Source organism: Thamnophis elegans, chromosome 3, assembly GCF_009769535.1.
Source record: "Thamnophis elegans isolate rThaEle1 chromosome 3, rThaEle1.pri, whole genome shotgun sequence".
NCBI classification, from domain to species: domain Eukaryota; kingdom Metazoa; phylum Chordata; class Lepidosauria; order Squamata; family Colubridae; genus Thamnophis; species Thamnophis elegans.
The window spans coordinates 36,591,462-36,693,801 of record NC_045543.1 but is presented as its reverse complement, the minus strand read 5'-3'; the positions used below and the strand labels follow the sequence as shown (position 1 = coordinate 36,693,801).

The 102,340-nt window shown below is 41.9% G+C and overlaps 1 protein-coding gene across 3 annotated transcripts; it reads left to right on the top strand.

The window, feature by feature from the left end:
* Positions 1–43,799: 43,799 nt before the first annotated feature.
* Positions 43,800–99,909, top strand: MFAP5 (microfibril associated protein 5). Of its 3 annotated transcripts, XM_032214144.1 has the most exons (9): positions 43,800–43,892; positions 53,814–53,871; positions 55,628–55,690; positions 57,828–57,866; positions 59,131–59,169; positions 63,516–63,542; positions 70,326–70,413; positions 96,663–96,736; positions 98,050–99,909. In XM_032214144.1, exons 2-9 carry the CDS (start codon positions 53,838–53,840, stop codon positions 98,169–98,171), a joined length of 486 nt encoding a protein of 161 aa, XP_032070035.1. In that variant the 5' UTR covers positions 43,800–43,892; positions 53,814–53,837; the 3' UTR covers positions 98,172–99,909. The 3 variants fall into 3 exon arrangements, with proteins under 3 accessions (XP_032070035.1, XP_032070036.1, XP_032070037.1); XM_032214145.1 differs by lacking the exon at positions 43,800–43,892 and having other exon boundaries at positions 53,287–53,871; XM_032214146.1 differs by lacking the exons at positions 43,800–43,892; positions 53,814–53,871 and adding an exon at positions 55,025–55,354.
* The last annotated feature ends 2,431 nt before the right edge of the window (positions 99,910–102,340 follow it).

Here is a 102,340-nt window from a genome sequence, read left to right as displayed (position 1 = left end):
TGGCAGAAATTTGACTGCAATCTCGGAGCACCAAGATCACATATCATGCCATTGCAATATCAACTCTCTTCTGACTCATGCTTCAGTGTTGGGTGAAGAAGAAGAAAAGAGACAGAATGGCTGGCAATTCCTGGCTTTATACTTTCTGTTCGGTCCCACATCTCTGTTTCCTGTTCCTGTGTAAGAAATGTATTCTAATTGGTTATCAGACTCCCATGGGGCCAAGTTTGAGTTTTCAGATGCCATGTTGGTGAGTTTCTGTGGAAGGCTAATACTATCATGCCTTAATCCCATCACCCTGGAGATGAAGGGGAGAACTCTTTATTATGTAGAATAGATTGGCTTGGCCATTTTAATGGGCCATTAAGGAAAGTGGGGACTATTAAGAGTAAATCTGTTTCCTGCCTAAAAACATGTTTCTCCATTTCTGATCCAAGGAAATATAATATTTCAATATTTCCTAGGATATTTCATTTTTCTAGGAGAGGGGTGGGTTTTAACTTCCTACACTATTTAACCAGTATGGTATATTTTTCTTACAGGTGGAGGTTTTGGACTAGGAGTACTTTAAAATATGAAGTTCCTCATATTAATTCTGAAGTGACACAGTCATGAGAGGGATGTGACATAAGAATTGTTATGTGGGAAGAAAAATCCATCTGGTTCAATTCAAGCTGGGAGAAAGACACTGGGCACATGGAGGCTGATTGAAAACAGACTAATTGGTTTGAAGAGTACATGAATTTTTATAATTTTTAGAGAGGCTCCTGAGAGGTTGTGCAATATCTGAAATGCCTTTAGAAGATTGTGCAATGTAGTGAGTTCTATGTCTTCTACTAAATGGTAGTGGTTAATCTTATTATGTCCTGAAGGATCATATCCTGTTCTTCTTAATCCCATCACCCTGGAGCTGAAGGTCTTTTGTTTTGTAGATAGGCTGGCCCAGACTTTCTTAATGGGCACAAAATATCTGCTGGGGAGGGGGCTATTAAGAGTGAGTCTGCTTCCTGACTCTAAAAACATGTTTCTCCATTTCTCATTTAAGGAGATATAATATTCTGCTTTAATATCCCTCAAAATATTTTATTCTTCTAGGAGTGGAGCTTTCCACAATAGGCCTTGGAAGGATAGAAGACTGAGTCAACCTTGAACTTGTCAGGATCAAACTCCTGGCTGTGGGCAGTTAGTCTAAAGAATGTATCAGATTACATTTTCAATTTACAAAAATAGATCTGTTTTTTAAAGGAAAAAATATTATACCTCTTAGGGATGTACATCTGGTGGGACCACAAAAAAGGACTTTGGTGGTTTCCTTTACTTATAGAACATCATTTCCCGAGTTATGATTGGCCCTCACCCTGTTTGCTTTTCCAAAAACCCTAAAGACATGGTTTTGTCAGAGGGCCTGGGGACCCCATATGGAGATGGAGCTGATCAAATTGTTAGTCTGATTGTGTTGGTGCTGCCACTGGGAATAATTTGTATGAAAGTTGAGTGGCCATGTACATTTATGAAATAGTTAATTGAAAAATAATATACTATGATAAACAGAATGTTGATTTGGATGATCAGAAGTTGAGCTTGATATTCCCAAGTCTGTTTCTAAAACAACTTTCCCTCTAATGTAGCATTTTACGTACAATTTGGACTACAGCTCCCAGAATTCCAAGTCTCACACTAGTTTATTTTTGTCTGCTTTCATTGGTATGAAAAGCACTTCAGGAAGAGATAAAAGGATATGGAGACTCATTGGGCAACAAATTGTTAGTCTGATTGTGTTGGTGCTGCCACTGGGAATCATTTGTATGAAAGTTGACTGGCCATGTACATTTATGAAATAGTTAATTGAAAAATAATAGTACTGTGATAAACAGAATGTTGATTTGGATGATCAGAAGCTGAGCTTGATATTCCCAAGTCTGTTTCTAAAACAACTTTCCCTCTAATGTAGCATTTTACGTACAATTTGGACTACAGCTCCCAGAATTCCAAGTGTCACACTAGTTTATTTTTGTCTGCTTTCATTGATATGAACAGCACTTCAGGAAGAGATAAAAGGATATGGAGACTCATTGGGCAATAACAGACGTATTTCTGCCAATTTTGCCTGACAGTAGTGAACAGATTGGATTGGATGTGTACAGGCACAAAATGAAATGTGTAAAAGTTTCATCACGGTGCAGCCTCTATTTTCCAGATATTCTGGAAAGGCAGAAAATAGTCGTGGCAAACGTAGGCAAACCTTGAAGAGCTGCCAGATTAGGGAGTGCCTAGTTATCTTCATTTACTTCATACTTGTAGTGAACGCAGATTCGCCTCTTCGCTCTCTCCTTTGGGGAAAGCTGCAATTGGTTCGAAAAGAAAGGCTGTTGCTTTCCAAGGTGACGAAGCGCGTGAAAATCGCACCCGCACTCTATTCTCTCTGTTCTGGAGACTGACCCAAGCACGCAACGCAGCTCTCCGGCAAAGAAATCCCATATCGAGAGCCTCGGCGCTCAGCGGAGCAGCTTTAATAAACGTTTTCCGTGGGACTCTTGATGGGCGGCAGGAACCAGAGGAGCGGCTCAATCCGAGGGGACGCGACGCGCGGGCACGTTGTAGTGGGGCTCATTTTTTCCCCATTCGGCGCCAACTGGAAGAGCGCAAGCAACGGCATTCCAGTTTTGCGCAGTCTTCCCTTTTTCCTGGTATTAACCGGTTACAACCGGCTGCAGTAGTAATAGCAGCAGCAGCAGCAGCACGACGTATTAGCGCTTGCCGCTCCTAAATGACTCAACGTCTGCAGGTCTCTCCTGCCTTCATCAGCCCCGCCTTGCTAGCAGAAGGTGCTGCTGTGGCTAATTAAAAGGCGGAGAACCGATGTGGAGTTGGAAAAAGCGCATCTACCTAAATCTATTTTTTACTTTTTAAAAAAAGACCCTTTTCGTTCATTAATTACTGGAGTTACTGAGATAACGATGTGATCCCACCTAGAATTCCGTATAGTTTTGGATGTTATTTCAGAAAAGATGTACAGAAAAAGACACTTGCAGAGGAATGGTGGGAGATTGTCGCCATATAAGAAGAAAGTACTTTTTGTCACATGCATTTAACCTGTGAAATTTGCAACTACAACGATGAAAGGATGGACACACCCATCTACCTCAATTGCTGGGGTTAAAAAAAAAACAATCTCACAAAGTTAGTGTGGTAAGATCAATGGCTGTGTGTACCTTTCATTAATAGGTGTTGAGAAGCAGGATGGGATTCACCCCACCCTTCTTCAAATCTGGGTTAGATGACCTTTGTTTTTGTAAGAGTAAGCAGAGAATCGCATTAAGATGAATATTTTGGTTCTAACCATGGAAGAGGAACACTGCATCTTATGAGATGAGTTGCAGCTCAGAGCAGTGTAATGCCATGGTACTACCTGATTCCTCCTGATTTTTGGTTACTAAACTAACACCACTTTCCTCCTAAAATATTCTTGTATTGTGTGTTGCTGAAGAGAAACAACTGTTTCTCGGCTGAATACAATTAAAGGGGGGATTTATTTCATAGAGTTGTTGAATTTGCAAAGTATTAGAATTTGGCCAAATGAAGTTGCAACTACTTTTCGGATCTGATGTACAGTGAGGCTAGAATACAAGTTCTTCAATGTGTTTGAACACAGTCCATTGGCTCCATTTGGCACTGTGACACGGGGGCTGGTGAAAAAATACTTCTTCACCACCACCACCATTGTGTCTTCTCAGTGTTATTGAATAGAACTCAGCAGTGATAAATGGCCTATTGCAATCCAGACCAACAAAAGAAGCTGTTGGTTTCTGTGTCTGCAAGACACTGAAGATACAGTTATAACAGAATAAACACAGCTGGAAGGGACATTGGCGTTCTAGTCCAACCCCATGCTCAAGTAGGAGACCGTATATACCATTCCAGATAAGAGGCTGTCCAGTCTTATCTTAAAAGCCTCCTGTGATGGAACACCCACAACATCTGTAACATCTGCGAGCTGTATCACTGATTTATTGTTCTCACTGTCAAGAAATGTCTCCTTAGTTCTAAGCTTCTCTCCTTGATTAGTTTCCACCTATTATTCCTTGTCTTATCCTCTGGTACTTTGGAAAATGATTGACCTCCTCTTGTTTATGGTAACTCCTCAAACATTGCAACACTGTTATCATGTCATCCCTAGTCCTTCTTTTCACTAAACTAGATATACCCATTCTTACCCGTTTTAGCTCCCTAATTATCTTTGTTGCTCTTTTCTGTACTCTTTCCAGAGTCTGTACATCTTTTAAAAAATATAGTGACCAAAACAGGATGCAGTCATTTTAAGTGTGGTCTTGCCAAGGCTTTATAAAGTGGTACTAATACTTCACGTGATCTTGATTCTATTTTTCTGTTAATGCAACCTAGGATTACATTGGCTTTTCTGGCTACTGCCACAGACTGCTGGCTCATATTGTTTACTAGGACTGCAAGATCCCCCTCACAATTATTGCTATTGAGCCAGGTCCACCTAATGCAGTGATGGCGAACCTATGACACGCGTGTCAGTGCTGACACGCGTAGCCATTTGGGGTGACACGCACAGGATTTCATGCGATTCATCCTCGGCTCCTGCACGGCCGCCGAGAATGAAAGAATCTGTGCTGGAGGAACGGGGGGGGCGGGACGTGTGATCTCCCCCACCCACACTCACTTACTGTATCACCGCCGCCCCTTTCTGAGCTCAGGGGCTGCTGGTAAGGCGTGCGTGCTGTGTGCACACACGTCATCAGCGCGGCGAGGGAGGACCCGCAGGAGAGGAGCGCGGGAACAGTGCGTGCCTCTCTCCAGTCAGGCCGGCACAGAGAGTCTACTCCTAGGACTGTCGGTTACGACCGCACCACACTTATCTCAGTTCACGGCAGGGCTGTGGAGTCTGCTGCTTCCAGCTCCACGTCCTCATCAACATGCCGCTCCGGCCTGCCCCCGCTATGAATATTCATATTCTTCGCCCTCGCGCCACTAGGAATATTCATAGCAGAGGCGGGCTGGAGCGGCATGTTGATGAGAACGTGGAGCTGGAAGCAGCCGACTCCACAGCCCTGGTTCACGGCACCCCAAACAAGTTCAATAATATCAAGGGCAACATACGAAATCGACTGATGAACAAAGAAGTTACTAAGCAGGTATGTTAAATAATTTGTTTTTGGTTTATTAAATACAATTATATATTGCAATTATACATTTTTGTAGTTTAAACTATAAATTGCGCAAAATTATGTTTTTGTCGAAGTGACACACAACGCGAGTTATGCTCGATTTTTTGCCGATTTTTGACACACCACGCCAAAAAGGTTGCCCATCACTGACCTAATATGTACTTGTACATTTAATTTTTCCTTTCTAAGTATTTTTCCCATCAAGATTTTTTTATTTTATACTATTTATATATATCAATGAGTGAATAGTGTGATACCTGATTATCATACATTTCAATACAAATAGGCATAATATTATTACTCATAGTTATTACATTTAATTTTCATTATTTCATATTGTTTATACATACCTTTTACTACTGCCCTTCAGTTTCTAAACCTCCCTCTTGTTCTTTCATCTATCCATCCATCCATCCATCCATCCATCCATCCATCCATCTATCTATCTATTTATCTATCTATGCATACACACACATACACTATTATTTCTGTCATTTCTATATTTTAACTTTTTTCACAATCACTGTAATATTCAAAGACGTTTATTTTCTATTTCCCATCTTTCCCCTGTTTTATTATTCATATTTCCCTTATTCACATCTATGTTAAAATTTCATCCTTCATTCTTTCATTATTCAATGTCTCAATCTACACTTTTAGTACCAATCATAATCATTTAAACATTTAAAATACATCTATTCATGCTTCCATGCCTCTTAAAGTCACTTTTATACATTCAATAATATTTAGGGGTCTTTTAACTAAAGTTCTTATTTAGTATTCAAATCCCCAGTGGTCTTAGAGTAGATACATATAGTCCAGTAAGCCTTTTCAGTCTTTCAGATGGTTAATCCCTTGCATATTTCTCCTCTCATCAGCAGATGGCGGTCTCTGCTTCTACCTGCTTCAATCTCTCTGCAATGTTGTTGGCAAGTCTGATTTTAATTATTTTAAATTATAAATCCAATAAATGAACAGTATCAATAAAAAATTAGGTCCATAATTCCAGCATTTTAAAATGCCTTCTCAATACCATGTCTTTTAACTTTGAGAGTTCAAATGTCAATTTCTTTATTTACTTACTTACTTATTTATTTTTCTTAAATTCTCTGATATTTTTTCAAAGTGGTTGTTTGCTGCTTTGATAAATAGTTCTAAATATATTTTCCCCTTAGATTTCCTTGGGATCAAATTTCAATAAAAAGTATTCTCTCACCCAGTTCACACACCATTCACCTTCTCTGCTCCTGCACTGTCTTAGGTATTCAGACTGTCCCCAGCTTCATGGCAACAATTTTTTCTGCTGCTGCTCCTTGTCTTCGGATGAGAGGGATTTCCCGAATTAGGGAGGAGAGACTTACAGGTTGGCTATGGTTCTACCAGAGCCTTCCGACAGGAATAGCTTAGAGCGGGGCAGTGGAGCTTGTGGTCCTTGCATCCGATAATGCCGGAAATATAGCTGGAAGTCCTTAAATATAAAACCTTACTTTTCTCTACCTTGAATTTCATTTTGTTAGGTAGGGTCCAGTGTTGAAATCTGTCAAGATCCACCTGGATTTTGAGCCCATCTCCTGGGGTATTGGCTATTTTGCCAGTCTAGTGTAGTCTTCAAATTTGATGAGTTCCCCTTCTATTTCCTCATCTAAATCATTTATGAAGATATTGAAGAGTACAGAGTCTAAAATAGAATCTTAGGGTATCTCTGCTCACTGCTCACTTTCCTCCATATAGTTGTAGATGTCAACTGTCCAACTAGGGAACCCAAAACAAGGAAATACTCTCAAGGAACCTGATTTCCCAAAAGTAAAACTTTATTGGATACACCTTATTGGTACTGAATAAACAAAACCAGCTCTGGGTTTCCTGCACAAATGCTTGCCCAGTTAAACAATAGCTTCCCCTTCCCCCACCTCTTGGTGACCACATTGTCCAATTATGAGATGTCTTTTTGTAATGGGAACAGTCCATCTCTTTCTCAAGCACCTGAAGTGGTGACCTTGATGGTTTCCATGTTCTCACGATTTCTGCATACATTCTTGACATTCCATTTTTCTTTCCCCTCCCCCCAGTTCACTGGCAAGTTGAAAAGCATGAAGGTTTGAAAGAAGCAAAGTGGTTCAATCTTGACAGTAGGATTACACATTGAGTGTAATTTTTTAGTCAGTTACAAATCCATCTCATAGTTGCATTCATCTCAGCTTAGTCTCTGCAGTTAATGCAGTTCCAGAAGTTGACATATCCAGACAGTTTCTGTACTGTACATTTTCTATATTGAATGATTTTCAGCTGCTGACTTAGTAAATGGCATATTTGAATATATTTGATCTATTGCTTATACTTGCAATAGTGTCAAATATCTGTAGCTTGGATATTAAGTGAGGGTGAAAATTTGTTCTCTGAATGGTTTCTGAACATTTTGTTACCAGGCTATGTAGCATCTTCAGTGGAGTTTAAGGGATGTCAGTTTCAATGTTCTTCTGTTTATAAGGGCTTCATGTACACCTTCACCCATTGTACTTCATGTACAATGGGTGTTCTTCATGTACACCTCCACCCCACTGCTTATGTCCTCAATTTAAAAAATGAAAAAATAAAGAAAACTACAAATCAATCACACTGACATCAATACCTGGGAAGATCCTGAAAATGATAATCAAGCAATGCATTTATGAACACCTAGAAATAAACAAGACTGTCAACCCCGAAACTCACCTAACCAAAGCCATTTTGGAGCTTCAGTGTTGCTACACTGGAGCTGAGGGGTAGGGAGGGAGGATTAGAGATAGTTGGGGTTATGTAGCCAAAATAAAATACTTTCTCTTTGGAACCAAGGATGTTCTCACACCTGGACTGTGGAAGGAGAAATGAGATCACCAGACAACCAGATAGTGCCTTGATTGGATCATGTGACTGGGGTGGTGGGTAAACTTTCTCTTTTAATGAAAACTGTGTAGGTGAAAACCATGGGAACCTTCAGAGTCGGTTCTCACCAGATCTGTGCCGTTATGATATTTCCAATAAAGCTATTCTTTTGACGATTTCACCTGCCTTGGAGTTTTGCTTGATATGGGATTATTACTTGGAACCTTGACATTAAATCAACTCTTCTAAATCCTAAGCTCCAATTGTAGCTGATATCTGGGGTCCTGAGCCCCGGCTGCTTACCCAGTCTACCCGGGCAGTAAGAAGACTCAGGGAAGATGGATAAAAAAGTTAGCAAGGCCGTGGGAGCCTGCGGAGCTTGCAGAGGAGCCCTGGAGAGCCTGCTGACCCCTTGGAGGTTCAACAAGTGGAGGAAGTGGCAGAGATCATGCACCAAGTGGGTACACAGCCCAAAGTATGCACTGAATGGCTGGCCACCCAGGAAGTCTACCAGATGGAGCAACACACTGGGCCATGTTCCAGGAGCCAGGGGGAGACTGCCTGATCACCTTAACAAGGGAGTCAAGGATGACCATTCTGGAGTGGAGATCAATGGGTCCCCTGGACCTCAGCCAGTCGGCAGACTGGGGATATCAGACCGTGGCCAGCTGACCAACCATGGGATTTCTTCTGGAGAGACTCAGCCAGCTGAGTGGAGTTGAGTACTCACACCAACATGAGCATGGGAGAGCAGTCCTGAGCCCATCAACCTTGATGTTTCCCCCCTTGGGAGACCAATCTTCTTGGACTGTGACTCCTCCACAGTTCCTGTCGGCGCCACCCAGCCTGCAACTGACTCTCCCCAGTCAGCACCAGTCTACCACCATCACATTGGAGAGTTTTAGAGGCTTGACAGGAAACTGCAGTACTGGCCTAAATGCCTCCTAGTCCACTTTTTCAAAGAGGACATGGGCCAGGAGCTACACAAAGCCTGCATCTGCCAAGACATCCTGGACCACATCCATGACTGGTACCGGATGGTCATGGGCATCAAGCTTCACCCGCACCCAAAAGAGATGCCAGAGAAGAAGCCTGAGGCAGCAGTTCCCTGCCAAACAGAAGAGCAGCCCAGGGGGACCTCGACGACATCTATCAAATGTTTTCTTTGTGGTTAACAAGGCCATTGAGTATCAGAATGCCTGGCACTGGCTCCCATCTCCCAGCCAAGGATTCCTGCACTGGCAAAGCACAAAAAGTTGTCACAGAGACCCACAGAGAAGAAGAAATGTGTCCTTCAAGCTTTCAAGGTCTCCCCTTCTCCCAAAATGGAAGGGGGAACTCTTGCTCAAGAGGCACCGCCGCTGGCCACAGCTAACAGCGGTGTTGAGGACTGAAAGGCCATAAGTATGAAAGAAGCCCGGGCTGCTGAGGGCCTCTACTGAGTGGAGGGGGACGCCTGGTGCAGGAGAACTCTGAAAGCCACTGAAGCAGAGTTCCCCTTGATGTCCCCTTGGGTGCTGGCTGCCCCTTTCTGCCCCAATGGAAAGAAAAGAGTACAGCTGCGTGGGGAAAGCAGAGGGAATGTAGATACCTGGCAGCCACCCACAGCCTGTGGTTGAAGAGCTGAGAGAGAAATTTGACCATATGCAGATCCAGGGAGTGGAGCCAATGCACAGATATGAGCCACTGGTGGAGGCTGTAACCTGGATGTTCAACCACCTCCAGTTCATTAAAGCCCCAGCCACTCCATGGCAGCCCAAGTGGCTAACCCACCTCCACAATTAACAGTGGCAGCAAGCCCAGGTCCAAGACGAAGCCCCAACAACAGGGCCACCCTGGAGACAGTGAGGGGCTGGCCCCCATCACCTTGCCCCCAGGCCACCCAAACCTGGCTGGGTGCTCTCCCTGGGCATGCACTCATAAGGTGGTGAGTGCGCAGGGGCTGGCATCCCCAATGAAATTGAAATTGAATTGAAATTTAATAAATTTGTATGCCGCCCAATCCCGTAGGTCTCTGGACGGCTTACAGAGACAAGATAAAAAAAGTTAAAAATTAAGAATAAAAAAATTAAAGGAAGTGCTTATGTACTGAGGGGCCAGAGGGCAAAGTGAACATGCAGGGTGAAAGGGAAGTGCTCTTGGGCAGCCAGGCAAGCAACAAAGCTGTTGTAGATCAGCACATAGAGCCCCAGCAGCACTGCCACCCTCTCTCCCTCCACTCATTCCTTCCCAGGCACAGAGGAAAGAAAGGAAAGGAGGAGATTGGAATGAGAAGGAGGGAGGGTCTGTGGGGAGTCCTGCCTTAGCATTTGACCACCAGCAGTCCTGTTGTCCTCTCACTATCCCCATGCCCTCTTCTTCTGGGCTCTCCTGGTGATCTCCCATCCTATCGCTAAGTGCTCAGCCCACATGGTAGATTATGGTCTCTGGGTTGGCCGATAAAGCAGATCTTGCCTAATGTTAGGTCTCCCTCTTTCAAATCCTAAGAAAGAAAACCCCCAACTCCAAGGATTTAGAGAAGAGGTACATTTATTAAAAATGAACTGATTGCAGCAAAAGCAAGGCAAGATCATGAAAGTTACACATTGAAAATCACCTCAAATGCCTCCTCCCAGGGTCCAGCCCATAAAGACCAATTAGCATCTAACATGATGCTGTGGGAAAAACTCTTCGAAAGGCCCAGGATGGCTAGCCTTGGAAAAGTCCAAGCCACTCAGCTGATGGGTAGCAAACCTCTCTCCCAATTCTCATGGGAACTCTTCACACCAACACACTTCTCTACCCCAAATGCCAAAACATCCCTCCCCATTTCCATGGCAGCTGAGGCCAAGCAAGCTGCAAATTGTATTCTGGAGATCTAGCTGATAAAAGTAGCTATAGAATTGCAGAATATACATATTGATTTGATACATTTATTAAAAAGAAATACCACAATGGCTGCATTGTCTAGCCCACATTTTCTATCTTCTCTACTACAACCTTATGGGATCCTTATTAAAGTCAAGAGATATTGTGTCTTCCACATTCCCATGACCAACCAAACTGATGACTCTAATAAAAAAAACAGAGTGGCTTGATATGACCAGCAAAGCCTTCTTTTCTAGTTTCAAACAAAGTGCCTGCTTAAAATTATCAACTGTTTCAGAATTATGTGAGATATTGATGTAAAAGTGTTTATTTCCATCTATTGATGTTCTTTCTATTTTATTGGAGAAAGGATCAACAGCTACTATTTTTTGCAGAGGATTTGTCTCTGGTTTCTCAAAAAAGGAGTGTCGAGGTGATATCCCTGAGCAATTTCAGCATTCTCAGATGTAACTGGTCAGGTCTGAACAAGCTTGGACCTTTGATTCCATGCTTTATTTACGAGTGTAGATAGGCTGAAATGAACTCTTGGCAAATAAAGCAAAATGAGATCATATTTTATAGAATAACAAAATGAGAGTTGGAAGGGACCTTAGAGGTCTTCTAGTCCAATCACCTGCTCAAGCAGGAAACCCTATACCTGTGATGGCGAACCTATGGCACGCGTGCCGTAGGTGGCATGTGGAACTCTCTCTGTGGGCACAGAAGCTGTCACCCAGCTCAGCTCCACCATGCATGCGCACGCATTCCCACCAGCCAGCTTATTTTTTGAGTCTTTGCTGCACATGCATGGGGGTTGGGGTGCATGTGGGAGACATATGTACATGTGAAGGTGCGGCATGCCCCCCCACCCCATTTTTGGACCCAGGTGGATGCAGGGAGGCCTGCTAGGCCCAAAATGGGGTGCAGGGGAGGTCACGCACGCATGCGCTGGGCAAAGGGGAGAGGGGGGTTCACATGTGCATGCAGGGGTTGTCACACATGCATTACATTATGGATATGGGCACACACACACACAAGCTTTCGGCACATGACAACAAAAAGGCTAGCCATCACTGCCCTTTACCATTTCAGATAAATGATTGTCCAATCTCTTCTTAAAAACCTCCAGTGTTGGAGCCAGGGGTGGGTTTCAACCGGTTTGCGGCGGTCCCCGCGAACCGGTTGGTCAGCGAACCCGGAAGTAAGTAACTTCCGGGAACGGTGAAGGGCCCACCTGCCTGCCCGCGCTCCTTACCGGTCTTTGAAGGCTTCTGCGCTTCCACGCAGGCGCATGGCACATACAGCACCTGCGCGATTCTCCGTGAGCAGCTGGATGGCACATACAGCGCCTGCGCGAGTCTCCACGAGCAGCTGGAGCATCGCACAGGTGCTAAGACGCATGCGTGAACTGCGCGCGTGCACAAGGACGCTGCCGGCCCCGTTCCAACCGAACCGGTTGGAACGGGATTAGCAACCCACCCCTGGTTGGAGCATTCACAAGATCTGGATGCAAGTTGTTCCACTGATTAACTTTTCTATCAGGAAATTTCTCCTTATTTCTAGGTTTGTTCTCTCCTTGATTAGTTTCCATTCATTGCCTTTTGACCTACCTTCAGATGCTTTGGAGAATAGCTTGTCTCCCTCCTCTTTGTGGCTACCCCTCAAATATTTTCACACTGCTATCATTTCACCCGTTGTCCTTCCTTTCATTAAACTAGATATACCCGATTCTTGCATACAATTCTTCGTATATTTTAGCCTCAGTTCCTTAATCGTTTTAGTTGCTCTTCTCTGCAGTCTTTCTAGAGAGTCTCAACATTTTTTTAATAATGTGGTCCTGGAGACTGAAATTTTTTTTATGGTAGTGATGCCCTTCCTAGCCATCTCTCTATTTACCTTGGATTGCCACTCTTTTTGTCAAATGTTGTTCTCATGTTCATTGGAACACAGCTCCTCTCAACTTCAAAACTTCAAAGCAGCTATTACAGGTTCTATCAGCCTTTACTTTCTTCTTCCTTGCTACTCATATAATAAACGAGACCTTTTGGGTTGCTTTAGTTTCCCTAGAAAACTTGAGTTCCTTTTGAAGGATCTTTTAGCCTTTTTAACTTACCTTTGCAAAACCTATTCTGGAAATCTTCAAGCCATAAAGTCTATAATAAAAGTGAGAACCCCCAGACACCCTCCTTACATTCCCCTTACTCCTTACATTCCCCTTACTCCTTCCTTACTCCTCCCTCTGGGGAGTAAGGGGAGAAGGAAGGTTTGAGGGGAAAGGGAAGTAGGAGGGGAGTGTTAGAGGGAGAAAGGAAAGTTGGAGGGGGTAGATGGGGTGTATGGAGGATGCAAGGGTTAGGTGGGGTTGTGAATGATGAGTTGTGTTTCCTTTTTACTTGTTCGTTTTATTCCCTTTTTCTTTTTTTTCTTTTTTTTCTTTTCTTATAGTAAATACCCTGTATATAAATGATTGCAAATGGAATGTGAAAATTGAATAAAATATTTTGTAATAAATAAAAGTGAGAACAATTTAAGATTGCAATAGGATTTAGAGTAACATTTTCAAATAACAAAGCAGAAATTCTATTTTTTATTTTTTTTTGCTTTCAATGCATGTAATCTGATAGAGTCCAACTAAAAGTGTGCCTGTTTACATTGTGATGCTGCAGTGCCCTCCAGTGTTTACTGGGTGTAAAGGTGGCATAAGATTTTTTGAGAGCCCCTTTTAGAGACTAGAAAGGTTTAGAATTATAGATTATAGACTCTAAACCAATTGCCCCCCAACGTTTTTGGAAAGGTTGGCTTCATGAAAGACAATTTTTCCACAGACTGGGGAGGGGGATAGTTTCTATTTCGCTTGCTGACCTGCCGCTCACCTCCAGCTATGCGGCCTGTTTCCTAATGGACCGGTATTGCTCCATGGCCTGGGATTGGGGACCCTGGTTGTTCATGTTAGCAATAATAATAGAATCATGAAAACATGGGCCTGAAAGGGACCTTGGAGTTCTTCTAGTCCAACCCCCTGCCCAAGGCAGGAGATCTTATTGGACAAATGCCTATCCAATAAGAGTAGTGGGAAATCACATATATTCTGCAAGGGGTTTTCTGTAGTGGATACTTTTCCAATTCTACATATTAGGGATGCCTGTGGACGGGAAGAAATTTGACTCCTTATATTCATCCATTATCATTTTTTCACCCATTATCATATTTACACATACCCTTGAAGATGCCCAACAACATTTATTTTTGAAAAAATGCATCTCATTGGAGTCTACTTTTTAAGGTAATAGGAGAATACAAGACATCAGAGGAGGACAACAAAGATGATGCAGGGGCTGGAGATAATGGCCTGTGAGAACAGGCTGAAGGAACCAGAGATGTTCTTCCGGGAGAAAAGAAGCCTCGAGGTACATAGGATACCAGGATTTTGGTATATAAGAATATCATAATAGGAAAGATGACAGTTAGAAAATGCAACTACATTTCATCTCAATATAAGGAAAGCTGTCTTCACATAAAATCTTAACTAGTCATGAAGCAGTTTTGTTGTGGGTTCTTTATCTCTGGAAATATTTAAGAAGAGACTAGACCAGTGATGGCTAACCTTTTTGTTGTTGAATGCTGAAATGCAACGATAATGCAATGTGCGTGCACCCCTGCCCCCTGCTCATGCATACATGACCCCCCCATGCTCATGAGTGCACAACCCTCTGCATGTGCCCCCCACATGCCTGTGGGCCCCCCACATGTGCATGTGACCCCCTGTTCCCCCATGTATGCACAGTAGAGACCCCAAAACCAGCTGGCTGGCAGGAGGAGGATGTGTATGTGTGATGGAGCTGAGCTGGAGCAATGACTCGCATGCCCAGAGATGGGACTAGACAGTCACTTCTCAAGGATTATATACTCGATTTCCTGAACTTTGGCTCAGGCAGTCCAATTCCATGCTCATTTCCTCTCTCCACAAAGTGAAGGAATTTCAGAAAGGCACTCCCAAGCTGAGAATGGGGCTTCATGGGCATGGACTAGAATCCTTGCAGTCTCTACTAAGTCCACAATCCTGAAATCCTATAATATTAAATAAATAATTATGAACATTCAGCCAAACAATAAAATCTCCTGCAACTTTCCAGTTTAATATAGATTTTCCTTTATTTTCTCCTGAAATTACTCAGCTTGTGGAAGAAGTTCTTTCTTTCAGCCTTTGGGGGCTTAATAATGGTCCAAACCCATTGAGCATGTGGGAATTACCCACTTCTTAGAACAGGGGTGTCAAACTAAAGGCCCGAGGGCTGGATTCGGCCCACGGGGTACTTACATTTGGCCTACAGGGCTGCCCTGAAAACAGTGATGCTTCAACTAGCGAAAACAGGTTCCCAAGCTCTGTTTTCTGCTGCCATGGCCTCCTACAACCCTCTGCCAGTGAAAATGGAACTCCTGAGCTCCATTTCCTCTGGCAGAGGGTTTCAGGAGGCCGTGGCAACAGAAAAAAGAGCTTGGGAACCCATTTTTGCTGGTAGAGTGCTTGGGCTACCACAGGCACCCCTGACATGAGTGATGTCGAGCTGGCCATGCTCACCCTGTCCAAGCTCACCCCAACCTTCCTGAGTTCAAACACAACCCTCACCCCCAATAAAATCAAGTTTGACACCACTGTCCTAGAAGAATGAAATATTTTGGGGAATATTAAAAGAAGTAGAATATTATATTCCCCAAAGGGAGAAATGGAGAAACATGCTCTTAAAGATAGAAAGCAGACTCAGTCTTTCTTAATAGTCCCAGCAGATATTTTGTGCCCATTAAGAAAGATTGGGCCAACCTATTTACAAGACAAAACAATTTCAGCTCCAGCAGTGGTGGGATTCAGCCAGTTGACACCGGTTTGTGTAAACTAGTTGTTAATTTTATGTGCAGTTTGACAAACCAGCTGAATTGCCTCAGCCTGGCCCCACCTCCTGGCCTCCCTTGCCTGGCCCCACCTCGCCCCTCCCCTTCTGAAGTCCCCCCCCCCCAAGAAAACAACCTGTCTCAAGATCCTGTGGACAACTTTGGCTCAGGCAGTCCAATTTCATGCTCATTTCCTCTCTCCACAAAGCGAAGGAATTTCAGAAAGGCACTCCCAAGCTGAGAATGGGGCTTCAGAGGACGCAATTCCTCATAAATGTATTATGTGCAGAGAAATACATGCTACAACCAGCAAGTTGTGTTTTGCAAGGAACTGACAAAACTCCAGCTGGCTATTTAGCTGGTTGCCAAAAGAAAGGAGCAAGGTATACAGCTGCCCAAAAGTTCCTTTCCTTTTTGCAGCAAGGCGGCAGGGTCAGTGTTCATAGCAGGAACACAGGAGGGAAGCCCAGCAGTGGAGAAGCAGCCACAGTCCCACTTTTAAAGCAGGCTGCCAAGAAGCTCTCTGGCTAAGCATTTCCTGATAATACTTGCAGTCTGTGCAGACTGCCATCTCACTGCGAGGCAACTTTTCATTCCCAACTGAAGCCAGGAGGCCTCCGAGGCCACTCTCCTCAATCTGGGCAGGGTGAGTACCTGAGAGAGACACTCTCTCTGGCTGCTCATTTCCCAGGGACATCCAATGGCCCTCGTGGGAAAGTGTCTTTTCTTCAACTTCTCAAAGCCCTTTAAGCCAGATTCTCCCACTCGCCCAGTGTTTGCTTTGCTTGGAAAGAGAGGTCCACTGTTGTGGGTCGGCCTCCTCCTCACATAGCGTTTGCTCTCTGGAGACAAGTAAGTCCCCTGAGTGCCATAAGCCTTTATAACTAAGATAACCTGCGCCTGCAAATCAAAGCACACTTTCTAAGCAGTGTTATTCATAAATAGATTATCTGTATAGAATCAGATAAAACACCTTACCCAAGAAAACTTCTATTTTTTTTCTTCCCAGTCATGTGTATTTAGAATTGCAAGTTAAATATGTCTAGAATCCAACTGAGATTGATACATTTAGAGCATGCTAGTTCATATCACAGGCATTGTGTTTCTCCAAAAAGAAGGCCTGGCCTTATTTTCTTTTGAACATCCCAAAAATGGCTAGGCTGTATGTAATGGTTCAGCAACGGTGGCTTTCTGTTTGAGAAAGACGCTGTAGAAATTAAGGAGCCCGAGGAACGCCTGCAGTTCGGTCTGATTGCGAGGTGTGGGGGTGTCCTTAATAGCTTTAATTTTTTATGAGGTTGTGTGGATTCCAGACCCATCGATCAGGTACCCAAGGAATTTGACTTTTGGTACATTAATTTGACATTTTTCTTTTTTGAGCAGGAGATCCTTGTCTCTAATTCTGGACAAAACTGTTCAGACACATTTTAAAAGTTGTGTCTCATTTGTAGCCGTTACCAAGATGTCGTCAAAATAGGCGACGACTCCTGGAATCCCCTGCAAAAGTCGTTCCATGATGCTTTGGAACAGTTCAGGGGCAATTCCGGTCACTTCCATCCCCAAAGCTTGGAACCAATCAAGCCCCAGGAGGCTTTGAAGGTTTTCACTGATCACTGTCATGGGGAGATTACTGCGGAATCGTTTGTAGTTCACCCGGAAGGTGCCTTGGCCCATGATGGGGATCTGGTTCCCCTGGTAGTCACGCAGGTGGACGTCAGGGTTTCGGAGGTGACGCTTCTGTAGTTTTGGGATCGCTTGCTTGATGACTGACCATGGAATTATAGTCAGTGACAATCCGGTGTCGATCTCCATCTTGCATGGAGAGTCCTCGATGAGGACAGTGACTTTCAGCTTTTTGGGGCGCCTAGTGCAGATTTGTCTAACTGGGACAGTGACATTCACTTTCTTAGGCACCCGGAGCGGATTTGTGTAACAGATGTGTGGTTGGCGATCCTATCGTCGCCTTCTGACTGTCGTCGGTACTTCTGCAAAGCCCCTGGTTTGGACCGCTGTTGGCGGCTTTCTGAACCTTTGGGCTGTTTGGTGGCAGTAGGGAAATCGCTGCACACCTTGGCAATGTGCCCCTTCCACTCGCATCGCTGGCAAGTTGCTTCGCGAAAACGACAGGATGCTCGGTGTCCCCAGCTGGCGCAGGGCGGAGCTTGCAAGTTGAATTTTCGTGCTGGCTTGCCGCAGCTACTGCACATGTGGTAGCTTTCATCCTCCCTGCTTTTGGAGCTCTTGGGCTCAGTAGTCTTGCGATGTACATGGGTACTCTTCCGCGTGTCTTGAGATGCGCTCTGGCGCTGTAAGATTCTGTCAATTTGGCGGCTGATTTGGATGTCCTAGCCTCATCTAGTGAGATCTACAGAGAGAGGTTAGACTTAGCGAGTAGCCTCCTCTGCAAAGTAATGTCTTGCACACCGCAAATTATGCGGTCCAGAATCAGCTCGTCCAGGTCTCGGAACTCACAGTAGGCTGCGGCTTTTTGGAACGCTGCTACATACTCATTGATAGATTCACCCTCCATCTGGTTCCGGATGTGAAATTCATGCCGGCGAACATATTTGGACGGCTTGGGCACGTAGTGAGTCTTCAGTGTTTGTTGCAATGCAGATCAGGACACTGCTTGGAGCAGAATTGGTTGTGAGAGGTTTTTCACCGTATCGAAACTTCCCAGCCACAGTAACCCAGGAACAAGTTCTTCTTATGAGCTTCTGAAATGCCCATGAGATCGTCCGCTTCGAGAAAACACTGGAATCGTAACATGTACGATTCCCAGTGCTTGGTGGTTGGATCATATGGAGTTGGTGGGGCTTGCATAGCCATCCTGATTTAACTTCATCTTCAGCAATGGTTTGCTAGATGCCACACAGGATACTCCGGGCTGGATATACTTGCAAGATTCCAGTCGCTTTTTGTTCACCTACTTGTCTTCCAATCCCACCTTCGTCACCAGTGTTAGATCGGGTAAAGGATGGCACACAAAGGCTCCAGTAACAACAGCTCTTTATTGCAAGTCAAGTAAACATCCGGCTGAAGACGGGTCGGGCAGCATCCCCTTTTAAAGGGATCTGTCAGACCTCTTGACCAATGGGATTCGACCTCTGTTCCCACCAGAACAGAGGACCTTGGTGAAAACCTCTTATCAGTGTGGGGGGGATATCTAACACAAGCCATTAAAAGTAAAAAGAATTCCACCTCTGTTTCCCCCCTCTGAACTGTAAAACTAGAGCCAGAGACCCGTGTCTCAGCCTACAAGGGTTTAATCTTGCAATTGGAAGCCTGAATAACTTCAGCTCCTGCAGAAAGTGGAAACTTTGAATCCTGCCTCTCATTTCACAAAGAAAGCTTGCTAGCCACATCAGACTAACTAAAGGTAGGGGGATCATAGAAGTAATTACATTTGTTAAACGATTAAAAGGCAGCCAGCACTTTAGACATTGCCAGTTCCCTTGTATTTTTGTCAATGCACAATGGGAGGATCAGCATAATGTTGCCTATTCTACTCCTGTTTCGATAGCCCCAGCTGCTTCTTCTGGATGCCCCTGGACAAAAGAACTGAGAGTTTATTGGGCACTTTCCTAGCCATGTCCTTGCATCATACCATTGCTCCTCTGGCTTTACCTTATGGCTTTATTCACCCAAGTTCGGTTGGGCTATTTTTTCCAGAAAAGGCAGTTGCATTAGCAAGAGCATTGGGAGAAGCCCCTCCTGCTTTGTCCTGTTCTCCCACCTTTCTCTTAGTATTTGCCATCTGTTAAGCAATGTGACAGATCACTAAACCTTCCATTCAATCTGTACCATCCCATTTTCACCCCAACTTTAGAGAGAATGATTGGTGATTGTTTCCATACCAACCTCTGATGCATGGTGGCAGGGAAAAAACATTGACTGCTCTCTCATCTGCATTTCTTTTGCATATAATCTTTTGGCAACACTTTTTTGTTTCCAAATATGCTTGCTATCACCATGATCCAAACTGCTGTTGCAAAATGAAAACAGGTAAATTGAGGCTGAAGTCAGATACCCAGCTCAAAAAATGTGAAAACATTCTGCAGTGTGTGTGGGATTCAGAGGCGGGTTGCTTCCGGTTTGACCTGGATCAGGCAAACCAGTTGTAGAGGTGGCGGGAGGCTCTGCCCACCATCCAGAAGCATCACGTACATGTGCAGGAGCACACAGGAGCACGCCCAAACCAGTATTAAAAAAATTGGCAACCCACCACTGGTAGGGTTGATATATTCATTACTCATGTTTTGGCTAATAAGGCCAGAAGTTTGTAGGGAAGAAAGAAAGTAATCTTAAGTCCCCAGGAGAGTGCAAATAAGTATGACGCTATATTGATTCCAAGACATAGAGAAATTGAGACAATAGTAATGAAGAAGTAAGGGCCAGGCAAGGACTAATGCATTAACTCAGCACATTTTGTGGTAATCATTTTATGTTCTCACTACTTCACTGGTGACTGTTTTATAACCTTCAAAATATGAAGCTGATGCCCTATTTTTTAAAATTACGCTCTTATTCAGAATTATATTTTGTTCAGTCAAGGAATTCTAGCTGGCAGGGTCCAGGATATGAGCCTTTTCTGCCATAGCTCCCGTCTTCTGGAACATTGAGCACTGAGCATCTGCACACACCCTTCTGGCCTTCTGAAATGGCCTGGAGACATGGCGCTGCCAACTGACCTGTGGCTTTAAAAGGGGGTGTCATTCTGGAGGTTGTTAATGGATAAGACAAAACGGCACCTCGTCCCATGTGTATCTTGTGCCCTTCCTCACCATCTTTGTTAATTTTAACCAAATTTAATGTTACTATTTATTGTTTCAATGTTTCATATCAGTGTTTGTTTTGATTGTAAGGATATAGAGAATATAGAGGACATAGGTTTATAAATAAATAAAGTTATTTCCAAGGATATTAACCTCTGTAACAGGCAATGGGGTTTCTTGATGCTCCATTTTCTGAACTCATAAAGAGAATGACGTGAAAAATTCTAGAGCATTTCTAATAATCAAATTTGCTGTCAGAAGTCTCACAGAGTATGTGGCTTCTTATCTTTCTTGGGTTCTAAGTATTGAACCATCCAAGAAGTGCATATTGATTACTTGCTATCAAGTACACCTACTGCATCATTTTTTTACATGATTACCAGTGGAATGTTGAACCAATGGAAAGGAGGAGGAGAAGGAATTTTGCCACATTCTCTTTGTAGCCCATGATATATCTTGTCCTTGTAGAATGACACTTATATTGGTACACTTAGAAGTTGTATCTCAGTAGTATTACATGGGGAGACTTAACAATATCTGCTACTACTAAGAGTAAGAGTGCAAATGTTTGGATTCTGAAATTGAGACATGGACTCTTGAAATGCTTGGACTATTATTCTTGGAGGATTGAGCCAATCTCTCTTTCAATCATAAATCATTTGGACTGGTTTAAATAGTCATGATTTTACTGTTCAGGCTCAATAGCCAATTGAAGGGAATGGAATAGATAGGTCTAAATTTAATCATGTTTAAGGATTGAATTTAATACAATGGATTCTTTTATTTTGCCTTAATTTCTGTTACTATTGATATTTTCATTTTAATATATGCATACATTTTTAATGTTTTTAATGTATTTATATAATTATGATAATGTTGATTTATCACACAATGCTTTGGAAAATAAATTAATCTCCTCTCTTTGTGACAGCTCCTCAAGTACTGGAAGATATTTATAATGTCTGAACTAATTCTTCTCTTTGATAAGGATACCTATCTCCCTCAGTTTTTCCTTATACGATATAAAGTAGCCTCCAAACCCTTTATCCTCTTTGCTGTTCTTCGCATACTTTCTAGGATCTCAGTTTCTTATTGGTCTTTTTTTTTGTATCATGGTGACAAAAATTGTATGCAATATTCCAAGTGTGGCCCCACTTCTGCAGTATAAAGCAGAATTGTTACTTCTTGTGACCTTGATGCTATTCCTCAGATGATGCAGCCCAGGACTGCATTTTTGGCAACTGCAGGACACTGCTGGATCATATTTAATTGGTGGTCTGTTATGACACCTACACTGCTCTCACAGTCACTACTTGTGAACCAAGTACCACTTATTCTATACTTGTGCATCTGATTTTTCCTGCCTATATGTAGGGTCTTACTTATCTCAGTCTGAACTGCATCTTATTAGCTGGGCTAACAATCTCAAGTCTGTCAAGATTTTTCTAAATAGTACAGTATAAATATTTATTACAGTCAAAGACCAGCAATACACATTACTTTACTACTGTTATAAGGTACTGACTTTAAAATATAATTAAAAAGTATTGACATTAAAAGTGGATAATAACATACATGTTCTCAAATTGTTTGAGTCATTCTCTGGTTTACCTGGGTGCAAAGCCGATAAGTATGGGAGTAAATACAATAGTTCAGAAATTGTTAGAGATATGTCCAAATAATTGGTACAAAATGGCAAGTATACTTTTGTAACCAATTTTATTTTCTTGTGGACATTGCAGCAACACAGAACTTTGCCACTTCATACATGGTAGCCGGGTTTGGGTCCTGGAGGAGAAAGCCTAGATAAAAAATGTCTGCCTTCCCTGGCAATCTCTCTAATAAGGGGAGAATATGTGCAGACCTACAACTCTGTATAGCTCACAGTGTAATAGAACATGTGTGACATCTTCCACTTCTCCTTTACCACATGTACAAACCCATTCTGCTATTGGTGTTCTCTAATACCTGCCCTGGAGGAGTGCTGAAGAAAGAATGTTAAATCTGGCTCTGAAGAAAGCTATTCATTATTTTGGGAAGATCAGATTATTTAGATATATTGCCGACTCCCACACACCCTGTTTGATTTTGTCCCTACTGTGGAGAGGCAACATATTTAGTTCTTCTTGGAACTCCATGTCCTTCATTTTATTGATTACTACTTGCTTTGCTTGATCAAAGCCTAGAGACATTAAGAATACCGGTGAGAGCCCATAAGAGCCCAGCTTGTGATCAATTGCCTGTTTCCAGGGGGAGGGGAAATTGTCAGTCAACACTAGTGGGGACAGTCCCTCTGGAAAGAAATGCATTTTAAGCCAATGAATGATCGTCATCTTCCAGGCTCTTACCTGAATTTGAGGCATGTCTGTCTCAATTCTTAACTGGGCATTTGGAGTTCCATTGGGGGCAGCTAAGATGGCTCGCAGGAATTTGGTTTGTATGGTTTCTAGCAAGTCTTTCTTTGCAAGGATTCCTGTTTGTGCCCCATATAGAATTTGTGCCAATGTTTTGGCCTCAAAGATTTTTAAGGCAGCAGGTACTAATTGACCTCCACCTGTGTAAAAGAAACATTTAATTGCGTTTGAGGACCTATTGGCTGCTTGCAATGTGTGATCCAGGTGTGCCTTCCATGTCCCTAGCGAGTGGAAAACCACACCAAGGTATCTAAATGTTCTAACCTGTTCCAAACTATATCCTTCTATATGCCAGGAGTATTGGTGTGGCCATTTGCAAAAACTAAAATTTTTGATTTATCGAAGTTAAGGACCAGCTTGTTTTGCCTGCAATAGCCAAATGTTGCCCTAATTGCTCTCTTCCTACAGGGGTTTGTGAAATAATAGCGGCATCATCAGCATATAAGAGAATTGGAACATTGCATTGTGCTAGGTTAGGAGAATAGAAATCAGGCTTCTGTAAGAGATCAATCAGTGGATTAATGTAGAAGTTAAAGAGGGAGGGGACAGGATGCAATCCTACCATACGCCCATACCCCTTTTTGTACCCTTATCGGGCCAGTTAAACTCCCTTGGGGATTGCACCTCACTTTCAAGATGGAAATGGCATACAATTTTTATATGAGGAAGAGGAGGCATTTATCAATAGTGGTGCATTTTAATTTCTCCCAGAGGATGATCCTGGATATTGAATCAAAGGCCTGCTTAAAATCAAGGAAGGCCACAAAAAGAGAAGATTTTTTTTATATGTGTATTTTTGAACTAAATGGTGGAGTACCAAAATATGATCCACCGTCGATCTTCCTTCTCTAAAACCAGCTTGTTCGTCTTTGATTATTCCCCCTGAAATTAGCCAATCCTGAAGCTTATAGTTTAGGTGTTTGGCATACAATTTACTAATAACACTCAGAAATCTAATGGGTCTATAATTGCCTGGGTCATTTCTATTATCTTTTTTATAAATTGGTATGATAATTGCTACTCCCCAATCTCTTGGCATATGGTCTGTTTTATCTATAAATGTAAACAGAGATGCTAAAAGTGGAGCCCACCAACTGGTGTTCTTTTTGATGGGCAGGACATTATCAGCACCGGGTGCCTTATTAGCCTTTAGGGCTCCGATCAACCGGGATATCTCTTCTGGTGTAACAAGGGGCCAGTAAGGAGTTTGCTCCAAACTAGTTTGGCTCTCCTTGGTTACATAGTCAGGATCTGTATAAAGCTCCCTAAAATATTCTTCCCAGGCATGAATCGGAACCTGATTAGTTGGGGGTAGGGGAGATTTCCCCAATCTTCTGGTGATGTACCAAAAAAGGGATATATTTTTTGTCCTGACTGCCATAATTAGTCTATGCCAAGACTCCTTCAGAGCCGCACTTCTCTTTCTTTTAGAAGGTTCTTATATTGTGCTTTCAGTTGCTTTAAGTAGTGAGTGTGATCCTCAAAAGGGGCATTTCTACTTTTCTTGTACTCCATATTATATATCCTTTTTAGTTGCATGCAATCTCTGTCGAACCATTTTTTATTCTTTGAAAGGGACCTTTTGGAGTGAACTAGTGTTTTGTTAATGAGAACCAAATTCAAATTTAAAATTAAAGTTTCAAACCCCTCTAAGTAAGATCCTCTAAACTTATTCCTTAGTAGAGATGTACGTAGCTCTATGATTTCTGGAGCTAACATCCATTTGGTAACTTCCTTAGCATTTTTCTCATTCCATTTAATTTTTACCTGGGAATTTTGACTCTCTAACCTGGATAGGTAGGCTGTGCTTGCCCTTAGAGATTTCTGGTGTAATATGAGAATAAGGAGTATTGCATTATGATCGCTTTCCAGTCAAGAGTCTACCTCCATCTTCTGTAAGAACTTCAGGAGGTCATATGATATTATCCAACTGTGGATTTTCTTCCTGCTCCCCGATAAGTATATTTCGCTGGATAATCATCCCATGTGGACCCATTAAGGATACAAAAATGCAGTCATTTGTCTTACACACAAACCTGCCCGATTTGCTTTACGGTCTTTAAATTGTCTGGAATGCAGGGATTCTCCTGTTACATTTTCATCGTAGTGAATCTTAAAATGATTAAACAATGCTTGATCATTTTGTCCCATTCTAGCGTTTAAGTCCCCCCCCAATAATTATTGCTGGTTTTGGGTATTTGTCTGAGCAGCCAAAAATAAAATCTTCTATGCGATCCCAAATCTTGTTGATCATATTATTCTTATTAAGTGGAGGAATATCGATATTAAAAAGCAAAATCTCCACCTGTTTAGATAAGAGTAAGGTAGTCACAACCCATGGCTGGAAAGGTAGCAGTGATACACATTTAAATTGCAAGGATGTATTAACTAATGTCACAATACCCCCTTTAGCTTTCCCCCCCACACTTGCTTGGGACAGCCGGGATTAAGTTAACCCAATAATCATCTAACTGAATCTCTGTGGAGGCCCAGGTTTCTTGTAAGAAGAGTATGTCAAATTGTGATATATAGTCAAAAAAGAGTTGGTCTTTTGATGGAACAGACCAACCCGCTGTATTCCAGGTTATAAGGGAAAGTGGATCATCTTTTGCAGCTCATCAGGAAACTTGATTTACACAAAGGGAAGTTGTCTGTTGCCATGGATTGAGGTGTCATCACGCAAAGAATTGGCCTTCTTTAAAAGTAGGGAAGTCCCATCTAAGACCTGTGTAGACTCTTGAGGAACTTGTTCAGGATAAGAGGTTTTAGCACCAACTAACGGAGCTTGCCATTCTGATGCCTCTTCTCTGGTTGTAGGACAAAGTGTTATTAAGTCATATTTCATTCTTTGAGATGGTGGCTCTGACGTGGGTCGTCTCTCACTTTCTTGGTTTGGTGCTAAAGATGTCATGGGATATTCACACAGGGATGAAAGCATCTCCATCTCTATTGGGACCTCTAATACCCCCTTTGGGTCTTGGCTTCTATTTTCCATGATCTTGTATTCATGCAATCCCTTGTTCTCTGAGGGAAAAATGAGAGGCTCAATTATTGGGGAAACCAGATCTATAAGCGGCTCTGCTGTGTCCATTGTGACCAATAAGGATTTCTTTAAATTTTCTAACTTGAATAATATATTGTCTTGTTCTTTCCATGGGAGAGCGCCAAAAGCATTAATGAGACCAGCTTCTGTGCTGTTAAGTATCTCTTCACTGGACAAGGCTGATTTACTTCCACTTTCTTTCTCTCCCTTTCCCAAGGTTGAAAATGAGGAAGAGGCAGCCACCTTGGGAGCTTGCATGTTAACAATTAACGAAGTAACCCTTTCCTCACAAAAGACTCTGATGGGAAAGATTTGAAAGGAGGCTAAATGTGCCTTCATCTTAACTAGCATCTGCAGTATGGTGGGCTGTTTGAAAGACAGGAGAATCCGCTTCAAATTTGGTGCCTCAGGGAGCCACTCCACAGCACGTAGATCAATCAGACCCCTGTGACAGTGAAGAAGCTGGCTTAGGGAATTTAGTATTGCACTTCTGGTGTTCCAACGTCCATAATTAAGTCCGTTCATATGGATTCTAAAAACAATCTGTTAGGTTTGTAGTGAGCGATGTGATTGTTGTAATTGAGGGAGAGATGTTTTCCTAACTTCTCTTGAGGCTTCTTTATTAATATCTTTCCCTCTCATTGCCTTGTCTGGACTGTTTTTCTGAGTGGACTGCCACTTTTTATCCGACTCTTTAACTGTTTCTCTGACTCTTTGCTCTTTTTCCTCTTCCTTATCCTGCATATGAGAGTTAACCAAGTCTTCTGTAAGAACTTCAGTGGGAGTGCCTGGGGCCCGATATTGTGCTTGAAGAAAAACAGCTAAGTCTTTTTTCAATGTCTCTAAATCATGTTGTATGGCAATTAATTGTTCGAATATTGAAACCACCATTTGCGCTGTGAGATGGCAATGCTTTGCCATAAACTCCATTGAATTTTCCCAAGGTAAACTCTCCATACTTTGAATTATCTGGTTGTTCTTTGCCTTTTTAGCCTTTAACTTAGACTCCATATAGGAAGTAATTGGACTAGTTGTTTGTGAGAAGATCTGGCTTTCAGTTTGTCCCCCACCCCCAAGGTCGGGAAAGTCTAGTAACTGCTGTTTTGCCACATCTTTTTGCAGGTCCCCTTCTAATCTCTTCAGATTGTTGGGAATGGGGGGAGGTTAGTTTTACTTACAGATCTCTTGCCAACAAAGTGCTCCTTGGTTGTTTTGCTGTTTTCACTGGAGGGAGAGATCCTGGGCTGGTGCCATGGCATTTCTTTCTTTTTCCCATGCCTTTTTAATCCTTGGCAGCAACAAAAACCTTTGTCTGTGTTATATTCTACGCTGTTATCTCCACTGAAAAATGTTAATTAAATAAAAAAGGATCCAATGGGAGTGCTAAAATTGATAAAATATAATAAAATCAGGAGGCACTACTGCAAATATGCTCCAGCTGCACCAGCTGTAGCTCCACCCTTCTAAATAGCAAGTCTGTCTTCCAAAATGTTAGCAATTCCCTCCAACTTGGTGTCATCAATAAACTTGATGAACTCTCCTTCTGTCACCTCATCTAGATCATTTATGATATTGAAGAACACTGCCCCCAAAACAGAACCATGAGGTACTCCATTGCATGCTTTCCTCCATGTAGATGCAACTCCATTGAGGACTACAGGCTAAGTTGGGTTGGTCACTCAACTGCAAATCCATCTGATGGTAGTATTTTTTATCCCACATTATATCTTACTGTGGCCCAATTCATCAAATGCCTTACTGAAGTCTATTACTTCAGTCATGTCAGGAGCACTGGAGTGGTTCTGGGTTGAGAGGATGGTCTGGTTATATCACCATTGGCAGGGGACACCCAGTTGGGGACTTTTTAAAATTCCCTGTTAAGCTGCCCATTAAACTGGTACCCATCTATCTATTTGCAGTTGCCCACTTTCAAACTGCTGGGTCGGGAGGAGGTGGAGTGAGTGACAGGAGCTTACTTTGTCACGTAGCAGCAACTCGGTCTCAAACGTGACCCTGTCAATCATCTGCCCAGCATCCTAACCATGTGAGCCACTACATTCTCATGCTGAAATATAAGTATACTATACCCAGTGTTTCCCTGATCCACTAATTTAATCCCAAATTAAGGGATTACAATGTCATAAAAAGAGTGTTTTATCAAAGAAGGCAATAAGCTTTGTCTGGTATGATCTGTTTTTGACAAACCCATGCTAGCTTCTGTTTTGCTTTGTTCATTTCTATGTGCACAAAAATATGCTGCTTGATTATATTTTTTAGTATTTTTCTGGGTACTGATGTCAAGGTGATTGGCCTGTTGTTTTCTGGAGCCTCTTTTTATCCTCTTTTTGTAGATGAAAACCACATAAGCTGTTTGCATTTATTTATAATATTTATTGATTGTCCATCTTACCATAGGGTAACTCTGGGTGGCTTACAATCAGTGTGTGTGTGTGTGTGTGTGTGTATGTAGCAGGGGGACGGTTGCACCAGAACTTTGGTCAACTGAGCGCCTCTTTTAAAATCTAAGACTCTGGTATCATTGTGTTTTATAGGTTGTGTTTGCGTTATGTTGAATTCTAGTATGACATGGTCACTTACATCCAAAGTTCCTGCAGTTTCAACTCCCTCTATCACTGTTTCTCTGTTTGTGAGAATCAAGTCCAGTATGGCTTTTCCTCTAGTTCCCTCCTCTACCTTTTGTTACCCTCCCTTGTCAATTTTAGTTTAAAGCCCTCCTAATAAGTTGAGCCAGTTATTTTCCAAAAACATTTGTGAGGTGCAACCCATCCCTTGCCAAAAGCCCATCTTACAGGTAATACAGATCATGGTCCAGGAATCCGAGGTTTTTTTGGTGACACCAACCCTTTAGTCAGTGGTTCCTTCTAGAATTCTTTGTTCTCTTACTACATGTTGTCCTTTCGTTGGCAGTACAAATGAAAAAACTACTTGTGCACCTAAGTCCTTGACTTTCTTGCCTAGTTGCTTGTAATCATTCAGTATTGTTTTCAAGTCCTTTTTTGTTTCATTCTTCCCTACATGTAGCAATAGAAAGGGGTAGTACTCTATGAGTTTTATTATTTTGGTTTCAGCCACATCTTTGATTTTAGCTCCAGGGAGACAACGTACATCTCTGGATTGGCTGTCTGGTGTACAGATGGCAGGTAATGTTCCCCTGAGTATTGAATCCCCTATCACCAACACTTGCCTTTTTTTCCCTAGGGAGGTTTGGGGTGTTTTTCTATCTATCACAGTAGCATTTGATGGTGATACTTTTTAAGGGACATATGATGGTGCTTCTTTTTTATGGGTCTGCATGTTTTCTTCTAGTGAGAGTCCATGATATCAATTGATTAGTACCAGTAGGGCTGCATCAGAGTGGGTTGGTTTGGACAAGGGTTTTGTACTAGGTTTGTGTTTTTTTTCTGTGAGTGACATGTTTCCATCTGTTTTCTTCCTCTAAGGGGTCAACTCCTTTAGAAGTTGTTTGGTCATTATTACATTCAATTTGGGCATATTCTTTTTGCAAGGTTTGGGGTTTCTCATTTTATAGGTTGAGTTTCAGTGTGGTTAGAGATTCCTCTAGACCCTTTACTTTTTCTTTTAGTAACTTGATTAATTTACATTTGGTACATATGTAGTTTGGGTATTCTATGGGCATAAGTATTGCGACACTAAGCTAACTGAGACTGCTGCAGCTGCCTCAACACCACTCCAGGCACTCCCCAGGTCCCCAAGAAATACTTAGACCTAGCTGAGGTGTTCAGCAAGAAAAATGCAATGCGCTGCCCCCCAACTGCCCCATGGACTGTGCGACAGAACTTCTACTGGGAGCAAAATTGCCTAAACCAAAAATGTACTCCATGACTCCTAGAGAAATGACAGATCTGAGAGAGTACATCAACACCAACATAGTATGCAGATTCATATAGCCCGCCAAATCTGGGGTAGCTGCCCCAGTCCACTTTAAAGAGAAAAAAAGATGGGTTGATGAGGCTGTGAGTTGATATTGGAGGAATAAATGAAGTATGCCTGGAAAATACATACCCACTCCCCATCATGAAGTAGCCCATCTGGCAAAAGGGAAGGTGTTCACAAAACTGAATCTATGAGAGGCTTATTACCAAGTACGAATTAAAGAAGGAGATGAGTGGAAAACTGCCTTCAACTGCCCCTTAGGGAGTTTTCAATTCAAAATGATGGTCTTTGGCCTATGAGGAGCTCCCGGGGTCTTTATGCAGCTGATCAACAAAGTGCTGCATGAGCATCTATACAAAGGAATTCTTGTATACCTAGATGACATTCTCATCTTCACTGAGACCCTTGAGAACATATCATATTAGAGCTTCGGGTACTAAAGAAACTGCTCACAGGTAAGCTATATGTGAAGTTGTCAAAATGTGAATTCCACAAGTCCAGCCTAGACCACATGGGCTACTGAGTGTCAAGTGAAGGCATAGAAATGGACCCAGCAAAAGTTAAAGCAGTCCTAGACTGGCAGCCCCCTTGCACCTGAAAGCATCTGCAAAGCTTCCTGGGGTTTGCAAACTTCTACAGACAGTTCATCCCATCTTTTGCTGGAATCACTTGCCTATCACTGAACTGTTAATAATGCAGGGAGGTTGACCAAGCCAACCCCTAAAATGGACCCCAGATTGTCAGTGGGCATTCAAGTAGCTCAAAAAGCTATTTGCCAAGGAGCTGATCCTCAAACATCCCAATCCAGAGCAACCCTTCAGGGTTAAAGCTGATGCCAGCAATCTGGCCATTTTAGCAATCCTCCTTTAAAGAAACATGGAGGGCAACCTGCAACCCTCCACAGAAAGAAGAAGAAAGCCTATGCGGTTCGGTTGGCCCTCCTAATGTGGCAACATTTTAGAGGGTAACCAAGTGCCTTTCAAAGTGTGGACTGATCACAAGAATCTTGAGGCACTAAAAGAACCCCCAAAGATTCTCCCTGAAGCAAGCCTGATGATTAAATGGTTCAACTTTGAGCTGAAATACATCTGGGGGGGGGATCTCTTGGTTGATATGCTGTCGTGTAAACCAAAATACAACAGCAAACATGAGGAGGTGGTCCTCTCTCCCAGCAGCAGCAAAGCCATAACCAGGGGACAGGCGAAGTGGCAAAGAAACACAGATGGGGGGATGACCCAAAGGCTAAAAGATGAACTGCCAAATGACCCATGGTACAAAGACAGCAACAGGATGCTGACCCTTAAGAATGGACTAGCATGGGAAAGCTCAAAATTATATGTGCCCAATAGCCTATGGGTCCAGGTACTCCAAAATGTCATGATTCCAAGCAAGTTGTGCATTTTGTCTATTTAAAAACTCTACACCTGATCAAGAGGCAATTTTGGTAGCCAAAGATAAAGAAGGACATTGAGGACTATGTCAAGAGCTGTGCCACTTGTGCAGACAGGGAAAAAAGGCCAAGAAAACCCCCAGGACTGCTCCAACAAGTAGTTGAGCCATCTGGACCCTGGGAAGAGATTGCCATGGACTTCATTGTAGAACACCCAGATAGTGGGGGAAATATGATCATTTGAACCATAATAGACTTGTTCTCAAAACAAGTCCATTTCATAGCTTGCCCCAGTCTCCCATCCACAAATAAACTGGCCAGGTTGTTTGTAAAACACACCTATAGATTGCATGGGGTTCCCCACAGGATCATTTCTGATAGGGGAATGCAATTCACCACCAGGTTCTGGAGGGAGTTCATAAAGTCCATTGGGTCCTCACAGGAGCTTAGCTTGGTGTTTCATCCGAATACCAATAGAGCCTCAGAATGATCAAAAGTAGAGCAGTACTTGAGGTGCTATGTCAACTATCAGCAAACAAATTGGGCAGAATTGCTGCTATTTGATGAAGTGGCGTATAACAATACAGTGCATAGTAGCATGAAGGTTGACCCCTTTCCAAGTTACCAGTGGTGTGGAATTCATCCCCGTGGCTGAACTCCCTATGGAGCCATCCTCATCCATGTCATTGACTGAATAGATAGAGTCCCTGAAAAAAGTGTGGGAGAATACCAAACGAGCACTTTGAGAAGCGGCAAAAACCCATAAAGTGCAAATTGACAGCTCCCCAAGTGCCTTTTCAAGTGGGAAGCAAGGTTTACCTCTCAACGAAATATTTGAAGTTAAAGCTCCCTTGCAAGAAATTGGGCCCCAAGTTTATTGGGCATTTTTGAATAGCTTTTTCCATACTATTCAGTATGGAATTTATGGTACAAATGTCTAGAGGAAAGATGTAAAGAATAAGAAAGCAATAAAGGGAGGAAAAAAGATTAAGAGATCAGAAAATAAACACAAAACCACAGAATTAACAAGAGGGGAACAATGTAAGATAGATTGTATGTAAAATAGTATGTGTTGTGTCCTCGCCAGCAGATGGCGCTGTGCAAGGCGCCTCTGATTGGCCAGGACGCGCCTGCCTCTCGGCGGGAGAAACCCTGCACTCCCATTGGTTCCCCGTCTGACAGCTCTCTGTATAAATAGCTGTCAGGCGGGGGGTTTGTTGCCCGTTGTTTGACTTAAGCTCTGTTTGAATAAACCGTTCTAGTTGCTGTTAACCGGTCTCCTCAGTCATTTACTTCAGAACTTAAAAGTATGGAATAAGAAATATAAGAGAAATATATGTATATAGAAGAATACATGAAACATATGCAAAAATGGGCATATATAGAGAGAGACATAGATATTTAAAGGTATATATGCTTGGATAAAAGGAGTATAATGGATATTTAAAGATGTAGAAATGTTGCAAAGATGATATGAATGTTTATTAAAAATAATTTAAAAAAAACCAAATAACTTATTATTCTTCCCATGGTACTCTCCACCCAATGGCTTGATCATTATATCTGCCAGATTGTCCTCTGAAGAACAGTGAAGCAAGCTAATTAATTTACATTTAATGGCTTCTCTTACAGCTGTGTGAAAAAGTCCTGCAAGTTTTACAGTTTACGATTTATGATTTATGAGATTTTTTGGATAGGCCACTGATTTTATGATATTTTATGCTAACTGCTATGCAAATATTTAAATAAATACTGGTGGTTTTTAAGTGAAAAGCATAAGCTTTTTGCAATTTGGTGCTGTTTGGATGGGGATTGTGAATTTTCTTGCATGCTTACAATGCATGCTTACAATGACTATGAAAACAGATTAACTGATGCATACCCAGTGGCATATTTGTTGCAATTACTAAGGCCGATGCTAGTGTTTTGTTAACATTTTTATTGTTTGTGGCCCTGAAAAGGACTGTTTAAGTAACCAAACATGGTTACTAATATGAAATTGGCCAGCCCTTATTGTTATGCCAAAGCATCGCTTCGGCATAGACTGCATGACTTTGCACGTGATCTTTGGTGACAATGTGGTGCCAGGCTGCAATAATGGATTCAATCAGCTCCTGCTTGGTCTCAGATGCTTCTTGCTTATTTCGTAACCAATCTTGGCCCACAAGTTCTCAATTGGGTTCAAATCTGGGCTCTGAGCTCGCCAATCCAGGAGTCGAACACCATGCTTCTTCATTCACTGCTGGATGGACTTGGCTTGATGACAAGGAGCATTGTCATCCTGGAAGTAAAAGTCCTTCCCTTCAAGTTGCTGAGCTGAAGAAGCATGGTCTTTTCCAGGATTTCAACATATTGCTTGGAATTCATGATTCCCTGCATGATTTGTATCCGACCAATACCAGAAGCAGTGATACAGCGCCAGATCATCACGTGCAATGGATGCTTCACAGATAGATTCAGGTAGTCTGGCCTAAATTCTTCAGCTGGAAATCTTCTGACATACTTATTGCACTGATTCCCAGTCAAGTAGAAATTGCTCTCGTCACTGAAAATGACCTTGGCCCACTGTTCGCTGGTCCACTTGGCATACTTCTTGCCCCATGCATGTTGACAAGAGCGGTGAGCGTCTGTGAGCAAAGGTTTACTTCGAGCCCTACAGTCTTTGAGCAAGCAGGCACTTGCCTTGCTTGTGCACACTTTTACATCACATGTTTCATCCCAAATTCTTGTAATCTGAGGTGAGGAGAGCTTCCTGTCAGCCATCGAAATGTGTTGCAGAGCCTGATCTTGCCATTTTGTTGACTTTCTTGGTCTTCCAGAGCAGAGCCTGTCATCAACTGAACCAGTTATTTGGTATTTTTCAACCACTCTGCTCACTGTGGTGCAATGGCATTTCATCTCTTGGCTATTTCTGTACAGGAGTAACCCTGTCATGAAGCACAATGATGCGATGCCGCTGCTCAGTACTGGTGAAAGCAAAGGCCTTCATCCTTGCCAGCAGCCAGAGCTAAATTAAATTTCTCAATTCTTTTCGTGCCTATTTATAGTCAGAGAGTATGACAACATTGATTGGCTCATATATTTAGCCTCTGAATATTTTGATTGGTCAGCCAAAGCTCGCTGCTGATTGGCTACTTTCAATCCTAACATTCTCAAAAATTCAAGTTGTGTTTGTTTTAGCACATAAACTCACTCAAAACCTTAAAAAGACATAGATTATATTAATAAAAATTATGCATCACAATCCAACTACAGAAATTTTCATCAAAGTACTAATTTTGCATGGTGTCTATGAGTGAAAAGTTGATTAAACATGTTATTACAGCTTAAAACTGAAACTGCAGGACTTTTTCACACAGCTGTACATTACAGTATTTAATAACCACATGCTTGCTTCTACTGTCTCACCTGTTGCCATTTTAATGCAAGCAGCATTATCCTCAGACACCATTACAGCTTCAGTTACTTTTACATTTAAATCCTTTAACAGAGTACATAACCTCTGTTCAGGGGTGGGTTCCTGCTGGTTCTAACCAGTTCAGTAGAAGAGGTTCCACAAATCTACCATACTGGTTAGAACCCATTTCTCACGGAGCGCCTGCCCTACGCCCTGGCTCACTTCCCCCGCCCGTTCCGTTCGCCGGAAGCTTGCGCAGCTGGCCTCCTAGGACCTCCCCGAACTTGCCTAGGAGGCTTGGCCACCAGCAAAGCATGGGGGCATTTCAGGGCATCCCCCCCACTAGTTCCCCGCCTCCCTTCCCAGCGAAGTTTTCCAAGGTGTGGTTTCAAAAGCAGAATACCATCCCTTGTGCCCCGCTCCCTCTGAGCTCCAGGAAGGAAGAAAAGAGCCTTTAGGGAGTGAGAAAGAAGAGGAGGAAGAGGAGGCATGCACACTTGAGGCCATGCCAGCTGGTCAACTGGCGCTAAGAAAGTGCCTCACAGCTTTTGAAGGGAGGAGGGGTGAAGAAAAGGGAGAATGCGGAGTCACCTTTCTGGGATGCCAAAGTGGCGGGAAACCAGCACCCCACCAGAGTCTAAAGCTTTTGGTGGCTCCAGACAGATGAGGCAGGGAGCAGAGACCCAGGTGGTTTCCTTCTCTCCCCTTGCAAGGGAGTAGTAAGCGTCGTTTTTACCTTCTTGCCTCCGCTGGACTTCGCGCTCTTCTCCACGCTTTCCTCAGCTCTTTGTGACTACAATAGATGTCCAGAAGCGGTGGGGCTGTCGGGCTGGAAGCCCATTTCCTGATAGTTATTTGGCTCATACAACACATTACACACCTTAACTTTACTAGCAGAATACCTGTCAGGTGGAATCCCCTTGTTCCATCACTCTGACCTGCGTGGCATTGATTGCTCTTGTGTCTCAACCCTCTCTTGCTTCATATCCGAGTCATCATCTTCTCCTGACTCCTTTTCTTGCTCTTTTTCAGTTTCTTCTCCCTGAACACTGACACCAACACTAAATGAGTTACCATCACTAAGGGAGTCACTATATGGATCATTCCAAAGATTGGCATCAATTCTATTCCAATTTGTTCTGAAAAGCTAGAAGACCTGGAAATCACTATACTTTTGCTCCTATCACTAAAGTGATAGCTCTTTGAGATAGGCTCATAACCTGTAAACCTAAACTTTCTAGCCTTTGGTTGACCTTTTTTCCTGATTGCTTTTGGAATATGCTCCCATGCATTGCTTCCAAAAACCCTTAACTGTGCCAGAGATGGCTTTCTCCCATATAGCACAGCATTTGGAGTATCATTAATTGAGGAACTCCACAGCCTATTGATTAAATAATTAGCAGTCAACATGGTTTCACCCAATATGACCTGCTCAGACCAGAATCCTCTAGCAGTGAGTCCTTCATTGTTTGTAACACACCATTCCGTCCCTCAGCCATGCATTTCTCAGCTGCTGTATATGGATTAGTGTTTCTGTGTTTTATTCCTAACTGTCCCAACAACTGTTGAAAAGTGGCTGACATGTATTCTGAACCTGTCAGTTTGCAGCTGACATTCCTGTTGTTTATATATCCTTTCTATGAAGCTTATCCATTGCTTAAATTTCTGTAGCACCTCTATGTTACTCTTTAGTAACTAGCAGAAAACCAAATCTGCTGAACTCATCTACAATGACCAGTGCATACTTTGCTCTTCCCAAACTGTCTTGCATTGGCACCACCAAATCTGCACGTATCAGTTATAGAGCTCTTGTTGTCTGCCTTGTGCTACTTTTGCTCACTGGGAATGCTTGGACTTTGATGACTTAAATACTGGACAATCCAAGTATCTCTTACACCCTTTTAAGTTTAATCCTTCTCCAAACTGTTGTATCCTTTGCAGAACTCTGAAGCTGGCATGGCCAAGCTTTCTGTGCAAGAGATGAATGCATGAATCATGTTGTGCCACATTTCCAAATGTTCGGGCACATTGAAACTTTTGTCCCTGCAACACATAAAGATTATCCTACTTTGTGCCCTATGCACATACGTTCCTATTTCTCTTTATAAGAAACTTCCCTTTTACAAATGTGGTCTCAAATCCTTTTTGGTCTAGACTAGAGACACTCAATAAATTATGCTCCATTTCAGGCACCCATAATATGTTACTAAACTTCTCCTTCAGACATGGAATCACCACACTGCCTTTTCCAATGACTTTAGCCTTCTGGCGATTTGCCAAGGTTACTGCATCTCCTCCAGCTGGATCCATTCTGAAAAACAATTTTGAATTAGTAACAATTGTTTGACTAGCCCCACTGTCTAGTAACCATTTGTCTCTGTTATTACAATAGCTAACTTTTGCAACAGCAGCCTGTCCATCTGTTGTATCTTTTCTTTGCAAACAGTCTTCCTTCAAATGAGTCTTATCACCACAGATGAGACACTACTGTTCTGTTGCTTTCTTTGTAGAAATTCTTTGCTGGGCTGTAATCTGGTCTCTTCTGTTACTGTTACTCTGCAGACATCTCTCTGCAGACATGCTGTCTGTTGATGTTCTCTCTCTGTTCCTTGAGCCGCCCTTCAGGAATTTCTCCTCATGGCTTTCTCTAAAACGACATTTGTTTTCTTCTGAAATCAAACAGGCTTTAAGAGCTTCCATTTGTGTGTGTGTGTGTGTGTGTGTGTGTGTGTGTGTTTCCCATCACATATAAAAGAAAACACAGCCACAAAACCTGGGTAGGCATGGCTGGGGGGAGTCATATGACTTGGTGGGAGTGAGTGACATCGAGTTGGTCACACCCACCCAGGTTTTGTGACTCCTAAGGAGCCAAGGTGGCGCAGTGGTTAAATGCAGCACTGCAGGCTGACTGCTAGATCAGCAGTTCAGCGGTTCAAATCTCACCGGCTCAGGGTTGACTCAGCCTTCCATCCTTCCGAGGTGGGTAAAATGAGGACCCAGATTGTTGTTGGGGGCAATATGCTGACTCTGTAAACTGCTTAGAGAGGGCTGAAAGCCCTATGAAGCGGTATATAAGTCCACTGTTATTATTGCTATTGCTAGTGTTTTGTTTTCTGTGGGAAATGGGCCCAAGTGTCTCTTTGAGTGTTTAAGGTTGCAGACCCTTGCTCTAATGAATGACTTGCACAAAGAAGAGATACAGAAAGGAAGTCTTTAATTGCACGCACTACATAAGGATGAAACAAGCATACAAAACAATAAAACAGCTACACACAAATACTTACAGAAGAAAGATGGCTGTCTTGCCTGTCTTCAATGTCACTGACCACCTTTCCCCAATGAATGACCTGCACAAAGGAGATTAGAAATTATTTTTTTAAAAAATAATTTTTTATTTTTTATTTTCAAAACAAACATAACACATAAAATCTTCTTTCTTTACATACTGTAGAAAGTGTTTCAGTTGGTTACAAAAAGCTTTCGTGCATCTCTTCCACAGTCATCAAGTATAGTTCATATTAACTCAAGTATTTTAACTCCAATGTTTATATATGTTACCATCATCATACCTCCAGTTTCATTTGACTATCATTGTTTAGACGTCTTTCATCATAAAATATACCAAAGTTTAATACATAACCACATACTGGCATTTCATTTACTATTTCTAAAATCCTCCAATAGTAGAGTCCTTATATCCTATTCTAGCTAAACATCCATGATATTTAGTAACAAAATTTTCCAATTCTCCTTTTCAAAACACTGTTTGCACTTTACATCCAATTTCCTTATGATGTACCCATACCTATATATAAATTATTTATCATTATTCCTTCTTTATTTGACTATATCCTATATCATAACATTTCCCCCCTAATAGTCAAAACTTGACTCTATCTAATTTAGTTCTTTTTTTTTAAATTGACCGTTATATATAATCCAAAAGGTTTTCTGATCTTCCCTTCATGGGTATCATTCAATATTCATATCCAATTATTGCTTATCATGACACTACACATTGTATACATTATTATCATTATCAAATTTTTATTTAACTATACCTATTAACACTAAATTTCACTAAGTTTAACTAGTTTTAAATAATTCCCTTTTATCTATCAACCTGTATCTTTCCATTGACTTCTGGGGGAGGAGCCTGTCGCCGACGGGAGCTCAACGGAGCTCCTCTCAGAGTTCTGGTCTGTATATCTTATAAGATCTATAGATATCTCCCCTTTCTGGCAGAAAGGGGCAGGGAGAAGTTCGGTCGTTAGGATCTCTTTGTAATTCACAGCTTTTTTCTTCACTGTGAACGGAGAAGAGGTTCAACAATAGCTGAGCTTTTACTCCAACAAGTTCTTCTCAGCTGCTTTTTTTTTTGCAGCCCTAGGCAGGTTGCCCCCCCCTCAGGACAAAGCTAAGCTATTTAAAATTAATTAATCCGAGCGGGGACCATTCCTGAGAAATCTCTTCTATTATTATTCAAAATACCAGCTTCAATTTTGTAAAAGGCTTCTTTGTCTAGCTGCGTCACAAGATGGCGATTTTATAGCTTCTGCGTTTGACTTGTGATGTACTCAATCAGCCCTACTCTCCTGAAGACTTCTCCGTATCAACTGTTAAAAGATTACAAATAGTATCCCATCTAAAACTGAGGGGAGCAGAGACTTTGTTTGTTGGCTTGTTTGATTGCTCGTTTTTTAATTTTTTAAATTTTTTTAGAATGGCTCCCAAATCGAAGCAGAAGCGCTTCCTTAATAACACATCTCAAGAAATTGCTATAAAGTCGCTGCCCTTGCCTCCTACGCCCTCTACTGGAGATTTGTTAACGCAAGAATTTCTTTTCGAAACCCTTAACAATTTCAGACAGGAAATCAATCAACTTATATCGGATTTATATGATAAATTTGATGCTAAAATTGCTCAAACAAAGGAGGATATGATCGGAATTATGACAGTTATGACAGACTATATTGCCGGAATGGAGGATAAATTGGAACTTTTGGAAGAAACCAACTCTAATTTGACATCCAAAATTCAAACGTTACAACAGGAAATTGAAAATGCTCAAAAACAACTTGTCATGATAAATTATAATAAGACTGCGTTTGCAATAAGAGTTAGAGGACTGCGTGAAAAGGAACAGGAGAATTTGAAACAGACCTTTTTTGAGGCTCTTAGCCGTTTGGTGGGAAGTCCGGGACTTAACTTTGATTGGCAGATTCAAAAAATTTACCGCCAGAACTCATGTGTAGCAAAACAGCGACAGCTTCCGAGGGATATAATTATATATTTCACCCCAAGGGAATCCAGAAATGTGATAATACAGAAGCTTTACAATAAGAGGCTGAGAATTGATGGACAGGACTTGATTGTTTTTAAAGAAATACCATCTCAAATATTAAGAGCAAGGAGAGACTACACTTTCTTAACTGAAGAACTCAGAAATTCTCAGATACAATATAAATGGGAAGTCCCAGCTGGCATTACAGTCACATTTGAGAATCAAAAACATCGTCTTAATTCTGTTTGTGAAGCCCGAGATTTTTATTACAAGATTCTGAAGGCGGGACTTCCTGATTCATCCGGACTTGGAGAGAGACAAGGAGAAGGAGAAGATAATCAGCGGGACACGTGGCTACAAAGCGGAGGGTGTTGCTTTCCTCTTCCGGAAGGGCAGAAGAGTAAAGAATAAAGATCCAGCGATGCTTTTAAAATACTTTTCAAATTTTTAGTTCGAATAAAATTTCATGATTCCTGTCTGGTATAAAATGGCAAAGCTGTATATCGATGATGAGATATGGAGACTGAAAGAAGCGCTGCTGATTTTGGACATATATTGTATATAAGATTTGTTTGAACTCTAACTTAAATTGCGCATGAATTATCTTTCCAGGCGAGGAGAGCGGAGATCGTGATTTTCTTGAGTTGTGGTTTGGGACGAATGGAGTTGGGAGGTGCGGGGGAGATGGAAGGGTAGCGAAAGTTCAATTAGATTACTCTGAGTCAGAATGCAAGCTGATTTTTGTATGAATTGCTATTTGAATATAAGGTTAAGAAAGATTAGTTGGAGAGTCTCCAGGAAGGTGGAGTAAATATGAGAGGAGCAATGGATGAGGATAAAATATATATGTGGACACGGGTAAAGGCAGGGTGGAAGGTATAAAATTTATATGTGGATGTGGGTAAGGGCAGGATGGGAGGTGTTGGAAATGAAAAATGAAAGAAGTACTTGAGTCTAATGGCTTTATAGAAAGGCTTGGATATTTGGATAAAAAAGAGAAAAATTAAAGGTTTGGATATATAGATAAAGTAATAAGGCCCTTAGTTGGAGAATTCCATTTGACTAACTTACTTGGTTCCAATATAGTTTGAAATCCTGCAAGTAATAAAATAACTGAAATTAGGAATGAGGTACATTGTTTAAGATTTAAAGATGATGAGAAGCTGTGTTAATGTAGTGGGTTTATTGATTTTTCCTGTTTTTCCTTTTTTGTGTGTGTGTCTTGTTTTTCTTTTTATTTTATTTTTTTACTATTTCTCTTTTTTTGTTTTTCCTTTATCTTTTATCTTTTAACTTTAAAGTTAGTTGGTTTTAATATACCCCAGTGCTTGATAAAGAATTATGCCGGGTATGGGACCTGGGAAGTCGTAAGGGGGTTAGGGAGGGGGGTCTATCGGGGGGAGGGGGGAGGGAGGAAATACAGTTCCAATTCTCAGAACAACAAGAATGCACTTGTATACTGTTGCTCTCTTTTCTTTTCTTTTTTCTTTTTCTCTTTTTTTTCTCTTTTTTTATTTTTCTTAATTTTAGTGCAAAATATAAACTGAATAGATTAATGAATTGTAGAGATACACCAAAGTGAGGAGTAGAGGGAAAGAAGAGGGAGAAGTAAAGAGGGAGTGAGAGGGGAATGTAAGGAGGGTGAGATGGAGGGAAGGGGAGATGTCTGAGGGGGAAGGGAAGTAGAATGGGGGTACCTGGTTCCACAGGGTTGGAGCAGCCACAGAGAAGGCTCTCAGCCGACACTGTCTGGCTGACAGCATCCGAAGGAGGCCCACCCTGTGGGATCTTATCGGCCGTTGGGAGGTGTGTGGCAGTAGGCGGTCTCGCAGATACGCTGGTCCTGAGCCATGTAGGGCTTTAAAGGTGATAACCAACACCTTGAATTGTGTCCAGAGACCAATTGGCAGCCAGTGCAGCTCGTGGAGGACAGGTGTAATATGGGTGTATCTCGGTACACCCAAAATTGCTCGCGCGGCTGCATTCTGGACTAGCTGTAGTCTCCGAATGCTTTTCAAGGGTAGCCCCATGTAGAGCACATTGCAATAATCCAGCCTTGAGGTGACAAGGGCGTGAGTGACCGTTTGAAGTGCCCCCTGGTCCAAGTAGGGCCGCAATTGGTGTACCAGGTGAACCTGGGCAAAGGCCCCCCTGGTCACAGCCGACAGATGGTGTTCCAGTGTCAGCTGTGAATCCAGGAGGACCCCCAAATTGCGAGCCCTCTCTGAGGGGTGTAAGTCTTCACCCCCCAGGATCAAGGACGGACTGTCTGAACTGTCCTTCGGGGGTAACATCCAAAGCCACTCGGTCTTATTGGAATTGAGCACCAATTTGTTCATCCCCATCCAGATCCTGACAGCTTCCAGGCATCGGCACATCACGTCCGCCACTACACTGAGCTGGCACGGGGCAGATAGATACAATTACGTATCATCTGCATATTGATGGTACTTTATCCCATGCCGTCGTATGATCTCACCCAGCGGTTTCATGTAGATGTTAAATAGGAGGGGGGACAGGACCGAACCCTGTGGCACCCCACACTTGAGGGGCCTAGGGGTCGACCTCTGTCCCCTGACCAACACCGACTGTGACCTACCGGAGAGGTAAGTGGAGAACCACCGTAAAACGGTGCCTCCCACTCCCACCTCCTCCAGACGTTGCAGAAGGATGCCATGGTCAATGGTATCGAAAGCCGCTGAGAGGTCGAGAAGCACCAGGATAGAGGAATGCCCTCTATCCCTGACCCGCCAGAGATCATCAATCAGTGTCTGTAAGTTTATTAAATATTGTCTGTAAGTTTACAATCTGTATGTTTTCTTGACATTGTGCTATCTTAAGAAGCGCATCTGCCCTTGCTTGGAAGGTTGTTAATGTTAAAACATGGATTCTCAAAAGCCGTTTTTGCCCTCTTCTCTGGTTGAAAACACACTTCAAAGGGACATCTGGCTTACCCCTATCACTCTGTAACGAAGAGGAAGTTCTGCTTGAATACACAAAGCTCCAATCAACAAAACCTCCCTGAATTCGGGCAGCGTACCACTGTTCAAATATTCTTTTTTATGTCTATTTTGTATTTCAAATTAGAAGAGGTCCAATCTTTAAATGAATTTAAAAAAAAAACCCACAGCAATGAAAGAGGAGAACTTTGATCTTTAAATCACAAAGAGTCACAGAGAAAAGTAGAAAAAGAAAACTTAATCCATCAATTTTAAAAGGCTTGTAAAGATTCCATCCATAAAGATAGTATTTTAAAAAGTGAGATAAAGACTGTCTAAAACCATTAAGGGTTTAATTTCGCCGCTTGATTCTTCTATTCTTCAATTTAAATCAATTTTTAAGTTTTTATAGGCAGTCTCTCTTTTAAAACAATAAAGATTTCTCACCAGCTGGAAACACTTTCACTTTCCATTCCTTTCATTTTGGGGCCGCCCCAACCTCATCAGCCTTTTGGCTGGAATTTTTGTCACCGGCTTGAAGAAATTCTCTTGCTTCTTTCGAGGATTTTGTGATATCCCCGAGATCAGCAAGACATATTCTTCCTGTTCACTATCTCTTCAGGACAGTTTAGATCCATTTGGACCCCCCAGTGGCAAAACTGTCGACTGCGATCTCAGAGCATTGAGATCACACGTCGTCTCGTTGCGACTTCGCCCCCCCCAAGAAAGGAAGTTTTTAATTGCATGCACTTAAACCTTACATAAGAATAACACAATGAAAGATACACTCAAGTACTTACTTGTGTTAGTAATTTTTTGGTTTAAGATGTTTCCACATCGTTCTTTCATTTGCAGCCTCCTCAGTTGCACTTTTCTTATTCTTCACACATGATGGTGTGCTGTGAGCCATTTTTTGATGGAAGGAATTGGATCCCATTTTGTTACAGGTAGGCCAATCATGCTAATTGTCATCAAATTGCTTACATTTGGAATAGTTAGGTGGGTTCTTTGTTCTGAACATATGAGGTTCATTTTTGAAAAACCCCTTTCCACCTCAGCTGAACTCACAGCAATTGTCTGGATAATATCTCTAGCTTTTTTGATACTGTCAGGAATTGTATAGTTCTTTGAATCTTTTAGTATGTCTTCCATGAAATCTCTGTAGTCATTCAAATTAATTTCGTAATTAAAAATTTCCCCAAATTCAATCAATTCTTCTTCTACTTCTGGCCATTGAATGACTACATCTTCAATGTTCCACTAATCTGGCTCCAAAAAAGTGAGAAATCATAATTTATTTGAGTTGGGGAATTGTTTACCTGTTTTTAGATGTTCACAATCCATCAGTCTTTTCTTCAAATTGGTTATGATGCTTCCCAAAAGTTTTTCCTGAGGAAGTACAACAAATAGTTGATTTTGAACAAATTTTATATTTTGGAAGTCTTCTGGAGTTATCATTCTATCAACCTTTTTTTTGTATAGGCCCTTTTCCCATCTAAGCATTTTAAAAGCTTTAATTGATCACAGCACAAATTTTTCCACCTTGATGATGTCTATATTTCTCCCTTGCAGTGCATTTGACAGAAATCTCGTTTAGAATGTCAATCATCAGGGTCAAATCAGTCAAAAGATTTATATTTTCAAGACAGGCAGCCATACCTGGGTATTTTCCATTTCTATGAAAAAACTGGTGTAGTGTTGGATAAGTATGCCACACAGCTATGGTTGACCTTAAACTACAGGCAGCCCATCTTGGTCCCAAAATTGCCAATCTTCATGATTTCAATGCCCAGTTATTCAGAGATTTGGAAAAGTTTCATCTGGCTCTTGCAGGATTTATGGAAAGTGGTGTGTATCTTGTTAATAAATATTTTGAAATGGTTCAGTTGCTTAATGTCCTTTATGGAGTCATCCAGAACAAGTTGGAGGCAATGGTTCAAGCAGTGCCATATTATGATGTTTGGGAACTCTTTCTTAAATTTCTTGATTTTCTTTTTCAGTGGCATTGTGCTGGACTGGACTTTTTATCCAGGACCTGGCTGGATGTAATCCATCAGGTCCTGGTGAATAGTATTCATCAAGATCAGAAAGGTGTTCTCTTACTATTTTTTTCTTATTTTAACTTTTATTTCTAGTCTACAGTTATGTTTTTGGTAGGTTGGGCTACACTTTCTTTTTGTGTGAAGACAGATGCAAATAATGAGTTAAGCAGCTGTGCTTTCTCTCTGTTGCCTGTTATTTCCTTGCTGTCTTCTCTCTTTAGTAGACCACTGTTTCATTGATTTTTTTCCTTGTTATTTATAAATTGGAAAAAACTTATTTTATTATCTTTGTCTTTTGTTGCAAGTCTTTGTTCATTCTGTGCCTTTGCTTTCCTTGTATAAAATATTTTATTCAATTTTCACATTCCATTTGCAATCATTTATATACAGGGTATTTACTATAAGAAAAGAAAAAAAAAAGAAAAAGGGAATAAAACGAACAAATAAAAAGGAAACACAACTCATCATTCACAACCCCACCTAACCCTTGCATCCTCCATACACCCCATCTACCCCCTCCAACTTTCCTTTCTCCCTCTAACACTCCCCTCCTACTTCCCTTTCCCCTCAAACCTTCCTTCTCCCCTTACTCCCCAGACACCCTCCTTGCATACTCCTTACATTCCCCTTACTCCTTCCTTACTCCTCCCTCTTCCTTCCCTCTACCTCCCTCCTTGGTGTATGCCTTTATTCGAGTATTGTTTGATCTGATAAAAGTAAAGTGAACCAAGGAAAATAATAATAATAATAATAAAAAAAAAAAAAAAGAACCACCGTATATAAATACATTCTTGTTCTTATTAAAACTATATTAACACCCCCCCACCCCACCCCCCACAATCCCCATCCCTAATCCTCCCGACTTCCCAGGGCCCACACCTGGCACTACCTTCTATCTAAAATATCTTGTATACATATGGATTAAAAAATAAAAGTAATATATCAAAAAAAAAAAAAGAAAAGCAGAGAAAGAAAAAAAAAAGGAAAAAAAGAAAAGAGAAAAGAGAAAAAAGAAAAAAAAAGAAACCACTCTTTGTGTTGATCTCAGCCCCCCATCTTTATCTATGCTTAAATAGTATAAATCATTCTATCTATATTTTATTCTCATCTCTTACTTCTTTGCTATTTACCCCGACCTTCTGTAGGCTCTCCCGTTCCCTTCCTAAACCTCATGATCCCTTCCAATAAGATTTAAGCAGCGTGGTTCATGCCATATATTCAAATATAACTTTACAGACAAGTAATCAAACTTTCCCTTCTAGTAAAATTTAAACAACGTAAATGATCTTTCTTTACCCCTTTTTCAAACAGTAATTCAAAATAATCTAACCAGATTTCCCCTTCTTAGTAAAGTTAAGCAGCGTAGATCAGATATTACTTTACACAGGAATCAATTTCTATCTTAAGATAATTCCAACCGACTTCCCCAATAACTTAGTTCATTCCACATGTATTTTACCCTCATCCCCCACTTGTCTGATATTTACCACTATCAAATTTATACTACCATTTGTTTAAAATATAACTCAGAGCGATTTGTAGCATAAATCATTCCACATATTCCAATAGTACTTTCAGCGAGAGTCAGTTAACCTTCTATTTTAAGGTAGTCGCTTCTAACAAAGTTTAAACAACATAAATCATTCCACATTCTTTTTACAGTTATCTTAAGATAATCCCAAGCGGCTTCCTGTTCTAATAAGCTTTAAACAACATAAATTTTGCCCTCTTCCCTTGCTTGTCTGGTATTTACCACAAATAACGTAGTTCATTCCACATGCATTTTACCCTCATCTCTTGCTTGTCTAATATTTACCACTATCAAATTTATACTAGCGTTTATTTGAAATGTAACTCAGAACTATTACAACCAACTTTCCCTTCAAATAAAAGTTAAATAGCATGGATCATATTCAAATAATACTTTCAGCAAGAGTCAGTTAACCTTCTATTTTAAAATAGTCCCATCTAACAAAGTTTAAACAACATAAATCATTCCGCATTCTTTTAACCACTATCAAATTTATGCTAACGTTACTTTAGAATCTAGCTCAAAGTAGTTTCACCCAGCTTTCCCTTCTGATAAAAATTAGTCCACTTTTTCTACCGGAGAGAGGTCTCAAACCCCCATTCAGTCCTCAACTTTAGGAAGTCTTTTGAAGTATCTAAATTCTCGATCTGCGTTCTTCTGCTTCTCCGAGGGAGGAGGGGCTACCCCCTCCATCTTGCAGCCGCATGGCCAGCCGTTTGCTTTCTCCTTCCGCTTGTCTCTCCTCTCTTCCAAGCACGTCAGGAAGTCCCGCCTTCAGAATCCTACAATAGAAATCTTGAGCCTCTGAAACAGAGTTAAGACGAAATCTTTGATTCTCAAATGTAACCGTGATGCCGGCAGGGGCCTCCCATCTGTATCGAATCTGTTGACTCCTAAGCTCTTTAGTTAAAAAAGTGTAGTCCCTTCTTGCTTTCAACATCTGGGAAGGTATATCTTTGAAGACAATCACGTCCTGGTCATCAACTCGGAGACTGTTATTATGAAACTTTTGCACAATCGCGTTTCTAGATTCTTTTGTAGAGAAATGTATAATTATGTCCCTCGGGAGCTGTCGCTGTTCCGCTATCAATGAGTTCTGGCGATAGATTTTCCGAATCTGCCAATCAAAGTTAAGTCCCGGGCTTCCCAGCGCATGGCTGAAGGCTTCAGCAAAGGTCTGTTTCAAATTCTCTTGCTCCTTTTCACGGAATCCTCTGACTCTTATTGAAAATGCCTTCCTATCAAAATTTAGCATCATAAGCTGTTCTTCGTTATTTCTAATTTTTTCTTGTAAAATTTGAATATTGGTAGTCAAATCAAAATTAGCCTTCTCCAGACTTTCCAATTTGTTCTCTATTTCAGCAGAGTAATCCGACAGGGCAGACACGGCTGCAAACGTATTCGCCTTCATTTGATTAACTTTAGATTTTAGATCATCATAAAGTTGCAATACAAATTCCTTAAGTTCTTGCTTAAAGGCATCAAAGATTTTAAAGAGATATTCCTGTGTTAAAACTTCTCCAGTAGAGGGCGTAGGAGACAAAGGCTGTATTTCCAAAAAAGATTCTTTAAATTCTTTAGACACATTTGTAGCAAGACGCTTCTTTGATCTGGGTGCCATAATAAATAAACAAGTAAGCAGCGCTTCGCTCCCCTCTATTTCCAAAGAAAAAGAGTTTATTTTGTTAAGGAGCGGTCTGCAGGAAGATAAGCCCGGCTAAGTACATCCAGTAATCATCCACGGAGAGAAATCGCCATTTTGAAGTCTATTTAAACAAAGAAGTCTTTAAGACGAATGGTGCTGGTATTTAAGATAGTAATAAAAGCATAAATCTCACAGGGGTGGTACCCTCCCGTATCAAATTTAGCTTGAAAAAAACTTTGTTTTGTCCTGGGGGGGGCTAGCCTGTCTGGGGCTGCCAAAAAAAAAAGGCAGCTGAGAAGAACTGGCCGGAGATAAAAGCTCCGCTTCGGCTGGATCTAATCTCTTCCACAGCCAAAAAAAGAAAAAGGCTGTGGCTTACGAATAGACCCTAGTCTACGGAGCTACCCTCCCTGCCCCTTTCTTAGCCAAAAAGGGGTGCTATCTATGATCTTATTTAGATATACAGACCAGATCTCTGAGGAGCTCGGTGGAGCCCTCCTCGGCAACAGGCCACGCCCCCAGGAAGCCTGTGCCTTTGCTTTCCTGACTTCATTTTTGCATATTCTGGCTATCTGCTGATATCCTGCCTTAGTTATGTGTCCCTCTTTCCATTTTTTCTGTACTTGTCCTTTTTGTCTTTCAATTTGTCAGAGAGATCGTTGTGCAGCCCTGCTGGTTTCTTATTGGATTTCTTGTTTTTCTTTCTCAGTGGTATTGTGCTGGTTTGGACTTTTATGATCATATTTTTCAGAGTTTCCCAAGCTTCTTGAGTTTTCCCTTTTAGGATTTTCTTCCAAGGAATCTTTCCCAAGTTCTCTCTGAGTTTATTAAAATTAGCTCTTTTAAAATCTAAGTCTCTGGTATCATTGTGTTCTATTGCTTATGTTTGCATTATATTGAATTTCAGTATGACATGGTCACTCTCACCCAAGGTTCCTGCAGTTTCAACTCTATCACTGTTCGTGAAAATTAAGGCTGTCCCTCTAGTTTCCACCTTTACCTTTTGGACAACAAAGTTATCAGCTAGGTTGGTGAGGAACCTATTTGATTTCTCACTTATTGCAGAATTAGTCTTCCAGTTGATGTCAGTGTAATTGAAGTTCCACATTACTATTGTAGTGTGTTTCCTACATATGTTTGTTAATTGGTTAGCAAAAAGTATGTCTATTTTTTTCTGCTTGGTTGGATGATCTGCAGTATACATCTATGGCCATGCCATTATTTTTTTTCTTTTATATTGACCCATATGCATTCTAAGAGGTTTTCATCTTTGGTTTCATGCATTTCTGTAGCAATATAGTGGTCTTTTACATATAGTGCAACTCCACCTCTTCTTTTATGGGGTCTGGTTGTTTTGAACAGTTTGTATCCTTCTATCAATATGTTCTAGTCATTGGTTTCATCTCACCAAGTTTTAGTTATTCCAACTATGTCATATCTACCTTCGTGTATTAATAGTTCAAGTTCACCCTGTTTGTTCCCCAAACATTGTGCATTTGTATATAAGCATTTGAGTTCTTTATGCACTGGGAGACCTCCGCAGGTAACATTTCTGAAATGTTAACTTTTAACACCTCCCTCCGTGTGTCTTCTTCGGCAGAAGGAAAGGATGATCAGCAGGGAAAGGGGGTGCTTTGGGGAGTTCTGGGAGTTGAAATCCACAAGTCTTAAAGTGGCTAAGTGGCTACCCATGTTGCTGCTGGCCTCGCATGGGCTCTTCACCCTCCTGGCTGTGATACTCTCAGCCACCCTGCTGGGCTGCTCCTGCCTGGCCTAGTCAAGGCCAGGGCATGCCGACCGCTTGGCCAGTTGCAGGGGGGAAGCAGATGGTGGGACAGAGAAGGCAGGGCCAGCAGTAGCTGCACTCCCACTCCCATCCGGCCCCCGTGCTCACCACCTCCTATATGTCAAAAAAATTAGACCTCCCCCCCCAAAAAAGCCCAAGTGCTTATTTCAAGCCAAAAAGAAAATAAGACTGGGCCTTATTTTCAGGAAAACAAGTAGTAGAAGAAAAGGGTAGTAATCTGTGGGTTTTATTATTTTGGTTAGTTTCTCAGCCAAATCTTTTTTTGTTTTGTTTCAACAGGCATATTCTGGAAGTTCAGGGCAGCTAGCAATCAAGAAGCATTGCTTCCAGGACCCCACCCTTTTGCACTGGACTATATATTTAATGTTGCAAGCATTTCAGGAAAAATGCATGGTTGATGCTGCCTAGAACACAGTAAATGGACAGATGGGTGGGTGGGAAGGCAAGTGGAGAAGCAATTGGAGTGGAACCTAAAGTAAGCCCAGGAATGAAGCCAGGAGGAGAAGCAAGCAGAGAAGCATTTGCTGATTCTGGGAGATCAGCCCAGCACAAATGATCTCTTTGGTTGTTTTTCAGGAAGCAGAAGAAGGGGAAATAGCTCAGCTGGAGACACATATGGAAAACTGTAAAACCTTTGGCTCAAACCCAAGGAAAAAGTGAGGGGAAATATTAGATGGGAAGTAGCAGTTTATAAATCTGACACACCTTCATGGTGGCTGGCTCCCCCCCCCCTTCTCATCCCTAGACCACCCTCTACTGGGTTGTGTTTAGCTGCTAGAAAGGTAAAGGAAGCCCAGAAATGCCCCTCTCCTCCTCCCCCCTCCACTACACATTCCATTCTTCCCCTGCTCTCTAGAGCCTGGTCCCGCCTGTCCCAAAGAAGCAGCCAAAGGGAGGATGTTTGGCTTCAGAAGCATTTGGCTTTTCTGCTCTTAACCAATGTCATTACACGATCTCCCAGCTGATTGGCTAACTGCCAGAGCCTCCATCTGTATCCAGATTTGTAACCATGGATTTTTATTCCTGGTTTGCCTTTCTTATTTGTTCTGTTTTTCTATGCATGCAAAGCAATTCTAAGGACAGGGATTCAGTCATGTTCAAAAAGAATGAAAATTGGGTTCCGTCTCTAGTCTAAATGAGTCCCTCATTTTTGTGTTTGCTTATAGTTTTTGTAGCATCACATATACTTGAATACAGATACCTCTAATTTTCATAGACCTCTTAGTGACAGCCTGGTCACTGATTGCATTGTAATAAAGTACTATTTTTTCTATACCCTTCCTAACTATAAAAACAATAGAATTTCTTCTCCGTGTTTTATGTTCTAATGAATGATGTGTCTGAAAGTGTCTGATCTCAGTCCATCTTTATTCGCTGATGCCTAAAATGTCATTTTTGTTGTTGTTTCATTTTACTTTTTCATTGTATTGAGATTTCCTGTGTTCATACTTTTTACAGTCAAGGTTTCTGTTATAATTTCATTTTTGCAGCTTTGGATTTTATCTTCTGCATGGCAGCTAGATGACCTGAAAGCTGTAATCTAGCCACATCATAAATACCTTTATTACTCTGAAAGATCCTTAGCTCTTCCTCAGTATCATGTTGAGTATCATTACCGTGTTTCCCGGAAAATACGACCTGTCCTGAAACTAAAGCCTTGCCACATTTTTCCCGTGGGCAAAAATATAAGCCCACCCCCAAAAATAAAACCCCTGGACAACCCCCCCTCCAGCCAGGCAGAGCACTGCTCACCAACATAGCGGTATCCTGAAGGCGCCAAGCCACAGGAGCCGGGGGGGGGGAGAAAGGCACTCACATTGCTTGCTGCCTTCGGGATACTGCTAGGTTGGGGAGTGGCGATCTGCCTGGCCAGAGGGGGGAGTTGCCAGGTGGCTGCTCCCTTGCGAACTGGCTCCCTAAGAGCGCGGCTCAGCCTCAGGTGCAAAGTAGCCATGAGGTGACCAAGCACATTCGCAGAACAGGCGCTCGCGCAACCCTCTTCTCCAGCCGGGCAGAGCTCCATGCACTGACCTAGCAGGTATCCCGAATGTGCCAAGCCATGGGAGCTATGGAGTGGGCAGAGCGCCACATGGCTTGGTGCTTTAGTGATACCCCCTAGGTCAATGAATGGTGCTCTGCCTGGCTGGAGAGCGGGGCTGCTGGGCAGTTGCTTGTGAGCTTGGTAACCTCATGGCTGCTTCGCCCCTGAGGCTGTGCCTGGCTCTTCGGGAGCCAGTTTGCAAGGGAGCAGCTGCCCGGCAACCCCAAAACAATAAGTCCTCCCCTATAATAAGCCCAAGGCCATATTTTGTAAGTAAAAAGAAAATAAGACCCTGTCATATTTTTGGGGAAACACGCTAGATCTGAAGGCCCTGTCATCTAGCACTATTGTATATCATCAATCGTTATATATTTTCCATCCATGTGAGTTTTTTTTATAAAGATACAGGAGTGCTTTTTCACACAGTATGTATTGCTTTCTTTGCCATTGTCACTACATTGATCTTCTGCCTCCAGAATCTTCCTGTGTCAATTCTGCCAAATGGAGGTGCCTGCTTGCTTTTGCCTTGGATAACCCTACTGGGAATTCCCAACTCCTGACATTTTTTACTTATCCCCCCAGGAACACCACTGCCACCATCATGAGGCAGCACAGCAGGATTGGGGGGATGATATAAATTACCATTTAATAAATTAAATGCATGAATAAATAAAATAAATATTCTGCTTCCAGAACAAGTCAGTGATATTTATTTCTTATTTATATCTTATTTTTCTTTCAAAGCTGCACTCATGGTTTCTTCCTCCTATTTTCTCACAAAACAACTGTTTTAGAAAAACATGGAAGCCTCATTAGATATTATACTCTAATATATATTTGGGATCATGAGTGTATGTATACACTTTAACTGCCAATTTTTTTTCAAACTAAAAATTGTCCTGAGATTATTCTACACATATACCCATATATACACACATATAGCCTTGTCTTTCACATTAAAAAAATTAAAATATGGAAAATATAGAAAAATACCTGAAAAAATATAGTGGAAAAGTCTTCATATAACTGGGTTTTTCAGTGAACAGTATTACCAAATGGAGAGAAAAAGAATCATTTCAAATCCCTATGTAACGGCTCCTCTTCTAACTTAAGAAAATGAAGAGTCTTGAAATGGAGTATTTCAAAAGGAACCTTTTATTAAGTAGAATGGCAGCCATTGAATTCAAAGCAACATCTGAATCCCCTTAGGCAATGCAAGTGGAATTAAAGCAATAGAGACCCCTTCCATTAGTTAGAATGCAGATTTTAGCCAATACACAAGTGTGAAGATGTTTCTTTTATCAACTGCCCTGAGAGCTGAATAAATATATATTCCCATGGCTGTCTTCCGTTAGACATTAAAGTGAAACGTCCCACATGGCCATCCTAAACATTCCCCCAAAAGGTGAGGGGATCTCAAGGCACTTTGGCACCAGGAAACCAGTTGTAAAATATCAGTTGTCACAGGCACTGCTAATAAATTGATTCCAAGGGCCCCCTCCTCCAATTGAATGGAAGTATCACTTCTAGGGATCTGATACCCTACTATCCCAAAAAGAAAATGACCACATGAGCAACCCATTCTCACCTTTCCTTTTTAAAATGGCAGTGAAAATCCACATCCTCACATCTGGAAAAGGCAGAGCATAATCAAGCTCTCTAACTTAGATTTCTTTGGACTAGAGCTGATATTATGGAGTATATTGGAGGTTCACTACTTATGGGTGTTTTTCCCAGGTCTTTTAAAGCTATTGATTCAATGCTGTCTTATTTAATTTTATTTTCTATTTTATCTTGGAAAGTGACCAGAGCCCAGAATTGACAACATGAAGAACGGCTGCATGATTTGGAGAATTAGAGGTGACATGATAGTAATATTCCAGTATTTGAGGGGCTGCCACAAAGAAGAGTGGGCCAAATTATTCTCCAAAGCACCAGAGGGCAAGACAAGAAACAATGGTTGGAAACTAATCAAATAGAAAAGCAACTTCGGATTAAGGAGAAACTTCCTAATAGTGAGGACAATTAATCTGTGGAACAGCTTGCCTTCAGAAATTGTGGGTGCTCCATCACTAGAGGTTTGAAAGAAGACACTAGACAGTCACTTATCTGAAATGGTATATGTTAGGTAAGCTCCTCATTGGGAGAGCGAGTACGTTAAGAGAAGCATTGCGAGAGTGTTGTTGGAGAACACACAAACCAGCATACAGAGACACTGCAGTTTAAATAGGCTTTTACTTTCGTGGAAATAGGGGTATCAGAGTCCATCAAACAGTCCAAGCCATACACAGATAAGACAGTCAGTCATCAATGTCTTTCAATTAAGGGATAGTCCAAATAACATAGTCCATAATTATATAATCAGTCCGGTACACAAAGTTTGCTAGCAGTTGCAAAACTTACAATAGCTCACGGCACTTTCTAACAGCCAGCTTCCAATACACTCAGATCAGATCAGCCCAGCATCTAACAAACAGAGAGTCATTCTGGCTCCCTCTTATGGCCGATTGAGGAAAACAGCAACCAATCACATTTTACAATATGATTTAAAGAAACAGATATAGCATTGTTACATGATTTATATATTGCCAACCCAACCGTTAGATTATATTCCTAACAGTATAGGTTTCCTGCTTGAGCAGGGGGCTTGACTAGAAGACCTCCAAGGTTCCTTCCAGCTCCATTCCATTCTAGTGCATATATTTTTTCTTAAAAAAAACCAAAACAAGTAAATAATGTGAATATCAAGATGGAAAGAATAATTCTCTGATGTCAAAACATGTTGGTCCCTAAGATGGAAATTTCCAATAGTGGTCTCTGTGAAACTAAAATACTAATTATGATTAAAATTATTAACATTTTATTTGTCTTTTTGATCCACTACTTGGGCATGGCTTCTTCTCCTGTCTTAAGACCAGTTATGGTTTATTTGTATGTTTTTTTGGGAAAAGGTTATGTTGTATAGGAGAGAATTTTCTTGGAAAAACAAATGCTTCTTTATTGTTCCAAGGGCAGGGTGAACCAGGACATACATGTCAGGGAGACAGTGAGACTCCATTCCTGTCTATTTTTCATCCAGTGGGAATAGGCGGCGCTGAAGTCTTTGCAGTTACAATACATTCTGGAATGAGATCATGGTAGGAAAGAGTCCTCCCCCCACACTTTTCTCCTCATTCCATTGGGATGATGATATTGAAGCTTTCTAACTTTTCCTAATTAAAATTTGAAGACAAGCCAAATAAAAACATTTGGGAGTGGTTAGGAACTCTGGCCAAAATAGGGGATTAGTTGAAGAGGAAAGAAACACATATGCAGTGAAAAGAAGCAGAGTTCATGGACAGCAGTGAGTGGAGAGGGTTGTGTCCCAAAAACAGAGTATTATTTTTGTAGGAGATGATGGAGATGCAATTAACAACCAAAATCAGAAAATAAATGGATAGGAGATAAGGATGGAAAGGAACTCAAATTATTTGGTTTTCAGATAGAACAGCTGAGCAGCTGAGAAGGGAGATTAAGGAACCTTCAGTTGCTGTTGTACATCGGTGAATGAAAGGGAAGGATATGTAAGATATACGTAAGAAACTTCCATTTATTCTCTTTCTTTCTCACTTTGCAGGGATGGTGGCCTGTGGAACTCAGATGTTGCTGTGCCTCCTAGTTATTGTTGTCCTACCATCTGGTGAGTAATGTAACACTGGCAAAGTACAACACTTCTTCTTTTCCACATTAAATTTGTGTTAGCCAGTGGTGTGTGTGTATATATATATAAATATATATATTTAATTGGACTACCTCTAGAGGCAGGATTTGCAGAATTACTAAACTACAGATTATGGAGCAGCTGTCTTTACTTTTTTCTTTAGTGTATTTTTTATGGTAGGAAAAATGATGGATTGAAAGATTGGAAAATCCATGTGGATTATGATATAATCTCTCCACTTCCCTACACAAAATGTGAAGGAGGCAAAATGTACACAGCCTGAGCCTTACCTGCAAGCACCCCAATCTTCCTTAGATAAACTTGTGAGCTTATATAGTGTGCGTTCATACCAAATCAGAGAAGCCACCCTACACCCCAGTATATTGTGCAAATGAAGTATCAGTTACTATTTATTTTGTTACATACTGAAATGAAACAGTCAGCAGTTATTCGGATTGCAAGAAAAAAGCTCTGTTATTTGCATCTTACAAATGATATACATTAACTTCTCCCAACAGATTCTGTAGGGAAAAGGAATCTAGTGGGAACTGAGTTGGGGTCCTGCATGGCTGTGAACTTGTATCTTTTTTACATTATAACTGTGGCTGAGTTCACAAGTTAAGTTTGTCATAATGTGCCTTGTTTGATTTGATTTAGTACTTTGTGTGAGCCATGATAGTGTGGTTTATAAAACATGCTTAATGCATTAACAAGCTTGTTATCCCAATGGTAGGTTATTCAAGAAATCATAGTAAATAAACCATGATTTAATATAATGTGTAAATCTTCCTTGTGTTGCCTCTATTGCTTCACTCATGCTGCATGGTCTCAGATTAAATTCATAGACCTACTTTAAATTAACTGTATATGAGCTTTCAGTATAATATTTATTTTAAGCATTTTTTTTCTAAGGAATCATTGAGACCTATTCTATGGGATGGCTGGAATTTCAAACAGAAAATGCTTAGATTTATCACTCAGTAACAACTCTAATTATTCATGCAAGAACATATGATGATTAAACTGATATAAAACAATATATAGCTGTGGTTTTTGTTTGTCAATTCCTGAATTCTCAAACAGAATTCTGCTTTATAATTTCACCCTATACAGGATGAGTAGTGCTTACACATGCCCATCAAAATGTCTTTTCTGAGGACTAATAGTTTCCAGGATATCTTTGCTGAATTCATGTTTTGTTTTTGGTTTTTTGGAGCTGAGAGTTCTTTGGTGTTTTTAATAAATATTTATTTTTAAAAGTGTAGATTATGACATTTGAGCTGGGAAAAAGCACACTGACAGATAGCCCAAAGAAATTATAGCACCACAGAAGCTACAAGCCTGCTTCTATTGGCCAAATATGAATATTCAAATTGCCTCACCTCTGCTTCTATTCAGTATTAATTTAGCTACTAGAACATTATGAGCCGCATCACCTAACACAAAATTGTGGCACAATTCAAAATTTGCTTTTTCTTCAGAATTCAACAGAAATATGGGGACTTTTTATGTTTGGCAACTATTACTGAGATAGGGAGAAGAAAGTTAGCTATTTTACTTTTCAGTAATGCTAATTTTGATTAGAGAAATTTATTCTCATAAGTATATGGCCATCAAACATTTATTAAAAAGAAAATTATGTCTTTTGCCATGATTGTATATTGTGGTCATGATCCTTGACCATTTTTCTTCTTTTGCAAGTATCAAAGAGTAGAGAGAACTAACACATCTTCCCACTATGCTTTTCCCCTCATAAAATGAGCAAATGCATCCTCCTCCTTACCTATATTTTAATGTAAAGAAAAAATAACTTATAAGATCCAGTCCACTCATCTATGTCATATCTAGCTTTAACTGTGATATTTTCTAGGTATCTTGGAATAGATGATGTTCCTTGCAGCTCCCTGAACCAAATCCTACAGTTTACCATGAAAGTTAAACTATACAAAATGAAAATCAATAATGGGATTACAATGGCTAAGATAATACTTCTTTAGCAGCCTGAAACTGTAGTTCCATAACCCAAAAAGTAGAGAGAAAAAACCATGACTTTTTTGTAAGAATTATTTTATGTTCATGTATACAAATAAGAAATAATTTTTTTCTTTCTATTTAGAGTGGCTTTTGCTGGGAGTTGTTGCTCAAACAACAGCAGGTACATTTTGATTGATTTTATACTAATGCTTAAGTTGATGTGTGTGTATGGAAATTCTGACCTAGTTTCATACATAATATATTAACGTTTGATATAATGTAGATATTTTGATATAGTGACCAAGGCATCAAGCTAGAAATCCAGAGACTAGGAGTATTTGCCCTGCTGTAGGCACAAATCCAGCTGGGTGATCTTAGGTCAGTCACTTTCTCCCAACCCCAGGAAAGAGGAAATGGCAAGCCATTTCTGAAAAAGTTGCCAAGAAAGCTTCAGGCACTAATCTAGGCAAAGACACAGACACACACAAACATATTTTTTTTAATGATTCAAATAACTGAATCCTTCATTCTGAAGAATTATGCGTTTGGCTTCATTGTAAATCCATAGATTTGTACAGAGCTGCGAGTTGAAAATAGGGGCAGCTACTCTCTTGTACTATATGCTCTGTTTCCTACAATTCAGACAGTTGGAGGTCTGAACTGAAGTTGGTAAAACTGTTAAAGATGAAAGCTTTTCCCTAGCAATTGAATTTTGGGTTGAAAATTGCTACTAAATTTCTGATTTCAATCAGGCTTAGCTGGAGGATGATCTCATTTTTTCTCTCCAGGTTTCATAATTCATTTCTTAATTCACTTTATCCTCTTGTAACTGCACTGCATAGCTTAATGATTCAAGTGATTAAATTCATTTTTCTACATTGTTATTCACAAATTGTGATTAAGGTGACTTATTCTTTCAACAGCCTGCCCCAGGCATACTTGCAATACAAATCTTTACATCACTTATATCATAGGTTCTTCCAAAGGGTTTTGACATACATGGTTTGGGAAAGATATCAATTCCTCTCTTGCTCCACTCCTTTTTTCTTTTCATTCCTTATAGCAATAGCAATAGCAGTGGACTTATATACCGCTTCATAGGCCTTTCAGGCCTCTCTAAGCGGTTTACAGAGAGTCAGCATATTGCCCCCAACAATCTGGGTCCTCATTCCTTCCTTTCCTGCTGTCTTTATTTATTCTATTTTTCTCATTCAGACCAGGAGTCATTTGCAATATAAAAGCATGAATATTCTAGATATATTTCAAAATTTAAAAGGTAGAGCTTTCCTAAGGGCAATAAAATGAAAATGGGAATAAGATTTCATCAGCACACCTGACTTATTTCTAAACATGCTAACATGCTAATCAGATGTGCATTACTGTCACTGCTGCATTATTGCATACTGTGCAACAGATGTCTCCAAGCCCATTGCCTCTTGTTTCAGGGCCTCTGGAATTACCCACAGATCGAGACAATGACTTAGGTGAGTTCTTCCTACTTTTTCTACATCCATGGTAAGCATCAGGACTGACTCATGTATTGCATTTACTACATGTATGGCTTCCAAAGTACTGTATGCAGTTTAACAGGATTACAGAATAACAGAGTTGGAAGGACCTTGAAAATCTTCTAGTCCAACTCCTGCAAAGCAGAAGATCCTACAATTCCAGATAAGTGGCTGTCCAGTCTCTTCTTAAAAGCCTCCAGTGATGAAGACTCAAGTTTAATGAAGTCTGGGTCACTCATGCCTGCATCTTCCCCTTTATGTGCCAATTCTTCAAGTGGAGCTCTGTTTTGAAGATCTGACTTTGACAGAATCATCAGCTCAACTTACAAATGAGAAGTGCTGGAGAGGCAGTGTGGTACATCAAAAGAGCACAACTCTGACTAATCTTTTTCCTAGGTCTGTCACTTGTTTACCAGGATACTTTAAAAAAATCTTACGTATAACCCAGTTAAAAATAGTTGACAGTTTGTGAAAAGAGGTTACTCAGTGTGGTGCTCCAGTGTACAACACAACTGCCCACTTCCCAAATGCCTGTTATTTGTTGCACTATAGACAAACTCTCCTTTCTGGGGCTGGCTGTTATAGATGACACATGTGCAGAAGGGTTGAGCAATGTTTTGCACTGCTTCATCATTAATCCCATCCCCACCCCCATTGTGCCTGCCAGCCGCCAGTTGTCCTAATAACAGATTCCATGACAAGCTCACGGAGATGACTTATGGTGCAGTGAATGGCAGGGACATGCAGTCAGGGAAGGCAGGGGAGGCAGAGCCTCACCACTGTCATCATGAAAAGAAAAAAATGTAAAAGGAAAAAGGCAAGAGCTGATGTTGCTGCCAGAGTCACCGTGGATGACTCTGCTTAGTGGTGAACTGTCTAAAAAAGTGCCCTCTACAGGAGGAGGCAGGAGAATGATGTGCCTCATCTAGTCTGACTTTAGGCGTTTTATGATCACTCGAGCAGAGTTAAGCAAGGGTTAAAAGCCTAAAAATTCCTGACGTAGATGAGGCATGTCGTTATCCTGCCTCCTCCTGTAGAGGGCACTTTTTAGAGGCTTTTTTAAACAGTTAAGCAGAGTCATCCATGGTGACTCTGGCAGCAACTAGCTCAGTCTGACCTCAGCTCTTGCCTTTTTCCTTTTACATTTTTTTTCTTTTCATGATGACAGGCAAGAGCAGAGTTGAAATCCTTTCTAAAACAGCTGGAAAAGGTACATGTGGGGCAGAGGGAGGGGGAGGAATTCAAACTTCATCCTCAAGTGTAGATCCCTCCCCAAGTGTAGTTTGATTGCAGGCAGAGCCACGTTGCCTTTTCAAACACACACACACACACACACACACACACACACACACACACAGAGAGAGAGCTGGATAAAACTATATAAGCCCAGCTTCACTGATTACAAGTTTGAAAAGGCAACATGGCTCCGCCTGCAATCAAAGGCTTGGATCGGCTCCAATCCAACTTCTGTGTTTGTGTTTGTTTGAGAGAGAGTGAGTGAGAGAGGGAAGGGGGTAGGAGAGATAGTCCAATCCAACTTCTTTGTGTGCGTGTGTCTGTTTGAGAGAGGGAGGAGGGAGGGAGAGACGGAGGAAGGAGGGGGAGGGAGAAGAAAAAGAATGAAGGAAACTTTTTCGCAAAGGAGAAAAACAAATGCTGTTGCTTTAAATCGGAACTGAGCATGCCTGGCTGTGGAATTCTGGGAGTTAAAGTCCACAAGTCTAAAAAAATTTGAAACCTACCATTGTGTCAGTGCCTCACCAGCCATAAACCTCACCGCACGTCACTGGTGAATGACCACATCCAAACACCTCCTTTGCTATACTGTTCTGTCCATACTGCTTAGCATGCAACTTTCTAATAGCTGTGATTGATAGTTTCCTCAGCTGAAATTTCAGCTCTGCCGAATGGACAACACTCTGGTTACTCCATGTATTGCATTTTTTTAAACCACAGAAACAACTTTAAGGTCTGAGTATTTCTTGCTGCCAGCTAGTTGCATCCAAATAGTAGCCACTATGCATCTGCTGAAGAGCTGAAGTTTGAGAAAGGGAGATTAATTGTGAAAGTCTTAGCAGGAGCTGTAAACCCTAAAAACATCAGTTCAGGTCTGAGGAATTGGGATGAGGTTTCCCTAAGAAGGCAAGCTATACAAACATGATATCAAAACGTTTGGGCTCAGCATGTCAAACATTCAGAAAATTCCAGCTTGACTCTGCTGGCGTGTCACCCAGTACCCCTGAACAAAAGAGAAACAATTCTCTACCTCCCCTCACCTCTATCTAGGCCACCTTGAAAAATGGTACTTGACAGTGCTGAAATTGTACCTGAAGAGGGGCTCAAGCCTCAATTTCAGCACTAGTGCCACAGCTGAACCCCCTGCCCCAAAAAATCACCTTATACTGTTCCCAAGGGAAGTGATTCTTGGGGAATGGCATGATTGTCCACAGCCCAGTGCTCTCAATGATCTGCCATGTACTGCTTATCTTTAGACCTTGTCCTTTTCTGTTGACATGCCTCTCTGGTCTACCCTAGGTTGCTATTGGTGGCATGATACCTTTATTGAAGTGGCTTCAGAGAATTTTCTTCTCTGACCTCTTCAGCCTCTGGAAATGAGGCAAAAGTATGCACCATTCTTGCATAATTTTTGGAGGCTCTCAAGATTGCTCCAGAGCAGATCCATTCTCTTGAGGTATCTACAGCCTCAGAAAATCACATAACTATAGACATGCTTTTGAGAATGGTATTGTTGGGTGTTAGTGAACACTGGTATGTCACCCAGAATGTTATTGCATGGTATCTTTGACATGTTTGTTGTAGGTTCATCATCACTACTATAGGAATCAACAAATGAATCCTTCTAATTCTACATTTGTTAAGCCTGGCACATGCAGCACACACAGGGTCAATTCCAAAATCTACAGATGAACCAGTTGACCAATCTATATAAAAAAGAATATAAAAGTGCCAGCTCTCCCCTGCAGCCAAAATAGGCCTGAAAATCAGATTGACGAGATTGTCCCAAGGGAATTCAGCCACAAAATTGTCAGCACCAAAGTGACACTCTGATGCACAACAAAATATCACTTCCAGTGTGTAGCACTTTAAGCTGCCCTTGCACTATCTCAACTGTGGTAGAGTTTGAGATATATGTGGTTGCATGCTCAGGAAATGTTTAAAAGGTCATTCCTGTGTCTGGGCAAAAGGACTGTGTAGGTTTCTCAAAAAGATGGTCAGGCAAAAGCTGAAGCTCCCCTCACTTCACCACACTGCCACCCCATGGCATCTATCACTTTTAGTCAGTCAGAACCTGAAACAAATTTTAACAAATACAGTAGTTAAACCTGCTGACCTGGCCATCTATCAACTCCCCCCTCCCCTCTGTCCAGTGCCAGTACATAATAAGGAAGAATAACTGTAGGATGTTTTCCAGCTGTCAGGTGTAATCTAGTGGGAGAAGAAGAACAAAGCTAGGGGAACCAATCAATTCACATTTAAGTTATGAATTTAGTCTTTGAACATGAAATGTTATTTCCACATTTGAAATTTAAATTAAACACATTAATTTAGAATATGTTATCTCTATGGTATAGAAATATACATTGAATATCTGTGAAATCACCTTAAACTATAATATATAGCCCAACTTTTGCATCGATTTCTTATGGAAGCAAGATTCTAGATTTAACTGTCTAGTTTTCCTCCAACTGAGGTCCATTCCTGGTGATATTATGGATGCATCCACCTGGTTCACTGAGCTGACAATATTTGAAGTAAATAGCATTTTATATCAATAAGAATTTTAATGTAATTTTAATTTTAATTAATTAATTTAAGTTAAGTTAATTTTACTTATTTTACTTACTTAAATTAATTAATTGATTAAATTATAAATTAAATTACTTTTACTTACTTACTTTTAATTAATTTTAATGTTAATTAATTTTAATAATAAACTTTTATATAATTAATAATTAAATGTAATTTTATTAATATCCCAGGCAAGGTTAGTCAGTTGCAAAATATCCTCAGCAGTTTGTGCTGTTAAATATTCATTGTATGTTGTTTGAACCGAATGATAAATAACATTGAGATGCTTACCATATTTTCCATTATAAACTGAATAATCAATAAATATTTAAATATTTGAAAGGATTGTTTCAGTTTTGGCATTTGTTTTAATGTATTTGATTTATTTGCTCTACATTCCTGGTGTTATTATGGATGCATCCACCTGGTTCACTGAGTTGACAGAGTTTGAAGTAAATAGCATTTTATATCAATATGAATTTAATTTTATAATTCTCCCTTTTTTGTTCCAGCTGATAGTGGTCCAACAACATCTCCTGGTAAGTTTAGTTTTATCACTTCTTCCTTGGTACCCATGAAAGTCGTATGGTTTTCCTTCTAAAGCTGAAGTATCCCTCTCCCTCCCTCCCTCCCTCCCTCCCTCTCTCTCTCTGATCTATCTATCATCTGTCTGTCTGTCTGTCTGTCTGCTTCTGTTTGCCTGCCTGCCTATGTCTTATCATCTCAACAAGTGACCTTGGGCAATTTCTTGAACAAAAATGACTTGTGGCAATTCAAACATTTATTCTATAATTTAACAGGTATGTTTAATTCATCTACCTTTTTTGAAGGAAACACATCATTTACTAGTTATGCTTATAACATTTTTGTTTCAAAAAATTATTGTTAAATAAAAAAAATCAGCCTGTTCAGATGCCTGAAAGTAGTTAACAATGGCAACAATATCCCTGTAAGATCAATATGGGGTGATCAGAGTTAAATTTTATTTTAACTTTCTCTAAAATCAGTTTGGAACAAAATTTGCCATTTCTTTCCAAATACATTACAAATACGATATCGACAGGAAGGGCAATTTGTGGTTCTAATCTTCAAAAGAGTAAAAAAAAATGGATTCAGGAAATTACAGACCAATCATCTTAACATCAGTAGCCAGGAAAGTCCTGGTAATTGTCATTAAGCAGAGTATTTATGAGCACCTAGAAATAAGCAGAATGATTCCTAAAGGGGTTTTGTTTTATTATGTGTTGGTTAAAAAAACAGATCATGCCAGACAAACCTTATTGCCTTCTTTGATAAAGTGACTAAATCAGTGAAATGCTGTGGATGTACTATACCTAGACTTCAGTAAGGCATTTGCAAAGTAGGCCAACAATCTATTTCTTGGTAAGCCAGAAAAATGTGGGATAAATAGCATCACCACCTTATAGATTTTTAACTGGATGACCAACCACACTCAGTGTGTAGTCATCAATGGAATTATGTCTACATGGAGGGAAGTATGCAGGGAGGTAACTCTAGGTTCTGTTTCAGGGATAGTGCTCTTCAATATTATTTATGATGTGAGGGTAGAAAAAGAACACATCAAATTTGTAGATGACATCAAGTTGGGGGGGGGGAATTGCTAACACTTTGGAAGATAGAGTGAAGATTCAGAAGGGTCTTGACATCTTGAGCATTGGACCCTAACTAACAAGGTACATTTCAGTGATGAGCAAAGTAAGGTCCTGCACAAGATCAGGAAAACCAGATGCACATGTATAGAATAGGAGGTACTTGGCTCAACAGCAGTAATAGTGAGAGTGATTTAGCTACCATGGTGGACAACCATTTAAGTATAAGCAGCAGCATGTGCACTAGTAAAGTCACACTTGGTATATTGTGTCTGTTCTGCTCATCATGATACAAAAAAGATGCTGAGGCCTTAGAAAGACTGTAGAGAAGAGCAATAAAGATGTTCAGAGGCCTGGAGACCAAATTGTGTCATTAACAGCTAAGGGACCCAGAAAAGAGAAGACTTAGGGGTGATGATAGACATATTCCAATACTTGAAGAATATGATAAGATTTATTGTCCAAAGCATTTGAGGGCAGGATAAGAAGAAATGGAAGCTAGTCAGAGAGAGATTCAACTTGGAATTAAGGTGAAATTTTCTGACAGTGAAAGCAATTAGTCAGTGGAACAACTTGCCTCCTGGAATTGTGGAAGCACAATTGCTGATGGTTAAACAAAAAGATTGGGCCGCCATTTGTTCAGGATGGAATAAGGATTCTGTCTTTGGGCAGAGGGTTGGACTAAAAAACCTCCAATGTCACTTCCAGCCTAACAATTCTATGGTTCTAAACCACAGTTTCAACACATCTTCTGAAAGCGATTTTCATCTCAGCTAAGCAAGCATGGCAAGAGGGATTCCCTATTACCATTTCCTCTCCCTAATCCCTCAAAAGGAATTTAAATACGATATGCAATTGTCTTCTCTTCTGCCTCTCTTGCAGTGCTGAAAATTATTGTTATTATTAGATTGTTATCCCACCTTTTTTTTATCTACGTATGTAACTCAAAAAGAAACAAAGAAAACAAACAAGTGGCTATCTGATGATACTATCAAAATAGCTGATCAGTAAAGAGCAGCCAAAGCCAAAGACAATAAGGATAAAGTTAAAAAGCTGGATGCAATTTTTCCAATTGAAGCCAGGAAAGACAATAATAGGCAGTGGGAGGAGCAATGTCAACATCTGGAAGAACTTACTAGAAAGGGACACACTAAAGTCATGTTTGCTGTAGTGAAAATGATGTGATCCAGCATTTTAGCATAGCAAGGAACTGTTAAAGACCACAATGGGAATCTACTAAGTGATCAGCAGAAGATCAGGAACAGATGGAAATAATGTATGGAAGAATATATGGAAGGACTCTATAGCAGTTTGACTTACCATCAAGATGACAACAATGACAGTCCTTAATAAAGAACCAAACAAAAAAGATCTTTTTCAAGCCATGAGGAAATTTCCAAACTAGAAAGCCCCAGGTATTGAAGGAATACCTCCAGAATTACTAAGACCAATGCCACTTAACAGCATCACTATCCTGTGTCAAGAGATATGGACTACATATCAATGGCCTCAGGGCTGGAAAATATCTATTTTTTTATCCCATTAGTAAAGAAAGGCAATGGCAAAGATAGCAATTATTGCATGATTGCATTGATTTCTCATACAAGCAATATTCTGTTAAAATTATTAAATTTTGATCCTATGTACATTCTCTGTTAACTAAAAATACAGTATCATTGCAGATAAATAATTGGACTGTAAATAGTATTTTGAATACCACTTTTACAGAATTACAGAATTCTGTAGAATATAGAGTTGGAGGGGAACTTGGAAGTCTTATAGTCCAACACCTTGTTCAAGCAAGATATCTTATATGATTCTAGACAAATGGCTATCCAATCTCTTCTTAAAAACCTCCAGGGATGGAACACTCATAACAACTGGAGGCAAGACATTCCACTGATTAATTGTTGTCATTGATATGAATGCTTAGGACAATATCCTCTTTGTGATAGCCTCTCAAATATTGGAAGACTGGTATCATGTCATTCCTAGTCCTTCTCTTCATTAGAGCACACAACGACATTTGTGCAACCATTCATCATACACGTTAGCCTCCAGTCCCGAATAATCTTTGCTGCTTCTGTGTTATTTGGTTCTGTTAGCTTCTAGTACAGCGGTGTCAAACACAAGGCCCATGGGCCGGATCCGGCCTGCAATGTTGTAGAATCGGCCTGCGGGGCCATCCTGGAAAATGTTAAGGGCCGGCCCACATCTACCCAATGCGAAGAGGAAACATCAGGCCAATGTGGCTTTGGTCCAGTCTACCCAGTATGAAGAGGAAACATGTCAGCAGTTTGGGGAGTGGTGTCAAGCTGGCCACTCCCACCCAGTCAGCCATGCCTGCTCAGTTGACCACACCTGTCCAGTCCTCTGAGGTCAACCACAGCCCTCATGCAGCCCTCAATTAAATTGAGTTTGACACCCTTGTTCTAGTAATAGCTTTGATTGTTTCTAGGTGTTCATTGTTTGATTATCTTTTCCAGGTTCTTCCCAGGTATTGATCTCATGCTGCTTGGTCTGTAGTTTTCAGGATCCATTCCCTCCCACTTTTTTTTTGAAGATGCCTTGACTCAGTATTTGTTTGTTTTATTTAAAATAATTTTTTAAAAGTTTTTTATTAGATAAACATTAAAAACATTGGACATTTCTGGCATAAACGTTTCCATATAATGATTAGATCTTACAACAATTACATTTTATATCCATTCCATAGGTGTGTATAGTCAGTCAGATTACTTGTCTATTGATCCTTTCTTTTATATAATTCCTAATCATACAAATACATATCCAATTCCTACCTATCACACATTTTTAATACCATATTTTCCAATTCTTAACTTGTCTGTTTTTCTGTCCCAGCCTTTTCCCCTCCTTTCTAACCATCGTTACAATTTGTCCCAAATTTTGTGATATTCCATCTCACCCTTGTCTTTGAGCTCTAGAGTCAGTCTGTCCATTTCTGTACACATCAGTATCTTATTTATTATTTCTTGTTCCGAGGGATTCTCTTCATTTTTCCATTTTTGTGCAAAAACCAGTCTTGCTGCCGTTAAAATATGCAGCATTAAATATAGTCCATCTTTTCCATGTTTTTCTTTTGTGATCCCTAGTAGAAATAATTCTGGCCTCAACTCCATCTTTTGATTTAGCATCTCTTTCAAATACTTTCTTATCTGGTGCCAAAAAGCCCTAGCTTTCATGCACTCCCATCACATATGGTAGAAGGTCCCTAGTGGAGCATTGCATTTCCAACATTGTGGTGATTAAGTTTTTGTTAATTTTAGCTAATCTTGTGGGTGAGATGTGCCACCTATAGAACATCTTGTATAAGTTTTCCTTATATGAGGTGGGTAAAATTAACGTTTCCATAAGTCTTGCCAATTGTCCAAATCTATGCTGTAACCAAAGTTTCTACTCCATGCTAAAATGATTTCCTTTACCTGCTCTTCCGCCATTGTATATCCAATAGATATTGATATAATTTTTAAATCATTTTCTCCTCTTCACCTAGTAAAATTTTATCTAATTCTGTGGGTTCTTTCTTAATACCTCGTTCTTTTTTATCGTTTATGTATCGAGATTGGACTTGTAAGTAAGTCCACCATTCCTGTTCTATTCCTTCCTCATATAATTCTCTTCTAGATTTTAGATCACCTCTTTCGTTTAGTATCTCCTTATAAGTAATTACTTTCCCTAAATTAATAAAATTCGGATGCAAGAACATCTCCAACATCGATAACCAGTTTGGGTTTTCCATGTAGTTTTATTGTTTAATCATTAACCACACATAGTTCGTCTTATATGGTGCCTCTGGAAGTACTGGTGAGCTTTATGTTTTTCATCCCATAGGAAGGCGTGCCACTCCATTTTTATACCATGTCCTTCCAATGCTAATAGTCTTCTATTTTTAAGTCCTATCCAATATTTTACCCATGTTAGTGCTGCCGCTTGATAGTATCTTTCCCAATTGGGCAATTTGATTTCTCCTCTTTCTTTGGAATCCTGTAAAAGTTTCAATTTAATTCTGGGCTTCTTTCCTTGCCAAATAAATTTAGATACCATTTTGCTTAAATTTCTGAAATATTCTTTCTCCAATCTTATTGGTATATTTTGAAATTAAAAAAGGATTTTGGGTAAGATGTTTATTTTGACTGTTGCTATTCTCCTCATGAAGGAGAGCTGTTAATTTTTCCACCGTTCTAAATTCACCTTAATTTGGTCAGTTTATTGTAATTATCTGCTTTGAGTGTTACACATCTCGCTGTTAATTGTATTCCTAAATATCACACTTTCTTTGCTATTTGAATGTTTATTCTATCAACCAATTCATTTTTCTGCCCATTTGTTATATTTTTCACTAACATCTTAGTTTTTTCTTTATTTACCCTCAAACCGGCTGCTTCCCCACATTCTCCCAGTAGTTCCATTAGCCTCATACCAGACTGCAATAGTTTTTCCATAATAAACACCAGATCGTCAGCTTAAATACTTCCTTTTTAATTTCTAGACCCTTACTGTGCTCATCTTTTCGAATTATCCTAGTTAAGACCTCCAACATTAATACAAATAATAGTGGTGATAGTGGGCACCCTTGCCTTCTGCCTTTTTGGATTTTTAAGCACTGTGTTGTAGCCCTATTTATTACCACTCTGGCCACTTGATTGCAATAAATTGCTTTAAACATATTTATTAAGTTTTCACCAAATTCCAGGTACTTTAACTGGCACAACATAAAATCCCATTTGACATTATCAAACACTTTTTGTGCGTAAATAAATATCAAAGCCATTTGTTTCTCACTGTGGACTTCATAATATTCTAGGACATCTAGTATCGTTCTGGTGTTATTTTTTAGTTGCCTTCTTGGCAAGAAGCCATTCTGATCCACATAAATAAATTCCCCCATAATTTTTTTTAGCCTTTCGGCCATTATGGCCATGAAAATTTTATAGTCTGAATTTAACAAAGAAATGAGCCTATAGTTTTTGGTTAGCGTCAAATCAGAGTTCTCCTTAGGGATAAGTGTAATATTTTCTTCTTCCCACAATGCCGGTATCTTTGCCTCTTTTAATACTGAACTGAAAACCTCTAATAGTATTGGCCCTGGAAGGTCTTGCAGCTGTTTATATATTTCAGATGGTAATCCATCAGGACTAGACATTTTATTATTTTTTGCCTTTTTATTGTTTCTGTCAACTCTAACAAGGTTATGACTTTGTTCAACATATACTACAGAGATCAATAGCCAGGAAAATCCTGGTAATGATCATTAAGCAGAGTATTTATGAGCACCTAGAAATGAACAGGATGATTCCTAAAAGGGTTTTGTTACGTTATGTGTTTGTTAAAAACAGATCGTGCCAAACAAACTTATTGTCTTCTTTGATAAAGTGACTAAATTAGTGAAATGCTTGATTATCTTTTCCATGATCGTCTCATGTCTGTAGTTTCCAGGATCCAACCCTCCGCCTTTTTTTGGAAGATGCCTCCACTCAGTATTTGTTTGTTTTATTTAAAATAAACTTTTGTTCATTTTAAGTAACAGGTTACAATTTCAGTGTGCAAATACAAATCATACTTGTGTAAATTGGTTCCAGTTTATTTAAACATGATGGATTGCAAATATTTAAAGTGATTGTATCTGGCAACCATTTTTGAGGCATTTTTATGTGATTGAGATCACTTATTGGAACTGTGGTTTGCTCCCAGAATGCCGTGAAGAGCAGTTTCCTTGCACACGTCTGTACTCTGTTCACAAGCCTGTGAAGCAGTGCATCAGTTATTTGTGTGTCACAAGGTAAGAGAAAAATCTAAGCATATTATTTGTTAAGAAAAAAATGACATACTGTTTTAGATTAAGTTATGAAAAGTAGGTTTGATGCTATTTTGTGTTGCATGGTAATTTTGGCAAGTTAGTGAATCTGAATATTTTTAATTCCTATGAATTAAATGAGGTAATAAGAAAGAGTTAATGGGATATTGTTGATAGGCAAAATTCTTCTCCCAAACATATACTATTTTTAAAAGAACTTAGGTAGAACTGGCTGTTCATTTTTATGTAGACATTTTCTGCAGATATAAGTCTTAAAGATTTGCTATCCCTACACTCCATAGTTCAAATTGTTTATTTTTCACAGTTAAGATGGGTGAGATATTAACTATATGTTCATACACACACACACACACACACACAAAGCTCTGAATATGAAGTTGATTTTTAATTATCTTGGGAAATGGTTTTAAAATTAAAAATTGCTGAACTGATTCCCTTTATTGAATCTGTAAATCTAGGTAAATTGTTATAGCTTATAAAAAATAGGAATTTGAGGCAAAGAATGGAGTTAAGCATTAGGATTTAATTGTAACTGAGGTCAAGTATTCAACTGATTGCTTAAGCACCTGCATAGAGACAGTTTTGTGCATTTAGTCCTTCTCTCTGCTCCTGAGTTCTTCATATGTTTACCTGGAAGTCTGAATGCCAGTATATCCTCACATGATCAAGCAGCCAAACCCAGAAGGGTCCCAGATTGGGTGGAGAACTTCTATTGAAAGTCTGGAAACTGGGAGTTAAAGGGGTGGGATTGTGTGAATGGACTTCTTCTTTACCTACTGCATATTCAACTCAATTCAGTTCACTCTTAGCCCCAATACAGTTCAGTACAGAACAGAACAGAATAGAATAACACAGCTGGAAGGGACCTCGGAGGTCTTCTAATCCAACCCCCTGTTTAGGCAGACAACCCTACACCACTTCAGACAAATGGTTATCCAACATCTTCTTAAAAACCTCCAGTTTTGGAGCATTCATAACTTCTGGAGGCAAGTTGTTCCACTGGTTAGTTGTTTTGTCAGGAAATTTCTCCTTAGTTCTAAGTTGCTTCTCTCCTTGATTACTTTCCACCCATTGCTTCTTGTCCTACCCTCAGGTGCTTTGGAGAATAACTTGGCTCCCTCTTCTTTGTGGCATCCCCTGAAATATTGGAACACAGCTAACATGTCTCCCCTAATCCTTCTTTTCATTAAACTAGACATACCCAGTCCCTGCAACCAGCCTTCATATGTTTTAGCCTCTAGCAGTCCCCTAATCATCTTTGTTGCTCTTCTCTGCACTTTTTCTAGTCTCAACATCTTTTTTTACATCATGGCAACCAAAATTAGCTGCAGTATTCCAAGTGATTGGAATTTGATTGACCCCCCCCATCTGCCCCTCCCAACCTGCCTCCCCACCTACCCCCTCTCCTATATTCTGTTGTTTATTAGCTCAGCTGATTCGTGTGGCAGAGTGGATTCCCGTGCCTCAGCTGAGCTAAGAAACAGCTGATGGTCAGTCTTAGTCTCATTTGCCCTAAGCAGAAGTAAGAAATAGCTGATGGTCAATGTTTGTGTGTGTGGGAATGTCATATTAAGCTCTGGGTCTCCGAGGGAATCTCTCTCTGGTCTGCACCTTTTCCAAGACTGCTCAGCTCACTTCAATTGGAGTTTTTTGCTTTTGTTTTAATGCCCGAGGATACCTTATGTGCTTTGGCAACATCCTGCTTGTTTTTCCTTGTTTGGTTTAGTGTCTATGTGTGCTTAAAGGGCTTTCACTGCTTGGAGCTTTGCAAGCTGAGTGACTGTTTGCTCTGGGTTTCTTTGCAAAGAGGTGTCAAAAGATTTACCCTGGTACCCCTCCATCCGGGTGAAGCTCCCATATTTTTATCATATTTTTACCATATTTTTAACACCAGAAAAGCAAGCAAATACAATAGATTAATAAACCAACACTTCTGGCTGCTTTTTTCCTTTCCCTCAGGCAGCAGGGGAAAGCCTAAGGAGCTTAACTAGATGTCTGGGCATTCAGCCAAGAGCACTTATCACCTGGTAAAGTGTTGCAAGACTGGTTAAACACACCGGCTCAGTGCTCACCCTGAAGACAGCCACTGAGAAACCCAGACAATATAGAGTCTATAGATGATAGAAATTCCCTGCCTTGCCTCTGAGGGGATTATTCCCAAAAAATAGAAATCACCTAGCCACAGGAACTCTCGGCCTTGTCCCTGATAGGATTATCTCCCAAAATAGAAACTGGACAAAAGAAGTACCTTTTGAGGCAGGAAGGGAAGCCGAGGCAGGAAGGGAAGCCCTGGAGAGATATCTAACACAATAGAAAGAACTATCAATTCACATTGCCCCAGGGTAGAAAAAAATGTATAAAACTAGACGTGTAGAAATCTAGACTCGAGACCCCAGAAGACCACCTTGCAAGGCAGGAATGCTGAAGTTCCTTTTGCTGTCACTGAATTGCCTTCCTGTAATAAAACCTGTTTTTCAGTAGCTCGCTGTCTTCGAATCTTTCATCATCGGCTTCTCCCACTGGAATGGACCAGAAAATCCTTCTAACAGAGGCATTGTGCTATGCTTAGTTGGTTTGATCTCTTGGGGTTTTTTATGGTTTTCTCAGCACTTCCTCAATATGCTGGATCTTTGGTTTGTTTTGCTGGAAGGGTAAGTTAGAATTATCTCTCCCCCCCCCCCCACCTTCCTTTCCTTCCTTTCTTAGAAGCAGAAAGTCACAGGGCTAATCTAGAAGGGAATCACTGTGCTGAACCATTAAAAAGTGCAGGTGGTGGTCATTCACGCTCTTTCTGCTTCTCCAGGTCTTTGATTGGGGGTTTCCTCTGGAGCAAAAGCAAAGAGCGTCTTCCAGTGAAGATTTCTCTGTATCTTCTAATTTTCTTCCAGAGCAGAACAAAAACGTCTCTTCCTGTGAAGGCTTTTCCTATTCTTTATTCTGATTTTCTCCTGGAGCAAAAGAAAGCCCTTTCTAGTGAAGTCTTCCATGTGTGTTTATTCTGATTTTCCTCTGGACTGGAGCAAAATCATCTGGTGGGAATCCCATGTTTATTTTACTCCATGCATGGCCCACCCACTATTTAATTTACCAATTCTGTCTGTGCCTCTTTACCAAACTGTATACTTGTCTTCCCCCTCCCTCCCCACCTCTCTCAAACACACACACACAGAGGTCCATGGTAAAACTCTCTTCCATGAAACCAATTCCTGGTACCAGAAAAGTTGGGGACCTCTGAATTAGACCAGGCAGGGTCTCTAAAGGGGAGCCCTTTTAAGGATTGTGTATTAATAGAAAAGCAACTAATTTAGCTCTGATCCTAAATGTTAAAGCTGTTGCACGTAAAAAAACAGGAGCTCTGATCAACTATCACAGCCACATTTTGGATCTCAGTGGAGGACCTGGGAAAGATGTCAGAATAACATTTAGAAGGGACTTTGGAGGGGACCCTATACCATTTCAGAGAAATGGCTGTCCAGTCTTTTCTTAAAAACCTCCAGTGATCAAGCACCCAGAACCTCTGGAGACAAGCAGTTCCACTGGTTAATTGTTCTCACTGTCAGGAAGTTTCTCCTTAGTTTTAGGTTGCTTCTCTCTTTGTTCAGTTTCCATCCATTTGTTCTTGTTTTGTCTTCTGCTTCTTTGGAAAATACATCCCCCCCCCCACTTCTTTGTGGCAGGCCCTTAAGAGCCTGTTGCCTATCACACTCTTGGCCAAAGCATGTGAGCCATTTCCTCCTTTCAGTGGTCCATGAAAGTACATCTATAGTATGTAGATAATAAAATAAAAAAACCCCAACAACATTTTTAGATAACTATAGATACTGTATTTTTCAGAGTATAACATGCACTGGAGTATAAAATGCACCAAGGTTTTGAAGAGGCAATTTTTTAAAAAAGTAGGTAGGTAGATAGAGGGATAGAGAGGGAGAGAAAAAAATAGAAATACAGTAGGTAGGTAGGTAGGTAGGTAGGTAGGTAGGTAGGTAAGTAGGTAGATAGGTAGGTAGGTAGAGAGTAGTTAGGTAGGTAGGTAGGTAGGAAGGTAGATAAAGGGAGAGAGAGAGAGAGAGAGAGAGAGAGAGAGAGAGAGAGAGAGAGAGAAATACAGTAGATAGGTAGGGAGAGAGAGAGAGAGTAGGTAGGTAGGGAGAGGGATAGAGAGAGAGAGAAATACAGTAGGTAGGTAGGGAGAGAGTGTGTAGGTGGCTGGTAGAGGGCTAGCGAGAGAGAAATAGAAAGAGATAAGAGAGATAAATACAGTAAATAGATAGGGAGAGAGAGAGTAGATAGGTAGGTAGGTAGAGGGATAGAGAGAGAGAGAAATACAATAGGTAGGAAGGGAGAGAGAATGTGTGTGTAGGTAGGTAGGTAGGTAGGTAGGTAGGTAGGCAGAGGGACAGAGAGAGAGAAATAGAAGGAGATAGAGAGAGAGAAATACAGTAGATAGGTAGGGAAAGAGAGAGTAGGTAGGTAGGTAGAGTGATAGAGAAAGAGAGAGAAATACAATAGGTAGGTAAGGAGAGAGAGTGTGTGTATATAGGTAGGTAGATAGAGGGATAGAGAGGAAGAGAGAGAAATACAGTAGGTAGGTAGGTAGGTAGGTAGAGAGAGAGAGAGAGAGAGAGAGAGAGAGTAGGTAGATAGGTAGATGTTTCCAGGTGTATATATCCATGTGCTGGAGAAGGAAATCGCTGACAAATCTTTAGATTTTGTTTGTGCTGGCACAGCACTTGATCAATGTAATTCTCATCAGTTAAAGAGCTTTCCAAAAGGAGGAAAAAACGTTTTTGCACTCTGCAAACCCCCGAAAAATGGCCCATTTTTGCAAAAACAGGCCTGTTTTTTTTTTCAAATAAAAGGCATGAATAGCCTGGGGGGGGGCTTGCAGAGTGCTCCTGGAGGGGTGGGGGGCCAAAACAGAGCAAAAAATGGCCCGTTTTTCACAAAAACGGCCCTGTCTTTTGTAAAAAAAAATGCATGCATAGCCTTATTGTTGCAGAAAATGACAGGCTTTAGACTTCTCAGGATACAGGAAAAGTTTATTTGGCAGCCAGGTTCAGAAAGCTATCCCATGGCTTAGCATTGGAAGTTCTGAACAATCTTCATTATCGAAGCACACATTCTTATACATTCTCAAAAGCATTGCAACACGGAAATACTTAACACATTTCTTAGTGGTTACTTTGGGGAGAAAACCTTATAAAGGGATGGGGTCTTACTTCTCCTTTTGTTTATGGAGTATGTGTCATTAACAAACTTTAATTGAACCTTGGACTTTTGACATAGATTTTGACATCTTGTGGTTAGGCACTGACTTTCTGTTCTTTGCAAGCTGCAATTCTGCCTATGTGGCTTTAATATAGAAGTAAAGGGGCTCTAAGAGGCTGTCCAGCCTGACCCAGTAAGTTTCACACTTAATGTCCAAATTTCACTTTATGTCTGCTTTATTATGGAGGCTTATAGAGTACTTCTGGGGGCTGGGGGGACAAAAAATGGCCCATTTTTTGCTCATTTCTGCCCTCCCCAGTCCCTAGGAGCTCTCTGAAAGCTCTCTCCTTAAGGCTACGCATAGCCATTTTGGTGAAGGGGCAGGGCTTCAGGAGGCAAAAAATGCTGTATTCGATGTATAAGACGCACCCAGATTTTCACCCTCTTTTTTGAGAAAAAAAATGTGTCTTATACTCCGAAAAATACAGTACATTGAGGTTGGGTGTGACAAGGAATGGCTGGGAGGGGAGGGGCCAGGCATAAGTGACATTGAGTTGGCCACACCCAGGACATGACCACCCAGCCATGCCCACCCAGTCACACCAAGCCAAGCCCACAGAACCGGTGGTAAAAAAAAATTGAATCCCACCACTGCATCTATCCCCCTCCCCCTCCAAGTCATTGATGAAGATGTTGAAGAGTACTCGGCCTAAAACAGAGGCTTGGTGTATTCCACTGCATACTTCCCTCCATGTAGATGCAATTCCATTGAGGACTACATGTTGAGTGCGGTTGGTCAGCCAGTTATGAATCCATTTAGCATAGATAGCTAAACTCTAGCAGTTCTCCTTTTAAAGAAAGGTTACTTGTGCAAAGAAGATCTGAAATAAGAACTGGAAAAGAAAATACACTAAGTATTTTTTTCAGCTGTTGCCTTTTCACTTCAGACTGATTCCATTCAAATTCCTCAAGGGTCACCTCTCATGGGTAAAAATCATCTGGGTCAGACGGTTTTCATCCCAGAGTTCTAAAGAAGCTGGCAAGTGTGAACTTGGAACCACTGAATGCAATCTTTCAAAGTTCTTGTAGCACAGGGGAACTACAGAAGACTGGAAAAGAGGGATGTACACAAAAAGTTGTCTTCCAGGAGCAGAGATCAAAGATGTGATAGAGAGGCTTACCAAAATACTCAAGCCCATTTTGACTACTCTTTCATGTGAAGATGAATAATATAACCAGGAGACTGAAAACAATGTCAAGAGACTCATCTATACAACAGAAGTCAACATTCAATGAGGGAATGGAGGATTTTAGAAGTAAACCACTGGCTTAAGGGATGATTTCATTGAGAAAACTTTGGATTCCCAGACCATGATCTACATTACATACAAAAAGGATTTCTGGCAGGAGATGAGCTACACCTCACAATAACTGGGGAAAATGTGTTTGGAAAACAACTGTCACAACTCATCTGGAGGGATTTAGTCTAAAAATAGAAGGGGAGGGAAATCAACCCTTACGAGATCAATCTAACATAGGAAGCAAATGCAAAATCAGGCATAAAGGGGTCAGATGCCTATACACTAATGCTCAAAAGTATGGTAAACAAACAGGGTGAACTTGTATATGAGGTAAAGGAGTCCTTGTGGATTTTGCTCTGCTAATCATAGCCAACTATAGTGGGCAGTGCTCATTTCTATTTCAAGGCCATTGAGCCAGCATTATCTGAAGATGTTTCCACAGTCATGTGGCCAGCATGACATCACAGAGCACCTATTTCCCTTTAAAGTGGCACCTATTTATCTATTCTCATTTGCATGCATGCTTTAAAACTCTAGGTTGGGGCAAGAATGGGAGTCACCCTATCACACAGTGCTCAAGTCTCGAACCTGGGCTGTTGGCTTTCCAGCCAAGCCCAAAATCTTAACTGTTGTGATATTGGGTGATGTACTGACTCAGTGGTTAGGACACTTGGTTTATCAGCTAGAAAGCCAATGAGTGATATTCCATTCTCACCCCAGTTGCTGCCAACCTAGCAGTTTGAAAGCATGGAAATGTGAGTAGATAAATAAGTACCACTTCAATGGGAAAGATAACAGTGTTCCATGTTGTCAGTTACATGATCACAGAAACAGTTTTGGACAGTACTGGCTCAATAACCTTAAAATGGAGATGAGACAGTCTATGAGAGCAGTTACAATATTATTGCCATTACTGAAACCTAGTGGGATGGAATCCATCATTGGAACATACCAGTAGAAGGATATAAATTGTTTTCAAGGAAGACCCAACGAAAGAGGAAGTGTATACTATAGCCAAAAGGATATGGTATGATATGAATTACATGCTGCAATCTGGTATGATTGTCTCTGGCACCCGATGGAGCATGTATATGCATTGAATTAATAATTTAGGAAAGGTGCATGCTGAGAGAATTTTTTTTAGCATAGTATAAAATGTATCTATTTAGAGAAAAACTCAGCTATGATCCAAATCACAGTGTTCCCCAAACTTTCCAGTAACTTCACTATAAAGTCTATGGAAATTTCTTTCCATGGCTCTTTAGGCTCTGCCACCAGCTGGAGGAGTTTTAGCGTTTTCCCTTGGTGTCTTTTTGTGGAGCACAGATGGAGCAGCTGGCTAGGTAGCTCTCTATTCCTTTTTTAGTGGTAGCCACCAAAACTGATATTTCACAAGGTGTAGGGTTTTTACAAAGCCAAAGCGCCTAGCCAATTTTGAGTTGTGACTTTTCTAGAGAACTACTATGCATTTACTCTCTGGGACACAGAGTTTGGCTCCTAACCAGGCTAAGCTGTCCCATAGCATGCATTCATTTGATGGGCTTGGAACCACTTGTCTTTCTCTAGTGCTACTTTTAGTGCACTGCACAGATCCTCTGCTATGTGGGGTATAGGTTTCCTTTGAGTTTGAGTGGTGATGGGCTGCCAGCTCTCAAGATGGGATAACTGGTCTGATAATTTCAGGTTTAGAGCTATTGTATTGCAGTAGTCCAGTAAGAGCATTGGCTAGAATGTTCTTCCCCCCGGGCAGATATCGCAATGTAAAATTGAACTAGTTGAAATACTGAATCCAGTGAACTTGCTTGGAGAACAACCTCCTGGGGTTTTTTAGGGCCTCCATTTTTTTGTGGTCCATCCCAGTGATGGGTTTCAATTTATTTTACTACTCGTTCGCTCATGTGTGTGCGTGACACTTTTGCGCATATGCAGAAGCTTCTGGATTGGTGGGCGGAGCCTCCCACCACCACCACTGCCAGTTTGCCCGATTTGGGGCGAACTGGAAGAAACCCACCTCTGGTCCATCCATACCTTGAAGGGGGCCTTATGTCCTTCTAGGAAGTTCCTTCAGGTGAGGAGTGCCCAGCACACTATGTACATCTTCTCCCACATTGCATTTGGTCTCAGTGAATTTTTGAAGGTGTATGCACATGGCTGCTCATTCTTTTGTAGCAGCATGGCTCCTACCACTAGCTAGCATCTGCCTGAATAACAAAAGAATGTTCAGATCAGGGTGCTTTAAGACTGGCTCCACCATGAAGAAGTGAGTTTTTCAAACACTGCCTGACATTCCATAAACCACTTTGGCTAGTTTTGAGTTTCTCTTCACCTTTGATTTTTAAGAGATTAGTGATGGGCACTGCTATTTGTGCAAATGATAGGATAAATTTAACAGTAAAAGTAGGCAAATCCCAGGAAGCTTTCAAGTTGTTTCCTTGTACTGGGAATCAGCTGTATAAAGATGGCCAGGGCACCCTGTAGTCCAAAGGAGTACTCAAAATTGAAAACACCCTAGGGGGCAATTGAAAGCAGTTTTCCACTCATTCCCCCTCCTTATACACATCTCATAAGTCCAGTTTAGTAAAAATCTTCCCCTTGCCAGCTGGGCCAACATGTCCTTTGTTCTTTTCCACACAATCTGTGTTAAGCTTGCAATATGGTCTCATCTTTCTTTCCCCTGAAAAGCACCAGAGTCTGGCTGGTTGTATGAACCCATGCTTTAAGTTATTGTCTATGAATAACCAGAGCTCCTTGAGCTCTCTTGGGGTCATTGAACACAGACCTTGGGAAGCTTAGTTCCTGCTAGGATTTCTATGGAATAGTCCATGAGGCAATGAGGGTGTGTGTGTGTGCATCTGAGTCCCTTCTGCTAAAAATGTCCTGTAAGTCCCAGTACTCCTTGGGTATTCAGGGGTCACCCTTAGAGCATTCTTGTGTGGCTGCCCCCATCTCTTTCTTTGCTTTCTCTCCCAGTGGTGCTGATAGCATCTGCTTGGGTTCAGCCCAGACACTTTCCACCTGATCTTTAACAACCACCTCCTCCTCCAGTTCACATAAGGATTCTATTTTAAGAGCCATGCTAGACCCAGTACTAGCGACTGCTTCATGCCTGGTGCCACGATAAACCTCAGGGTTTCTGTGTGGGCCCCCATTCTCATCTCTATGGGTTCAGTAACAAACATTCCCCCACACACACACTACTGACCCATCCAATTGGCAAAAGGTCACCCACACTTTGGGTTCACTGAACTGCAAGCATAACTTTTTGACTAATGCAGGCTTGATCAAGCATCTAGTGCAACCCCAGTCCAAAAAGGCAACTAGGCGTCCCTTATCCCTTGAAGAGTGTACTGCCAATTCTATGGGGATGGTCATCAGGTTCACAGGGTGTCTTACAAGGGATTGTTACCTGTGTCTGTTTCACTCCTCAGTGTTTCTCAGGTCAGAGTAGACAGAGTTCTCACACCAAAAGGTAATGGAGTGAACACAACTACTTCCACTCTCTTCAGGGCCATTTCCCTGGCTCTTGCGCCAGTTTCACTGACTTCTTGGCAGGCCCTGAGGTTGCTTTTTGGACTGGGCATGCAGCTCAGCAGTCAGCAGCTTGGTGCTTTTCCTTTCCGCACTTAAAGCATTGGCATGGGCTCTGCTGATAGCTTTGGGGCTTCCTTCTTTTCAGTGAGGACAGATCTCCATCACCCATGGTTGGGTTGATTTCGTGATCAGGCTAAATCAATCTCAACATCTTCGGCCAAGATATATGAGCCATGAATGGTGCAAGAGGCACCTCAGGCAATACAGATGTTGTAGACATCATATTTCAGCCCATCTGGAAGCATTATATCAGCATGGTTGGGCTGCTGAGCTGGAGCTGGTGCTAGTGCCAATGGAGCAGGTACTGTTACAGCTGGGTTGGTGAGCATGGGTGTGCCATTGTGAGCCAGGACCTGCACTGGTTTAGTGGCTGGCAGTGCCATTCAGGTTAAAGCCGCATGTACCTTGAGATTGTCAAAAGTGCCCCTCAGGAATTCTATGGTTTGCTCCACCAACACATCTTCGCAATGCACTTCATCTGGGATCATTTCTGTCATGGTTCCAAATAGCATCCAAAAGTAAATCAGTCCAATGCAAAGTATTGTTCAAAGTTCTAATTTATTAAGAGAGCCCTGTTGGCACATCTGGAAATACCCAAATCTTAAAGCTTCCAGATTTTCCCCACCTAGTTGAAAATGTAAGATCTTGTCCCACACCCACAAACCCATCACATGGCCCAATCTCCCACTGCCATTCTGGCAGTTCCACCAATCCAGTTCCGGTCAGGTGCAGAGGTGCAGAGACAAAGGAAGGTCTCCTTTGTCTCTGCACCTCTGCACCTGACCGGAACTGGATTTCTAGAAGAAATTTTGTTTTGGCTACATAGCATCTAACTCTGTACAATCCCCCCTCCCATTTTCCCACAATAGGAAAAGGCATAGTAGAATAATAGAAAGTGTGGCAGGCCAAATATCCAAGAGAAATATGGCTGCAGGCCTGACAGCTTTCTCCTTAATTTCCACACTAATTAAACGCAGTTCCTTTGTTTTGGGAAAACAGTCTGTGTCATTTGAACAGTTCTCAGGACTTGACCTTGGTGGGTAACTGTTCTCAGGCAGCAGAAGGCTCTTGTGCATCTCTTAGCCTTCCCCCACCCTATGCATTTACCAACTCCCTCCCATTTCTGTTTTGCAAACTATGAGCTGAAATCAGGTGCAGGCAATAATGAAGCCGAGAGCTTTGACATGCCAACCACTCTCTGCTAGCGGCCACCCCCTTTTTCACACAGGATCTCCTGATAATGAGGAGGGAGAGGGAGAAGGGGGCAGCTGCTAGCAGAGAGGGGAGAGTGCAAGTTTAATGCTTCTGGGATGAGGGGAGCTGGAAAGCATATGGGTCTCACCCAGCCTCTCTTCCTCTTGCAGCCACATGTGCTGCTGCTGCCATTCCAGAAGGCTGTCTCGGGAGCAAGGGGGAACAAAGAAGCCAGCCAGCAGGCTGAAGGTTCATTCACTTGCTTTGCAACACCTCATTGATTAATTGGATGAAAACTGCAGGGGCCCCTTGTAAGCCAAACGGCATGACTTTGAACTGGAAACTACCAAGGGGACAGATGAACGTGATTTTCCACTCATCCCCCTCCCTAATTTTATGCGGTAATACACCTCTCTTAAATCCAGTTTGGTGAACACCTTGCCCTTGGCGAAATGGTTCAGCAAGTCCTTCATGAAGGGGAAGGGGGAGGTGTTTTCTATGCAAACAGTGTTAATGCCCCGGAGGTCAATGCACAGTCTCATCCCCTCCCCATCTTTGAAAAAAACAGGGGCAGCTAGTTTAGAACTGGCTGGTTGGATAAAGCCTTGCTCCAAATTGGCATCAATGTATTTCCTTAATTCTGCCGTTTCCTTTGGGGTCATGGAGTACATCTTAGTTTTGCCCTGAGCGTGAACTCTATCGTGCAGTCAATGAGGGGTGGTGATAATTGCAATCTTTCTCACTAAAAACCCCTTCCAAGCCCCAGTATCCTCTCCCTCCCTCTCATGAAGGACCAAACTGGATTTAAGAGAGGCGTATTACCACATACAAATTTTTTTGGGCGGGGTGATGAGTGGAAAATCATGTTCAACTGCCTTGAAGTTTAGCATCTAATACGGGGTGGCAGGGTCTGGATTGTCTGCCTTAAGGGGCCTGATGCTCCCCGGCTGGCCTTCTGGCTTCACAGGGGGGGGGGAAGGGGGTATCAGTCCAATGCCTAGGGTTAACTTTCAGTGGCCATACTCCAACTTTATGGTGGGTGCCCATTTGTCCAGCAATGCAAGCCCAAAGATGATTGATTCATTCATTTTCGGCACTATGATGAATCTGAGAAGTTCATGATGGCACCCTATCTGCAACCTCACCCACTCGGTGATTAGCTTGGCCGGGGTTCCTCCGATTAACATCCTGTCAACTTGCTCAAAATGGATGGGATGGGCTAAGGGTCTTGTGCATATGCCCAGCTGTTTTAAGATGGACATGCTAATTAAGTACTGGGAGCAGCCCATGTCAACAACTGCCTCAACCTACCCCTGTCTCGGTTATTGTAAGTTTGGCTTTGATGGCAAAGGGGCGGATGGCTGCACTTACCATCGGTTCGTCTTCACTGTTGTTTTCCTCCTCTCAGCCTGGAGGAGTTTCACCATCTAGCAAAGTCTCCATCTCCTCAAGCTGGGGAGAGGCTTCTTCCATTTGCTGGGTGAGATGACTCTTTTTGGGTAGTTTTTGTGGGGCCCTCCTTGTTCCAGTAGTGGCTGGGATGCACGCTTGTGGGACTGGGGCCGGGGCCAAGCATTCCGATGCTCTGTGCTTATGTTGACCACACCTGTAGCATTTTATTGGTCCATTTTATTGCTTGCTTCCTTTGGGATTGGCGGCCCAGAGGTCTTCTGGCAGGCTTTTTGGTAATAGGCCTTTGATGGGGTGGACTTTCAGTTGTCCAGAATAACTGCAGTGGTGTATCAATTCTGGATGCACTCCAGCACCCCTCAGATGCCACATGCCTTTCTCAGTTTGGGATCAAGGGATCTTTGAACATGTGCACAAGGAGTCGCTCTGGCCAGTCCTGTAACTTTCCAGCTGGCCTTCTAAACTTCAAACTAATTCCTTCATGGGACAGACGGCCTGCCTCAACCCTTGGATTTGCTCTTCTGCTTCCACGTGTTGGGCCACATTATTAAATCAGATCCGCATCAGTTGAACTAATCCATCGGCATCTTCTAATTCAGGAACTTCCTCATCGTGGAGCTCTGCCACCCATTCAGAAGCCTCCCCTCATTCATCCCTTCTCTTATGGCCAAAACCAGATCTCAGTTGGAAGGATATTGATCTCCATATTGGTCAATGTACCCAGTCTCAATTTAGGAAATAGGCTAGCTTTCCAATGGTCCCATCAAATGTCATTTGAAATCGGAGATGCGTGGGAGCCGGTGGGGCTGGCACCTGGATTTGTGCTGGCGGTTGGGCAGGTGCTTGGGGCTGGGGCCTCCTTGCAGTGCTACTTCTGGCAGCTGTTGTTGGGCAGGAATCTGCTGGGGCATTGCAGCTTGGGGCTCCCCTTGTAGTTGCAGTTGAGGGGTCATCACTAGAGGGGTCACTACTTGAAGTTAAAACACCCCAAATGTTTGCATCGGTGCCATCTACTGAAGGGGAGCTGGCGTCCACTGGTATTGTACCTATCCTTGGCCCAGGTACTAAGCTTATCCCGGTGGGACTTGACTCGTTGGCTGCAACCCAAACATCAGTGGCTAGCTAGGGGTTGGAATCCCCCAATAGCTTTGTTGCTTGCTTGCCAGTGGCTGGCTAGATTGACCTCCCCAGCCTGGGTGCTGGGCCATTTGTGTCCCGGAGTGAAAGGAGGCTGCCATTGGTTTCATTCCAGCGGTGAGGTTGTGGGATGACCTGCTTTTTGCTGTATGGAAGAAGCATGAATCCCCACTCCAGTGCATTGCAGTCTCGACCTGGGAAGGTGTTCATTTGGGTACCTCGGAGCTAAGGCAAGGAGTGGCTCCACTCACATTAAGCTGTCCAAATTGATCTGGAAGGCTGGCCAACAACTGACTGTGTGGCGGTGGTGGGAATACCTAATCTTCGAAGTGCATGGCTGGTGTTGCTTTGGTCTCCTCCACTTGTGGATCGAGGCCAATCCAGCATCCATCTGTGGTTCCAACAGCAATTCCTTAGGGGAGGTGAATCCCGCAGCTTTGCCTTCCAGAGTTAGGTCTAGTTGTGAGGTTCGCCCAGGAGCCAGCTCTTTGCGTCTGGCTCCCAACTGGTGTGCCCTCTCCGTGGCCTTTGCAGCAGCCTCTGCAGCTTCCACCATGAAGGCGAGTAAATGGTCTCGACATAAATAGATGCTCCATCATCTACTGCTTCCTCCGTGGGCTTCTTCTCTTCCTCCATCTTCCCTGAGTCTTTATGTCACCCGGGTTCGGGTCTACGCTGGGGCTCAGGACCCTGGACAGCACCCCGAAATTTTGGGAAGCTGGTGAAGTATTTTAAGGGAGATTTGGGTTAATGTCAGGGTTCCAAATAGCATCCAAAAGTAAATCAGAGTCCGAATCAAGGGTTCCTCAAAGTTCCAATTTATTAAGAGAGCCATGTTGGCACCTCTGGGAAAAACCAAATCTGAAAGCTTCCAGGTTTTGCCACCCAGTTGAAGGTTCAAGATCCTGCCCTACACTCACAAGTCCATCATGTGGTCCAATCTTCCCCTGACACGCTGGCAGCTTCCACTGTCCAGGTGCAGAGACAAAGGATGACCTTGGTTTTCTAAAAATAATTTTGTTATGGCTACGTAGTATGAAATTTCTTACAACTCCCCCCTCCCATTTTCCCACAATAGAAAATGCATAGTAGAATAATAGAAAGTGTGGCAGGCCTGAGATTCAAAAGAAAAGATGGCTGCAGGCCTGACAGCTGTGCTGTAAGACTTCCAATCTCAAGCTGGCAGGGACATACAGTTTAGCAAAAATGAGCAAAAAAGGCCAATGTTTCGCAAAAATGGGCCCGTTTTTTGCCCCCCAAAACGGCATGCATAGCCTTGTAGAGTGCTCCTGGGGGCAAAAATGAGCAAAACAAATGGGGTGGATGGCTTCATTTACCATTGGGTCGTCATCGCCACTGCTCATTTCAGCAGACCCCGGAGGGGATTCTCTGGCTGGAGTTTCCTCATTCCCAGTTGGAAGGAGAGGAACCTTGACAGCCTGATTGATGATTTTCCTTTTGTCTGGTGGCTTCCTCGAGGTCTTTCACCCTGAGGTACAGAGGGGGTCTGGACCTGAGGGACTGGGGCAGGGGCCAGGCACTCTGATGCCCTGTGCCAATGTTGACCACATCAGTAAAACTTGATCATCCCAGACAGTGTGGGTGGTGGCACGTCAGTTAGCTTGACCAGGGTTTGATGGCCCAGAGGTTTTTTTTTTTAATGTTTAGATGTTTAGATGTTTATTAACATTTGTAGGCCGCCCTTTTCCCTGAGGGGACTCAGGGCGGCTCACATAAAATCAGGGAGGGGGAATACAAACAATAACGTAGACACATATAATAAAAGTAATAAGCAACATACATTCATCATTCGGGAGGGGCGGCTATCCTTGTCCCCAGGCCTGACGGGCTAGCCAGTTCTTAAGGGCTGTGCGGAAGGCCTGGACGGTGGAGAGGGTACGAATCTCCACGGGGAGCTCGTTCCAAAGGGTCGGGGCTACTACTGAGAAGGCCCTCCTCCTTGTAGTTGCCAGCCGGCACTGGCTGGTCGATGGAATACGGAGGAGGCCTAATCTATGAGATCTAATTGGTCGCAGGGAGGTAATTGGCAGAAGGCGGTCTCTCAAGTATCCAGATCCACTACCATGCAGGGCTTTATGGGTGACTAATAGCACCTTGAAGCGCATCCGGAGATCGACAAGTAGCCAGCGCAGCTCGCGGAGGATAGGTGTTATGTGGGTGAACCGAGGTGCACCCACAATCGCTCGCGCGGCCGCGTTCTGCACTAGCTGAAGTCGCCGGATGCTCTTCAAGGGCAGCCCCATGTAGAGCACATTGCAGTATTCCAGCCTAGAGGTCACAAGGGCCCGAGTGACTGTTGTGAGAGCCTCCCGATTCAGGTAGGGTCGCAACTGGCGCACCAGGCGAACCTGGGCGAATGCCCCCCTGGTCACAGCCGTCAGGTGGTGGTCAAACGATAGCTGTGGATCCAGGAGGACTCCCAAGTTGCGAACCCTCTCTGAGGGGTATAGAATTTGACCCCCCAGCCTGAGTGATGGAATATTGATCGAATCTTTGGGAGGGAAGCACAACAGCCACTCGGTCTTTTCTGGGTTGAGCACAAGCTTGTTAACCCTCATCCAGTCCATAACGGCCTCAAGGCCTCGGTTCATCACGTCTGCCGCTTCATTGAGTTGGCACGGGGCGGACAGATACAACTGGGTATCGTCCGCATATTGATGGTATCTGATCCCGTGCCTGCGGATGATCTCTCCCAGCGGTTTCATGTAGATGTTGAATAGTAGGGGGGATAAGACCGAGCCCTGAGGCACCCCATATGTTAGGGGCCTAGGGGACGATCTCTGCCCCCCCACTAACACCGACTGCGACCTGTCCGAGAGGTAGGAGGAGAACCACCGCAACACGGTGCCTCCCACTCCCACCTCCCGCAGTCGTCGCAGAAGGATACCATGGTCGATGGTATCGAAAGCCGCTGAGAGGTCAAGGAGGACCAGGATGGAGGAATGTCCTCCATCTCTGGCTCTCCAGAGATCATCAGTCAATGTGACCAAAGCGGTTTCTGTGCTGTAACCGGGTCTGAAGCCTGACTGGAAGGGGTCGAGATAGTTTGCTTCCTCCAAGGACCGTTGGAGCTGGAAGGCCACCACCTTCTCAACAACCTTCCCAAGGAAGGGAAGGTTGGAGACTGGGCGATAGTTATTAAGAACAGCTGGATCCAGAGATGGCTTCTTTAGGAGGGGTCTCACCACCGCCGCTTTCAGTGCGGCGGGGAAGTTCCCCTCCCGAAGAGAGGCGGTAACAACTGCCTGGATCCAGCCTCGTGTCACCTCACTGCTGTTAGTAACCAGCCATGAGGGACACGGGTCCAGTACGCAGGTGGAGGCACTTACAGCCCTCATGGCCTTGTCCACATCCCCGGGGGTAACATCCTGAAACTCAACCCAGAGATGTTCTACTTGATCCTCCTGTGCCTCGGCTGGAACTGCGGGGATGGAGTCCAAGTCCGACCGAAACCGAGCAATTTTGTCCGCTAAGAATTGGGCATAATCCTCAGCTCTGCCCTGCAAGGGTTCCCCCGCTTCCCTTTTATTTAGTAGGGAGCGGGTTATCTTAAACAGGGCGGCTGGGCGGGACTCAGCGGACGCAACCAAGGTGGCTATGTGAGATCTTTTCGCTGCCCTAAGTGCCCTGGTGTATTCCTTGGTGCAGGTGGTTACCATTGCTCGGTTCGATTCGGACTTTTATGGTTTCTCTGAAGTCAGCTTTCGATGGGGATGGATTTCAAGATTCATGGCCACTGCTGTGTTGTATCAGGCTTGTATATGCTTCAGAATGCTCCTGATGCCACACACTTGTCTGAGGTCTGGGTCCAGGGCCTCTTTGTAGTGGTAGACAAGAAGGCATTCAGGTCAGTCTCTCAGTTTTCTAGCCAGCCATCAAAATTCCCACACTAAGTCCTTCGGGGGCTGGCCTGCTTGCTTCAACACTTTGATCTGGGTTTCAGCTTCTAGCTGGTAGGCTGTGTCCTCTAACTGGCCTCAGAGAAGTTGGATGAACTAATCTGCATCTTCTAGCTCTGGGGCCCCTTCATTGTGTAGTTCAGCTATCCATTTTGCTGCCTCCCCTTCATTGTCAAAATCATGTCCCAATCGGTCTCATATTGGTCCCCATCAATGTGTGACCAAACACAATTGAAGAAGTAGGCCAGCTTTCCTGGGGTCCTGTTGAATGTCACTCTAAACCGTGGAGCAGGATCGGCTGATGGAACTGGTTGCAAGACCAGTACCAGCTGCGGGGCTGGTGCCTGTGGTGGGACTGGAGCTGGTGTCCATTGGTATTGAACCCACTCCTGGCCAGGATAGAAGTCCCAGATAGGGGGGATCTGGACAGCGGGAAGAAATCAGAGGAACAGCGGCTGAGGAGGGGTGTTGGGTCTTGGCAGTCTTCCCTAAATCCGCCTTCTGCCGATTACTTCCCTAAATCGACCAATTAGATCGCACAGACTGGGCCTCCTCCGAATCCCATCTGCCAGTCAATGCCGACTGGCGACCACACAGAGGAGAGCCTTTTCTGTTGCTGCTCCGACCCTGTGGAACGAGCTCCCCATGGAGATCCGTACCCTCACCACTATCCAGACCTTCCGCGCAGCCCTCAAGATCTGGCTCTCCCAGCAGGCCTGGGGATAGGCTTCCAATTCACCCGCCCGAGTGTTTGATTGTTGAATGAAAGTTGTGTTTTACTATCTTTTCTTTGTTCACATATTGTTTTGTTTTTGACCTTGCACCCCCCCCCCCTGTGGTTGTAAGCCGCCCTGAGTCCCCTCAGGGAAAAGGGCGGCATATAAATCCCAATAAACCTAAACCTAAACCTAAACCAGTCCCAATGTTGGTCCTTGTTACACTGGACTGGATTAGCCTAATGGGTCTTGCTGCTGCGCCATTCCAATTCCAGCAGGAGCTGTCATCCTGATAGACTGGGCCTGACAGGGAAGGCTAGGGCACAATCCATTTCATGCCAAGTGGCTGATGCCTGACTCAGTGCCACTCAGTGGTCCCCTGGTCCAGAAAGGTGAATGTGGGCTGAGCCAAAACCCAGCTGGGTGGGCTGGTATTAGGAGGTTGCACGATGCTGCCCATGCTGAGTTGGTTGAACTGCACTGGTACACCCACTAGCGACTGGCTTCACATTGGCAGCAGAAAGCCCCACTCTCTGATATTGCTGAGATCAGCTGGTCCCGGTGCTCTCCATTCACGGGCTTGGGTCTGCTTTGCTCTGCTGACCCCCATCTACTGGTCCTGCAGCATCACCCTGGTCAGCAACTCTTGGGGTGGTATGGCTCCCACAGTCTTTCCCCACAGAGAGAGATCTGGTTGAGTGGCCTGGAAGGATGCCGGCTCTTTGGGCTGGGCATCTTGTCAGTATTCTGCTTTGGCAGCCTCTGCTGTCTTCACCACAGATTCAGAGAGGGAATAGAGGATCTCAACGGGACCATCAAACTAGTCCCAGTGGTTCCCTCTGTGGTCGCAATTGTCTCCTCCATCTTCCCCGAGTCTTCATGCTGCCCGGTGTCGGATCTGGACTCAGGGCTCAGGACCCCAGACAGCACCCCAGAGGTCAGGGAGATGGTTAAAATTTTAAAGCAGATTTGGGTTAATGTTAGGATTCAGGATAACACCCCCAATGCAAGAAGACTCCAAGGCTAGAAGTTCCTCAAAGTTCCATTTTATTAGAGATGTCATATTGGCACATCTTGGAAAACCCCAATCTGAAAGCTTTCAGGTTTTCCCCACCCAAAAGAAAGCCCAAGTCCTTTCCCCTGCACCCATATGTCCATCACATGGTCCAATCAATGCACCATCCCAACTGGAGATGCCTTCCACTCACGCCACTTCAGGTGCAAGCCAAATGTCCTTGATGCTCAGAGAAAGGAATGTTATTATGGCTAGACATCCCTGCAACTCCATGCAATCCCCCCTTCCAGTTTCTCACAGCACTAAGTGTGGCAGCCCTGAAGATCCGAAGAAAAAGATGGCTTCCAGGGCTGACACAGGCCATGCCCACCCTGACCCCCAAGGGTAAACAAAATCCTGATACATCTCCCAATGGGATCAAGTTTGACACTCCTAGGTTAAAGTGTTGAGCCCATCACTTGCTTAGGGGATAGTTTCTGGAGGGGTGGTGGTCTTCAGTGCTTCTAGATTCTTATGATCCATTCAGATCTCAAATGTGGTCTTGCAGGAACTGTCTCCATATTAGGAGAGCCCATCAAACTGTGAAAGCCTCCTTTTCCCAGATAGCTGAGCACCTTTCAGTATCAGACAGCTTGAGAGACATATAGGCACAAGGTTGTAATTCCCCCTTGACATTATTTTGGAGTAGGACTGCCCCCATTGTTACATCACTGGCATCAACGTATTATGAATGGCTTGTCTGGGTTGGGGTGTTTCAGGACCGGCTCCGCCAAGAACAGGCACTTCAACTTTTCAAAAGCGTCTTGGCAGTCAAGGGACCAATTCAAGGGTTGGCTGGGTTTTGTCCCACCCCACCCCCTCTGGTTTTCAGAAAATTGGTAATTGGTAGAGCTATCTGGGCAAATGTGAGAATGAATTGGCGGTAAAAGTTTGCAAAGCCCAGGAAATTCTGTAACTGCCTCCTAATTCGAGGGGGCTCTCATTCCATTTTTTTAGCAGATTTTTGTATTTTTTTCCATTTTTGTTTTCACCTTGTTGAGAATCCATCTCAATTCTCTCATTGGAGACACAGTACCCCAGACAGTCCAGGTAGGTCTTATGAAACTCACATTTAGACAAATTCATATAAAGTTGGGATTTCTGTAGTTTTTTTAGTACTGCCATGACCAGCTTCATGTGTTCTTCATGGGTCTCAATGTATATTAATATATCATCTAAATACACCAAGACACCTGTGTACAGGTGCTTATGCAGGTCCTTGTTTATTAGTTGCATGAACACAGCAGGAGTCCCTTGCAGTTTGAATAGCATTACTCATACTGGTAGCAGCGTGGGGAACAAATGAACACTGTTTTCCATTCATCACCTTCCTTAATCTTCACTTGGTAGTACATCTCAAATACAATCTCAAGTCTAGTTTGGTGTGATTTTTCCTCTTGCCAAATAGCCCAGCATATCCCTCATCAGGGGAGGGTGTACATGTTTTCTACACATATGCAGTCTAGCCCCCTGTAATCTACGCACCACCTAAAGAACTTTTTTTTATTTTCTTTGAAAAGCACTGTGGCCGTCATTATTATTTAATTGGCTAGATGAACCCCCTCACCAAATTCTTGTCAATGAACGCTTAGAGCTCCTCCATCTCTCTGGGGTCCATAAAGTACATTTTTGGCTTGGGTAGTTTGATTCCTGGCATGATTTTTATCAGAGTCAGTGGGTTGGTGAGGTAAGAGCACATCGGATTTCTTTTCACTAAAAACCTCAGGTCACGATAATCTGGTGGAATCAGTGGCTCTAACCCATTGTTTCCTCTTAGTATATTCATGATTTCTGCTCTCACTTTTCCAACTGCAGCTATGTGGCCAATTCTCTGCACTCTCCCTAACTCTTGCCAATTAGTGGCTTTTCTTTGCATTCACTACTTTTCCTTGTACCAGCTCAAGGTGGTGGGACCCAGCCATCATTTGGGTGTTCTACAGGGTCAACTCTCCAGTGTGGCATGCTGTCGAAACTCCATCAGGTTGATCTCCACTTCACTGGCCACTTGGAACCACACTTGTAGATTGTGCAGCACCCCTCAGGGTATACAGTCTTTTTAATAATTTTATTGAATAAACATTAAAAACATTGGACATAGAGCAACCTTTCTGGCTTGGTCATTTTCATTCATATTTTAACATAACAACAAATACAGTTTTTACTTATCGTATATAGCTACATTAATCTTATTAACACATCCCTTATCCTCCTTTATATATTTATCCAGTTCCAATTTTACAATCCTCAAAATGTTCTGTTCTGACTTCTTTTCCTCATTTCCAACCATTGATTCATTTTGTTCCAAATTTCATAATATTCTGTCTCGTCTCTATTTTTGATTTTTAGTGTCAGTCTGTCCATTTCTGCACAGATCAAAATTTTCTTTATTACCTCTTCTTCGGTGGGGGCATCTCTGTTTTTCCAAATTTTGTACATATACTGATCTTGCTGCGGTTATCACATGCAGCATTAAATATGTCACTCCTTTACTATTTTTCTTTTATTATTCCTAATAGGAATAGTTCTGGTTTTAAATCTATCTTTTGGTCTAACATCTCTTCCAACCATGTCTTTATCTGATGCCAAAAATCCTTGGCTTTTGTACATAGCCACCACATATGATAAAAAGGTCCTAAAGCCAAGTTATATTTCCAACACTGTGGAGATTGATTCTTATTCATTTTCGCTAACCTTGTGGGAGGAAGATGCCACCTATAAAACATTTTGTCCAAGTTTTCTTTATATGAAGTGGCTAGGGTTACGTTTCTATTTCTCTCCCATAGATCTTGCTATTTGTCCAGTCCAATGTTATAACCAAAGTTCTTGGCCCATGTTACCATAGTTTCCTTCACTTGTTCTTCCACCATTCTATATTCCAATAGATATTGGTAAATTTTCTTTATCACCTTTTCATCCATTCCTAATAAAATTTTATCTAGCATTGTTAATTATTTCTTGATACCCCATTCCTTTCTATCGTTCATGTAGCGTGATTGAGTTTGCAGATATGCCCACCATTCCAATTCTACTCCTTCTTCTTGTAGTTCTTTAATAAAGTTTGAGTGTACCAACATCTCCAACGTAGAGAGCCAAGACAGGATTTCCATATAATTCTGTTGTTTTACTTCTATCCAAACCTCGAGAAGAGCTCGTCTAACCAGGTGCCTCTGGAAGTACTGATGAGCCCTGTGTCTACCATCCCACAAGAAAGCATGCCATCCTATTTGCCTATCATACCCTTCCAAAGTTAGTAGCCTCCTATTCTTTAAGCTTATCCATTCTCTCACCCATGTGAGTGCAACAGCTTAATAATACCTTTCCAATCAGGCAAGCTAAACCCTCCTCTTTCTTTGGATTCTTGTAATAGTTTTAATTTAATTCTAGGTCTCTTCCCTTGCCAGATGAATTTAGATATTGTTTTGTTCAAATTTTCAAAAAAAAATCCTTCTCTAATCTTATGTGTATGTTTTGGAATAAAAAGAGTATTTTTGGTAAGATATTTTTATTGTTGCAATTCTCTCCATGAGCTGCAAATTTTTCCACCTCTCCAAATCCATCTTAATTTGGTCAATTAGTCTATTATAGTTATCTTCTTTTATTGTTATACATCTTGCCATTAGCTGTATTCCTAAGTATTTCACTTTCTTTGCTATCTGGATGTTTATTCTCTGTCAAATCGTCTTTCTGTGTTTTTGACATGTTTTTAACTATCATTTGGGTTTTTTCCTTGTTTGCTCTCAATCCAGCTACTTCTTCATATTCTCCCAGTATTTCCATAAGCCTCAAGCCAGATTGTAATGGCTCTTCTATAATAAATACAAGATCATCTGCAAAGGTTTGCAATCTATAAACCTCCTTCTTTATCTCCAGTCCCTTAATTTGTCTTTTCAAATCATTCTCATTAATACTTCTAGGGTTAATATAAACAGTAATGGCGATAACGGGCCTCATAGCTTTTTGGATTTTGAAACTTTGCATTACTTCCCCATTCACCATAACTCTGGCCTCTTGTTTGGAATATATGGCTTTGAACACATTTATAAAATTTTCAACGAATTCCATATAATTCTCAACATAAAATCCCAATTGACGTTACCAAAAGCCTTTTGTGAATCTAAAAATATAAATGCCACTTGTACTTCGCTATACACTTCATAATATTCCAATACATCCAATATTGTCCTCATATTATTTCTTATTTGTCTTTTTGGTAAGAAACCATTTTGGTCAACATCAATAAATTCATTAAGGAACCTCTTTAATCTTTCGGCCATTACTGCCATGAATATTTTATAATCTGAATTTAGCAATGATATGGGCCTGTCATTTTTAATTAATGTCAAATCAGTATTCTCCTTTGGAATCAGCGCAATGTTTGCCTCCGTCCATGAAGCTGGTGTCTTTGTTTCTCTTAATACTGCATTAAATACCTCAATTAGTGTTTGTCCTAGAGTATCTTGTAGTTCTCTATATAGTTCTGATGGTAACCCGTCGGAACCTGGAGATTTATTATTTTTCTGTTTTTGCGTTGCTCTATTAATTCTGACATTCCTATATCTTTATTCAGCATGTTTTTTATATTTTCTGACTTTGGGTCAGGGTATGCAGTTTTGGTACAGCTCTTGGTTCAGCCCTTCTTGGAAGTAGGAAATCAGCATATGCTCAAGTGGCTAGTTAGGCTGTGGAAGTCTTGGATGTACTGGCTGCTTTCCTTGTTTAAGGATGTGGATACAGGATTCTGTTCTGTTCTTGGAACTTGATCTTGGTAGGTAACTGTTCTGAGGTGGCAGAAGGCTCTCATGCATTCTTTAGCCCTCCTGCTCCCTAGGAATTTACCAACCCTCCTCCCATATCTGTTTGGCAAACTGGGAGCCTAAATAAGGTGCAGGCAATGATGAAACTCAGCTTTGACACATGCTCGCTGCTCACACAAATGGAGTGCACACGTATGCACTTGCCAACTACTTGTGCAAGTGGATGCACATGTGAGCTTGCCTGCCACTTCTGCAGCCTAGTTCCATACATCTCAAGACCTAGTAGTGGGTCATGGCCCAGGGTTTGGGGACCCCTGGCCTAGCTGTCACTGATCACTGAGTCTGATGAATGCATACCCCTCCCCTCTGGTATCCATGCACTATCCTTCAGGTCCATTCTTGTTATTGCAGTAGATGAGTCCAGCTATTCCACTAGACCAGAGATGTAAAACTCAAGGCCTGCAGGCCAGATCCGGCCCATGGGGTATTTACATCTGTCCCATGGGGTCAGCCTGGAAATATCAAAGGACTGGACTGTGGTGCCTCTCCCCTCCCCCCCCCATGGCTCACATGCGGCCCCCCAATGGCCCATTTTCAGCCTCCTGCAACACTCTGCCAGCCAAATAAGTGCATATGTGTGCACTCCATTTATGTGAACAGTGAGCAAGTGTCAAAACTGACTCTCAGTTTCATTGTTGCCTGCTCCTCATTTCGGCTCACAGTTTGCCAAACAGAAATTGGAGGAGGGTTGGTAAATTCCTAGGGAGTAGGGAAGGCTAAAGAATGCATAAGAGCCTTCTGCCACCTCAGAACAGTTACCTATCGTGGTCAAGTTCTTCCGGCCCATTTTTGGCCAGCAGAGTGTTACAGAAAGCCAGGGAGGCCAAAAATGGGCCATGTAGGGGCCTCGGGAGGCCACTGCTTGGCCTGTTTTTGGCCAGCAGTGTTACAGGAGGCCATGAAGGACAAAAATGGGCCATGTGGGGGCCTCTGTGCAGCCCAATTTTGGCTGGCAGAGTGCTTCAGGAGGCCATGGAGGTTGAAAACAAGGCATGGGGGGTCCATGCATGGGCCCCCATGCCCTGTTTTGGCCAGTCAAGTGCTGCAGGAGGCCGTTAAGGCTGAAAATGGGATGGAAGGGGCCACATGTAGCCCCCCATGCCCCATTTTGGCCAGCAGGTTGCTGTAGGAGGCGTCCATTCCGTATCCCCTCTGCTCCCTCCCCAGCCCGCAGAGAACTACAATGCTGATCCAGCCCTCGAAGAAATTCAGTTTGATACCCCTGCACTAGACTCTTCCCCCTTTGTGTCTCAGAACATATCAGCTTAGAGACATGACTTTGAAAAAGGAAAAAGCAAACTAGCTCTCTGCCACTTCACTGAACATCCCCCATCACCCCACAAATGCCACTTGGCTGTTATTTAGCTCCAGTTGATGTGGAACTTGTTTCTTGAACAGACCTAACCCATGTTCAAAAGGATCCTTGCTAAATCTGGTTGGCATCAGTGCAAGAGAGAAGGGATGCAGTAAGAAAAGCTCAGTCACCACGATCCCATCATGCCATTCCACCCAGGGGTGGAGATTGAGCTAATTTGGACCAGTTTGGGCGAACCAGTTGTTACAATTTTGCGCAGTTTGGAGAACCAGCAAATTGCACCACTGGCTGGCCCCACCTCTTCCCTCCCACCCAGTCCAGTCCCTTCATTCCTCATCTCACCTGCTCAACTGCCATTGCTAACCTGCCTTTGCCCGTCATTGTTTCATGTCTGCCTTCCCCCACCATTGCTGCCTTCCGCTTCTGATCTCCCTCGGTGAGCAATTAGCAATTACAGCAGGTATCCATAATAGTTTGCTATTTAAATGCTTGATTCTCAGGGATTTTTTTTTCTGTTGTCTGTCCTTTTTGTCCTCTGCGCTGCTGGTGGCAGTGTCCGTCGGATATACGTAATAAACAAGGAGATCTGCTCTCGTATTGTTTGCAAAGAAGATGAATTCATGCAAGGTAAGTGACATAACAAAAAAGGATATTTTTTATAAAAAAATTCCGATATTAGAAAAATGCATAGAAAGAAATGATTACGAAAAGTCATTCGTATCACAGCTGTATGGCTATATAGTTCTGGGTAAAGGTAAAAGTAAAGGTGAAGGCTTCCCTCGCACATATATGTTAGTCATTCCTGACTCTAGGGGGCGGTGCTCATCTCTGTTTCAAAGCCGAAGAGCCAGCTCTGTCTGAAGATGTCTCCGTGGTCATGTGGCTGGCATGACTAAATGCTGAAGGAGCACAGAATGCTGTTACCTTCCTATCAAAGTGGTCCCTATTTTTCTACTTGCATTTTTACATGCTTTTGAACTGCTAGGCTGGCATAAGTTGGGACAAGTAATGGGAGCTCACTCGGTTATGCGGTGCTAGGGATTCAAACCGCCAAACTGCTGACCTTTCTGATCAAGAAGCTCAGCGTCTTAGCCACTGAGCCACTGCATCTCATATAGTTCTAGTAACATTCAATTGTCAGTCAACAATTTAAGAAGCCTGCTAACAAATGGGAGAAGATGCAGAAATGCTAAATGTGCAGAATAGACACAGGAAGCTTGGGGGAGGGGGGAGAGACCCAGAATTTGTTTAGATGATTATTAGATCAGTGTTTTTCAACCTTTTTTGTGCAAAGGCACACTTTTTTCATGAAAAAAATCACGAGGCACACCACCATTAGAAAATGTTAAAAAAAATTAACTCTGTGCCTATATTGACTATATATAAAGTAATTCTCCCACGGCACACCTTACACTATGTCACGGCACACTAGTGTGCCGCGGCACAGTGGTTGAAAAACACTGTATTAGATAATACACTGTTGCATCACAGTGATCCTAAGTGTATTTGAAGTGTACTATACTCCTAAACAAATATAAAAATAATTGAAATGGAACAGTGATCAGCAAAGAAAAACATTAGATTTTCAAACTGCTCTGAATTTTGTGGTATTCCTTATGACAAGAAAGCAAAATTAAGGATGCTTAAAACACATATAGAAAAAATGTTTAAAATAATATATTTCTATTTGCTTTCCCTAAAACCTGGCAGACGTTTATGGAAATGAACTATCGCAGACTTTGGGACAAGTGCCTGTGAAACTCACAGATTGAAAACTATTCTTAAAATATATGTAGTAATAATTGGAAATTGAACTGGGTGCCCCTCCCCCAATTCATATTTAGTCATGATTTTAATGCTATGGATCCATAAAATGATTCTTGCAAATGAAGCTGCATGTGTCAAATGATTAGCTCTTTCTTTCTCTCGCCTGTTTCTAGAGGAGAATTGCCGCCAGCTGGCTGGCCTGCCAGCACGCCGCCTTCGCCGCTCTGATGACCCTCGAGGACCATCCTGTAAACGAGCAAAGGGCCAATCTCAGAACACACTTGATTCTCAGTGATCAGGAAGCTGTAGAAATGAGAAGAACAAAGAGGAACTGAGATTATACTGGAAACCCATTCCAGATTTACCTTTTCACACACAATTCCTGTCTCAAAGGATGTTTCACTAGCACAGGGACCTTTCATATCAATAGGTCATCTTTGAGATGTTAGTACTTAGATCCTCCTGTGCACCTGCTTCTGGCTTATTTTAACCTTGGACTCCTTATATAAGTCCTAACCAAAACCCGCCTTAAAATACACATACAAAATACTTGATCCTCCTGTGCACCTGCTTCTGGGTTATTTTAACCTTGGACTCCTTATATAAGTCCTAACCAAAACCCGCCTTAAAATACACTTACAAAATACTTGTTTTCTCAGTGACTTCCCACCCAGTTTAAAGCCAGCTTGTCTACAGAAAATTGCTAGAAGATAATTAATATAATTTGCTGCACATATAGTCTATTCTTTATAAGATTTGATTGTTTCTCTGCAAAATTAGAGGATAATAACCATAAATTGAACTCACCACTTGTATATCTTATGCACTTACTTGAAGAGGAGACACTGAAACTATAGAATCATAGAAAGTAAGGATCCTTACAGACCATCTAGTCCATTCTTCTTCAGTATAGGTGTCCACTACTACAGCATCCCTGGTATCCCCGTGTCTGTTTAAACACTTCAATTAAGAAGAATTTACTATTTCCTGAGGCCATTTGCTCTATTCACTGTTAGGATCCAACTTTATTTACCATAGTTCTGTATTCTGGAACAACTTTGAAAGGGTTCTACATAACAATGATTCTTCAGATATATGAACAGCTACCATGTCTGTTTAATCTTCTCCTAGTGAAATATATCAGGCACTTTCAGCTATTTCTTGTAAATCTTTCCTCCAGGCCCCTAACCACCTGATTATCAACTCTTCTAGACTTGCTCTAGTTTGTCAGTGTGACTGTCTTTCCTAAGACATAGTGCTCAGAGCAGGATGCAACATTTTCTATAAAATCTGATCAGCATTGGGAAAAAAAGGAAAGATTTTTTTAATTAAACTCCTGTTTGCTCCTCGTATTTACTCACTCATCAAATGCATAACATAACAAAATGGTTTCCTTATATGTCTTCTGAAGCTGCCTCAACAAGGGTCAGCAATAAGCACTGCTCACAGTTGCCAATTAGCTTTAGTCACCAACACAGTGGCAATCAGTAGCACTCAATCAGCAATCTCTCCGTCTCCTTGGCCCTTTCTCTCTTCAGCTTATGCTCTTCTGCAGTCTATTTCAACTTTCTCTGCCAAATTCCTGTTGCTCTCCATCTCCTCTCATAGCTCGTTACATATTCTATAAAGTTACCATTGGCTTGTGTGAGAAAAACATTCTGTTTCTTTCAGAATGAGATGTAGATGGGGTGAAATATATTGAGAATTTGCTCAACTAAATATTTATACTGGTATTGGAAAGGGAAGGAGGGTCATTACTTAAACGTTTATCTCTGTTTCATAAACCTTGTTCAGGACAGCTGTTCCACAGCAAGGAGACTGAGAATAGAACACTGCAGACTGAGAATCTAAATTTAAGTTAGGTTTAGATTGGGAGGACCCAATCAAACAGAATTAGGAATAAATTCTAGTGTTCTAAAAGGCAACTTTGGATCATCTCTCACTGCTTCAGATTCCATTCTATGGCTGCATCTAGTTATAACTTTGTTCTAAATGTGATTGAATCTGATATTAAAAATATCTTCATTCTCTAATTTTGTCCAATGTCTCTTTAGTTCAGGGCTATCAAACTCAAGGCCCACGGGCTGGATCCGGTCCATGGGGTGCTTAAATCGAGCCCGTGGGGCCAGCTTGGAAATATCAAAGGCCGGCCTGTGGTGCCTCTGCTGGCCAAAAAGGGCCATGTGCATCTCCCATGCCCCATTTAGGGCCTCCATGCAACCTGTTTTTTGCCAGCAGAGTGCTGCAGGAAGCCATGGTGGGTGCACAGGGGGGTGCACACGGGGCCCCTGCATCCCGTTTTGCCAGTAAAGTGCTGCAGGAGACTGTTCAGGCCAAAAATGGGGTGGGGAGGGCTATGTGCACTCTTCCCTGTGCCCCATTTTGGCCACCAGGGTGCTGCAGGAGTCATCCATTCTGTCTCCCCTCTGCTCCCCCCCCCCCGTCCCACGGAGGGGAACTACAATGCAGATCCAGCCCTCAAAGAAATCCAGTTTGAGACCCCTGCATCCATCCTAAATGCATACTTAGGACTGGTTTTCTATTCCCCAGTCCTCCCCCCACCAATTAGTTGGTGGCTATCATGTAACATTTTGATTCTTAATGCTGTGCCAAAATTACTGCTATCCAACAGACAACTGCTATTTAAATTTTAAATCAAAGTGAAGTTGCACTGGAGACAGGAAAGAGACAAAAGCAAATGATAGCAGAATTGAGAGAAAAATATTGGAGGGTTATACTTGAATATATGTTATATTTAAGTGATTGCCCACTAGGATGCCAAGATCTCTCTAACAGTTACTGCTATTGACCCAGGTTTTATCTAATTTGTGCTTGTACATTTGGTTTTTCTTGAGTAAGTGTAAAACTTTACTTTTCTTACCATTGAATTTCATTTTGCTAGATATACTTGGAACACTGAGCCCAGTGGGCTCTATCAAGATCCAGATGGATCTTGAATCTACCTTCTGGGGTGTTGACTATTCTTGCCAGTTTAATGATGCAGATGACACTAAACTCACAGGAATAGCCAATATCTCAGAAGATAGCCTCAAGATCCAGATGGATCTCAACAGACTTGAACACTGGGCCCTATCTATGGTAACAAAATGAAATCCAGTGATTAAAAAGGTTAGGTTTTACACCTAGGCAAAAAAACCCCACAAATGTAGAGGCACAGATTAGGTGAAACCTGGCTAAATGGCAGTAACTACTGGACAATATGAGCCAGTAGTATGTGGTAGCAGCCAAAAAAGCCAACACAATCCTAGGTTGCATTAACAGGAGGATAGAATCAAGATTATATGAAGTAATAGTCATCATCCTCATTTTAACCATTGTTTATCCACTGCAGAATGATGGCCTCTTCTGCATGTATCTAACCTATGCAGTCATGAGTTTTCTTTTGCCAATTGGGCCTGCAATACTTGATGATGTCATCAATCCATCTTGTTTTAAGTCTCTTTTGTGGATACTTTTTATAAGTGAGATCCATTCTATGACTTCTTTTGTCCACCTGCCATCAGTTCATCTTGCTATGACCAGCCCATTTCCATTTCATTTATTTTATTTTCTTGATATAATAGTATTAGTATCGCTTTATAAAGACTTAGTAACACCACACTTAGAATACTGCATCCAGTTTTGGTCTCCATATGACAAAAAAGATGTAGAGACTTTGGAAAGAGTACAAAGAAGAGCAATAAAGATGATTAGGAGTCTGAGGCTAAAATATATGGACAGTTGTAAGAATTGAGTGTCTAGTCTACTGAAAACGACTAAGGGTAACATGATATCAGTGTTCCAATATTTGATGGACTGCCACAAGGAAGATAGGGTCAAATTATTCTCCAAAGCACCAGAAGGCAAGACAAGAAATAATGGATGGAGACTAATCAAGAAGAGAGGAAACTTTAGAATTAAGGAGAAATTTCCTAACAGTGAGACCAATTAACCAGTGGAACGGCTTGGCTTCAGAAGTTATGGGTGCTCCATTACTGGAGGTTTTTAAGAAGAGTCTGGACAGGTATAGAGTCTGGAATGGTATAGGGTCACCTGCTTGAACAGGGTAACGACTAGAAGACCTCCAAGGTCCCTTCTAACTCTGTTACTGCTTTGTTAAGTGAAAAATACTATAGAGCAGATATAAGTTCTAGATAAGCTTTATCTAGAACTTCCTTGGCAATAGGTCTGTATAACTAATGCAGTATGGCTGGAAATTGACAATTGTTTTTTTTTTAAAACTGAACAGGATATCATAGAACATTTCTTATTTTTTTACTCTCTTCATCATTATCTTTGGGCAGTTTGGTGGTAGGAGAGACATAAACAGGAGTTACCATATCCTGAATTGTGGGTATTCCATTAAAAGTGCCAAGACTGCCTTATCCTGAAGTATGGGTGTTGGTCCATCCTACCCAGTCCTGTATTTTCTGATTGGTAGTAGCTATCCAAGATCTCTTACTT

What these genes read in the sequence shown, in the direction of transcription:
- MFAP5 (XM_032214144.1), top strand. Translation starts at nt 53,838, where the DNA reads ATGAAGAACGGCTGCATGATTTGGAGAATTAGAG. An exon ending in TATTGTTGTCCTACCATCTG is followed by an intron (nt 55,691 to 57,827) that starts GTGAGTAATGTA and finishes CTTTCTATTTAG; the next exon opens with AGTGGCTTTTGCTGGGAGTT. An exon ending in AGATCGAGACAATGACTTAG is followed by an intron (nt 59,170 to 63,515) that starts GTGAGTTCTTCC and finishes TTTTTGTTCCAG; the next exon opens with CTGATAGTGGTCCAACAACA.